The 144,179-nt window shown below is 44.1% G+C and overlaps 1 protein-coding gene across 4 annotated transcripts; it reads right to left on the bottom strand.

Annotated features, from left to right (window-relative positions):
• Positions 1–61,856: 61,856 nt before the first annotated feature.
• Positions 61,857–128,917, bottom strand: LOC141271249 (killer cell lectin-like receptor subfamily F member 1). 4 transcript variants are annotated; one of them, XM_073681369.1, is made up of 8 exons: positions 128,697–128,836; positions 107,005–107,152; positions 106,510–106,648; positions 105,785–105,895; positions 68,208–68,336; positions 66,663–66,814; positions 66,005–66,117; positions 61,857–65,084 (listed from the first exon to the last, which is right to left on the bottom strand). In XM_073681369.1, exons 3-8 carry the CDS (start codon positions 106,595–106,597, stop codon positions 64,964–64,966), a joined length of 714 nt encoding a protein of 237 aa, XP_073537470.1. In that variant the 5' UTR covers positions 106,598–106,648; positions 107,005–107,152; positions 128,697–128,836; the 3' UTR covers positions 61,857–64,963. The 4 variants fall into 4 exon arrangements, with proteins under 4 accessions (XP_073537470.1, XP_073537471.1, XP_073537469.1 ...); XM_073681370.1 differs by lacking the exons at positions 107,005–107,152; positions 128,697–128,836 and adding an exon at positions 128,884–128,917; XM_073681368.1 differs by lacking the exon at positions 107,005–107,152.
• Between the last annotated feature and the right edge of the window lie 15,262 nt (positions 128,918–144,179).

The following is a 144,179-nucleotide window of genomic DNA, read 5'->3' as shown; positions in this document are numbered from 1 at the left end:
GGTTAGTATAGATGATCTAATAGACCAAGTCCCACACACTGCTAGAAGCCCAAATTATTTTTCAGAGCTAGATGCAGATAAAAATTAATTTTAATTTACAACCTGGTGGAGGTTAGTATAGATGGACTAATAGATCAAGTCCCACACACTGCTAGAAGCCCAAATATTTTTTAGAGCTAGATGCAGAAAAAAATTATATTGAATTTGCAAACTGATGGAGGTTAGTATAGATGGACCAATATACCAAGTCCCACACACTGCTAGAAGCCCAAATATTTTTTCATAGCTAGATGCAGAAAAAAATTATATTGAATTTGCAACCTGATGGAGGTCAGTATAGATGGACTAATAGAGCATGTCCCACACACTGCTAGAAGCCAAAATATTTTTTCAGAGCTAGATGCAGAAAAAAATTATATTGAATTTGCAACCTGATGGATGTCAGTATAGATGGAATAATAGACCAAGTCCCACACACTGCTAGAAGCCCAAATATTTTTTCAGAGCTAGATGCAGAAAAAACTTATATTGAATTTGCAACCTGATGGAGGTCAGTATTGATGGACTAATAGAACAAGTCCCACACACTGCTAGAAGCCCAAATATTTTTTAAGAGCTAGATGCATAAAAAAATTATATTGAGTTTGCAACCCAGTGGAGGTTAGTATAGATGGTCTAATAGAACCAGTCCCACAGACTGCTAGAAGCCCAAATATTTTTTCAGAGCTAGATGCAGATAAAAATTATTTTTAATTTGCAACCTGGTGGAGGTTGTATAGATGGACTAATAGACCAAGTCCCACACACTGCTATAAGCCCAAATATTTTTTCAGAGCTAGATACAGAAAAAAATTATATTGAATTTGCAACCTGATGGAGGTTAGTATAGATGGACTAATAGACCAAGTCCCACACACTACTAGATGCCCAAATACTTTTTCAGAGCTAGATGCAGATAAAATTTATTTTTAATTTGCAACCTGGTGGAGGTTAGTATAGATTGACTAATATACCAAGTCCCACACACTGCTAGAAGCCCAAATATTTTTTCAGAGCTAGATGCAGAAAAAAATGATATTGAATTTGTAACCTGATGGAGGTCAGTATAGATGGACTAATAGACCAAGTCCCACACACTGCTAGAAGCCCAAATATTTTTTCAGAGCTAGATGCAGAAAAAAGTTATATTGAATTTGCAACCTGATGGAGGTCAGTATAGATGGACTAATAGACCAAGTCCCACACACTGCTAGAAGCCCAAATATTTTTTCAGAGCTAGATGCAGATAAAAATTATTTTTAATTTGCAACCTGGTGGAGGTTAGTATAGATGGACTATTAGACCAAGTCCCACACACTGCTAGAAGCCCAAATATTTTTTCAGAGCTAGATGCAGAAAAAAAATATTTTTAATTTGCAACCTGGTGGAGGTTAGTATAGATGGACTAATGTACCAAGTCCCACACACTGCTAGATGTCCAAATATTTTTTCAGAGCTAGATGCAGAAAAAAATTATATTGAATTTGCAACCTGATGGAGGTTAGTATAGATGGACTAATAGACCAAGTCCCACACACTGCTGGAAGCCCAAATATTTTTTCAGAGCTAGATGCAGAAAAAAATTATATTGAATTTGCAACCTGATGGAGGTCAGTATAGATGGACTAAAAGACCAAGTCCCACACACTGCTAGAAGCCCAAATATTTTTTCAGAGCTAGATGCAAAAAAATTATATTGAATTTGCAACCTGATGGAGGTCAGTATAGATGGACTAATAGACCAAGTCCCACACACTGCTAGAAGCCCAAATATTTTTTCAGAGCTAGATGCAGAAAAAAATTATATTGAATTTGCAACCTGATGGAGGTCAGTATAGATGGACTAATAGACCAAGTCCCACACACTGCTAGAAGCCCAAATATTTTTTCAGAGCTAGATGCAGATAAAAATTATTTTTAATTTGCAACCTGGTGGAGGTTAGTATAGATGGACTATTAGACCAAGTCCCACACACTGCTAGAAGCCCAAATATTTTTTCAGAGCTAGATGCAGAAAAAAAATATTTTTAATTTGCAACCTGGTGGAGGTTAGTATAGATGGACTAATGTACCAAGTCCCACACACTGCTAGATGTCCAAATATTTTTTCAGAGCTAGATGCAGAAAAAAATTATATTGAATTTGCAACCTGATGGAGGTTAGTATAGATGGACTAATAGACCAAGTCCCACACACTGCTGGAAGCCCAAATATTTTTTCAGAGCTAGATGCAGAAAAAAATTATATTGAATTTGCAACCTGATGGAGGTCAGTATAGATGGACTAAAAGACCAAGTCCCACACACTGCTAGAAGCCCAAATATTTTTTCAGAACTAGATGCAAAAAAATTATATTGAATTTGCAACCTGATGGAGGTCAGTATAGATGGACTAATAGACCAAGTCCCACACACTGCTAGAAGCCCAAATATTTTTTCAGAGCTAGATGCAGAAAAAAATTATATTGAATTTGCAACCTGATGGAGGTTAGTATAGATGGACTAATAGACCAAGTCCCACACACTGCTAGAAGCCCAAATATTTTTTCAGAGCTAGATGCAGAAAAAAATTATATTGAATTTGCAACCTGATGGAGCTCAGTATAGATGGACTAATAGTACAAGTCCCACACACTGCTAGAAGCCCAAATATTTTTTCAGAGCTAGATGCAGATAAAAATTATTTTTAATCTGCAACCTGGTGGAGGTTAGTATAGATGGACTAATAGACCAAGTCCCACACACTGCTAGAAGCCCAAATATTTTTTCAGAGCTAGATGAAGAAAAAAATTATATTGAATTTGCAACCTGATGGAGGTTAGTATAGATGGACTAATAGAACAAGTCCCACACACTGCTAGAAGCCCAAATATTTTTTCAGAGCTAGATGCAGAAAAAAATTATATTGAATTTGCAACCTGATGGAGGTCAGTATAGATGGACTAATAGACCAAGTCCAACACACTGCTAGAAGCCCAAATATTTTTTCAGAGCTAGATGCAGAAAAAAATTACATTGAATTTGCAACCTGATGGAGGTTAGTATAGATGGACTAATAGACCAAGTCCCACACACTGCTAGAAGCCCAAATATTGTTTCAGAGCTAGATGCAGAAAAAAATTATATTGAATTTGCAACCTGATGGAGGTCAGTATAGATGGACTAATAGAACAATTTTCACACACTGCTAGAAGCCCAAATATTTTTTCAGAGCTAGATGCAGATAAAAATTATTTTTAATCTGCAACCTGGTGGAGGTTAGTATAGATGGACTAATAGACCAAGTCCCACACACTGCTAGAAGCCCAAATATTTTTTCAGAGCTAGATGCAGAAAAAAATTATATTGAATTTGCAACCTGATGGAGGTTAGTATATATGGACTAATAGACCAAGTCCCACACACTGCTAGAAGCCCAAATATTTTTTCAGAGCTAGATGCAGAAAAAAATTATATTGAATTTGCAACCTGATGGAGGTTAGTATATATGGACTAATAGACCAAGTCCCACACACTGCAACAAGCCCAAATATTTTTTCAGAGCTAGATGCAGAAAAAAATTATATTGAATTTGCAACCTGATGGAGGTCAGTATAGATGGACTAATAGAACAAGTCCCACACACTGCTACAAGCCGAAATATTTTTTCAGAGCTCGATGCAGAAAAAAATTATATTCAATTTGCTACCTGGTGGAGGTTAGTATAGATGAGCTAATAGAATGATCCTATGCCCAAAAGGTTTTACTTCAATAGTTGCAGCAAAAAAATTGGTATTCTATACACATGTGGTGTAGCTTGCAACACAGATAGTCTACTCCACTGACTAACACACTCTGCAATAGGCCAAAAAGGATTTGCTTTGCTAGATTTAGCCAAATGCTGTGAAAAAAACTAGCACTGCACTGGCACAGACCTGCCTGGCAAAAACTGATACGAACTGATGAAACTTAGTCCTGAAAAGGACTGCAATTACAATTATTCTTTACTCCCAACCTATCTATTTAAGAGCACAGACCTGCCTGATAAAAGTCATAGGAAATGCTGTAACCTAGTCCTTAAAAGGACTGCAATCACAACTCTTCCCTACTCCCAAGCTATCTGTAGATTTGTGCGAAAATTGGTTCGAAATTAACAAGGTATAGCGCACACAGCAACAGCGGTGCCATCTAACACGCAGCTGCATCAATGAGAAAATGGTGGCGACGGGGAAAATGGCTGGGTCTTATAGGGCAAGGACATGTGACATACACTGCCAATGACACATGCCCTTGCTTGTGTGAAAAAAAGCACTTCGCTCCGTGTGTGCGCTGCTGATAGGCTGACAGATTGCACCTCCCCACTGTAAATGCGGGAAAGAGAAAAAAAATGGAGATCTACATTATTCCTGCAAAGATCCATCCCCTGCCCCTCCCCCCGACCCGCTGTACAACCAAACTGCGTATTAACATTAATTTTCAGCATTACTGAGAAAAAATCCAGTTATGATTTTGGTGCATGAACAGTTATCGAACATAACCTCGAACAGCCAAATTTTTTTCAAATCGTTTGTGTTCGCCGAACGGCTCGAACACCGCCCAAAACAGCTCGAATTTGAGATTGGCGAACTGTTCGAGTCGAACACCGCTCATCTCTACCCATGACCCTCATGTTCTCAAAATTTTGGGTGACAGTCATTACTGGTTGTTGACACTTCTAGACCCAATCTACAAGAAGAGTTTTATATCTCTTATTCCTGAGGCGGACAGGTTGTTAAATATTAATTATGGATATTCATTTTGTTCTTTATTCTTAATTCTGTACCATACAGATTGCAACAGCCATCATGTTAGGGTTTTGAGCTGACATGCGCTGTTTGTGTATTTTTGGTTCAGCACCATAATTAGAAGAACAGGTGCCATATGACCGGCCTATAAAAGCCCAAGTTAGAGACGGGGGGGGCATTCCATAGGACGAGGATCTGTGCCTAAACCAGCTGCTGATGTAGGCCCAATGGACACATGGTGTCATCCTGACACACGTTCTGGACACAGACAGACGCAATATACCTGTCACGCTGTCTCTGTATACTGGAGGTAGGGGGCCTAAGCTGACCCTAAGCTGGGGCCCTGACTAATCCCTCAACCTGGAGGTACTGTTAAAGGTACAGAGGTCCAGGCCGCCAGCGTAACCCCTACCTCCTGAGGATCCCTGCACCTAAGTAATCTAGTCCTGAGAAGGACCCCGATCACAACAAAAGGGGACAAGTAATAATATGCCCACACACAGTACTTAGACGAACGAGACAGTACAAGGGAAAAACCAAAACCACCTTGCATACAAAAACTACACAACTACAACAGAGGGAACACCAATGGGAAAGGAGATAAATGATAAAGCGAGGAAGGGAAAAAACTCTCCGAATACACTTATCTCTGAAACTCCAAATACCATGATCCGCTCTGTTAGTCTGCATGAAATGCTTTCACCGACACTTCCTTAACAGACCAGCAGGCATTTGAAGGAGTCTCACTACAGCAGCATTGATTGCAGCTGGGCGAGGCTGGACCTCGTCTAGAACAGAGAGAGATAGAATTAACTCCCTCACTGCCGAAAAACACAAAGCACCAAAAAGTCAGCTGCGAGAAGTCAGGCTGTGTAATCGTGACGATCTTCGTGGCGACACACCCGTGACAGTACCCCCCCTTCTACGTGGGGCCTCCGGACCCTCAGGGCCAGGTTTATCCGGGTGAGTCGTGTGGAAGGCCCAAACTAATCGGTCTGCGTTAATATCCGACGCAGGAACCCACATCCTCTCCTCAGGACCATACCCTTTCCAATGAACCAGGTACTGAAGGGACCGGCGATTAAAGCGTGAATCGATGACCCTCGATACCTGGAACTCCAAGTTACCCTTGACCACCACTGGAGGGGGAGGTAAAGGTGACGGTACCACCGGCGCCACATACCTCTTAAGCAACGATCTGTGGAACACGTTGTGAATTTTAAACGTAGGGGGGATGTCAAGACAGAATGCCACCGGATTAATAATAGAACTGATTCTGTACGGCCCGATGAACCTCGGACCCAGTTTCCAGGAGGGAACCTTAAGTTTTATATTCCTGGTAGACAACCATACCCGATCGTTCACACTTAGGTCCGGACCAGACACTCTCCTCCTATCAGCCATACGTTTGTATCGGTTCCCCATAGTATTCAGATTCTTCAGCACCCCTCTCCATACTGAAGCAAGTGATGAGGAAAATCGTTCCTCCTCAGGAACCCCCGAAGAACCGCCCCTACTGAAAGTACAAAACTGGGGGTGAAAACCATATGCCCCAAAAAACGGGGACTTACCAGTGGACTCACTCCGCCTATTATTAAGAGCAAACTCTGCCAGAGGTAAGAAAGAAGCCCAGTCCTCCTGGTTCTCTGACACAAAACACCGGAGATATGTCTCCAAGCTCTGGTTCATACGTTCCGTCTGACCATTGGTCTGAGGATGAAAAGCCGATGAGAACGACAGATGCATCCCCCGCCGTGCACAAAACGCCTTCCAGAACTTGGACACAAACTGAGACCCCCGATCAGACACCACCTCGGAGGGTACCCCGTGAAGCCTCACAATCTCCCCAATGAACACCTGCGCAAGAGTTTTAGCATTAGGGAGAGCCGGAAGAGCGATAAAATGTGCCATCTTGCTGAACCTGTCCACTACAACGAGTATGACCGTTTTACCCGAAGACGGAGGGAGGTCCGTAATAAAGTCCATAGACAGATGAGTCCAAGGACGCTCCGGGATCTTCAAAGGTAAGAGGGCCCCAGACGGACGGGTATGTGAGGTCTTAGAGCGCGCACAAACCCCACAGGACGCGACAAAAGTTACCACCTCCTTATGTAAGTTAGGCCACCAAAACCGACGCGAGAGGAGATCCACAGTTGCTCTACTCCCCGGGTGTCCTGCAAAAACTGAGTTATGGTGTGCCTCGATCACCTTTTGTCGCAACTGATCTGGAACAAACAGTCTCCCCGGAGGTCCAACAGGGGCGTCCCCCTGAGCCTCCAATACCTCCTCCTCCAGCTCAGAGCATACTGCCGAAACCACCACCCCCTCCTGAAGGATAGGAATCGGGTCGTCCGTATTTCCGGCCCCAGGGAAACTACGAGATAAGGCATCCGCCTTTACATTTTTTGACCCAGGACGATATGTAACGACAAAATTAAACCTGGTAAAAAACAATGACCACCTAGCTTGTCTGGGATTCAGACGTTTCGCGGACTCCAGATATAGCAGGTTCTTGTGATCGGTGATGACGGTGACCGGATGGACTGCCCCCTACAAAAAATGGCGCCACTCCTCAAAAGCTAACTTAATGGCCAAGAGTTCCCTATTGCCGACATCGTAATTCCTCTCAGCGGACGACAATTTTTTAGAGAAAAAGGCGCACGGATGCCACTTACCAGGGGACGAACCTTGTGACAATACTGCTCCCACCCCTACCTCGGAAGCGTCTACCTCTACAATGAATGGCTGTGATGCATCAGGTTGAATGAGTATGGGTGCCGAGGCAAAACATTTTTTCAAGGAGGAGAATGCTTGACAAGCCTTGTCAGACCACCTAGAAAAATCCGTCCCCTTTTTAGTCATGTCTGTGAGAGGCTTAACCATGGACGAGAAATTACGAATGAACTTCCGGTAATAATTAGCAAACCCCAGGAAACGTTGTAGTGCCTTAAGATCCTCTGGCCGATCCCACTCAAGAACTGCCCGCACTTTCCCAGGGTCCATACGAAAACCGGACGCTGAAACCAGGAAGCCTAAAAACTGGAGTTCCTGTACGGTGAACACACACTTTTCCCATTTGGCATACAGTTTATTATCCCGCAAGATCCTTAACACCTGCCTAACGTGCTCCTGATGAGACACCAGATCCGGCGAGTAAATTAAGATATCATCCAGATATATGACAACAAACTGTCCCACCAGGCGGCGAAAAATGTCATTAATAAAGTGTTGGAACACCGCCGGGGCATTAGTCAGACCGAATGGCATGACAAGGTTCTCATAATGCCCCTCCGGAGTGTTAAACGCCGTCTTCCACTCATCCCCCTCCTTCATCCTAATCAGATTGTACGCCCCCCTGAGATCCAACTTAGAGAACCATTTGGCGCCCACGATCTGATTAAAGAGATCGGGAATAAGTGGGAGCGGATACGGATCTCGGACCGTAATCCGATTAAGTTCACGGAAATCCAGGCAAGGGCGTAGGCCTCCATCTTTCTTCTTAACAAAGAAGAACCCCGCAGCCACCGGTGAAGATGAAGGTCTAATATGCCCCTTAGCCAGACTTTCTGAAATATAATCCTTCATGGCCTGCCTCTCAGGACCAGAAAGGTTATACAACCTAGCTTTAGGTAACTTGGCCTCAGGGAGCAGTTTTACAGAACAGTCATACTCGTGATGAGGAGGTAGTTCCTGACACCCTTTCTCCGAGAATACATCCTCAAAGTCCGCCAGAAATGGAGGTAAGACCCAAGGAGTAACCGCACCGATGACCGTGTTCATGCAGTTTTTATTACAGAATTTACTCCATTGGCTTATCTCTCTGGTTTGCCAATTAATAACCGGGTTATGCTTAGTTAACCAAGGAAGGCCCAACACTATAGGAGTGGGAAGACCCTCCAACACGTAGCAAGACAACAGTTCTTTATGTATCGCCCCCACTTGAAGTTTTACGTCATGCACAGCTTGCAAAAAACTTCCCCGACCGAGAGGCCTGGCATCGATCGAGAATATGGGGATGGGTTTAGCCAACTCACTCAATCGCATACCTTGAACCCGGGCAAACCGAGCATCAACCAGATTAGCCCCGGCCCCACTATCCAGAAGAACAGATATCCTCTCAGTTCTCGTACCCACCACCACCTCCGCCGGTACGAGAAACTTCGACGAACCTAGGGAACGAAATACCTACTCCCAGATTGCCGTCCACCACACAACCTGGGATCAACAGTTTTCCGACGACTCTTCACTCTGCAAGGGACGGGATGGACACCCCCCAATAAAATGTCCCTTTCTCCCGCAGAAGAAACACCTTCCTGTCTTATGGCGCACCACCGGTCCACTCCCCCGAAATGATGTCCCTCCTAATTGCATAGGCTCCTCTGGACTGACCAGGGGAACCACCATATGAGGGGACCTTGTAGGAGGTGGAGTCATCACAGGGGGTAGAGTTATCCCGCACCTCTCCCGAAGCCGTCTGTCAACGCGAATAGCAAGGGCCATAGCGGCTTCCAGTGACGCGGGAGAGTCATACTGTGCCAACACATCCTGTAATTTGTCGGATAAACCTTGACAAAACTGGCTCCTAAGAGCCGGGTCATTCCACTGGGTGTCCGTGGCCCACCTACGGAACTCCGAACAGAATTCCTCCGCCGGACGATCTCCCTGCTGAATCCTACGTAACTTAGACTCAGCAAGGGAGATCCGATCTGGGTCATCATATACGAGTCCCAGAGCAGCGAAAAACCTATCCACTGACTGGAGAGTCGGGGAGCCCGGGGGAAGAGAGAACGCCCAAGATTGTGGGTCCCCTTGTAGGAGCGAGATGACAATTCCCACCCTTTGTTCTTCACTCCCCGATGACCGAGGCCGCAGCCGAAAGTACAACTTGCATGCCTCCCGGAAAACAAAAAACTTGTCCCGCCCCCCAGTGAACCTGTCAGGGAGAGCTACTTTAGGTTCTGGTCCGGTTTGCTCCTGAGGATACAAAACCTTGGACCTAACGTCCGCCAGCTCCATGGACAAACTCTGCAACTGCCGAGCTAGACCGGCTACTGGATCCATGGTAGCTGGAGAAAAACTAAGTGGTCTGTGAAAATGTCACGCTGTCTCTGTATACTGGAGGTAGGGGGCCTAAGCTGACCCTAAGCTGGGGCCCTGACTAATCCCTCAACCTGGAGGTACTGTTAAAGGTACAGAGGTCCAGGCCACCAGCGTAACCCCTACCTCCTGAGGATCCCTGCACCTAAGTAATCTAGTCCTGAGAAGGACCCCGATCACAACAAAAGGGGACAAGTAATAATATGCCCACACACAGTACTTAGACGAACGAGACAGTACAAGGGAAAAACCAAAACCACCTTGCATACAAAAACTACACAACTACAACAGAGGGAACACCAACGGGAAAGGAGATAAATGATAAAGCGAGGAAGGGAAAAAACTCTCCGAATACACTTATCTCTGAAACTCCAAATACCACGATCTGCTCTGTTAGTCTGCATGAAATGCTTTCACCGACACTTCCCTAACAGACCAGCAGGCATTTGAAGGAGTCTCACTACAGCAGCATTGATTGCAGCTGGGCGAGGCTGGACCTCGTCTAGAACAGAGAGAGAGAGAATTAACTCCCTCACTGCCGAAAAACACAAAGCACCAAAAAGTCAGCTGCGAGAAGTCAGGCTGTGTAATCGTGACGATCTTCGTGGCGACACACCCGTGACAATACCATCCAGGATCCCAGGGAAAGATGGGTGAATCTCAACAATTAAGCTAATTATGGACAAATGGACAATCACTTTGTAACTAATTATTGTATGTACCTTCTGCAATAATTCTTTTTAATGGACAACCCGAGAATAAATAGATACATTTTTTATAAGAATATCTTGATATTGATACTTTGAGAAGTCCTCGATAGAGAAAAAATACAAAGAGAAGTTTTTTTTACATTGGCGAGCCTTAGCCAGTCCTGATTTTTCATGTTTGCAAGTGAATTTCCTTCTTGAACAAAGGGGGGAGAGAAGAGATGAGACGAGCTGAACAGCTGTTTCTTCATGTGTCAGGAAATCCACTAACTTGTCAAGAGAATCAGAAAGAACCTACAGATTGAGGACTGATCTATTCTACAGATGGACTGACAGGCACCAGAGGTACTACAAAGATCAGATCAGACGAACTGAGGATAGTACGTGCTGATCATCAGAAGCTAAGAAATCTGAAGGTAAGCAAAATATGGATATAATTTCTTCTTTTGCTAAACAAAGTAAGATTAACTTCAAAGTTAATGAAGGAAATGACTTAGATGTTTTGTGGCTTAGTTTATATAGAGAATGTGAATTGCAGAATTTACAGTTAACTTCTAAATTGGTAAATAGAGACAAGCGCAAATTGAGGAATATTCTACATTTGATAGATGTATTTCATTGTCTTGTGCTTGAGAGCTCTAAGCAGGACAATTGTGTAGAAATAGTGTCAAATGGTGAAACAGATTCTGACTGTAATGTGGAAATTGAGCAAGAAGTAAGACACATGTCTGTAATAGGTGACCTTGGATCTGACGAAGAGACGGACATACAAAAAACTGACATGGGAGGAGACATGATTGACATACGAGAAACTGACATATTAGGTGATGTGGGAGGAGGCATGAGTGACGTAGGAGGAGCTGACGTACAAGGGCCACTAAAAATAGCATAAACCTTAGGAGCTACCGAGGCCCAACTCCAAATTAAAATGAGGAACAATTTGCTAAATTTATACAAAATCATGCCAAAATCCATGTCTGTAGAAATTCAGAGATATTTGAGAGCTTTGCTGATAAGTTTGATTTATCCAATGAGGAGAGGAATCAATTATTTAAAATGTAGATTCCAGTCACATTTTCCAGATGTTTAAATTTAATGCCCTGTGAAAATGACTCTCCTAATGAATGGAAAAATGATTCAGACAGATTAAAATATTTGATTTATTGTGCCACAAAGGATTTCCCAGAAATAGATGATCTTCAAAAATTAAGGATTGGTAGTAGTGTTGAGCCACCCCCGTAGTGTTCGAGTTCGGTTCGTCGAACACCCGTATGTTCGCCGAACTGTTCGTCGAACACCGTCGAACACCGTTAAAACCAATGGCAGGCAAACAAAAACATAGAAACACATAGAAAACACATAGAAAACACCTTCAAAGGTGTCCAAAAGCTGTCAAACTGCTCAGAAGACACAACTAACACATGGAAAAGTGACAAGTACATATAGTCATGCGAAAAGAAAAGAAAAGAGGTGGAGGAGTAAAAGGAGGGGGAGACACAGATATAGGCATGTCATGCCCTTCTAAAATCAAGAAAGACTGGAGTAAAAATCTAAAATCAGCCTACCAACACCCAGACGTCGTGACAAGAAAATTAAAAAAAGAAATATCTTTAGGTAGAATGGCGGTTCCATTCAGAACACTTTCCTTACAAGATGTAGTGGTATCCCCGTTGTGAGTTGTGCCAAAAACGGAACCCAATACATTTGGACTAATCCACTATTTGTTATATCCAAGGGGCAGGTCAACGACAACATCGACGCGGAACCAAGTACAGTAGTATATACTGTACATCCTTTGACAAGGCAATCAGGCGGATCAAGAAGTTGGGAAGGGTCACCCGTATGGCCAAAACAGACATTGATGCGGCGTTCCGGTTACTTACTACCTGTGCCTCAGAATAGTGTCCACCTATTGGGTTGCTTCTGGGAAGGAGCATACTATATTGATCGCTGTTTGCCCATGGGGTGGTCCAGATCCTGTTCACTATTTGAGGCCTTTAGTTGCTTCCTTGAATGGGTTGTAATGGACGTTTCTAAGGGGGCACATATTATACATTACCTCGACAACTTCTTATGCCTGGGCCCAAAAGATTCGCCACAGTGTGAATACACGCGGTAGTCCACCTTTGAGAAGGAGAGAGCTGGAGGGAGAGTGGACACCACAGAGCCGAGGGGTTAGATGGAGAACGGAAGAAGGAAAGAGGGCGAGGGAGGTAAGGGAGTACAGTGGGAGGCCGACCTGAGCTCCCCCACGTTCCTGCTGGGCGGGGAACAGCCCTGGGAAGAAAAGCCGCTTGCGCATCCCTTTGAGGTCACGGGCGCGAGCGGGCAGAGGGACTATGCTGGAGTGCGAAGCCGACACGGCCAGTCCGTTCCTGGCCGTGCGACCTCCGTGTTGCCGGGTTTGTGCCAGAGCCGCAGTGGACCCTGACTGCCAGCCCCCCTCTCGCAATACTGGTGCCTGTCCGCTGGTGGGTAGAGCCCCCCCGCGGTGGGGGGGAGTAACATCTGCAGAAGAAAGACCATCTTCCAGCCAAACTAAGATGTCTACTTCTTTTCGTGGACAATGTGATACGATCCCTTTCTTACGGACACGCCCATCGCTACAAATTCCAGATGAGGCACAAAAACAGCAGGTGCTTCAACGGATATCAAGTGCTTCTTCAAGTGGGCTCTCCTCCACCTCAGCTTCAACATCACAAATACTGCAGTCCTCAGAGGTGTCACCCCAATCGCACTTGCTCCCTCACATCTCCCAAGTCTCCAGCTACCCGTCTGAGTATGGGGTAACACAGATGGTTGAGTCTGCACAACTGTTTACTCATACTATAGCCTGGGAAACGAAGGTCTGCTCCAGAGCTTCTGTTAATCCAGAAGAGGAAATGATCTGCACTGATGCCCAGAATCTTTATGAGTCGGATCCAGGACCAGATGAAGAAGGTTCTGAGCATAATGTAAACCCTCGTTCCCAAACTGTAAATCCAGTTGGTGGAGACAATGATGAAGATGATGATGAGACTCAAATACCTGATTGGAGCGACAACTTGACTTTTCGGTCAGGGCAGGAAGAGGTTGGCTCTGAGGACGACCGGTGTGAGAACACACAGGGTGATGATTACGAGGTTGGAGATCCCACTTACTGTCAACCCACAGTCTGCCAGTCGATGAGGTCAGCAGAGGAGGTGGAGGAGGATGTGACTAGCCCAGGGGATGGGGATGACTCGGTACCCAGGCCTTTGCCTGGCCTTTGGGATGTCGCGGTGGTCGGCTCCCGGGCCCGTACCCTGGGGTCACTCTTTAAAAGGGTGGATAATTGTTAATTTTATAAGAGTTCGTGACGCCACCTGTGGTATCTGGTGAGAAGCACCAGTGCTGCAGTAGTCCACTAAGGCAGGTGATAAGGCAGTTCGATGGTATAGCTCCCCACAGGTGGAGCTAGGCCTCAGAAAAGCGTATGCAGGGGGAATGCAGGACAGGCAAGACCCAGCTTGGTCAGAGCAAGAACGGGAACGGACACGGTAGTCACTTCAGTACCTTTTACTGGTGGAAATTCAGGCACATCCCGGAGCACTGTAGGGTGAAGGGTGCATATCAGGATCTTCCCCAATGAGCGGGTGTAGGGCCTCCTGTTTCTTGCTTCTGCATAGTAAGTTTCTGACCTGCCTGGAGCTAGGCCTAACTTTGTCTCTGTCCTGCGCTGGCTGACCTTGTGGTAGAGCCTTCTCTTGGAGTTCACGCTCCCAGTATGCGGGGCCTAAGCGTCTCCTGACTCTGTTACGTATCAGCACCTTAGCGATACTGGGTCATAGAGATCCCGGTAAGATCGGATCCGGTGTCCAGTAAATGCTTCGGGGTGAGCTGGTTAAGCTCCTCTGCCCCCTATGTACTAACTCTCCTCTCGCCTTCGGCCTACTCGGGCCCTCACTAGGCTACACACACTAACGGCAGCTTGCCGCGTTTCACCGATCTTATGGCGCCGACACACCTTAAGCTCTAACTGGGCTACCTGAAACTAGCTAACAGGAGCCTCGTGCTCCACTGCTGAACTATTAACTGAGTTCTCTAGACTAGACTGAGCTCCACTGCAGACTGACCTCTCTTAGGCTTCTCTACTGTAGGAGCTCTTCAGAGGAACTGAACTGCCTAGCTCCACCTTCCCTATTTATATCCCTAACGGGCTTCCTCTGCTGGTCTGAGGTTGATGGTGGAGATGTGTGAATGTTTATGGGGGCCTCTTGTGGAGGATTCCATCAATGCACTCTTCTAGGATCTGTGATACCAAGCGCAGCTGGGCGTCACAGATGCTATTAACGACGAGGTTAGGTTGCGCCTTCCTGGACAGAGACGGAATACTGGAAGCACGTCAACAACTGCATCCTTAACCACAACTCTGCCTCGGACCACAAGTCGTAGTGGCTCTTCAGGTCGCATGGGCTCTAATTTTTCAGATCTATAAGGATGACCCAACTCGTGTTATCTGTAATATTTGTCACCAAAAGCTAAGTAGAGGCCAAAAAATCCATAGTTTGAGTACTACATGCATGAACCGTCACATGGATATGAAGCATAAGTTGCAGTGGGAAGCTCACTGAGCTACAATGCGGCATAGCGGGCTGGGCCAACCACCGTCTGCCCCATCTTGTGCATCCGCGGCCTCTTCTTCCTCTGTGACTGGGGGGACAGCAGTCACACATGTTTTTGGACGCAAACCTGCCACCTCTTTAACCGCAACAGCCAGTGTGATTGGCAGGTCATGATTTCATTTGGAAGTGGAAACACCAGCTGGGGTTGAGAGCTCTCCGACATCGAGAGCACCACCTTTGGATCAAGGCAACCTAACATGTCCGCCTGCATCTTTCTCACAAACCGGCAAGTTTGCCGGGGATACCCTACTCAACCCCGTCTAAGCACAACAGCCAGCCCTCGGTCCCTCAGATGTGGACAAGTAAAAGACCATTTCGTCCTAGCCATGACAAAGCTAAGAGGTTGAATTTCACCATCTGCAAGCTGTTGGCTACAGAAATGCTGCCTTTCCGCCTGGTGGACACAGAGGATTTTCGAGACATTATGTCCGTCGCAGTGCCCCAGTACCAGATGCCCAGTCGGCACTACTTCTCAAAGAAAGGTGTGCCTGCGCTCCACCACCATTTCGCACACAACATCACTGCTTCTTTGAGAAACTCTGTGTGTGACAGGGTGCATTTCACCACAGACACTTGGGCGAGTAGGCATGGACAGGGGCATTACATGTCGCTGACTGGGCACTGGGTAACTATGGTGACAGCAGGACAAGGGGCTGCTGTCCAAGTCTTGCCGTCCCCACGAGTTGTACGTCAATCCTCTTTATCTAGAAGTTCCTCCACTGCTTCTGCCTCCTCAACCTCCTCTCGGTCCTCCACCTGCACCCAAAGCCTGTCTGGTAATGCCACCCACTTTCTAACTGCGCAGAAGGAATCCTGCACACCTCCTTACTATGCTGGCAGCAGGGCTCAAAGGCATCAGGAGGTGTTTACTTTGAAATGTCTGGGAAATGTGAGTCACACAGCTGAGAAGTTGTGGTCAGCTCTGGAGACCCAGTTTCATGAATGGTTGTCTCCACTGGACCTGCAACCAGGGAAGGCCGTGTGCAACAATGCTGCAAACCTCGGTGTGGCCCTTCACCGGGGCAATGTCACACACGTGCCTTATATGGCTCACGTGTTGAACCTGGTTGATCAGCCATTTTTAGCCCATTATCCCGGACTAGATGGCCTTCTGCAGAGGGCATGGTCGCTGTGTGCTCACTTCCGCCTTTCGCATCCCGCAGCTCAACGACTTACATCTCTACAGAAGTCGTTGGGCCTGCCAGTTCACCGGCTGAAATGCGATGTGCCGACACTGTGAAATTCAACTCTGCACATGTTGCAGCGACTGTGGCAGCACCGACAAGCCCTGGTGCAATACGTTCTGACGCATAGCCTGGGCCAACGAGATCCAGAGGTGGGGCAAATCATGCTGCAGTAGTGGTCTCAGATCAGGGACCTAAGAAGTTGACGCGCCCCCTGGGCCGTGGGGTACCCGGAGCCGGGCCGGTAGACGCTGGGGGTTGTAGTCACTGTAGCGGTGACACGGTATGTGACCCAGGGCGGTCAAGCCAAGGGTAATTTGTATATATGGGTTTTATAATGTCCGACTACGCCACCTGTGGAGTAGGGCCAAAGGGGACGCCGCTGTGGAACAGTCCTCTGAAGCTGGTGGTTTTGCAGCAATGGTATTATTACTCCCCACAGGAAGAGTGTAGCTTCTGGGCAGTGTGGGTGGATGATGGTGGTTGTAGTGCAGGGAGTCAGTAATGAACACAGAGTCCGTGTGATGCAGTCCCAAGATCTTTGCTCACTGTTTTTGCAGTCCAGTTTACAAGTACCAGAGCAATCTCTCCCGTCGTGCTGTGCGTACTCAGTGAGGGGCTCAGTCCACCCCCAGATAGCTCCGGAGTACTTAGCAGGACCCCCTTCTGTGTGTCCTTTCTCTGGCCTTCTCCCTGCACCTTACACCCAGTGACATTTCTATCCGGTATCCTCGGGCCTTGGCGGGCGACGTGTGTTCCGTCCCCTGGGTCCTATGTGGCTACCTTCTTAGTGAGACTGGTGTGGACTTTGGCCTGCAGTACATGAAATGCTACAGCCTCCGGTTTCTAGTTGAGCCTTGCTGCTTCTCCGCTAGTTGAGTGACCGGTTTCCCTTATCTTGCCTGACACCTCTACCTCCTTGTAGCAGTGGGCGTACTGGTGGTCTTCTGCATGGCCCGTACCCCTAGGGTCCCTCCGGTTCCTGGAGCCTTCCTGCTCCCACTCCTCTCTTCTCTCCTACAGTCCTGGGCCTCCCAGGCTAGGCCCGCCTCCAGAGCAGAGCTCATGCAGAGCCTCTGCTCCTGTCACTTCTCCTCTGACTGGCTTGCTCTTTCTAAGATGGCTTCCCATTTATACTCTCCCTTTCATGTGCTCCCCTAAGCTGCTTTCTCCACCCACACCCACTACATAGGACCCTCCCACCAGCTAGGGACCTGGGACTGTGCTCTCCCTTAGGAGCAATCTCGCCCTACCCCCACTGCGGGTATGTGTTGGATGCAGGTGTTAGGGTCCCGAGTCATACTCCTTCCTTTCCTGAGGGTGAGATACCACACCTCTGGGTGAGATGCAGCACCTCTGTGGCAACTTAACCCTCAGGGGCGCCACACACCCTTCTGCAAATTTTTAAAATAGCGACGAAGATGTTTAGTGCTGACGACGATGCCATTATCAGCATGACTATTCTGGCGATTTACATGCTGGAGCACACGTTAAACAGAATTCAGAGTCAGGTGGTGGGACAAGAGGAGGTAGAGGAAGTAGAGGAGGAGTCGTGTGTGGAAGGGATAACATCTCCAAGGTCCAGACGGTCGGCAGCACCAAGGCGGCAGGCATGGGAGGGTGGGGGAGAGGGATTAACCAGGGCGCATGGTAGCAGCCAAACTGTTGAGGAAGGTGCAGGAGCCGAGGAAGAAGTGGAGGACGAGCTGGCGATGGGCATGTAAGACTCATCAGATGAGGGAGTCCTTGATCACATTTCTGTTGTGCGAGGTTGGGGGGAGAGGGCAGAGGAAGAAAGCATGATTCTTACCTCGCTACCAACACAACAAGGACTTGGTCCTCCTGGATGCGCAAGACACATGAGTGCCTTCTTGCTGCACTACCTGCAACATGACCTCGGATTGTCAGAATTCGAAGTAATCCCGACTACTGGGTTGCCACACTCTTACATCCCCGGTACAAATGTAAATTTGCCGAAATAATTCCTGCCATAGAAAGGGATTCACGCATGCAGGAGTATCAGCAGAGGCTGTTGCAGAATCTTACATGTGTTTTTCCACAAAACACCAGTGGTGCACGTAATGAATCTCACAGTTCTAACTTGCAAACCGTGGGACAGTCGAGTCTTCATCCCTCAAACCATAGCAGTAACACAGTATCTGCTGGTAACAGCAATTTTGTGGAATCGTTTCACCACTTTTTTAGACCAACCTTTGCAAGGCCACAGGAGAGAAGTCTGACACATAGTCAACGCCTAGAGAGGATGGTACAGTAGTATCTCCAAGTGAACATCGAAGCTATGACTGTGTCACTGGACCCTTGCTCATTTTGGGCTTCCAATCTGTAAAAATGGCCGGAGCTCGCCACTCACGCCTTGGAGATCTTGTCATGCCCTGCAGCCATCTATACTAAGCTCCACCAGATTTCAAATTAATAATAATTTTTGTTCTCTCTGAACGTGTGTTCAGCGCTGCTGCTGGTGTGCTGACAGATAAGCGCACGCGGCTGTCCACTGAGAATGTAGACAGACTCACGTTCATAAAGATGAACGTATCATGGATCCGCAAGGACTTTTCTACCCCTGTGTCATCCTGGGGAGACTAAAAGCTTGAGGAATTGGTAAAATCACCTCACCAACCGTTTTAAGCAACTCTGGGGCAATTGATGCCACTTAAGTGGTGTCTGTGCCACTATTTTTGGAAAAAATGTAGACTCTTATTGGAGTCCCCTTGCTGTGTTTTACGTGATGTTGACATCGTCAATTCCAGGTGGGTTGGGTCGCTCCCCCCCATTTTAACTGTAAGAAACTACATACACGATGGCTTGGGGTAACACAGATGGTTGAGTCTGAAGAGATGTTTACTCAGAGGTCTGCTCCAAAGCTTCAGTGTCTGCTAGTCAGCGTAGAATTTTTAACTGTATCTAGCCTAGGCAATACTTTGTGCGTAGTAGCCCAGCTGCGAAGCAAGCTGCACCGCCTGTGTATCTAATACGAATTTTTAAATGCATCTAGCCTAGGCAGACTGTGGGGACCCCCAACCAAACCCAGACGCTCAGCCCCCCTACCGCTTCCCTTTCCTTGACAATACAATAATGTAACTCTAACAACTGGATGGGTGAGGATCGGTCACAGCTTTATTAACTCTTTATACTCATTCCATTAGAAAGGCATTTTATTTCTAAAATAATTCAGCTTGTTGCAGCATGCCCTGGGTCTCCACACCGGCAAGTTGGCCAAAAAGTGTAACTCTCCAACATGTCCTTTCTCTTTCCAGGCCACGGAGGATCCTGCGTACTCGTATGCAGGACTCTTACCCCCATCCATCACTCTTAACGCTTGCTCCACTCCGTCCTGGAGTCCTGACAGGAATATGTCCAGTCCAATATCCATTAAGTGAACACCGTCGGGCCGTATGAGGCCTGCTTTATCTCCTTCCAGTTGTCGGTGTTGTATCACTACACCACCTCTGTCTCTTCTAAATTTTGCCATCTGAATATTTATTACCCGCCTTGTCCGTTCGATTGCCGTGATGTCTCGCGCACCTTGCCATATCGCTATCGGCACAATCTCTGACCATACTATAGTTAGTTTTGTGAAAAATTCTCTGAAGCGCTCAGTGTCTAGTTTCCTTATTGCCATTAGTTATGAGCTCTTGTGATGACCTAGGTCGTTTCCCAGGGCCTGTATAACTAAGATGACCGGACCTCTTGCCTCTCTCCCTACCTTGATTACCTCCATTAGTACCTATGGCCATAGCAGGCCTCTAATACCTCTCCAGTTGCAATATGTGTTATGAAACTCTAATTTCCTCCCGCCTGAGTGGACTTTCGCCCTTTTTTCTGCCTAATATATATACAAGTGGCCTATCACCCACACTGTTGGCTTAGCGTCACCTGTAAAAGAAACAAACCACGTTAGGATAACATGTCCAGTCTTATGTATCTCACCAAACACGTGGATCGCCATCTCCCTATCCTCTGAACTTCCGTTTCTGACAGTCCTGCTCTTGCTGCTTCCGTGGCTGCGCCTATGCGGAATGAGTGTGTCCCGTAATCTTTGGGGTGGTTCCCTGCCGATGTTATGCATTTATTAAATATAGCTTGGAGCTGGTATCTTGATAATGGCGTTCCATCAATGTGTGATAGGAAGAAATTACTTTGTGATCTGATGGTTATATATGTTTTTACTATTGTTACCCGACTCAGTGTACCGTTTGTGGGTTGTAGAAGTACCTAAGTGCCCCTGCCCACTGGAACCGTTTTTGATTGGCGTATGCGTAGACATATTGCATTATTGGCTTTGACTACGTCCTGGTGTAATAAGCCTCCACTGGTGGTCATTTTGGATTGAGGGACTAATTCGCTTATGCAGAAAGCCCCGAAGAAGGCGATCACAAATGCAGTAGACAGTAGTGTTGCTTCAAATTGTTAGTGTCATGTTAATGGTGTTTGGGATATGATGTGAGAAATCAGTTTTAGTGACACGGGATGGGACGTCTACACTCCTGACTTGGCTGACCCCTTTTCCACACTTTTATGGATTGTCTGATAATGAATCTCTTTGTCACATCTCCCCAATTCAGTAGTTGGAAGTGAAATGCTACTCCGGTCAGACACCGCTGCGCTGACGCCCCTGATATGCCCCTCATCATTAGCTGGTGGAGAAATTCTATGGTGACTTGTTATCTGGCTTGTTCACATTGGTCAACCTGTCTGCCTGCTACTAGTCGTGTCCACTCTTCCCATGCCTTACCATATGCTTGACACGTCGACGGGGAAACTGACGCTCTGATTAATGGCATCAACTATTCGCCACTAGATCCCATAGGGAGGGTGGGCAACTGTTGCCCAATGGTTGGGCGTTGGGGTGGAGCTCTGTGAAAATCTGCCAATTGAATTGTGATAAAGCGTTAGCAGCAGCTTTAGACCCCTCAGCATTGTGGCTAGCGCGGACCCATACATTGTGTTTTAGGCACAGGAATGCTAGCCGGCGTAGTAGGCCTAGCACTGGGAGAGACGATGATGCCATCTTATTAATGCAGTGCGCTAGGCTGGTGTTTTTTGTTATGAAGTGTATATTTTTGTTAGCCAGTAGCGCGCCCCATATTTCTATTGCTACCACTATTGGGAAGAAAAATTATTTTCCGGGCTAGATGCAAGCTAAAAATTATTGTTAATTTCAAAGCTGGTGGAGCTTGGTATAGATGGCCTAATATAATGAGTACCACACACTGCTACTATGCCCAAAATTATTTTCCAGGCAAGATGCAGCTTAATATTATTAGTAATTTGAAAGCTGGTGGAGCTTAGTATAGATGGCCTAATAGAATGAGTACCACACACTGCTAATATGCCCAAAATTATTTTCTAGGCAAGATGCAGCTAAAAATTATTATTAATTTCAATGCTGGTGGTGCTTGGTATAGATGGCCTAATACAATGAGTACCACACACTACTACTATGCCCAAAATTATTTTCCAGGCAAGATGCAGCTAAAAATTATTAGTAATTTGAAAGCTGGGGAAGCTTAGTATAGATGGCCTAATAGAATGAGTACCACACACTGCTAATATGCCCAAAATTAGTTTACAGGCAAGATGCAGCTAAAAATTATTATTAATTTCAAAGCTGGTGGAGCTTGGTATAGATGGCCTATTAGAATGAGTACCACACACTGCTACTAAGCCCAAAATTATTTTACGGGCTAGATGCAGCTAAAAATTATTATTAATTTCAAAGCTTGTGGAACTTGGTATAGATGGCCTAATACAATGAGTACCACACACTGCTACTATGCCCAAAATTATTTTCCAGGCAAGATGCAGCTAAAAATTATTAGTAATTTGAAAGCTGGTGGAGCTTAGTATAGATGGCCTAATAGAATGAGTACCACACACTGCTAATGTGCCCAAAATTATTTTCTAGGTAAGATGCAGCTAAAAATTATTATTAATTCCAATGCTGGTGGAGCTTGGTATAGATGGCCTAATACAATGAGTACCACACACTACTACTATGCCCAAAATTATTTTCCAGGCACGATGCAGCTAAAAATTAATAGTAATTTGAAAGCTGGCGGAGCTTAGTATAGATGGCCTAATAGAATGAGTACCACACACTGCTAATATGCCCAAAATTAGTTTACAGGCAAGATGCAGCTAAAAGTTATTATTAATTTCAAAGCTGGTGGAGCTTGGTATAGATGGCCTAATACAATGAGTACCACACACTGATACTATGCCCAAAATTATTTTCCAGGCAAGATGCAGCTAAAAATTATTAGTAATTTGAAAGCTGGTGGAGCTTAGTATAGATGGCCTAATAGAATGAGTACCACACACTGCTAATATGCCCAAAATTAGTTTACAGGCAAGATGCAGCTAAATTTTTTTATTAATTTCAAAGCTGGTGGAGCTTGGTATAGATGGCCTAATAGAATGAGTACCACACACTGCTACTAAGCCCAAAATTATTTTCTGGGCTAGATGCTGCTAAAAATTATTATTAATTTCAAAGCTGGTGGAGCTTGGTATAGATGGCCTAATACAATGAGTACCAGACACTGCTACAAGCCCAAATATTTTTTCAGAGCTAGATTGAGATAAAAATTATTTTGAATTTGCAACCTGGTGGAGGTTAGTATAGATGGATTAATAGAACAAGTCCCACACACTGCTACAAGCCCAAGCCCAAATATTTTTTCAGAGGTAGATGCAGCTAAAAATTATTTTTAATTTGCAACCTGGTGGAGGTTAGCATAGATGGACTAATAGAACAAGTCCCACACACTGCAACAAGCCCAAGCCCAAATATTTTTTCAGAGCTAGATGCAGATAAAAATTATTTTGAATTTGCAACCTGGTGGAGGTTAGTATAGATGGACTAATAGAACAAGTCACACACACTGCTACAAGCCCAAATATTTTTTCAGAGCTAGATGCAGATAAAAAATATTTTGAATTTGCAACCTGGTGGAGGTTAGTATAGATGGACTAATAGAATGATGCTATGCCCAAAAGGTTTTACTTGGCTAGGTGCAGTAAAAAAAATGGTATTCTATACACAGGTGGTGTAGCTTGCAACAGAGATAGGCTACTCCACTGACTAATACACACTGCAAGAGGCCAAAAAGGATTTGCTTAGCTAGATTTAGCCAAATGCTGTGAAAAAAACTTACACAACACTGGCACAGACCTGCCTGGAAAAAAGTGATAGAAACTGATGTAACCTAGCCCTCAAAAGGACTGCAATTACAATTAGTCTTTACTACCAACCTATCTATTTAAGAGCACAGACCTGCCTGATAAAAGTGATAGGAACTGATGTAACCTAGCCCTGAAAAGGACTGCAATTACAATTAGACTTTACTCCCAACCTATCTATTTAAGAGCACAGACCTGCCTGATAAAAGTGATAGGAACTGATGTAACCTAGCCCTCAAAAGGACTGCAATCACAATTAGTCTTTACTCCCAACCTATCTATTTAAGATCACAGACCTGCCTGATAAAAGTCATAGGAAATGATGTAACCTAGTCATCAAAAGGACTGCAATCACAACTATTCCCTACTCCCAAGCTATCTGTAGATTTGTGCGAAAATTGGCTTGAAATTAACACTCAAAGTATAGCGCACACAGCAACAGCGGTGCCGTCTAACACGCAGCTGCAGCAGTGAGAAAATGGTGGCTACGCGGAAAATGGCTGGGTCTTATAGGGCAAGGACATGTGACATACACTGCCAATGACACATGCCCTTGCTTGTGTGAAAAAAAGCACTTCACTCCGTGTGTGCACTGCTGATAGGCTGACAGATTGCACCTCCCCACTGTAAATGCGGTAAAGAGAAAAAAAAAAGGAGATCTTCATTATTTATGCAGAGATACATCCCCTGCCCCTCCCTCCACCCCGCAGTACACTCAAACTGCGTATTAACATTAATTTTAAGCATTACTGAGAAAAAATCCAGTTATGATTTTGGTGCACGTACAGTTATCGAACATAACCTTCAACAGCCGAATTTTTTTCAAATCGTTCGTGTTCGCCGAACTGCTCGAACACCGCCCAAAACAGCTCGAATTTGAGATTAGCGAACAATTCGAGTCGAACACTGCTCATCTCTAATTGGTATTGAAGAATGTACATATACTTTCATGTCCATATTTGAACGGTTGTACAAAGCTCTCATCAAAAATGGAAAATTGCAACAAATGATAACCATTTTTGTACAAAAATTCAAATTCTTAAATCCGGTATCTCGAGTTATTGCGTCACAAAAAGGGTCTTTATTTGAATGTGCGCAGTTGCTTGATGTTGTTAGAAAACATGAAAATCGTGAAAAGAAAATAAATCAAGCTAAATTTGTAAAACCAGAAAAGGTAAAATATTCTCAAAAGCCAGTATCAAACTCTCCCAGACTGAGTCAACCCCATAATGAAATCTATGAAATACGCAGAAGATTTCATATATGTTATAAGCCATATCAGATGCTTCAAAAGTCAATTTCTTCACAGTTTCAAAGCTCTATCCGTCTTCCCCTAAAAATAAAAATGGCTGAAATTGACAGACAGGGACAGGTGGGACCGGCTCAAAATGACATAATGGAATATAAGTTGAAGACTCTATTTAAGGATGAAAAAATGTCTTTTCTAAATAAAGCTTTTCTAGACATTTTTGACAGAGAAAGAAGATCTGGTTTAGGGAATGGTTAAGAAAAAAAATTTACTCATATGTTGTGTCAAAGTGTTATACAATGTATCATTAGTTATTTATTCTCTTATACAGTAAAATTGTAGTTACATAGTTTCTAATAGTTCATATATATATAATCTGTTAGGTTATGCATATATATACAGTACAGACCAAAAGTTTGAACACACCTTCTCATTTAAAGATTTTCTGTATTTTAATGACTTTGAAAATTGTACATTCACACTGAAGGCATCAAAACTATGAATTAACACATGTGGAATTATACACTTAGCAAAAAAAGTGTGAAACAACTGAAAATATGTCTTATATTCTAGGTTCTTCAAAGTAGCCACCTTTTGCTTTGATGACTGCTTTGCACACTCTTGGCATTCTCTTGATGAGCTTCAAGAGGTAGTCACCGGAAATAGTTTTCACTTCACAGGTGTGCCCTGTCAGGTTTAATAAGTGGGATTTCTTGCCTTATAAATGGGGTTGGGACCATCAGTTGTGTTGTGCAGAAGTCTGGTGGATACACAGCTGATAGTCCTACTGAATAGACTGTTATAATTTGTATTATGGCAAGAAAAAATCAGCTAAGTAAAGAAAAACGAGTGGCCATCATTACTTTAAGAAATGAAGGTCAGTCAGTCCGAGAAATTGGGAAAACTTTGAAAGTGTCCCCAAGTGCAATTGTAAAAACCATCAAGCGCTACAAAGAAACTGGCTCACATGAGGACCGCCCCAGGAAAGGAAGACCAAGAGTCACCTCTGCTTCTGAGGATAAGTTTATCCGAGTCACCAGCCTCAGAAATCGCAGGTTAACAGCTGCTCAGATTAGAGACCAGGTCAATGCCACACAGAGTTCTTGCAGCAGACACATCTCTACAACAACTGTTAAGAGGAGACTTTGTGCAGCAGGCCTCCATGGTAAAATAGCTGCTAGGAAACCACTGCTAAGGACAGGCAACAAGCAGAAGAGACTTGTTTGGGCTAAAGAATGCAAGGAATGGACATTAGACCAGTGGAAATTGGTGCTTTGGTCTGATGAGTCCAAATTTGAGATCTTTGGTTCCAACCACCGTGTCTTTGTGCGACGCAAAAAAGGTGAACGGATGGACTCTACATGCCTGGTTTCCATCGTGAAGCATGGAGGAGGAGGTGTGATGGTGTGGGGGTGCTTTTCTGGTGACACTATTGGGGATTTATTCAAAATTGAAGGCATACTGAACCAGCATGGCTACCAAAGCATCTTGCAGCGGCATGCTATTCCATCCGGTTTGCGTTTAGTTGGACCATCATTTATTTTTCAACAGGACAATGACCCCAAACATACCTCCAGGCTGTGTAAGTACTTTTTGACCAACAAGGAGAGTGATGTGGTGCTACGCCAGATGACCTGGCCTCCACAGTCACCAGACCTGAACCCAATGGAGATGGTTTGGGGTGAGCTGGACCTAAGAGTGAAGGCAAAAGGGCCAACAAGTGCTAAGCATCCCTGGGAACTCCTTCAAGATTGTTGGAAGACCATTTCCGGTTACTACCTCTTGAAGCTCATCAAGAGAATGCCAAGAGTGTGCAAAGCAGTCATCAAAGCAAAAGGTGGCTACTTTGAAGAACCTAGAATATAAGACATATTTTCAGTTGTTTCACACTTTTTTGTTAAGTATATAATTCCACATGTGTTAATTCATAGTTTTGATGCCTTCAGTGTGAATGTACAATTTTCATAGTCATGAAAATACAGAAAAATCTTTAAATGAGAAGGTGTGTCCAAACCTTTGGTCTGTACTTTACATAATATATATTTCTATGTTTCTTTAGTAATTATTATTTCTTGATTTAGTTAATAGTTGATAAGGGCAACGACACATCAATATGGTTTACAAAGCAAATTTACATTTAGAATAATTTTGTCAAAATTATAATTTTATAGTACTCAAGGTTATTTTTTTTAATGGTTACCTAAATAGGTATACACCTCTTCAGACAAATATATGCTACACATTGATATGAAATTTATGCAAAATATTTATAGAAGAATAATTATTTTTAATTTGTTTCTAATATATACATAAATTATTTTATAAAATTATATTTTTTGGTATTAAGGGGGAAAATGTGTTTTTGATCCTGATTACATAATCACTTTTGATCAATACTTATTTTTCACACATTTTAATGAAGAAACATTAATAAGGTACAATGGTATAATTAAGAAGGGTATTACATGCAAAGTTGCATAATTTAATCATTTTTGGTAATACAAGGTTATGACAAATATGAAATCATCCAGATAATGGAAATATAAGGGTATTTTCATGGAGAATATAATTACTCTGCATTTTGTCATTAAAATATAAAGGCCTTATTTTTATATTTATTCTTATTTTTATTCTTAATTTTATTTTTCATTTTTAAATTTTTTTTCTTACATTCTTCTTAATTTTCCATTTTATATTTTTAATTCTCATTTTTTTTATTTTATTTCAGTTCAATATCTCAATTGAGAAAACACATTAATATTTAATAAACTAATGTCTAGTACAAGAATATTGCTTCATTAAATATAATGATATGGTTCGAATATAAGAAGAAAAATGTGTCAATTTTCTGAGTAAACACAACAATTCATTCATACATTCATATATTTATTAATTTTGGCTCATCAGTAGTGTTGAGCAAGCACTAAAATGCTCGGGTGCTCGAAGCTCGGGCCGAGCTCATCGTGATACTCAGGTGCTCGACCCGAGCAACGAGCCCAATGTTAGTCTATGGGAGACCCGAGCATTTTTGCTGGGGCACCCCCGGCAGTTTGTAGAAAGCCTAAAAAGTGCCCAAAACGATAGTGACAATGCTCAAATGACATGGGGACAGCATGGAGATCGCCCCAGGGAGCATTTCTGACCCCCAGGTTACTGCTGTCAACAACGTGGTCAGAGGTATTAAGCCATTTTTATGGGCTCACAATAAAACATTCAAAAACGAAACTGAAACTGTTTTCCTGTGAAATATGTTAAGGAACTTCCTTTCCAGGGTAAAGACTTGTGTATAAGATAAAGACTTGTGTATAAGATAAAATAAATAACCCCCCAAAAAATACTCCTCCACACCTTGGGCTATGTTCACAAGTAGCATTTTTTATGTGTTTTTACACTTTTGCATTGCTTTCAACCGTGACAAATGCATTCACCAGGAAATGTCATTTTAACATTTTACAACCTTATCTGGCCATGTGCTGTGTGACACATGCATACAGTGCTGAAAAGACATGGGAACAGCATGGGGAAGACCCCTGGAAGCATCTCTGACTCTCAGGTCACTGCTTAAAAGTGTGCCCATCAGAAGTGATCCTTGCCGCATCAGAAGATGCAGACTTGCAACTATCCCCGTGCAAGTCCTTGTCCCAGGGCAGTGTTCAATTGTACCTCCCCCATACCTTGCAATGTAAGCGCAAGTATGCAGCCGGCCACCCACCCACCCCCAGGCTGCAATACCATACTGCTTGCTTGCACTTGAAATTGGGCCTTTTAGGCATGTGGAGGCGGAATCTGACCACCACGTCATGTCTGCATCGGCAGCCTGGTATCCAGACTCAGTCCCCAGCCGCCCGGCGGCCGGGTGTCCACTCTTGGTCCCCAGCCACCAGGGGGCGGCCGGGTGTCCATACTCGGTCCCCAGCCGCCCCGCGGCCGGGTGCCCACACAGGGTCCCCAGCCACCTGGGGCGGCTGGGTGTCCATAAACGGTCCCCAGCAGCCCCTATTTGAAGGACAGCCTAACCACAAACACGTGGACAAGTGAATGTGGATAGGGATGGTCCATCTGACTGACGTCTTCACACTGGGTTAATATTGTGGAAGCCGGGACACAGTTGGACACTGGGATGAAACACGTCCTCCAGACATAGAGGATTGCGGGTCCTGGGTCAATCAGGCTTCAACACAATGTTCAGAAGATAGACAGCAGCAGTGGTCAGCCTCCTACACAATGAGTAAATTATTCATGATCATGAGGCCATCCATCTCTTTAGCTTTCTGTTCCTTGGAATGCAAGCGCATGTATGTAGTAGCGGCTAGGCCTGAGATGGTCAGCGTTTTGGCGCATATCCTACCTCCTCCGAGGATTGCTGGATGTTTTCCTGCTACTATCCCAGTTCTATGACTCCCGTTAAAACAAAGTTTCAGGTGATGAATGATGGATGAGGTGGTGGCAAAGGAGAAAGAGCAGGAGGAACAGGGACCATTCACACCAATATCAGGCCAGTCAACCACACATGTCTTGTGCGATATGTTTCTGTACCAAAAGGAGCGGTTTGGCTACACAGTTATAGGGCATACAGTGAGTGCAATGCATAACAAAAATTTCGAGGCACTCCAATGCCCTTGGAAGTGACATGGAGGTCAGAGGGCCTTAACTAAACCGTTTTTTCCCTTTATAGCAACTGGCTCTCCTGTACACTGTTGGCCTAAGCAGTGAATGGAAGGCTTTCCAAAAATTATGAGGAACTGCAATGCCCCTTGAAACAGACTTGGATTACAGCGTACTAAAAACCTTCTACCCATTATTGGGTAGTGGGTCTCCCTTAGTGTTCGCCTATGCATTGAAAAGCAAAAGCTGCCTAAAATTAGGAGGAAATGCAATGCCTGTTATAAGAGTCGTGAAGGTTAGAGGTAATTAAAAACAACATTTCAATACCCCTTGGAAGAGCTCTGGAGTTCAGAGTGGTTTAACAAGACGGTTTTAATGCCCCTTGGAAGAGCTGTGGAGTTCAGAGTGGTTTGACAAGACGGTTTTAATGCCCCTTGGAGGAGTGGTGGAGGTTGCAGTAGCTTAACAAGACGGTTTTAATGCCCCTTGGAAGAGGGGTGGAGGTCACAGTAGCTTAACAAGACAATTTTAATGCCCTTTGGAAGAGTGGTGGAGGACGCAGTGGAATAAAAAGACAATATCAATGCCCCTTGGAAGAGTGGTGGAGGTCGCAGTAGCTTAACAAGACGATTTTCATGCCCCTCGGAAGAGACTTGGAGGTCACAGTAGCTTAACAAGACAGTTTTAATGCCCCTTGGAAGAGTGGTGGAGGTCACAGTTGCTTAACAAGACGGCTTGAATGCCCCTTGGAAAAGTGGTGGAGGTCACAGTAGCTTAACAAGACGGTTTTAATGCCCCTTGGAAGAGACGTGGAGTTCAGAGTGGTTTAACAAGATGGTTTTAATGCCCCTTGGACGAGTGGTGGAGGTCACAGTTGCTTAACAAGACGGTTTTAATGCTTTTTGGAAGCGACGTGGAGTACAGAGTGGTTTAACAAGATGGTTTTAATGCCCCTTGGAAGAGACATGAAGGTCACAGTAGCTTAAAAAGACATTTTTAATGCCCCATGGAAGAGTGGTGGAGGTCGCAGTGGAATAAAAATACAATATCAATGCCCCGTGGAAGAGTGGTGGAGGTCACAGTAGCTTAACAAGATTGTTTTAATGCCCCTTGGAAGAGTTGTGGAGGTCATAGAAGCTTAACAAGACAGATTTAATGCCCCTTGGAAGAGACGTGGAGTTCAGAGAGATTTAACAAGACAGGTTTAATGCCCCTTGGAAGAGACGTGGAGGTCACAGTAGCTTAACAAGACAGTTTTTATGCCCCTTGGAAGAGTGGTGGAGGTCGCAGTGGAATAAAAAGACAATATCAATGCCCCTTGGAAAAGTGGTGGAGGTCACAGTAGCTTAACAAGACGGATTTAATGCCCCTTGGAAGAGTGGTGGAGGTCACAGTAGCTTAACAAGATAGTGTTAATGCCCCTTGGAAGAACTTGGAAGAGTGGTGGAGGTCACAGTAGCTTAACAAGACAGTTTTAATGCCCCTTACAAGAGCCATGCAGTACAGCATATTAAAAACATTATTCCCATTTTTGGGGAGTGGGTCTCCCATAGTCTTTGCCTATGCCTTCCAAGCAAAATCTGCCAAAAATTAGGACGGAGGAACTTGCAATGCTGGCAAACAAGAGCCATGAAGTACAGCATATTCAAAGCATTATTCTCATTATTGGGGAGTGGGTCTACCATAGTCTTTGCCTATGCCTTCCAAGCAAAAGCTGCCAAAAATAAGGACGGAGGAACTTGCAATGCTGGCAAACAAGAGCCATGCAGTACAGCATATTCAAAACTATACTCCCATTATTGGGTAGTTCGTCTCCCATAGTCTTTGCCTATGCCTTCCAAGCAAAAGCTGCCAAAAATTAGGATGGAGGAACTTGCAATGCTGGCAACTCGGACCACAGTCACGCTGGTGGTATAGTGGTGGTGGAGGCTGAGGATAAGGAAAAGAGCAAAATACAGCCAAAATGAGGATGCGTATACCCATGTGTGGGTGTGAAGCGGTGCATGGGAATACACCTCCCGAAATAACACAGTGTATTTGACTTTATGTTACTCTGCTGTCATTTGGTGGTGATGAGAAGTCTGGCCCAATCCACTCCTTGTTCATTTTGATAAGGGTCAGCTTATCAGCAATGTCAGTTGACAGGGGAGTGTGCTTTTCAGTTAGAATTCCCCCAGCAGCACTAAAAGCATGCTCTGATAACACGCTAGCGGCAGGGCAGGCCAGGACCTCCCAGGCAAACAGAGCAAGTTCATTCCAAGTGTCCAGCTTGGATACCCAATAATTAAAAGGCACAGAGGAATCACGGAGGATGCTGGTACGGTCGGCAAGGTACTCCCTCATCATCAATGAAACTTTCCACTCCTTGTGAGAGTACCCCATGCCTCAGGGTCTGTAAGCTGGGCGGGTCTCAGAAAACTGTCCCAGAATGTTGACAGTGTTCCCCTGCCTCTGCTGGATTGAGTTGCATCTCTCTCGCCTGTACGCCTTGGTTGGGCAACGAACTGTGACCTCTGCGGCTGGGGTGTTCAGATGGGAATTTTTTTAACAGTTCTGCAGCAAGGGCCTTCTGGTACTGCCCCATTTTTGTAGACCTCTCCACCTCAGGAATAAGAGAGTGAAAGTTCTCCTTGTTGTAGCGGGGGTCTAAAAGTGTCACCAACCAGTAATGACTGTCACCCAACATTTTGACAACGCGAGGGTCACGGTTAGGGCAGCGTAACATAAAGTCAGCCATGCTTACCAGACTGGTAATGGGCAAGACTTCCGTGTTCTCACCAAGGTGACGACTGACCCTACTCTCCTCCTCATCCTCCTCCACCTCTTCTTCCTCCTCCCCCCTGTCCTCAGGTCACCCACGCTGAACCGTTGGTATGACAGTTGTACAGGTACTACCGTCTACAGAGCATGATACCAGCTCCTGTTCTTCCTCATCCTCCTCCTCCTCCTCTCCCTCATTGTCCCCCAATGCACGTTGGGATGAGATGAGGCTGGGCTGTGTGTAATCGCCCGTTAAGGCTTCTTGATCCATCTCATCATGCTCTGGCTGCAATGCCTCCTCTTTAATTCTCTGCAGAGAGCATTGCAAAAGACAGACTAGTGGGATGCTGACACTAATGATGGTGTCATCGCCACTCACCATCTTGGTGGACACCTCAAAGTTTGTCAGGATGGTACATATGTCAGACATCCAGGTCCACTCCTGAGGTATTATGTGAGGAGTCTGACCAGAATATCGACTGCGGCCCTTGTTGCAGCTGATACTCCACAACTGCTCTCTTCTGCTCACAAATGCTTTGCAGCATGTGGAGGGTAGAGTTCCAACGTGTGGGGACATCACACACCAGTCGGTGTGCCGGAATCTGCAAACGCTGCTGAAAAATCGCAAGGGAGGCGGAAGCTGTAGCCGACTCCCGAAAATGAGCTGACAGGCGGCGTACTTTGACGATCAGATCTGGTAACTCGGGGTACAATTTAAGAAACCGCTGAACCATGAGGTTAAGCACATGAGCCAGGCATGGTATGTGTGTGATCTCACCTCGCCTTAGAGCCGCCACCAGGTAACGGCCATTGTCACACACGACCACGCCTGGATGTAGGTTCAGCGGTCTCAGCCACAGATCTGCCTGCTCTTTCACAGCTGTCCACAACTCACAAGCAGTGTGAGGTTTATCACCAAAGCTTATGAGTTTCAGCACAGCCTGTTGCCGCTTGGCTGAGGCAGTACTGCAGTGCTTCCAGCTTGTAACTGATTTGGTGATATCTGAGATAGAGGCTGAACATGGGGAGGAGGAGGAGGAGGATGCGCAGGAGCTGTACACTGTGGGGGCAACTCTGACTGACATAGGGCTCGCAATACTCGGTGTGGGGAGGATGTGTTCCGTCCCAAGGTCCGACTGGGTCCCGGCATCCACTATGTTTACCCAGTGTGCCGTCAGGGAGATGTACCATCCCTGGCCTCAAGCACTTGTCCACGTGTCCGTTGTCAGGTGGACTCTCCCAGTAACTGCATTGTTGAGGGCACGGCAGATGTTTTGGGACACGTGCTTGTGTAGTGCGGGGATGGCACACCGGGCAAAATAGTTTTGGCTGGGGACCGAGTACCGAGGGACTGCCACCGCCATAAGGTTGCGGAAGGATTCCGTCTCCACCAGCCTAAAAGGCAGCATTTCCATCGCAAGCAGTCGTGAAATGTGCGAATTTAGGACTGTGGCCTGTGGGGCATTGGCTGTGAATTTCCGCTTTCGTTCAAAGGTCTGGGATATGGACAATTGAACGCTGCGGTGGGACGTGGACATGGACGTTCATGCTGTTTCTTGAGAAACTGCCATAACATGTGAAGACTGAGAGGAGGGGGCATCTTTGCATGCAGTATGGACAGGGGATTGCCTTGAACGCACAACAGGGGGTTCTATTACGTGTACAACAGCAGAAGAAGCAGTGGTGAAACCCACTGACACAGGTCGTGTACCCTGGGGTATGCCCCACAAAGTCGGGTGCTTTGCTGACATGTGCCTGATTATGCTGGTGGTGGTCAGGCTGGTAGTTTTGTCACCCCTACTGATGCTGGCATGGCAAGTGGTACAAAAGGCCTTTTTGGGTTTATCAGCAGAGTCTTTAAAAAAATTCCAGACTCTGGAAGACCTACCGGTTGTACTGGCAACGTCCCTCGTGTTGGTGTTACGTGGAACGGTAGCCCGCCTTCTGTCTGCGGCCACCACACTGCTTCTTCCTGCCTGTTGGGGTATTCTGCCTCCCTCCCCCTGTGTGCTGCTGGCCTTGCTCTGCGTGTCCTCCTGCCACGTTGGGTCAGTTACTAGATCACCACCACCTCCTCCTCTTCCACTTGCGCACCACGATCCTCCTCCTCACTTCGTGGCAATTGTGTCTCATCATCGTCCACCTCTTGTGACAAATTGCCAGCGTCGACTTCCTGTGGCCGTGGCTGTTCAAATATTTGGGCATCGCTACATGGGATCTCCTCTTCCACCACTTCAAGCGATGCAGGCGAGTGGCACAAATATGAAAATGGATCAGTGAACAGCTCTTCAGAGTGTCCAACTGTGGGATCAGTTGTTGTCTTGCGACACTCAGCGTGGTGGGAGGAAGGAGCATCAGGGTGAGGAGGAGTATGCGGTCGAGACACACAGCTACTAAAACTTGACAGACCGGAGGTGGTGGTGCCCAGGTAACTGGTATTATTATCTGCTATCCAATTAATAACCTGTTCACACTGATCAGTTCGCAATACTGGTGTTTAGTGTGCTTCCCTAGTAATTTGGTCAAGAAGTGGGAGAGAGATGATGTGGCTGTTGGTTGTGGCACATTTTCACCTTGGCCATGGCCCCGTCCTCTACACGCACCATCACCAGAACGTCCAGTTCCATGTCCCTTGCCATGCACCTTGCCCATTGTAAATGAAGTAAAATAGCTTACACTGGCACTATCAATGGAAAAAGTGTAATAAAAAGAAGATTAGAACTGTGGAAGAGGAAAACCACTGTTCTATTTCTCTGGCCTACACCAGAATCTTTTAAATAGATATATTTGTGTCTGAACACTGAGCGAGACACTCAAACTGTTTTTTTTTTATGTAAAAAAGTCCAAAAGCTGGATAATACAGAGATTTGAACCATGGAACTGCAAAACCAAACTTCTAGTTATCTGGCCTACACGGGAATATTTTAAACAGATATATTTGTGTCTGAACAGTCAGGGAGACCCTATTACTGTTTTTTTTTACGGAAAAAGGCCAAAAGCTGGATAATACAGAGATTTGAACCGTGGAACTGCAAAACCAAACTTCTAGTTATCTGGCCTACACCAGAATATTTTAAACAGATATATTTGTGTCTGAACAGTCAGGGAGACACTATTACTGTTTTTTTATGCAAAAAAGGCCAAAGCTAGATAATACAGAGATTTGAATACTTGGAACTGCAAAACCAAACTTCCAGTTATCTGGCCTACACCAGAATATTTTAAACAGATATATTTGTATCTGAACAGTCAGGGAGACACTATTACTGTTTTTTTTAATGGAAAAAAGGCCAAAAGCTAGATAATACAGAGATTTGAACAGTGGAACTGCAAAACCAAATTTCAAGTTATCTGGCCTACACCAGAATATTTTAAACAGATATATTGGTGTCAGAACAGTCACAGACACACTCATTTTTTTTTTTTTTGGGGGGGGGTGGAATACTAAAAGGTTAATAAGACTCGTATTTGTACAATCTGACTGAAAAAGAAAAATACAGGATTTAGATGAAAAAAAAAAGGATTTTTCCTGGCCCCTGAGACCGGGGGATAAGTCTAGCAATTTGACCAGCAGGAGCACACAGGACTGTAATGCACTGTTTGTTGGTATAACCACTGCGTCTCCTACACAGCCTGCCTGCCTGATATCTGGTATGGATATTAGTCCTGTGAAGAACTGTTTGTTTAATTTGGCAGCCTTTAGAGACCCTACACTAACTATTTTGCACTATATATCTCTCCCTAACTCAGCAGCACTCTCCCTTCACTGTCTGATCCTGGGCCACTGTGTCCAAGATGGCGGCGCCCGGTTTTAAATAAACGAGATGACGCTGTGCGGCCAGCCAATCACTGTAATGCCCACAAACAACATGGCTGCGGCATTACAGTGACTGGCTGGCAATCCCTGCATGTTCATTGGCTCTGTAAAGAGCGCCAAACGTGCAGGGCGGAGGCCCGAGCTCCCGCCCGAGTAACCCGGAAATGCTCGGTGCTCGCCGAACATCCCGAGTAGCGAGATGCTCGGGCGAGTACCGAGCAGTGTCGAGCATGCTCGCTCAACACTATTCATGAGTATACATTCTTTGGTATTATTGGTTTAATAAAGATATAAACACTTGTTGTTTCAAAACACACTGACACCTATGGGTTGGAAAAGGTAATTACACCTATGACATAAAAATGTTCTATCACATGAAGAACTTGATTAATAATGAATTTCTATCTATTATTGTTTATTATTCCAAACATAATTTATTTTAATTTTTTTTAATAATTAGATCGATATTATTGATTGCTATGGTACGCTGTGATATTATAAGATAGGAAAATTGCCAGATTTGGTATCAGATTAGGGAATGAAGACTTCAATCAAGACATCACAATTATGAATTCTATCTTAATAAAGACTTTTAATATTTATAAATCAAAGATATTCTTAAAAGTTACAAGAAGAAGCAACCGATATCCAGAAATCTTAGAAGGTAAAGATGTTGAGAATGCTGAGTGTTGAGTGTTATAATAGACTGTGTCAAATACAATTCACACCACTGATAACCACGACTGCAGAGGACGATGATCCTAAATGAACTGGGTTGTGTTCAAGTTTCATCATGTTCCAGTATTTCCTATCACCTGAAAGATGGTGAATAATAAAGGAGTGTCATGATTCTGCCAGCCTGACATATGTGTCCTGTACATTAAGGACTGAGTACTGGTTATGGTGCTATATAAAGCAGGGAAGTGTCTAATTAATCCTTGTTTTGCTGACCAAAGATGTCACATCTGTTCCAAAAGTGACATGAGCCAGTGCGGATGACACGGAGGATTCCAGAATTATCCAAGGACAATTCAGCGTAAGTCCAAGTGACACTGCACAGATATTAAAGCTACATTTCATCCATGGACTTTGTTTTCTTTTCAACTGACACACATGATCTTTCTAATAAAGAGTACTATGGACTGAACAATAATGAATACAATTATGGACTGTACAATATCTACACGTTATAATTTATTTCAAAGGAGTTTTCATTTAAAGACTGTGTTTTAAAAGAACCAAGAAGAAGACGAGACGAAGACCCGATGACATCAGATGATGACGATTGGACCCGTGATTGCTTCGATTTAGATTTAGGGAAGTATAATTATATATGTTAAATGAATATTAGTCACGGCTTACCATAACATGAATTTATATCATTATATAACAATAATCCGATATTGATATTATTATTATTATTATTATTTTTAGTATTTTTATGAACATTAAATTATATTGCCAAGGAAGAAGAAAAAGGAAAATGATCCTGTTATCCTAATGATGAACCTATCTTCTTTGAGGATTTCAGTTGATGTCTGTCATCCTCAAAAAGGGGGAATTGTTAAATATTAATTATGGACATTCATTTTATTCTTTATTCTGAATACTGTACCATACAGATAGCATCAGCCATCATGTTAGGGTTTTTAGCTGACATGCGCTATTTGTGTATTTTTGGTTCGTCACCATAATTAGAAGAACAGGTGCCATATGACCGTCCCATGTTAGAGACGGGGGGGGGCATTACACAGGACACAGGACGAGGGTTGTGTGTAAACCAGCTGCTGATGTAGGCCCAACGGACACATGGTGTCATCCTGACACACGTTCTGGACACAGACAGGCGCAATCTACCATCCAGGATCCAAGGGAAAGATGGGTGAATATCAACAATTAAGCTAATTATGGACAAATGGACAATCACTTTGTAACTAATTATTGTCTGTACCTTCTGCAATAATTCTTTTTAAAGGACAACCCGACAATAAATAGATACATTTTTTATAAGAATATCTTGATATTGATACTTTGAGAAGTCTAAACAACCAACAGGAGATTAAACCCCTAAAATGTAACTTTTATTTAAATGTACTAAAAAGGACTCAATAGTCACCACAACAACAAACATGAATACAAAAACAAAATGAAATGCCAGGGAATAGGGATAAGTCACACATCAGGCAGGAAGGATTACGGGTAGTGTTGAGCCACCCCCGTAGTGTTCGAGTTTGGTTCGGTTCGTCGAACACCCGTGTGTTCGCCGAACTGTTCGTCGAACTGTTCGTCGAACACCTTCGAACACCGTTAAAACCAATGGCAGGCAAACAAAAACACATAGAAACACATAGAAAACACCTTCAAAGGTGTCCAAAAGCTGACAAACTGCTCAGAAGACACAACTAACACATGGAAAAGTGACAAGTACATATAGTCATGCGAAAAGAAAAGAGGTGGAGGAGTTAAAGGAGGGGGAGACACAGATATAGGCATGTCATGCCCTTCTAAAATCCAAAAAGTGAGAAGCCGACACGTTCAGTCCGCTCCTGCCCGTGCCACCTCCGCGTCGCCGGGTTTGTGCCAGAGCCGCTGTGAACCCTGACGGCCAGCCCCCCTCTCCCAATACTGGTGCCTGTCCGCTGGTGGGTCGAGCGAGCCCCCCTGTGGTGGAGGCAGCTCTAAGCTTTTTAATTTAAATTGTCTCTTTAATTTGAATGAATACACTTTAAATCCATTTACAAGGATCTATTGGAGGGCAAGTCTCATGCCAGCAACCGCGTAATTCCAGCTCCAGTAGCGTCCACTAAAGCTGCTGCAGTTAAAAAGCTTTTATAAGGATCGAGCTCGGCTGTCCACCGCAAGGCATCCTACTGTCAGTCCCATCCCCTATGCCTTGGGGTGCCTCCTGATGCTCTTCACTGAGTATCCCGTGGTCCCGAAGCATTTCCTTTGAAAAAATTAAGTGTCCAAACTACAGGTGGTGTAGCTTGCTTAACAGCTGGGATAATCCGCTGACTAGCAGACACTGCTACTAGGCACAAAGTATTTCCTGGGCTAGATGCAGTTAAAAATTTGTAATTAGATACTCTCGGATGCTGAGAAAGCATTCCATAGAGTCTCCTAGCACGCCATATATGATTCTCTTAAAAAGCTTGGGGTAGGGGTCTAAGGGACCCTTTTATAGCCAAAATCACGGCCCTGTATCGCAATACGTCACCTAGGCTGAAGATAAATGGAACTGTAGCACCCTGAGGGCTCGGTTGCTACAGAGGTATTGCACCTCACCCAGAGGTGTGATATCTCACTCTCAGGTAAGGATGTAGTGTGGATCAGGACCCGACACCTGCATGCATTACACCACATTGCCGTGGGGCAGGGCGACCAATATGCCCCTGAGATGGGCACGACAGTCCCTGTCCCTGGCTGGAGTGGGGGGAGGGAACACTGAGGAAGGGGAACCCTGTAGTGCAGGAGCAGGGAGGAAGCAGTTCCTGGGTGCATTGAGAAGGGAGTATAAAAGGTGGGCACCATCTTAGTTCAGTGCAGAGAAGTCTGAGCAGAAGTGGCAGGGAGCAGGGGCTCTGCATGAGCTCTGCTCCGGAGGTGGGCCTAGTAACAGAGGCCCAGGCCTGGAAGAGGGAGAAGGAAGGAAGAGGAGCGGAGAAGGCTCCAGGAATGAGGAACGAAGGGATCCCAGGGGTGCGGATGGGCGAATCGCCACCACACGCCCGGATCCACCTGCGTGGAGGGGTCAGGCCAAAGGGGGAGACCGGTCCCCGAAACTAGTGGAGTCAGGAAATGACCCTCAGCTAGAAACAGGAGGCTGTGACATTTTATGTGGCGCAGCCCCTCGCTACACCCGCTAGGAAGGCACCACATAGGGTCAGGGAAACTGGCGCCAAGTTTACCAAGAGGAGGCCCGAGGCAGCCGGACAGAAGGGTTGGTAAGAAAGGCCAGACAAAGGACACACAAAGGGGGTCCTGTGAAGCGCTCCAAAGTTATCTGGGAGTTGTCTGAGCCCCTCACCTGGTGAGCACAGTACAACGTGGGCAGCCGTTACCTGCAGACGTGGTCTGGATAATAAGAACTGTGAGTAAAGGCCCTGGACTGCATCACTGACTCCGTGTCGTTACTGCTGCTGCCCTGCACCATCACCCCCATCCTCCGCATACACTGCCCTGAGGCTATACTCCTCCCGTGGGGAGTTATGCTACGCTCTGCTGCACCCACAACACCAGCCTCAGCGGTCTGCCCTGGAGCGGCGGTTCACTCTGACCGCAATCCACGGGTGGCGTAGTCGGACATTTAAACATCATAAATAGTTCCGCCACTGGTTTGACCGCCCTGAGCCACGGAACCGGGTCGCCGCCACGGAGACTACAACCACCAGCATCCACCAAAAAGGGTCCGGCTCCGGGTGTCCCAAGGCCCAGGGGGCGCGTCAGAACATTTTCATCACCTTTCACAATCACCAATGGGACAAGGCAGGGATGTTCTCTGTCCCCTCTCTTATACATCCTAGTGACAGAGCACCTGCTCTCATCAATTCGCCATAACCCCAATATTAGGTGGATTGAGGTGGGAGGCACCGAGTACAAGTGCTTTCTATTTGCTGATGATGTCCTAGTATATATCACTCAATCACATATATCCATCCATGCTGTTATGGCTGAAATAGATCACTTTGTTACATGGTCAAATTTTAAAAATCAATGCAGCGAAGTCTGAGGCCCTCGATGTCTCCCTCCCCAAATCCATATAGGATTCCATCCAGTCCAACTTTCCCTTTGCCTGGCCCTCACAGGGTATCAAATACTTAGGAATTCCTATTCATAGAGACCTCTCCCATCTACGTTATCTTAATTTTGGGCCCTTTATTGAACAACTCCATACAGACCACGGTTGGCAAGTTAGAACTGTAAGATTCACTACGTGAACCACTGGTGTTTTGTGGAAAAGCACATGTACACTGTGTTCCAAATTATTATGCAAAAAGTGTTTAGGAGTGATAAGGGAAGAATTTGTTTGTTTGTCAGTTAAACTCATTGATGGTGATGTGTGTCAGGGCTCTTTATATCACTGTAAGCAATTGCAGACACCTGTGCTAATTAGTTTGGCAGGTGTGTCCAATGAAAGGCAAGACTACTTAAGAAGGCTGTCTCACATTATTAAGCAGCCTACATTTTCTGCCAAAATGGGAAAGAAAAAGGATGTGTCAGCTGCTGAGAAGCAACAAATTGTGGAGTGTTTAGGTCAAGACATGTCTACAATCAACATTGTGCGATGATCAGGATGAAGTGTCTTGGCAATCAAGAAGTATGTAGCTGATTCACAGTACACACGTGTGCGTGCTGATAAGGGCAAATTGAGGACTCTTTCCTACAGGCAATTACGTCAGGTTGAAAGAGCAGCGGCAAAAAAGCCTTGTCATAGCAGCAGACAAGTTTTTGAAGCTGCTGGTGCCTCCAACGTCCCCCGAACAACAAGATGCAGGGTCCTTCAGAGGTTTGCAGCTGTGCATACGCCATCCTGTCGACCTCCTCTATCCACTTCACACAAGCAGAAACGGCTCCAGTGGGCCAAACATTACATGAAGACTGATTTCAAAACTGTTTTGTTCACTGATGAGTGCCGTGCAGCGCTCGATGGTCCAGATGGATGGAGTGGAGGATGGCTGGTTGATGGACACCCCACGCAAACACGGCTACAGCGCCAACAAGGAGGAGGTGGAGTAATGTTTTGGGCTGGAATCATGGGGAGAGAGATTGTCGGCCCCTTTAGGATCCCTGACGGCGCTAAAGATGAACTCCATAATGTATGTGGATTTTCTCAAACAGCACTTCCTGCCATGGTTCAAGAAGAAGAACCGTGTATTTCACAGCAAGATCATTTTTTTGCATGATAATGCACCATCTCATGCTGCACATAAAACATCTGCATCTCTGGCTGATATGGGCATAAAAGGGGACAAAATTATGGTGTGACCCCCATGCTCCCCTGACCTCTACCCCATTCAGAACCTTTGGAGCATCATTAAAAGGAGTGTCTATGATGGCGGGAGGCAGTTCACATCTAAGCAACAGCTCTGGGAGGGTATTCTGTCCTCATGCAAAACAATTGAAGCAGAAACCATCCAAAACCTGACAAATTCAATGGACGAGAGAGTTCAGAAGCTCCTTTCGAACAAGGGGTCCTATGTGAAAATGTAACATCACCTAGAATAAAGTTTTGAGTTGAAAACTGTTTGATTTCAGTTTCTAACAACCTGCTAATGCTTATAATTTCAAAAATGACCATTTTTTTGGTCTTTATTAAAATGAATAGGTTGATCGAAAAGTTTGGGGGATCTAAGAGTGTGGCAACCCAGTAGTCATGATTACTTCGAATTCTGACAATATGAGGATCATGCTGCAGGTAGTGCAGCAAGAAGGCACTTATTTGTCTAGCGCATCTCGGAGCCCCAAAATTATTTTCCGGGCTAGATGCAGCTAAAAATTATTATTAATTTTAAATCTGGTGAAGATTTAGTATAGATGGCCTAATAGGATTAGTGCTGCACACTGCTACAAAGCCCAAATTATTTTCCAGTCAAGATACAGATAAACATGATTAGTAATTTTAAATCTGGTGGAGCTTATTATAGATGGCCTAATAGAATCAGTGCTGCACACTGCTACAAAGCCCAAATTATTTTCCAGATAAACATGATTAGTAATTTGAAAGCTTAAAACGGTTGGTAGGGTGATTTTAACCAATCATCAAGCTTTTACTCTCCCCAGGATGACACAGGGGTAGAAAAGTCGTTTCGGATCCATGATTTGTTCATCTTTATGAACGTGAGTCTGTCTACATTATCAGTGGAGAGCCGCGTGCGCTTATCTGTCAGCACACCACCAGCAGCGCTGAACACACGTTCAGACAGAATGCTGGCTGCGGGGCATGACAAGATCTCCAAGGCGTAAGTGGCTAGCTCCGGCCATTTATCCAGATTGGAAGCCCAAAAAGAGCAAGGGTCCAGTGACACAGTCATGGCTTCAATGTTTACTTGGAGATACTCCTGTACCATCGTCTCTAGGCGTTGACTATGTGTCAGACTTCTTGTCTCCTGTGGCCTTGCAAAGGATGGGCTAAAAAAGTGGTGAAATGATTGCGCAAAATTGATGTTACCAGCAGATACTGTGGTTCTGTTACGGTTTGAGTGCTGAACACTTGACGGTCCCATGGTTGGCAAGTTGGAACTGTGAGATTCACTACGTGCACCACTGGTATTTTGTGGAAAAGCACATGTAAGATTCTGCAACAGTCTCTGCTGATACTCCTGCATGCGTGCATCCCTTTCTATGGCAGGAATAATTTCTGCAAATTTACTTTTGTACCGGGGATCTAACAGTGTGGCAACCCAGTAGTCAGGATTATTTCTAATTCTCACAATTCGAGGGTCATGTTGCAGGTAGTGCGGCAAGAAGGCACTCATGTGTGTTGCGCATCCAGGAGCACCAAGTCCCTGTTGTGTTGGTGGCGAGGTAACAATCATGCTTCCTTCCTCTGTCCTCTCCCCCCAACCTCGCACAACAGAAATGTGATCAAGGTCTCCCTCATCTGATGAGTCTTCCATCAGTTCGTCCTCCACTTCTTCCTGGGCTCCTGCACCTTCTTCACTAGTTTGGCTGCTACCATGCGCCCTGGTAAAACCATCTCCCCCACCGTCACATGCCTGCCGCCTTGGTGCTGCCGACCGTCTGGACCTTAAAGATGTTAGCCCTTCCGCATACAACTCCTCCTCCTCTACTTCCTCCACCTCCTCTTGTGCCACCACCTGACTCCGAATTCTGTTTAACATGTGCTCCAGCATTTAAATCACCGGAATAGTCATGCTGATAATGGCATCGTCAGCACTAAACATCTTCGTCGCCATTTCAAAACTGTGCAGAAGGGTGCATAGGTCCCTGATCTGAGACCACTCCTCCAGCATGATTTGCCCCACCTCTGGATCTCGTTGGTCCAGGCTATACGTCAGAACGTATTGCACCAGGGCTTGTCGGTGCTGCCACAGTCGCTGCAACATGTGCAGAGTTGAATTCCACCGGGTAGGCACATCGCATTTTAGCCGGTGAAGTGGCAGGCCCAACGACTTCTGTAGAGATGTAAGTCGCTGAGCTGCGGGATGCGAACGGCGGAAGTGAGCACACAGCGACCGTGCCCTCTGCAGAAGGCCATCTAGTCTGGGATAGTGGGCTAAAAATTGCTGGACAACCAGGTTCAACACGTGAGCCATACAAGGCACGTCTGTGACATTGCCCCGGTGAAGGGCCGCACCCAGGTTTGCAGCATTGTCGCACACGGCCTTCCCTGGTTTCAGGTCCAGTGGAGACAACCATTCATGAAATTGGTTCTCCAGAGCTGACCACAACTCCTCAGCTGTGTGACTCACATTTCCCAGACATTTCAATGTAAAAACCGCCTGATGACGTTGAGCCCTACTGCCAGCATAGTAAGGAGGTGTGCAGGATCCCTTCTGCGCAGTTAGAAAGCTTGTGGCATGACCAGACAGGCTTTGGGTGCAGGTGGAAGACCGAGAGGAGGTTGAGGAGGCAGAAGCAGTGGAGGAACTTTGACATAAAGAGGATTGACGCACAACTCGTGGGGACGGCAAGACTTGGACAGCAGCCCCTTGTCCTGCTGTCACCATAGTTACCCAGTTCCCAGTCAGCGACATGTAACGCCCCTGTCCATGCCTACTCGTCCAAGTGTCTGTGGTGAAATGCACCCTGTCACACACAGAGTTTCTCAAAGAAGCGGTGATGTTGTGTGCGACATGCTGGTGGAGCGCAGGCACACCTTTCTTTGAGAAGTAGTGCCGACTGGGCATCTGGTACTGGGGCACTGCGACGGACATAAGGTCTCGAAAATCCTCTGTGTCCACCAGGCGGAAAGGCAGCATTTCTGTAGCCAAGAGCTTGCAGATGGTGAAATTCAACCTCTTAGCTTTCTCATGGCTAGGAGGAAATGGTCTTTTACTTGTCCACATCTGAGGGACCGAGGGCTGGCTATTGTCCTTAGACGGGGTGTATAAGGGTGTCCCCGGCAAACTGCCGGTCTGTGAGGAAGATGCAGGCGGACATGTTAGGTTGCCTTGATCCAAAGGTGGTGCTATCGATGTCGGACAGCGCTCAACACCAGCTGGTGTTACCACCTCCAAAGAAAATGATGACCTGCCAATCACGCTGGCTGTTGCGGGTAAAGAGGTGGCAGGTCTGCGCCCCAAAACAGGTGTGACTGCTGTCCCCCCAGTCCCAGAGGATGAAGAGGCCGCGGATGCACAAGATATGGCAGACGGTGGTTGGCCCGGCCGGCTAGGCCGCATTGTAGCACACTGAGCTTCCCACTGCAACTTATGCTTCATGTCCATGTGCCGGTTCATGCATGAAGTACTCAAACTATGTATTTTTTGGCCTCTACTTAGCTTTTGCTGACAAATGTTACAGATAACACGAGTTGGGTCATCTTTATCGATCTGAAAAAATGCCCAGGCTATGCAAGGCTTAGCACCCATGCGACCTGAAGAGACACCACGACTTGTGGTGAGAGGCAGAGTTGTGTTTGAGGATGCAGTTGTTGACGTGCTTCCAGTACTACGTCTCTGTCCAGGAAGGCGCAACCTGACCTCGTCGTCACTAGCATCTTCCTCCACCTCATCTGCTGACCTCATCTCTTGGCTGACTGTGGGTTGACAGTAAGTGGGATCTCCAACCTCATCATCATCACCCTGTGCGTTATCACACCCGTCCTCCTCAGAGCCAACCTGTTCCTGCCCTGACAAAAAACTAAAGTTGTCGCTCCAATCAGGTATTTGAGTCTTATCATCGTCTTCCTCATTGTCTCCACCAACAGGAGTTACAGTTTGGGAATGAGGGTCTACATTATGGTCAGAACCTTCTGCGTCTGGTCCTGGATCCGACTCATAAAGATTCTGGGCATCAGTGCAGATCATTTCCTCGTCTGGATTCACAGAAGCGCTGGAGTCGACCTCTGATTCCCAGGCTATAGTATGAGTAAACAGCTCTGCAGACTCAACCATCTGTTCTACCTCATACTCAGACGGGCAGCTGGAGATTTGGGAGCTGTGAGGAAGCAAGTGCGATTGGGGTGACACCTTTGAGGACTGGAGTATTTGTGATGTTGAAGTTGATGTGGAGGAGAGCCCACTTAAAGGAGCACTTGATATCCATTGAAGCACCTGCTGTTTTTGTGCCTCATCTGGAATTTGTAGCGATTGGCGTGGCCGTATTAAAGGGATCTTATCACATTGTCCGCTAAAAGAAGTCTTTCTTCTGCAGATGTTACTGTTGCTTTAACACCTACCCCACGGACACAACCTTTTTTCCCCTTCCCAACACGCCTATTCCCCTTTCCACCAGCAGCAGGCCTTTTTCCACTCATTTTGGTGGTTAACTAATTCACAACTCTGGAGTTGTTTGCACAAAAAAACAATGGATGGGAACCGAGCAGAGCTGAGTGGCCAAACTGTGGTATTAGGCCAAAACTATTGGCTGGGTTAGATGCAGAAAAAAATTATATTCAATTTGCAACCTGATGGAGGTCAGTATAGATGGACTAATAGAGAAAGTCCCACACACTGCTAGAAGGCCAAATATTTTTTCAGAGCTAGATGCAGATAAAAATTATATTCAATTTGCAACCTGATGGAGGTCAGTATAGATGGACTAATAGAACAAGTCCCACACACAGCTAGAAGCCCAAATATTTTTTCAGAGGTAATGTAGATGCAGATAAAAATTATTTTTAATTTGCAACCTGATGGAGGTCAGTATAGATGGACTAATACAACAAGTCCCACACACAGCTAGAAGCCCAATATTTTTTCAGAGGTAGATGCAGAAAAAAATATATTCAGTTTGCAACCTGACGGAGGTCAGTATAGATGGAGTAATAGAACAAGTCCCACACACTGCTAGAAGGCCAAATATTTTTTCAGAGCTAGATGCAGATATAAATTATATTCAATTTGCAACCTGATGGAGGTCAGTATAGATGGACTAATAGAGAAAGTCCCACACACTGCTAGAAGGCCAAATATTTTTTCAGAGCTAGATGCAGATAAAAATTATATTCAATTTGCAACCTGATGGAGGTCAGTATAGATGGACTAATAGAACAAGTCCCACACACAGCTAGAAGCCCAAATATTTTTTCAGAGGTACTGTAGATGCAGATAAAAATTATTTTTAATTTGCAACCTGATGGAGGTCAGTATAGATGGACTAATAGAGAAAGTCCCACACACTGCTAGAAGGCCAAATATTTTTTCAGAGCTAGATGCGGAAAAAAATTATATTCAGTTTGCAACCTGATGGAGGTCAGTATAGATGGACTAATAGAGAAAGTCCCACACACTGCTAGAAGGCCACATATTTTTTCAGAGGTAGATGCAGAAAAAAATATATTCAGTTTGCAACCTGATGGAGGTCTGTATAGATGGATTAATAGAACAAGTCCCACACACAGCTAGAAGCCCAATATTTTTTCAGAGCTAGATGCAGAAAAAAATTATATTCAATTTGCAACCTGATGGAGGTCAGTATAGATGGACTAATAGAATGATGCTATGCCCAAAAGATTTTACTTCACTAGTTGCAGTAAAAAAATTGGTATTCTATACACAGGTGGTATATCTTGCAACACAGATAGGCTACTCCACTGACTAACACACTCTGCAATAGGCCAGAAAGGATTAGCTTTGCTAGATTCAGCCAAATGCTGTGAAAAAAACTTGCACAGCACTGGCACAGACCTGCCTGGCAAAAACTGATAGGAACTGATGTAACCTAGTCCTGAAAAGGACTCCAATTACAATTAGTCTTTACTCCCACAATCTATCTATTTAAGAGCACAGACCTGCCTGATAAAAGTCATAGGAAATGCTGTAACCTAGTCCTTAAAAGGACTGCAATCACAACTATTCCCTACTCCCAAGCTATCTGTAGAGTTGTGCGAAAATTGGCTTGAAATTAACAAGGTATAGCGCACACAGCAACAGCGGTGCCGTCTAACACGCAGCTGCAGCAGTGAGAAAATGGTGGCGACAGGGAAAATGGCTTGGTCTTATAGGGCAAGGACATGTGACATACACTGCCAATGACATATGCCCTTGCTTGTGTGAAAAAAAGCACTTCGCTCCGTGTGTGCGCTGCTGATAGGCTGACAGATTGCACCTCCCCACTGTAAATGCGGGAAAGGGAAAAAAAAAATGGAGATCTTCATTGTTCCTGCAGAGATCCATCCCCTGCCCCTCCCCCCACCCCGCTGTACACTCAAACTGCGTATTAACATTAATTTTCATCATTACTGAGAAAAAATCCAGTTATGATTTTGGTGCACGAACAATTATCGAACATAACCTCGAACAGCCGAATTTTTCTCAAATTGTTCGTGTTCGCCGAACGGCTCGAACACCGCCCAAAACAGCCCGAATTTGAGATTGGCGAACAGTTCGAGTAGAACAACGCTCATCTCTAATTACTGGCTCTATCTGTCCCTATTTTGTCCCTAAATTCTCTCCCTTCCTGACAGCGGAGGTTGGCACCTTAATTTTTGCTCCGTGGCGCCCCCGCTCCACGTCGGTGTCCCTAATATCCTTGGTAAATATCTATCTTAAAATTTAAAAATCCACAATCATGAATAAAAGATAGAAAAAAGTGAACGTACAGATTAAGAGGCCGACAATTCATCATAGATATTGTTATGTTCTGCTACCAGAGCTAAGGAAAGAGAGGAGATCTGTCCCTACGATAGAACTCAGCTTAATCCCTATGATGTAACAGGGGACCTGATCCTGCGATCAGACCTGCTAAAGTCCTAAGCTAGTCTGTACGGAGACCTATAGATGTGGGGAAGGAATCCCTACAAGTACTAAGGACTGGGAGAAAAATGGGACACCTCCTAACAGAAATAGTAGCAGACAGACGAACAAACAAAATATAAAGAACACAGAGGTCCGTAGACCAAGCAAACTAACAGAGTTAGATACAGAGCACAGGCTAGCTAGAAAGTAGTTATACAATGAAGTCCAGCAAAGCCAGAAGGGCGGAGCAGGATTAAATAGGCCAACAAGGTCATGTGACCAGCAAAGGAAAAAACCTAAGAGCAAGGTTCTAACAGTACCCCCCCTTCTAAGAGGATCCTCTGGATCCCCTAGGACCAGGCTTATCAGGAAATCTCCTGTGAAACGCTCTGATAAGTCTGGACGCTGAAACATCATCCGACCTCACCCAAGAGTTATCCTCGGGTCCGAATCCTTTCCAGGCCACAAGATACTGCAAACTACCTCTATACCGTCTAGAGTTAAGGATGCGAGAAAATTCATATTCCCCATCCTCCACCACCGGAGGAACAGAGGCAGAGGCGTCACAATCCGATACAACAGCTTTTTTCAACAGAGAGACATGAAATACCGGATTAATTCTCCAGGAGGTAGGAACCTCCAGCCTAACAGCAGATTGGTTGACAACCTGAAGCACCTTAAAGGGCCCTACAAACTTGGGACCCAATTTCTTAGAAGGAATCCTCAACCGCAGATTCCTAGAGGACAACCAAACCATGTCACCAGCAGCGAACAAAACCTCCTGTCGTTCCCTATCAAAGTAGTCTTTAGATTTTCTGTTGGCCTCCTGAAGATTACCACGCACATCCGTCCAAACTCTCTCCAAATCACCGGAAAAATTCTCCTCCTCAGGCACGGCAGATCCCAACTTGGAGAATGACCCAAACGACGGATGTCTCCCAGAACAACAACAAAAAAGGCGAACAACCAGAAGAAGAATATGTATGATTGTTCAGAGCAAATTCAGCAAGTGGCAGAAACTCAGACCACCCCTCTTGATTGTCTGCCACAAAACAACGCAAGAACTGCTCAACATCCTGGTTTTTCCTTTCTGTCTGGCCATTAGATTCAGGATGATATCCGGACGAGAACGACAAATGAACTCCCAACCTGTCACAAAAGGCACGCCAAAAACAAGCCACGAACTGAGGACCCCTATCAGAAACAATGTCAGTAGGAACGCCATGAAGTCTGACAATTTCCTTGACAAAGGCCTTAGCGAGAGTTTTAGCGCAGGGCAGTTTGATGAAGGGAACCAAGTGACACATCTTGCTAAAATGGTCCACGACCACCCAGATGACAGTAAAACCCTCAGAGGGGGGAAGGTCAGTTATAAAGTCCATAGCCAAATGTGTCCAAGGAGCACTGGGAACCTCCAAAGGACAAAGCAACCCCCCAGCAGGAGTATGTGAGGACTTAGATCTAGCACATATAGTACATTGACGCACCCACTTAATGACTTCCTTCTGCCATCCAGGCCACCAAAAACTGTGACCCACCAGTCTCTTGGTCTCAGAGATTCCGGGATGACCTGCCAACCGAGATTCGTGACACTCAACAAACAAATCTCTCCTAAAGGTCCCAGGCACAAACAACCTCCCATGAGGAGTGTTAGATGGGGCATTCTCCTGTGCTTTAAGAATCTCATCTTCCAAAACGGAGTCCAAAGCAGCTATCACAACACCTTCTTGTAAAATGTTCTCCTCTTTCTCAGCACCGACTATGGGAGAAAAACTGCGAGACAAGGCATCCGCCTTAACATTCTTAGTACCAGGGATGTAAGTAACGGAGAAATTAAACCGCGAGAAAAACAGTGCCCACCTAGCCTGACGGGCATTCAGGCGCTTGGCAACATCAAGATATATCAGATTTTTATGATCCGTAAGAACCTGAACGGGAAATTCCGCACCTTCCAAGAAGTGGCGCCAGTGTTCAAATGCGAGTTTAATAGCCAATAATTCCCGATTACCAATATCGTAATTCAGTTCAGTCTCTGAAAATTTTTTTGAAAAAAAGAACATGGATGTAATCCATCCCCGTTATCCTGAGACAATACTGCGCCAACCCCCACAGAGGAAGCATCAACCTCAACCAAAAACGGCTTAGTCACATCAGGCTGCATAAGGATGGGAGCAGAGGTGAACCTCTCCTTGAGATACACAAAAGCTTCAATGGCCTCAGAAGACCACTGAACCGCATCAGCACCTTTCCTGGTGAGATCGGTCAGAGGTTTGACAATACTAGAAAAATTTTTTATGAATTTTCTGTAATAATTGGCGAAACCTAAAAACCTCTGTATCGATTTCAAACCAATAGGCCTAGGCCATTCCTGTACAGCTTGAACTTTAACCGGGTCCATCTCAAAACCTTCGCTGGAGATAATGTAACCCAAAAAACTAATTCTCTGTACAGCGAACTCACATTTCTCCAGCTTAGCAAAAAGCGAATTGTCCATTAATAACTGTAATACCTCACGTACGCTCCGCCAATGAGACTCCAGATCCGGCGAATAAATCAAAATGTCATCCAAATACACAACCACATTTTTGCCGATCAAAGGTCTAAGGATGTCATTAATAAGATTCTGAAAAAATGCAGGAGCATTAGTAAGACCAAAAGGCATAACCAGATTCTCAAAATGACCCACAGGAGTGTTAAAAGCAGTCTTCCATTCGTCACCCTCCTTCATGCGCAACAGATTGTATGCCCCCTTAAGGTCAATTTTAGAGAACCACTTGGCCCCCATTAACTGGTTAAACAGATCAGGAATCAATGGCAGTGGGTAAGGATTGCGTACAGTAATTTTGTTAATCTCACGAAAATCCAGACAAGGACGTAAACCGCCGTCCTTTTTTTTTACAAAAAAAAATCCAACCGCCACAGGAGACTTAGAGGGCCTAATGTGACCGGCGGCCAAACTTGTCTGTATGTATTCCTCCAAAGCCTTCCTCTCAGGAATAGTAAGGTTAAATAAACGACTTTTAGGAAGAGTCGCTCCAGGGACAAATTCAATAGAACAATCATAGTCTCTATGAGGAGGCAAAACCTGCGATTCCTTCTCAGAAAAAACTCTCCAAAAATCCTGAATAGGAACAGGCAATTCTCCCCTATCCAAAGCTGCAATACGCCCGTTACAACACTTGTCATAACATTTATGGCTCCAGGATTTAATTTCACTGGTAGACCAATCCAGTACAGGATTGTGAAATTTTAACCAGGGCAATCCCAATATTACTGGAGAAGGCAAGTTATTCAAAACTACCAAATCCAATTTCTCATGGTGAACACCATTAATAGTGAGAGGAAATTCACAGACCTTGAGAGTAATATTCTTCAAAGGGGAACCATCCACAGAAACCACAGCAATGGGGGATGATAAAGGTTCAGGTTTTAAATTGAGTCTTTCCAAGAATCCCCCATCAATTACATTCAGAGTAGACCCACAATCAACAAACACCCGAAACTCCATTAATTTTTCCTGAGCAATCGTGGAAGCAGCTAAAAATACACCCTTGGAATATAAACAGGCAATACGGGCATGACTGACCATTTTTTTTTCTATCTTCATACGAAGCTCACAGCCTTTAATCAAATGACCAGATTTTCCGCAATAGAAACACAAGCCTTCAGAAAATCTACGGTCTTTTTCTTGAGAGCGAGGTGCCATCGCTCCAATCTCCATCGGTTCACCACTGTTAGTACACACATTCTCATAACCAGAAACTGACATAGCAGAGGATTTGCTCTCATTAACCCTTGCACGCAGTCTCCTATCCACCCGTATAGCTAATTGCATAGCCTGTTGCAAATCTTCAGGTGTAGGATAAGCAATTAGCAGGTCTTTAACCCTTTCATTGAGCCCAGCAAGAAATAGACTTTTCAGAGCAGAATCGTTCCACCCTGTTTGAGTAGACCAACGACGGAAATGAGTACAATATTTTTCCACATTACCTGATCCCTGTCTCAAATGTCTTAACTCAGTCTCAGCTGATGAGACACGGTCAGGATCATCATATAATAGCCCCAAAGCAGAAAAAAAACTATCCACTGATCTGAAGCATGTATCACTAGGTTGCAAAGAAAAGGCCCACTCCTGAGGCTCTTTGCGCAAAAGTGACATTATGAACCCTACGCGCTGGGATTCATCCCCAGAGGACTTGGGTCTCAAACGAAAATACAATAAGCAAGCATTTTTAAATGAAAAAAATTCTCGGTGTTCACCAAAAAATAAATCCGGCAAACATACCTTAGGCTCCAAGAAATGTGCTCCAGGACAGTTACTCACGTGCTGACGGAGCTCGGCCACCTCCAGAGAGAGTCCCTGCAGGCGATGAGCCAAATCCTGAACCGACACCATGATGGAACAGAAAAATCTTTCCTTAGAGAATTTGCAGGCTGGACTTACTGTTATGTTCTGCTACCAGAGCTAAGGAAAGAGAGGAGATCTGTCCCTACGATAGAACTCAGCTTAATCCCTACGATGTAACAGGGGACCTGATCCTGCGATCAGACCTGCTAAAGTCCTATGCTAGTCTGTGCGGAGACCTATAGATGTGGGGAAGGAATCCCTACAAGTACTAAGGACTGGGAGAAAAATGGGACACCTCCTAACAGAAAGAGTAGCAGACAGACGAACAAACAAAATATAAAGAGCACAGAGGTCCGTAGACCAAGCAAACTAATAGAGTTAGATACAGAGCACAGGCTAGCTAGAAAGTAGTTATACAATGAAGTCCAGCAAAGCCAGAAGGGCGGAGCAGGATTAAATAGGCCAACAAGGTCATGTGACCAGCAAAGGAAAAAAAGCTAAGAGCAAGGTTCTAACAGATATGCATTTAAGGAAACCCAAGTCTGTATGTTGCGATGAAACACGATGTGTCTGATGATATCTCACACACCACATGGCCAGATAAGGTTGTAAAATGTTAAAATGACATTTCCTGGTGAATGCATTTTGTCACTGTTGAAAGCAATGCAACAGTGAAAAAACGCATCAAAAACGCTACGTGTGAACATAGCCCAAGGTGTGGAGGAGCATTTTTGTTTTTGGTTCTTTATTTTGCTTTATATTCAAGTCATTACCCTAGAAAGGATGTTCCTTAACAAATTTCCCAGGAAAATCCATTTTGTCTACAGACCACCCGGAGGAGCCGCCTGAAAAATGCTCGAGTTTCCCATAGACTTACATTGGGCTCGTTGCTCGGGTCGAGCATCCGAGTATTCCAATGTGCTTGATCCGAGCATCGAGCACCCGAGAATTTTAGTGCTCGCTCATCACTAGTAAAGATATACAACTAATTAACATTTATGTATTTTGAAATTTGCCCACAATCTTCGGCTAGCAACAGTGTTCGCTGGTGCTGGAAACTCAACTTTTAGCTTATGCTTCACATAGAAAAGTATTTTTTAGATCAACATGTCGTACTTCATAAGAATCTTAAAATATGCATTTTATTTGATATGCATTAAAAATCATAACAAAACAACAGTATTCCCTGCTGTGATGGTTATACATTAACAACAATGTATCTAGTCCTTGATAACAAATTTAATGCTACCTTGGAAAACATTTCTGGAAAACATTGCTACTTTTGTCTGAAACAGTTTTCATATATGTGAGTCATCTCATCTGTTGTCGGAACAGGAAGTAATTTATGTGGCAGACCTGATTAAAATAAAATCTTTATTTTTACCGCATACCACTTGTTAACAAATGTGTTATAGGCGTTACTTTACCTAACCTAGTTTAATATCCTTCTCACGATACTAGTAGGAAGTAGGCAGACAATAGTGACCTGTTACCAAATGCTTTCATATGGCACAGGACACATCAAGTAATTGTGGCTGCAGAGAGGAATAAAAAGTTTTTGTTATTTTTTATTTCTACTCTTCTCTCCAGTTAATATTTCCAGAACTTCTATGCTGTGCAATATTATTTCAGTGCTTATTTAGGCTGCACACTCCGACTGGCATGACCTGTGACTTCAGATGACATCATCAGAGGTTCTTTTGCACTTCTATGTTGCTGCCTGCTTATGATTTGTCAGCTTCATAAAGGACATAGAAGTACACGCCCCCAGTGAAGATATCCAATAACACCCACTTGGATTTAACTAAAGTTAACTCATTAGATGCCAAATATTTGATTACTGATCTCTTTAATGGAGAGGCAAATTAAAAAAAAGAACAAAACATTTTATACCATTCTGAAGCTACTGTTACACTGTGTGTCTAGTTCAACATTAAAAATTTGGTGAAAGGTCGTCTTTAAACCCTTTACCCACAAGGGTGGTTTGCACGTTAATGGCCAGGCCAATTTTTACAATTCTGACCACTGTCATTTTACGAGGTAATTACTCTGGAACGCTTCAACGGATCCCGCTGATTCTGAGCTTGTTTTTTCGTGGCATATTGTACTTCATGAGAGTGGTAAAATTTCTTCAATATCACTTGCTTTTATTTGTGAAAAAATCAGAAATTTGTCGAAAATTTTGAAAATTTTGCAATTTTATAAATTTAAATTTTTATGCCCTTAAATCAGAGAGATATGTTACACAAAATAGTTATTAAATAACATTTCTCACATGTCTACTTTACATCACCACAATTTTGGAACCAAAATTATTTTTTTAGTAGGGAGCTATAAGGGTTAAAAGTTGACCAGCGATTTTTCATTTTTACAACAAAATTAACAAAACCATTTTTTTAGAGACCACATCACATTTGACATGACTTTGAGGGGCCTTTATGTCAGAAAATAACTAAAATTGACACCATTCTAAAAACTGCACCCCTCATGATGCTCAAAACCACATTCAAGAAGTTAATTAACCCTTCATGTGCTCACAGGAATTTTTGGAATGTGGAAGAAAAAAATGAACATTTAACTTTTTTGACAGAAATGTTACTTTAGACCTAAATTTTTTTATTTTCGCAGGGGTAACCGAAAAAAATGGAGTCAAAATTTGTTTTGCAATTTCCCCTGAGCATGCAGATACCCCATATGTGAGGAAAAAACACTGTTTGGGCGCACGGCAGGGCTCAGAAGGGAAGGAGCGCCATTTGACTTTTTGAATGTAAAATTTGCTTGAATAATTAGCGGGCACCATGTTGCGTTTGGGGAGCCCCTAATGTGCCTAAACAGTGGAAACCCCCCACAAGTGACACCATTTTGGAAACTAGACCCCCCAGGGAACTTATCTAGATGTGTGGTGAGCACCTTAAACCCAAAGGTGCTTCGCAGAAGTTTATAACATTGAGCCGTAAAAATAAAATGTTCACATTTTTCCAACAAAAATGTTTTTCAGCCTCCAATTTTGCATTTCTCCAAGGGTAACAGGAGAAATTGCACCATGCACTTTGTTGTGCAATTTCTCCTGAGTAAGCCGATACCCCATATGTGGGGGAAAACCACTGTTTGGGCGCACGGCAGGGTTCGGAAGGGAAGGAGCGCCATTTGACTTTTTGAATGTAAAATTTGCTTGAATAATTAGCGGACGCCATGTTGCGTTTGGGGAGTCCCTGATGTGCCTAAATAGTGGAAAACCACCCCCCCTCCCTCCAGTGACTCCATTTTGGAGACTATACCCCTCCAGGATTTTATCAAGGGGTATAGTGAACATTTTGAACCCAGAGGTACGACACAGAATTTGATAACATTAGGTCATCATATTGAATAAGTTGTCATTAGTCTTGAGTGCAAATGCTCACTATTTGAGTTTGCATCGGGTGCTCGGGTATGCATCAAGTATCGCGGGTGCTCAAGTGACATGCTCGAGTCCCTGTCCCGCATGTTTCATGGTTATTAGACACCCAACATAAAACATGCGGGGATCGCTCATGCATGGCAGGCAATCCCTGCGAGTTTTTTGGGGCTGTATAATAGCTGCAAAATATTTTAGGCGGAGACTCAAGCATTTCACTCGAGCACCCGCTATACTCAGTGCATACCCGAGCACCCGATGCAAACTCAAGTAGCGAGCACTTGCGCTCAACATTAGTCACCATATCGTCGTAATTTTTTTTTCTTTACTTCTGAAAAAATCCCAACCCCAACTTTAACCTTAGCCCAAACCTAACCCTAGCCCATCTCTAACCCTAGCCTAACCCTTACCTAACACTAACCTTAGCCTAACCCTAGCCTAACCCTTAACCTAGCACAACCCTAACCCTAGCACAACCCTAACCCTAACCCTACCCTAACCCTAACCCTAGCACAACCCTAACCCTAGCACAACCCTAACCCTAAAGTTTATTTTTTACTCCATTCCTCGAGCGGTATAAGTGATTAGACGTCTTTATTCTTCGGGTCGGTGCAATTACAGCGATGCCAGATTCATATCGGGTTTTTGATTAACAGCTGTCACACACTAAAAGACGCATTTTTTTGCAAAGACTAGTTTTTGGCTCCCCATATTTTGAGAGCTATAATTTTTCCATATTTCGGCTGGCAGAGTCATGTGATGGCTTGTTTTATTGCGGGACAAGTTGACATTTTTATTGGTACCATTTTTGGGCATCTGACATTTTTTGATTGCTTTCTTTTCTCACCTTTAGAAGGCAGAATAAACAAAAAATCAACAGTTCAGGAATTTTTGTTGTTTTTTATGCCGTTCTGCGTGTGGTAAAATTGATAAGGCAGCTTTATTCTTCAGGTCAGTACGTTTACAGCGGTACCGCATTCATATATTTTTTTTATATTTTGGCGCTTTTACACAATTAAAAACTATTTTATAGAAAAAAGTATTGTTTTTGCATCACTTTTTTCTGAGAGCTATAACATTTTTATTTTTCGGCTGTTGGAGCTGTATGGTAGCTTCTTTTTTGCTGTGCAAGATGACATTTTCAACGGTACCATTTTTATTTACATTCGTCTTTTTGACCGCATTTTATTCCATTTTTGTTTGGCAGTATGATGATAAAACATCGTTTTATGTTTTGTTTTTTATTTATTTTGTTTACCGTGTTCGCTAAAGGGGTTAACTAGTGGGGCAGTTTTATAGGTCAGGTCGTTCCGGACGCGGTAATATCAAATGTGTGTACTTTTATTGTTTTTTTTGTTTTTTTTTTAATAAGATTATTTATTTATGGGTACAATATATATATATATATTTTTTATTATTATTATTTTTTATTTTTTTTATATATTTTTTCAAATTTTTTTTTTTCAATTTCTGACATTTTTATTGCTTTTACACATTGTCCCACTATGGGACTTTCACTTTTTGCAGCCGGATCGGCTGTATAGCACAGGAATGCAGAACCATCCCTGTGCTATGCAGCCTGTCAGCGCTGCACAGGGAGAAGTTACTTTGGTCGTGCACTGCGCTTGACCAAAGCAACTTCCTGCCTCATGGTGACCCGGATGTTGACATGATGACATTGGGTCACCATGGCAACATCCGGGACCGGACTCAGACGCCGCAGGACGCCAGCAGAGAAGGTAAGTATAGTGCTTACCTCCTCTTGCCATTGGAATGCTGCGATCGATTTCGATTGCAGCATTTCGGGGGTTAATGTGCAGGGAGTGGTGCAGGACCGCTCCCTGCACATAGCACCGGGTGTCAGCTGTAACAATCAGCTGACACCAGGCGGCAGGGCCGGCTCCAGGTTTTTGTGGGCCCTGGGCGAAAGAGTCTCAAAGGGCCCCTTTAACACATACCACAATTCATGATGCACAGATGCCGCAGAGAAATATATATATAGTGCAAGACCAAAGATTTAACTTCTTACATTACATGAGCGATATCTATTGTATATTCTACAATAGCTCAGAAACAGGCAAATCGCTCCACACAGTATATTGGCCCCCATATAACACTCCATACAGGATACTGGCCCCCATATAATGCTCCATGCAGGATACTGGTCCCATATAATGCTCCATACAGAATTGTGGTCCCCATATAACGCTCCATGCAGGCTGTGCCCCCACATAATGCTCCATGCAGGCTGTTCCCACCACATAATGCCTCATGCAGGCTGTTCCGCCCACATAATGCCCCACGCAGGCTGTTACCCCCACATAATGCCCCACACAAGCTGTTCCCCCCACATAATGCCCCATGCAGGTTGTTCCCCACTTATAAAGCCCCATGCAGGCTGTTCCCCCATATAATGCCCCATGTAGGATGTCCCCCCCTTATAATGCCCCATGCAGGATGTCACACCCCCTCCCTTATAATGCCCCATGCAGGATATCACCCCCTCCTTATAATTCCCCATGCAGGATGTCACACACCCTCTCTCCCTTATAATGCCCCATGCAGGATGTCACACACCCCCTCTCCCTTATATTGCCCCATGCAGGATGTCACACCCCCCCTCCCTTATAATGCCCCATGCAGGATGTTACACACACACCCTCCCTTATAATGCCCCATGCAGGATGTCACACACACCCCTTCCCTTATAATGCCCCATGCAGGTTGTCACCCCCCGTTATAATGCCCCATGCAGGATGTCACCCCCTTCCTTATAATGCCCCATGCAGGATGTCACACACACACCCTCCCTTATAATGCCCCATGCAGGATGTCACACACCCCCTCCTTTATAATGCCCCATGTAGGATGTCACACACCCCCCTCCTTTATAATGCCCCATGCAGGATGTCACCCCCCCTTATAATGCCCAATGCAGGATGTCACCCCCCCTCCATTATAATGCCCCATGCAGGATGTCACCCCCCTTATAATGCCCCATGCAGGATGTCACACACACCCCCTCCCTTATAATGCCCCATGCAGGATGTCACACACCCCCCTCCATTATAATGCCCCATGCAGGATGTCACCCCCCTCCCTTATAATGCCCCATGCAGGATGTCACCCCCGCTCCCTTATAATGCCCCATGCAGGATGTCACACCCCCCCTTATAATGCCCCATGCAGATGTCCCACACATGCCTCCATTATAATGCCCCATGTAGGATGTCACCCCCCCTTATAATGCCCCATGCCGGATGTCACACACACCCCTTCCCTTATAATGCCCCATGCAGGATGTCACACACCCCCTTATAATGCCCCATGCAGGATGTCACACACCCCCTTATAATGCCCCATGCAGGATGTCACACCCCTCTTATAATGCCCGATGCAGGATGTCACACCCCCCTCCATTATAATGCCCCATGCAGGATGTCACCCCCCCTCCCTTATAATGCCCGATGCAGGATGTCACCCCCCTCCCTTATAATGCCCCATGCAGGATGTCACACACACCCCTCCCTTATAATGCCCCATGCAGGATGTCACCCCCCCCTTATAATGCCCCATGCAGGATGTCCCACACACGCCTCCATTATAATGCCCCATGTAGGATGTCACCCCCCCTTATAATGCCCCATGCCGGATGTCACACACACCCCTTCCCTTATAATGCCCCATTCAGGATGTCACACACCCCCTTATAATGCCCCATGCAGGATGTCACACACCCCCTTATAATGCCCCATGCAGGATGTCACACCCCTCTTATAATGCCGGATGCAGGATGTCACACACCCCCCTCCATTATAATGCCCCATGCAGGATGTCACCCCCCCTCCCTTATAATGCCCCATGCAGGATGTCACCCCCCTCTCTTATAATGCCCCATGCAGGATGTCACACACACCCCTCCCTTATAATGCCCCATGCAGGATGTCACACACCCCCCCTTCCTTATAATGCCCCATGCAGGATGTCACACACCCCCCTCCCTTATAATGCCCCATGCAGGATGTCACCCTCCCTTATAATGCCCCAAGCAGGATGTCACCCCCCTCCCTTAAAATGCCCCATTCAGGATGTCACTCCCGCTCCCTTATAATGCCCCATGCAGGATGTCACACCCTCCCTTATAATGCCCCATGCAGGATGTCCCACACACGCCTCCATTATAATGCCCAATGTAGGATGTCACCCCCCCTTATAATGCCCCATGCCGGATGTCACACACACCCCTTCCCTTATAATGCCCCATTCAGGATGTCACACACCCCCTTATAATGCCCCATGCAGGATGTCACACACCCCCTTATAATGCCCCATGCAGGATGTCACACCCCCCTCCCTTATAATGCCCCATGCAGGATGTCACGCCCCCTTTCCTTATAATGCCCCATGCTGGATGTCACCCCCCCCCCTTCCTTATGATGCCCCATGCAGGATGTCACCCCCCTCACTTATAATGCCCCATGCAGGATGTCACCCCCCCACCTTACCATATAATTCCCCATGCAGGATGTCACACCCCCCTCCCTTATAATGCACCATGCAGGATGTCACACACCCCCCTCCCTTATAACGCCCCATCCATGATGTCACACCCTCCCTCCCTTATAATGCCCCATGTAGGATGTCACACACCCCCCTCCCTTATAATGCCCCATGCAGGATGTCACCCCCCCTTATAATGCCCCATGCAGGATGTCACACCCCCCTCCCTTATAATGCACCATGCAGGATGTCACACACCCCCCTCCCTTATAATGCCCCATCCATGATGTCACACCCTCCCTCCCTTATAATGCCCCATGCAGGATGTCATACACCCCCTCACTTATAATGCCCCATGCAGGATGTCACCCCCCCCACCCCACCATATAATTCCCCATGCAGGATGTCACACACCCCCACCCCACTATATAATGCCCCATGCCCCCATACAATAAAAAAAAAATCAAATACTCCGGACTCCTCCTTACCGCTCTGCGCTGTGACGACTCAGGAGAGAGCGTGGTGTAAAGATGTCACCGCACCCTCTGACCTGTGCAGCAGCCACGGAAGAGAAAGGAGCTGCTGCGGAGGCACGGGGAGAGGTAAGTATTGCGCCGGGTGCCGGGGCCCTGAGCAAGCGGGGGGGGGCGGGTGCTGGCACCGCTCTCCTCTGTTCATGGGTCCCATAGCATGGTGGAGTGCCTGATGGCGAGTGGGCCCCCCCGCCTGCTCAGGGCCCGGGCGCTTGCCCGGGTGCGCCGGGTGCTGACGCCGACCCGGCCCGGCGGCGGTCTCGCCCGCACCGCTTGTGCGGGGGCAAAATTGCCAGGGCGTATTTATATGCATCAGGCCCATGAGGCCAAGGGCACAGATACGTATTAGTACACCCTGGGCCAGAAATGGGTTAAATTGGATGAAAAAAATACACAGGTCCATCAAGTTCAAACTTTCTCCACCAGTTATATATTCTATATTGCTAGATTATTTATAACCCACAATGACATTAGCTGTAAGAAAAGCAACTGACCATTTTATAAATGCTGTTATTGTATCTGCCATTGCTACCTCTTGTGGTCGGGCATGTCACAGTCTGACTGCTCTAATTATAAAGAACCCTTTCCTATTTAGCTGCCAGAATTACTTTTCCTCCACAAATAATGTATTTCCCCTAGTCCTTTTTAAAGTCCTTGGAAGTAATTAGTTAATTACTTGAACTTGAAGAGGCAATTTGCATATTAAATTTCCCAGAGGAGCATTGCACTGCGAATAAGCCTCCTTACCTTGGCATGCTAGAGCCGGTTTGTCAATCTCCACAAGGAGAAACATTACCCCTTAGACCTCAGTAATTTAGCTAAAAAACCTATTGCTCAACATTGTCTTTAAAAGCTCCAACCTTAATAATGAATAATAATATTAATTTAATTTATATAGTGCCAACATATTCTGGTAATTGAATTGGTATATATATGTATATATATGTATATACACTGCTCAAAAAAATAAAGGGAACATTCAAATAACACATCCTAGATCTGAATGAATGAAATCTTCTCTTTGAATACTTTGTTCTGTACAAAGTTGAATGTGCTGACAGAAAAATCACACAAAAATCATCAATAGAAATGAAATTTATTAACCAATGGAGGCCTGGATTTGGAGACACCCCCAAAATTAAAGTGGAAAAACACACTACAGGCTGATCCAACTTTGATGTAATGTCCTTAAAACTAGTCAAAATGAAGCTCAGTATTGTGTGTGGCCTCCACGTGCCTGTATGACCTCCCTACAATGCCTGGCCATGCTCCTGATGAGCTTGCGGATGGTCTCCTGTGGGATCTCCTCCCAGACCTGGACTAAAGCAACCGCCAACTCCTGGACAGTTTGTGGTGCATGGAGCGAGACATGGCATCCCAGATGTGCTCAATCGGATTCTGGTCTGGGGAACGGGCAGGCCAGTCCATAGTTTCAATGCTTTAATCTTGCAGGAACTGCTGATACACTCCAGCCACAAGAGGTCTGGCATTGTCCTGCATTAGGAGGAACGTAGGGCCAACCGCACCAGCATATGGTCTCACAAGGGGTCTGAGGATCTCATCTCGGTACCTAATGGCAGTCAGGCTACCTCTGGCGAGAACATGGAGGGCTGTGCGGCCCTCCAAAGAAATGCCACCCCACACCATTACTGACCCACTGCCAAACCGGTCATGCTGAAGGATGTTGCAGGCAGCAGATCACTCTCCATGGCTTCTCCAGATTCTGTCACTTCTGTCCCATGTGCTCAGTGTGAACCTGCTTTCATCTGTGAGGAGCACAGGGCACCAGTGGCGACTTTGCCACTCCTGATGTTCTGTGGCAAATGTCAATTGTCCTGCAGCCTGTGAGCACAACCCCCATCTGTAGATGTCGGGCCCTCATACCACCCTCATGGAGTCGGTTTCAAACCATTTGTGCAGACACATGCACCTTTGTGGCCTACTGGAGGTCATTTTGCAGGGCTCTGTCAGTGCTCCTCCTGTTCCTCCTTGCACAAATGCGGAGGTAGCGGTCCTGCTGCTGGGTTGTTGCCCTCCTATGGCCCCCTCCATGTCTCCTGGTGTACTGGCCTGTCTCCTGGTAGCACCTCCAGCCTCTGGACACTACGCTGACAGACACAGGAAACCTTCTTGCCACAGTTCGCATTGATGTGTCATCCTGGATGAGCTGCACTACCTGAGCAACTTCGGTGGGTTGTAGAGTCCGTCTCATGCTACCACGAGTGTGAAATCACAACCAACATTCAAAAGTGACCAAAACATCAGCAAGAAAGCATTGATACTGAGATGTGGTCTGTGGTCCCCACTTGCAGAACCACTCCTTTATTGAGTGTGTCTTGATAATTGCCAATAATTTCCATCTATTGTGTATTCCATTTGCACAACAGCAAGTGAAACTGATTGTCAATCAATGTTGCTTCCTAAGTGGACAGTTTGATTTCACAGAATTTTGATTTACTTGGAGTTATATTCTGTTGTTTAAGTGTTCCCTTTATTTTTTGGAGCAGTGTATATATGATAGAGAGAGAGAGATAGATATTCATATCACACATGGTACAATAAAGGAATGTTAAGATGTGTGGGCTATGTTGCTGGATGAGTCTGGTCTAGCTCCATTTAATCTAACTAGAGAGCACACTTATTCAAAGGTAAAAAGTTAAGGCAGTGTTGGAATTATATGAGGCATCCACTATTGTGTGTAATGACAATTTAAAGGATAAACTTATTTTTTACACCTTCCTTTCAGATTTAACCATTTAAATGCCACTGTCATTCTAGAATTTGAACGCACCAACTTCCATTGGTTTTTCCGTGAAACATTGGGCACCACTCCCGCCACTGCTATCTTGGTACGCTCGATAAGAGACTATGATATACACTATATACTGCAATACTGTGATATTAAAGTCAATAGTATAAGCGATCGAATAACCACAGGTTCAAATCCCTTAAGGGAAGTAAAAATATTGTAAAAGAATAAAAAAAGTAAAATAAAAAAAAGTAAAAAAAAAAATAATCACCCACTCCACCCTAAACAATTACAGTTCATCAACTAATTATTCAAAATTAACAATTTTCAAAGTGTAAAAGAAATATACATACATACATACCTGAAAATATGATAAATAAAAAAAGTACTTTGATTTTTATTGGTTGTTTTTAAAGAAAGTCACAGTTACTTTGCTGACAATTTACTGTGCTGAAATTTCCAAAATAGTATAATAAAATGTCCACATGATGTATATTTCTTTACTCATCTTCAAAGTCTTATGGCTTTTCTTTGACAAATCCAGCTGTTTAGACTTTTGCAAATCTCGGAATTATAACTAGCTGATCTTAATACACAATGATTTTCTTCAGAAGTGATTTTGAAATTGAGCCTTTTAAAGAAAAGGAGGCACAACATCAATAAGAAGATTGGCATTTAGCAATGATGGAACACTTTGGCAGTACAGCTGTGGCCAAAAGTTTATAGACTGAAATTTATGTAGTTTGGTTTCTGCATTTCACCCTGGTAGTTGGATATCAGCTTGTGGTCCAAATCCGGTCTGATGGCCGCCCATTTCTGCCTAAATTGTGGTTAGTTTTATCACAAGTTCTGTGTTTTTGTTTGTCCACCCACTTTTTGAGGATTGACCACAGGTTCTCAACGTTTTATTCACTGGGCTACATAGTTATCCCTTTTGTCTTGTGACATGGAGCTCAATCATAATGGGATAACCATTGTTCATCACTAAATTGCTCCTGGATGATTTTAAGTTGCTCTTGGAGAATGTTTAGATACCATTCTTTATTTATGGCTGTGTTCTTAGGCCCCTTTTTAAAGCAACTGATCTGCTTTTATAGTTGAATCAGTATGGCAGAGTGACATCAGTTGCTTTGTCCTTGTTAACAATTTCTCCAGAGCTAATGAGAAGGTCATTGAAATTATGTAAGAAGGAAATTTTGTGGCAGGGCTTAAAATCAGTGGAAATGTTTTTTGTTTTTTTTGGAATGAAGTTAATTTCCAAGGCAAGTAATGACTTTGCAATTTTTTTCAATTCATTATTTTTTGATAATAATCTAGAGTAAATGCAAATTACTCATATAAAATTTTAAGCAGCAAACTTTTTTTTGGTGAAAACCAAAATTTGCTTCAGTCTTAAAAATTTTGACCATGATTGTACTACAATTTTAAAGCAATCTATAATCGGTAAGTTTTTAAGTAAAATATATGACTTTTCCATGAATGTCTAAATTGTATGAAAAGAAATAGCCGTCAAAGGACAATACATACCTGGTTACAGAAATGGATACTTACTGAAAGGCCTTGCAGGATTCACAAGTTACCCAAGTCCAGTTTCTTTTATTGGTATCAAAATATAGTCCAATCCAGCAGTTTGCTTCTTTAGAAACCATTTGATCCAAAAAATTCTGTTTTTAAAAAAGTTGTACAACACAAATGTGTGATCATCCTTTTTTGCCCTTTTGTCCCCCCCCCTCCTCCCAAAATCTATAACTTTTTTAACTTTTCTGCTGATATAGCCATATGAGGGTCAGATGGGCTGCCTATCATTATATAAGTGCACCCCATAGGGATAGACACCTCAATTCCTCCCACCAACAATTGCATGTACATAGCACAGCTCAACTCTATACACTCTATATCTTCTAACAATAGAATGTAATGTTTATATAAACAAAATTAACAGATGTGTAAAGGGGTTTCCTCACTAACTGCATCCATTTCTACAGGATAGGTATAAAATGTATGCTCATTGAGGGCCTTAAAGTTTTCTGAGAAAATGGGGTGATAGTACACTTACATTCCTTTCTATCAGATTAATGGAGAATAGTTGTAGATATTTTAATTATTCACCACTCTCCAATCATGGTAATCTTGACATCTTTGATGATCACACAGAAGTTTAATAAAGATTGGCAACCTGGCATATCTTTCTAGTTTTCTATAAATTTACCATTTGCTCTTGATTTTCTAATACCAGAAGATGAGAATTCATCTGGATACAAAAGTCCTGACTTTCCTTCCAACTTTTAATTTGATTATTAGTAGAAATGAAGTAACAGTTTTCCTGAAAGAGCTTCCAGTCTGCCGGACAAAGTTTACATTCTGAAAAGAGAATGATGAGCAAGAAACTTATAAATCTTGCAGGTTGAATAGAATTCTTAGAAAGTTCACTTGTGGTTCCTAATCATTGTTTATAACTGAAAGGAGGAACAGAGAAATGAAAAAAATTTAAAAATTCTTACTATGACACAATATATCAAGTATTTTTTAAATTGCAGTTAATTTTTGCTTTTCTCTTTTTTTCTGCCTTTTATATTACTTAATTGCTTCTATAAAAGCTTGTTACTTCTTTATTTGGTATATAAAAAAACAGAACTCAGTTTCGAGTGACTTCTACCTGAAAATAGGAGAATAATGTATTTACTCAAGTTTCTCATAACCAGCAGAGATGTGGTTGTCTACTTATTCTAGTTATCAACCACATATCCCATATTACGTCACTTCCATACCAAACCACGTATATGGCTTTTGTTGAAACAAGACGGTCCAAAAATTAACCAGTAAACCAGCTTTGTGTGATGTATCTAGACTTCCACTATTACTATTCTTTGTTGTATCAAGCACACCAAGTTAGACACTAACACAACACTATTACCCTCTGCAGAGAACCACTTGACTGGCATGGAAGAATATGATGGGTCTCATTAATTTTTTACATTGCTGTGGCAAAATGAAAGCTGAGCTTTGATTGCTTGCTATGGGCAATTAAGACAACTTTATAACAAGGGCTTTTTCACACGTTGTGCTTTTGCTGTGCTTTTTTCCACTGAAAAATTGCAGTATTTTACAGTACCAGCAAAGTTCTGAGATTTGAACTATCAAACCATTTTTTCAAATCTGCAGCATCTTAGTTCTTTACTTCTATTTGCATAATTTTTCACCCATTCAAATAAATAAGAAAAAACACATCAAATATGCATAAAAAATGTGCATTTTTTTTCTGCCAACACTCTGGGTTTTCCTCCAGAAAAATCTAAGCATTATTCTGTACAAACTACAAGCTGAGAAAAAAGACTATTGCTTCGTGTTTTCTGATACATCAGACATTGGCCTCCCTCCTCTTCTCTTTTTAAATGTCACTTTTTGTCAGTGTCTCTTTTGTGGTGTGACAATAAAATACATACTTTTTTTTATTACATGTTATTGTGTATATATTGTTATATGTGGGTGTTTGTCAGTAGTATTTGATTAAATTTGTTATTCAAGTACTAATTTTGTGGGGTTTTTGGAGGTGTTAATAAATTAATTATTATGTTAACTCCAGGTACAGACCAAACCAATTTGCTACTGAAATAACTAAAGGAATCTGATAGGTTGCTGAAAACACCATAATTACAGGTCATTTCCATTCATGAAATCTGAAATCTTTCTTACTTCAGTATGAATAATGTTATTCTTTAAGAGCAGACTTATGTCATTTTTCTATGTAATTTACCATTTTTCTGTTCACTTGTTGCATTTGGAACACTAATGCACAACTCATCTCGCACATCATGAACTGAAAAATTCTCCATAAACTGTGTATTCAGTGTGTTTGTTCCATTTCCAAAGTGCATTTGATAAGCTGTAATAAAAACAAATTATAGTAGTAGATTTAAAGTAAAATAGCAATGACATATAGTTAAAGAAGACCTGTCATCAAGTCAAAAATCACCAATTTTTGTTTTTATTTCATTCCCGCTGCTCTCGAGTATTCCACTTTAAAAAAAAAGTCATACGGTTCCAAAAATATGGGTCTTTTCATTCAGTACTAATTTTTCTTTCCTTTCCAAGGGGACATGACCGCAGTTTCTGCTAAATGTAGCGATACCCCAAATGTGATCGGAATCTACTGTTTGGGCACATGACACAGAACGAAAGAAGAGCTTTTAGGGTATGTGCACACGGTGCGAATCTGCTGCGGTTTTGACGCTACAGAATTTCCGCACCATTTCCGCACCAAATATGCAAATTAGCTTACTTGCGGTTTTTGGTGCGGTTTTTACATGTGGTTTTGCAGCATGCATTTTTTGATGCTGCTTTTATGCATGCATTTTTCATATCTTCATGTTGAAATTAGAGAATATTTTTTTTTAAAACAAACTCTATTGATCATCATGTAGCATTTTTGTGTGCGTTTCCGCTGCAGTTTTTACACATGTGGATTTTCCTCATCTAATGCAAGTCTATGGGGAAAATCCGCATGTGTTTCCGCAAGAGAAATAGACATGCTACGGATCTGAAAAACGCACCTCATGTAAGTTTCCGCAGGTGATCCGCAGGTGCAAAAACATGCACAGTGGGCATGGGATTTCTTGAAATCCCATCCACTGTGCTGTAACATCTGGCCACTGCGGTTCTGACGCAGCATAAAAACGCAGAGTCAAAAACTCAGCAAATCCGCACCGTGTGCACATACCCTTCGACTTTTGGAAACCAAATTTGTTTGGAATAAATTTCAGCTGTCATGTCACAAAAACTGTAGAAAACTCTTAAAATTGACCAAATTTTGGAAACCAGCACCTCACAGCAACTTCTTAAAATTTTGTAACATTAGGCCATTAAAAAAGAAAAATTAAGTTTTACAAAATGTTGCTTTAGCCCCAAATTTTTATTTTATGTGAGTTCATCAATTCCACATTTGTGGTTGGAAATTATTGTTTCAACATAAGGCAGAGCACTACTTGATTTTTGGAGCACAATTTTGCCTGGAATACATTGTGGACACTATTTCGCATTTGCACTGACACTGCAAAAAGTAGAAATCCCACACAAATGTTCCCATTTTGTAAACATTTTGAAAAAGTCAAAGTATTCATCTGCGGGTATACTAAGCATTGTTTTTAACACATAGTTGCTTTACAAAATTTTATAACATTGGGCTATAAAATTAAAAAAGTACATTTGTTTCATTTTCCCAAGGTGCAATAGGAGATATTGGACCCATAACTTGTCAATTTCTTCCAAACATGGCCTATCTTCCATATGCAGTTGAAAACTAATGTTTAGACACATTACAGGGGCACAGATGTTTCTGGGAGATGCCAAATCAGCAGAAAATCCACACAAATTACCCTATTTTGGAAACTTTACATCTCAGAGAATTTATCTAGAGGTGTAATGAGTGCTTTTTACCTTACCCTGCAGGAATTTCACCTAATTCTATGCCATTGGGCTGTGTAGAAATTAAAAAATATATATTTGTAATTTTTTTTATTCATTAATAAGTAGATTTAGCACAAAATTAAAAACTAAAATTAATTGGCAAATAAAAGAAAAATAAAATAAAAAAATGTAATTTGTAAATACATTAGTAAGTAAATTTAGCTAAAAACTTTTACCAACGCTAATAAGAAAATGTGCCACGTAATTTATTTCTCTTAAGTATGTCAATACTCTATATTTGGTCAAATACTGCTGTTTGGCACATGGCAAGGCTCAGAATATTTTACAGACACTTTTCTGAGCTCCCACAGTGCAGTAATACACTGAGGGAAATTATTTATTGGTGTAGTGATTGTTATCAGTGTTGTCCAGAAATTAGTGCACAGTATGTATTGCAGAGTTAAAATTGCAAATATGCCATTTTAGTGCCTAACACGAAGTGCCCAGCTGGAACTTCTGGAGACATGCACTTCATAAATTGTTAAAAAGGTTGATCAGGACTTTACAATTGATAACCTATCTCAGCATAAGATTAGTGGCTGTCTAACACCTCTATTGGTCAGATTAAAACTACTCTACATCATTCCCAAGAAGACTCATGGCTGTACTAGCTCAAAAGGGTGCTTCTACTCAATACTGAGCAAAGGGTCTGAATACTTATGACCATGTGATATTTCAATTTTTCTTTTTTAATCAATTTGAAAAAAATTTCTACATTTCTGTTTTTTTCAGTCAAGATGGCGTACAGAGTGTACTTTAATGAGAAAAAAAATGAACTTTTAGAATTTACCAAATGGCTGCAATGAAACAAAGAGTGAAACATTTAAAGGGGTCTGAATACTTTCCGTACCCACTGTAAGTCTCCCTATGATATTTTGCCCTCTCCATGAGGAGAAACTTTACCCCTTAAATACTGCATTAAAAAACTCTCACCCAGCCAACAATTGGATGGCTTTTGCTTTTGGAGAAGATACTGATTTGGCTTTATATCATAACGCTTTTTATAGGGTTTGCACTGACTTCTAGGATTGCTACCTCCAGAAGATGGCAGAGAACCACTTGACTGGCATGGAAGAATATGATGGGTCTCATTAATTTCTTACATTGCTCTGACGAAATGAAAGCTGAGCTTCGATTGCTTGCTATGGGCAATTAAGACAACTTTATAACAGGGGCTTTTTTACACGCTGTGTTTTTGCTGTGCTTTTTTCCACTGAAAAATTGCCGTGTTTTACAGTAGCAGCAAAGTTCATGAGATTTCTGAAATCTTATGCACATGCTGCTTATGTTTTCCTTGATGATTTGAACTATCAAACCATTTTTCAAATCTGCAGCATCTTAATTCTTTACTGCTGTTTGCACCATTTTTCACCCATCAAATGAATAAGAAAAAAACACATCAAATATGCATAAAAAATGTGCATTTTTTTTCTGCCAACTCTCTGGGTTTTCCTCCAGAAAAATCTGCTGCAAATACTCAACCTGTGCTCATACCTAAGACGGTTGACTAAGAATCATTCTGTACAAACCACACGCTGAAAAAAGAAAGACTATTTTTGATGGTCCAGTCTGAATTGCTTCCTGTTTTCTGATACATCAGACATTCGCCTCTCTCCTCTTCTCTTTTTAAATGTCATTTTTTGTCAGTGTCTCTTTTGTGGTTTGACAATAAAATACATGCTTTCTTATTACATGTTATTGTGTATATATTGTTATATGTGGGTGTTTGTCAGTAGTATTTGATTAAATTTGTTATTCCAGTACTACTTTTGTGGGTTTTTGGAGGTGTTAATAAATTCATTATTATGTTAACTCCAGGTACAGACATAAATTAGAAAGGTTTCCCAGGACTAACAACGAATTTGCTACAGAAATAACTGAAGGAATCTGATAGGTTGCAGAAAACACCATAATTACAGGTCATTTGACTATTTTCCATTCATGAAATCTAAAATGTTTCTTACTTCAGTATGAATTATGTTATTCTTTGAGAGCAGACTTATGTCATCTTTCTATATAATTTACCATTTTTCTGTTCACTTGTTGCATTTGGAACAATAATGCACAACTCATCTCGCACATCATGAACTGAATAATTCTCCATAATATTTGCCGTACCCACTGTAAGTCTGTCTATGACATTTTGCCCTCTCCTTGAGGAGAAACTTTTCCCCTTAAATACTGCATTAAAAACCTTTCACCCAGCCAACAATTGGATGACTTTTCCTTTTTAAGAAGATACTGAGATTTGGCTTTATATCATAACGCTTTTTATAGGGTTTACATTGACTTCTAGGATTGCTACCTCCAGAAGGTGGAAATAGAGACTAGAGATGAGCGGTGTTCGACTCGAACTGTTCGCCAGTCTCAAATTCGAGCTGTTTTGGGTGGTGTTCGAGCCGTTTGGCGAACACGAACAATTTGAAAAAAATTTGGCTGTTCAAGGTTATGTTCGATAACTGTTCGTGCACCAAAATCATAGCTTGATTTTTTCTCAGTAATGCTGAAAATTAATGTTAATACGCAGTTTGAGTGTACAACGGGGCGGGGGTAGGGGCAGGGGATGGATCTCTTTATAAATAATAAAGATCTCCATTTTTTTTCTCTTTCCCGCATTTACAGTGGGGAGGTGCAATCTGTCAGCCTATCAGCAGCGCACACACGGAGCGAACTGCTTTTTTTCACACAATCAAGGGCATGTGTCATTCGCAGTGTATGTCACATGTCGTTGCCCTATAAGACCAAGCCATTTTCCCCGTCGCCACCATTTTCTCACTGCTGCAGCTGCGTGTTAGACGGCACCGCTGTTGCTGTGTGCGCTATACTTTGTTAATTTCAAGCTAATTTTCGCACAAATCTACAGATAGCTTGGGAGTAGGGAATAGTTGTGATTGCAGTCCTTTTAAGGACTAGGTTACATCATTTCCTACGACTTTTATCAGGCAGGTCTGTGCTCTTAAATAGATAGGTTGGAAGAAAAGACTAATTGTAATTGCAGTCCTTTTCAGGGCTAGGCTACATCAGTTCCTATTACTTTTATCAGGCAGGTCTGTGCTCTTAAATAGATAGGTTGGGAGTAAAGACTAGTTGTAATTGCAGTCCTTTTGAGGGCCAGGTTACATCAGTTTCTTTCACTTTTTGCCAGGCAGGTCTGTTTTAGTGCTGTGCAAGTTTTTTTCACAGCATTTGGCTAAATCTAGCAATGCAAATCCTTTTTGGCCTCTTGCAGTGTGTGTTGATCAGTGGAGTAGACTATCTGTGTTGCAAGCTACACCACCTGTGAATAGAATACCAATTTTTTTACTGCACCTAGTGAAGTAAAACCTTTTGGGCATAGCATCATTCTATTAGTCCATCTACACTAACCTCCATCAGATTGCAAATTCAAAATAATTTTTATCTGCATCTAGCTCTGAAAAAATATTTCGGCTTGTAGCAGTGTGTGGGACTTGTTCTATTAGTCCATCTATACTAACCTCCACCAGGTTGTAAATTCAAAATAATTTTTATCTGCATCTAGCTCTGAAAATATATTTCAGCTTGTAGCAGTGTGTGGGACTTGTTCTATTAGTAGATTTATACTAACCTCCACCAGGTTGCAAATTCAATATCATTTTTATCTGCATCTAGCTCTGAAAAAATATTTGGGCTTCGGCTTGTAGAAGTGTGTCGAACTTGTTCTATTAGTAGATTTATACTAACCTCCACCAGGTTGCAAATTCAAAATAATTTTTATCTGCATCTAGTTCTGAAAAAATATTTTGGCTTGTAGCAGTGTGTGGGACTTGTTCTATTAGTCCATCTATACTAACCTCCACCAGGTTGCAAATTCAATATAATTTTTTTCTGCATCTATCTCTGAAAAAATATTTCGGCTTGTAGCAGTGTGTGGGACTTGTTCTATTAGTCCATCTATACTAACCTCCACCAGGTTGCAAATTCAATATAATTTTTTTCTGCATCTAGCTCTTAAAAAATATTTCGGCTTGTAGCAGTGTGTGGGACTTGTTCTATTAGTCCATCTCTACTAACCTCCACCAGGTTGCAAATTCAATATAATTTTTTTCTGCATCTAGCTCTGAAAAAATATTTCGGCTTGTAGCAGTGTGTCGAACTTGTTCTATTAGTCCATCTATACTAACCTCCACCAGGTTGCAAATTCAATATAATTTTTTTCTGCATCTAGCTCTGAAAAAATATTTTGGCTTGTAGCTGTGTGTGGGACTTGTTCTATTAGTCCATCTATACTAACCTCCACCAGGTTGCAAATTCAATATAATTTTTTTCTGCATCTAGCTCTGAAAAAATATTTCAGCTTGTAGCAGTGTGTGGGACATGTTCTATTAGTCCATCTGCAGTACAGACCAAAAGTTTGGACACACCTTCTCATATAAAGATTTTTCTGTATTTTCATGACTATGAAAATTGTACATTCACACTGAAGTCATCAAAACTATGAATTAAAGCATGTGGAATTATATACTTAACAAAAAAGTGTGAAACAACTGAAAATATGTCTTATATTCTAGGTTCTTCAAAGTAGTCACCTTTTGCTTTGATGACTGCTTTGCACACTCTTGGCATTCTCTTGATGAGCTTCAAGAGGTAGTCACCGGAAATGGTTTTCACTTCACAGGTGTGCCCTGTCAAGTTTAATAAGTGGCATTTCTTGCCTTATAAATGGGGTTGGAACCATCAGTTGTGTTGTGCAGAAGTCTGGTGAATACACAGCTGATAGTCCTACTGAATAGACAGTTAGCTGCTTTTTTCTTGCCATAATACAAATTCTAAGTAAAGAAAAATGAGTGGCCATCATTACTTTAAGAAATGAAGGTCAGTCAGTGCGAAAAATTGGGACTGTCAACCCACAGTCAGCCAGTCGATGAGGTCAGCAGAGGAGGTGGAGGAGGATGCTAGTGACGACGAGGTTAGGTTGCGCCTTCCTGCACAGAGACGTAGTACTGGAAGCACGTCAACAACTGCATCCTCAAACACAAGTCTGCCTCTGACCACAAGTCGTGGTGGCTCTTCAGGTCGCATGGGTGCTAAGCCTCGCATAGCCTGGGCATTTATTCAGATCGATAAAGATGACCCAACTCGTGTTATCTGTAACATTTGTCAGCAAAAGCTAAGTAGAGGCCAAAAAATACATAGTTTGAGTACTTCATGCATGAACCGGCACATGGATATGAAGCATAAGTTGCAGTGGGAAGCTCACTGTGCTACATTGCAGCCGAGCTGGCCGGGCCAACCACAGTCTGCCAAATCTTGTGCATCCGCGGCCTCTTCATCCACTGTGACTGGGGGGACAGCAGTCACACCTGTTTTGGGACGCAGACCTGCCACCTCTTTACCCGCAACAGCCAGCGTGATTGGCAGGTCATCATTTTCTTTGGAGGTGGAAACACCAGCTGGTGTTCAGCGCTGTCCGACATCGATAGCACCACCTTTGGATCAAGGCAACCTAACATGTCCGCCTGCATCTTCCTCACAGACCAGCAGTTTGCCGGGGACACCCTTCTCAACCCCGTCTAAGAACAACAGCCAGCCCTTGGTCCCTCAGATGTGGACAAGTAAAAGACAATTTCCTCCTAGCCATGAGAAAGCTAAGAGTTTGAATTTCACCATCTGCAAGCTCTTGGCTACAGAAATGCTGCCTTTCCGCCTGGTGGACACAGAGGATTTTCGAGACCTTATGTCCGTCGCAGTGCCCCAGTACCAGATGCCCAGTCGGCACTACTTCTCAAAGAAAGGTGTGCCTGTGCTCCACCAGCATGTCGCACACAACATCACCGCTTCTTTGAGAAACTCTGTGTGTGACAGGGTGCATTTCAACACAGACACTTGGACAAGTAGGCATAGACAGGGGCATTAAATGTCGCTGACTGGGCACTGGGTAACTATGGTGACAGCAGGACAAGGGGCTGCTGTCCAAGTCTTGCCGTCCCCACGAGTTGTGCGTCAATCCTCTTTATCTCGAAGTTCCTCCACTGCTTCTGCCTCCTCAACCTCCTCTCGGTCCTCCACCTGTACCCAAAGCCTGTCTGGTCATGCCACAATTTTTCTAACTGTGCAGAAGGGATCCTGCACACCTCCTTACTATGCTGGCAGCAGGGCTCAACGTCATCAGGCAGTTTTTACTTAGAAATGTCTGGGAAATGTGAGTAACACAGCTGAGGAGTTGTGGTCTGGAGAACCAGTTTCATGAATGGTTGTCTCCACTGGACCTGAAACCAGGGAAGGCCGTGTGCGACAAACCTGGGTGCAGCCCTTCGCCGGGGCAATGTCACACACGTGCCTTGTATGGCTCACGTGTTGAACCTGGTTGTCCAGCAATTTTTAGCCCACTATCCCGGACTAGATGGCTTCTGCAAAGGGCACGGTCGCTGTGTGCTCACTTCCGCCATTCGCATCCCACAGCTCAGCGACTTACATTTCTACAGAATTTGTTGGGCCTGCCACTTCACCGGCTAAAATGTGATGTGCCTACACGGTGGAATTCAACTCTGCACATGTTGCAGCGACTGTGGCAGTACCGACAAGCCCTGGTGCAATACGTTCTGACGTATAGCCTGGGCCAACGAGATCCAGTGGTGGGGCAAATCACGCTGGAGGTGTGGTCTCAGATCAGGGACCTATGCACCCTTCTGCACAGTTTTGAAATGGCGACGAAGATGTTTAGTGCTGACGATGCCATTATCAGCATGACTATTCCAGTGATTTACATGCTGGAGCACATGTTAAACAGAATTCGTAGTCAGGTGGTGGCACAAGAGCAGGTGGAGGAAGTAGAGTAGGAGGAGTTGTATGCGGAAGGGCTAACATCTGCAAGGTCCAGACGGTCAGCAGCAACAAGGCAGCAGGCATGTGACGGTGGGGGAGATGGTTTTACCAGGGCGCATGGTAGCATCCAAACTAGTGAGGAAGGTGCAGGAGCCCAGGAAGAAGTGGAGGACGAACTGATGGAAGACTCATCAGATGAGGGAGACCTTGATCACATTTCGGTTGTGCGAGGTTGGGGGGAGAGGGCAGAGGAAGGAAGCATGATTGTTACCTTGCCACCAAAACAACAGGGACTTGGTGCTCCTGGATGCGCAACACACATGAGTGCCTTCTTGCTGCACTACCTGCAACATGACCATCGAATTGTGAAAATTAGAAATAATCCTGACTACTGGGTTCCCACACTGTTAGATCCCCGGTACAAAAGTAAATTTGCAGAAATTATTTCTGCCATAGAAAGAGATGCACGCATGCAGGAGTATCAGCAGAGACTGTTGCAGAATCTTACATGTGCTTTTCCACAAAACACTAGTCGTGCGTATAGTGAATCTCACAGTTCCAGCTTGCCAACCATGGGACCGTCAAGTGTTCAGCACTCAAAACGTAACAGAAACACGGTATCTGCTTGTAACATCAATCTTGCGGAATCATTTCACCACTTTTTTAGCCCATCCTTTGCAATGCCACAGGAGTCAAGAAGTCTGACACATAGTCAACGCCTAGAGACGATGGTACAGGAGTATCTCCAAGTAAACATTGAAGCCATGACTGTGTCACTGGACCCTTGCTCTTTTTTGGCTTCGAATCTGGATAAATGGCCGGAGCTCGCCACTTACGCCTTGGAGATCTTGTCATGCCCTGCAGCCAGCGTTCTGTCTGAACGTGTGTTCAGCGCTGCTGGTGGTGTGCTGACAGAAAAGCGCACGCGGCTCTCCACTGATAATGTAGACAGACTCACGTTCATAAAAATGAACAAATCATGGATCCGAAACGACTTTTCTACCCCTGTGTCATCCTGGGGAGAGTAAAAGCTTGATGATTTGTTAAAATCACCTCACCAACCATTTTAAGCTTTCAAATTACTAATCATGTTTATCTGTATCTTGGCTGGAAAATAATTTGGGCCTTGTAGCAGTGTGCAGTATTGATTCTATTAGGCCATCTATACTAAACTCCACCAGATTTAAAATTACTAATCATGTTCATCTGTATCTTGGCTGGAAAATAATTTGGGACTTGCACCAGTGTGCAGTACTGATTTTATTAGGCCATCTATACTAAACTCCACCAGATTTTAAATTACTAATCATGTTTATCTGTATCTTGGCTGGAAAATAATTTAGGCCTTGTAGCAGTTTGCAGTACTGATACTATTAGGACATCTATACTAAGCTCCACCAGCTGTGAAATTAATAATAATTTTTAGCTGTATCTAGCCCGGAAAATAATTTTGGGGATCCTAGATGCACAAGACACATGAGTGCCTTCTTGCTGCATTACCTGCAACATGACCCTCAGATTGTCAGAATTCTAAATAATCCTGACTACTGGGTTGCCACACTCTTAGATCCCCCACACTCTTCGATTAACCTTTTCATTTTAACAAAGAACGAAAAAATGGTCATTTTTGAAATTATAAGCATTAGCAGGTTATTAGAAACTGAAATCAAACAGTTTTCAACTCAAAACTTTATTCTAGGTGATGTTACATTTGCACATAGGACCCCTTGTTCGAAAGGAGCTTCTGAACTATCTTGTCCATTGAATTTGTCAGGTTTTGGATGGTTTCTGCTTCAATTGTTTTGCATGAGGAGAGAATACCCTCCCAGAGCTGTTGCTTAGATGTGAACTGCCTCCTGCCATCATAGACACTCCTTTTGATGATGCTCCAGAGGTTCTCAATGGGGTTGAGGTCAGGGGAGCATGGGGGTCACACCATAAGTTTGTCCCCTTTTATGCCTATATCAGCCAGAGATGCAGATATGTTATGTTCAGCATGAGACGGTGCATTATCATGCATGAAAATGATCTTGATGCGGAATACACAGTTCTTCTTCTTGAACCATGGCGTGAAGTGCTGTTTGAGAAACTCCACATACATTATGGAGTTCATCTTTACCTCTTCAGAGATCCTAAAGGGGCCGACAATCTCTCTCCCCATGATTCCAGCCCAAAACATTACTCCACCTCCTCCTTGTTGGCGCTGTAGCCGTGTTTGCATGGGGTGTCCATCAACCAGCCATCCTTTACTCCATCCTTCTGGACCATCGAGCATTGCACAGCACTCATCGGTGAACAAAACAGTTTTGAAGTCAGTCTTCATGTATTGTTTGGCCCACTGGAGCCATTTCTGCTTGTGTACAGTGGATAGAGGAGGTCGACAGGGTGGCTTATGCACAGCTACAAACCTCTGAAGGACCCTGCATGTTGTTGTTCGGGGGACGTTGGAGGCACCAGCAGCTTCAAAAACTTGTCTGCTGCTATGACAAGTTTTTTTTGCCGCTGCTCTTTTAATCTGACGTAATTGCCTGTAGGAAAGAGTCCTCAATTTTCCCTTATCAGCACGCACACGTGTGTACTGTGAATAAGCTACATACTTCTTGATTGTGCGATGATCAGGATGAAGTGTCTTGGCAATGTTGATAGTAGTCATGCCTTGACCTAAACACTCCACAATTTGTTGCTTCTCAGCAGCCGACACATCCTTTTTCTTTCCCATTTTGGCAGAAAATGTAGGCTGCTTAATAATGTGGGACAGCCTTCTTAAGTAGTCTTGCTTTTCATTGGACACACCTGCCAAACTAATTAGCACAGGTGTCTGCAATTGCTTACAGTGATATAAAGAGCCCTGACACACATCACCATCAATGAGTTTAACTGACAAACAAAAAAATTCTTACCTTATCACTCCTAAACACTTTTTGCATAATAATTTGGAACACAGTGTACATGTGCTTTTCCAAAAAACACCAGTGGTTCACATAGTGAATCTTACAGTTCTAACTTGAAAACCGTGGTCTGTATGGAGTTGTTCAATACAGGGACCAAAATTAAGATAACATAGATGGGAGAGGTCTCTATGAATACGAATTCCTAAGTATTTGATACCCTGTGAGGGCAAGGCAAAGGGAAAGTTGGACTGGATGGAATTCTGTATGGATTTGGGGAGGGAGACATCGAGGGCCTTAGACTTAGCTGCATTGATTTTAAAATTTGACCATGTAACAAAGTGATCTACTTCAGCCATAACAGCAGGGATGGATATATGTGATTGAGTGATATATACTAGGACATCATCAGCAAATGCAGAGCACTTGTACTCGGTGCCTCCCACCTCAATCCACCTAATATTGGGGTAATGGCGAATTGATGAGAGCAGGTGCTCCATCACTAGGATGTATAAGAGAGGGGACAGAGGACTAGAGATGAGCGTTGTTTGACTCGAACTGTTCGCCAATCTCAAATTCGAGCTGTTTTGGGCGGTGTTCGAGCCGTTCGGCGAACACGAACGATTTGAGAAAAATTCGGCTGTTCGAGGTTATGTTCGATAACTGTTCGTGCACCAAAATCATAACTGGATTTTTTCTCAGTAATGATGAAAATTAATGTTAATACGCAGTTTGAGTGTACAGCGGGGTGGGGGGAGGGGCAGGGGATGGATCTCTGCAGAAATAATGAAGATCTCCATCTTTTTTTTCTCTTTCCCGCATTTACAGTGGGGAGGTGCAATCTGTCAGCCTATCAGCAGCGCACACACGGAGCAAAGTGCTTTTTTTCACACAAGCAAGGGCATGTGTCATTGGCAGTGTATGTCACATGTCCTTGCCCTATAAGACCAAGCCATTTTCCCCATCGCCACCATTTTCTCACTGCTGCAGCTGCGTGTTAGACGGCACCGCTGTTGCTGTGTGCGCTATACCTTGTTAATTTCAAGCCAATTTTCGCACAAATCTACAGATAGCTTGGGAGTAGGGAATAGTTGTGATTGCAGTCCTTTTAAGGACTAGGATACAGCATTTCCTACGACTTTTATCAGGCAGGTCTGTGCTCTTAAATAGATAGATTGTGGGAGTAAAGACTAATTGTAATTGCAGTCCTTTTCAGGACTAGGTTACATCAGTTCCTATCAGTTTTTGCCAGGCAAGTCTGTGCCAGTGCTGTGCAAGTTTTTTTCACAGCATTTGGCTGAATCTAGCAAAGCTAATCCTTTTTGGCCTATTGCAGAGTGTGTTAGTCAGCGGAGTAGCCTATCTGTGTTGCAAGATATACCACCTGTGTATAGAATACCAATTTTTTTACTGCACCTAGTGAAGTAAAATCTTTTGGGCATAGCATCATTCTATTAGTCCATCTATACTGACCTCCATCAGGTTGCAAATTGAATATAATTTTTTTCTGCATCTAGCTCTGAAAAAATATTTGGGCTTCTAGCAGTGTGTGGGACTTGTTCTATTAGTCCATCTATACTGACCTCCATCAGGTTGCAAACTGAATATAATTTTTTTCTGCATCTAGCTCTGAAAAAATATTTGGCCTTCTAGCAGTGTGTGGGACTTTCTCTATTAGTCCATCTATACTGACCTCCATCAGGTTGCAAATTAAAAATAATTTTTATCTGCATCTACCTCTGAAAAAATATTTGGGCTTCTAGCTGTGTGTGGGACTTGTTCTATTAGTTCATCTATACTGACCTCCATCAGGTTGCAATCTGAATATAATTTTTTTCTGCATCTAGCTCTGAAAAAATATTTGGCCTTCTAGCAGTGTGTGGGACTTTCTCTATTAGTCCATCTATACTGACCTCCATCAGGCTGCAAATTAAAAATAATTTTTATCTGCATCTAGCTCTGAAAAAATATTTGGCCTTCTAGCAGTGTGTGGGACTTTCTCTATTAGTCCATCTATACTGACCTCCATCAGGTTGCAAATTAAAAATAATTTTTTGTCTGCATCTAGCTCTGAAAAAATATTTGGCCTTCTAGCAGTGTGTGGGACTTGTTCTATTAGTCCATCTATACTGACCTCCATCACGCTGCAAATTCAAAATAATTTTTTGTCTGCATCTAGCTCTGAAAAAATATTTGGCCTTCTAGCAGTGTGTGGGACTTTCTCTATTAGTCCATCTATACTGACCTCCATCAGGTTGCAAATTAAAAATAATTTTTATCTGCATCTACCTCTGAAAAAATATTTGGGCTTCTAGCTGTGTGTGGGACTTGTTCTATTAGTCCATCTATACTGACTAGTGTTGAGCCACCCCCGTAGTGTTCGAGTTCGGTTCGTCGAACACCCATGTGTTCGCCGAACTGTTCGTCGAACTGTTCGTCGAACACCGTTAAAACCAATGGCAGGCAAACAAAAACACATAGAAACACATAGAAAACACCTTCAAAGGTGTCCAAAAGCTGACAAACTGCTCAGAAGACATAAATAACACATGGAAAAGTGACAAGTACATATAGTCATGCGAAAATAAAAGAGGTGGAGGAGTAAAAGGAGGGGGAGACACAGATATAGGCATGTCATGCCCTTCTAAAATCCAAAAAGTGAGAAGCCGACACGGCCAGTCCGCTCCTGCCCGTGCCACCTCCGTGTCGCCGGGTTTGTGCCAGAGCCGCGGTGAACCCTGATGGCCAGCCCCCCTCTCCCAATACTGGTGCCTGTCCGCTGGTGGGTCGAGCGAGCCCCCCTGTGGTGGAGGCAGCTCTAAGCTTTTTAATTTAAATTGTCTCTCTAATTTGAATGAATACACTTTAAATCCATTTACAAGGATCTATTGGAGGGCAAGTCTCATGCCAGCAGCCGCGTAATTCCAGCTCCAGTAGCGTCCACTAAAGCTGCTGCAGTTAAAAAGCTTTTATAAGGATCGAGCTCGGCTGTCCACCGCAAGGCATCCTACTGCCAGTCCCAGCCCCTATGCCTTGGGGTGCCTCCTGATGCTCTTCACTGAGTATCCCGTGGTCCCGAAGCATTTCCTTTGAAAAAATGAAGTGTCCAAACTACAGGTGGTGTAGCTTGCTTAACAGCCGGGATAATCCGCTGACTAGCAGACACTGCTACTAGGCACAAAGTATTTCCTGGGCTAGATGCAGTTAAAAATTTGTAATTAGATACTCTCGTTGGATGCTGAGAAAGCATTCCTTAGAGTCTCCTGGCACGCCATATATGATTCTCTTAAAAAGCTTGGGTTGGGGGTCTAGGGGACCCTTTTATAGCCAAAATCACAGCCCTGTATCGCAATACGTCACCTAGGCTGAAGATAAATGGAACTGTAGCACCCTGAGGGCTCGGTTGCTACAGAGGTATTGCACCTCACCCAGAGGTGTGATATCTCACTCTCAGGTAAGGATGTAGTGTGGATCAGGACCCGACACCTGCATGCATTACACCACATTGCCGTGGGGCAGGGCGACCAATATGCCCCTGAGATGGGCACGACAGTCCCTGTCCCTGGCTGGAGTGGGGGGAGGGAACACTGAGGAAGGGGAACCCTGTAGTGCAGGAGCAGGGAGGAAGCAGTTCCTGGGTGCATTGAGAAGGGAGTATAAAAGGTGGGCACCATCTTAGTTCAGTGCAGAGAAGTCTGAGCAGAAGTGGCAGGGAGCAGGGGCTCTGCATGAGCTCTGCTCCGGAGGCGGGCCTAGTAACAGAGGCCCAGGCCTGGAAGAGGGAGAAGGAAGGAAGAGGAGCGGAGAAGGCTCCAGGAACGAGGAATGAAGGGATCTCAGGGGTGCGGACGGGCGAGTCGCCACCGCACGCCAGAATCCACCTGCGTGGAGGGGTCAGGCCAAAGGGGGAGACCGGTCCCCGAAACTAGTGGAGGCAGGAAACGACCCTCAGCTAGAAACAGGAGGCTGTGACATTTTATGTGGCGCAGCCCCTCGCTACACCCGCTAGGAAGGCACCACATAGGGTCAGGGAAACTGGCGCCAAGTTTACCAAGAGGAGGATCGAGGCAGCCGGACAGAAGGGTTGGTAAGAAAGGCCAGACAAAGGACACACAAAGGGGGTCCTGTGAAGCACTCCAAAGTTATCTGGGAGTTGTTTGAGCCCCTCACCTGGTGAGCACAGTACGACGTGGGCAGCCGTTACCTGCAGACGTGGTCTGGATAATAAGAACTGTGAGTAAAGGCCCTGGACTGCATCACTGACTCCGTGTCATTACTGCTGCTGCCCTGCACCATCACCCCCATCCTCCGCATACACTGCCCTGAGGCTATACTCCTCCCGTGGGGAGTTATGCTACGCTCTGCTGCACCAACAACACCAGCCTCAGCGGTCTGCCCTGGAGCGGCGGTTCACTCTGACCGCAATCCACGGGTGGCGTAGTCGGACATTTAAACATCAAAACCACATAAATAGTTCCGCCACTGGTTTGACCGCCCTGAGCCACGGAACCGGGTTGCCGCCACGGAGACTACAACCACCAGCATCCACCAAAAAGGGTCCGGCTCCGGGTGTCCCAAGGCCCAGGGGGCGCGTCAGAACATTTTCATCACCTTTCACAATCACCAATGGGACAAGGCAGGGATGTTCTCTGTCCCCTCTCTTATACATCCTAGTGACGGAGCACCTGCTCTCATCAATTCGCCATAACCCCAATATTAGGTGGATTAAGGTGGGAGGCACCGAGTACAAGTGCTCTCTATTTGCTGATGATGTCCTAGTATATATCACTCAATCACATATATCCATCCATGCTGTTATGGCTGAAATAGATCACTTTGTTACATGGTCAAATTTTAAAATCAATGCAGCGAAGTCTGAGGCCCTCGATGTCTCCCTCCCCAAATCCATATAGGATTCCATCCAGTCCAACTTTCCCTTTGCCTGGCCCTCACAGGGTATCAAATACTTAGGATTTCCTATTCATAGAGACCTCTCCCATCTATGTTATCTTAATTTTGGGCCCTTTATTGAACAACTCCATACAGACCACGGTTGGCAAGTTAGAACTGTAAGATTCACTACGTGAACCACTGGTGTTTTGTGGAAAAGCACATGTACACTGTGTTCCAAATTATTATGCAAAAAGTGTTTAGGAGTGATAAGGGAAGAATTTGTTTGTTTGTCAGTTAAACTCATTGATGGTGATGTGTGTCAGGGCTCTTTATATCACTGTAAGCAATTGCAGACACCAGTGCTAATTAGTTTGGCAGGTGTGTCCAATGAAAGGCAAGACTACTTAAGAAGGCTCTCTCACATTATTCAGCAGCCTACATTTTCTGCCAAAATGGGAAAGAAAAAGGATGTGTCGGCTGCTGAGAAGCAACAAATTGTGGAGTGTTTAGGTCAAGGCATGACTACAATCAACATTGTGCGATGATCAGGATGAAGTGTCTTGGCAATCAAGAAGTATGTAGCTGATTCACAGTACACACGTGTGCGTGCTGATAAGGGCAAATTGAGGACTCTTTCCTACAGGCAATTACGTCAGGTTGAAAGAGCAGCGGCAAAAAAGCCTTGTCATAGCAGCAGACAAGTTTTTGAAGCTGCTGGTGCCTCCAACGTCCCCCGAACAACAAGATGCAGGGTCCTTCAGAGGTTTGCAGCTGTGCATACGCCATCCTGTCGACCTCCTCTATCCACTTCACACAAGCAGAAACGGCTCCAGTGGGCCAAACATTACATGAAGACTGATTTCAAAACTGTTTTGTTCACGGATGAGTGCCGTGCAGCGCTCGATGGTCCAGATGGATGGAGTGGAGGATGGCTGGTTGATGGACACCCCACGCAAACACGGCTACAGCGCCAACAAGGAGGAGGTGGAGTAATGTTTTGGGCTGGAATCATGGGGAGAGAGATTGTCGGCCCCTTTAGGATCCCTGAAGGCGCTAAAGATGAACTCCATAATGTATGTGGATTTTCTCAAACAGCACTTCCTGCCATGGTTCAAGAAGAAGAACCGTGTATTTCACAGCAAGATCATTTTTCTGCATGATAATGCACCATCTCATGCTGCACATAAAACATCTGCATCTCTGGCTGATATGGGCATAAAAGGGGACAAACTTATGGTGTGACCCCCATGCTCCCCTGACCTCTACCCCATTCAGAACCTTTGGAACATCATTAAAAGGAGTGTCTATGATGGCGGGAGGCAGTTCACATCTAAGCAACAGCTCTGGGAGGGTATTCTGTCCTCATGCAAAACAAGTGAAGCAGAAACCATCCAAAACCTGACAAATTCAATGGACGAGAGAGTTCAGAAGCTCCTTTCGAACAAGGGGTCCTATGTGAAAATGTAACATCACCTAGAATAAAGTTTTGAGTTGAAAACTGTTTGATTTCAGTTTCTAACAACCTGCTAATGCTTATAATTTCAAAAATGACCATTTTTTTGGTCTTTATTAAAATGAAAAGGTTGATCGAAAAGTTTGGGGGATCTAAGAGTGTGGCAAGCCAGTAGTCATGATTACTTCGAATTCTGACAATATGAGGGTCATGCTGCAGGTAGTGCAGCAAGAAGGCACTTATGTGTCTTGCGCATCTCGGAGCCCCAAAATTATTTTCCGGGCTAGATGCAGCTAAAAATTATTTTTAATTTTAAATCTGGTGGAGCTTATTATAGATGGCCTAATAGGATCAGTGCTGCACACTGCTACAAAGCCCAAATTATTTTCCAGTCAAGATACAGATAAACATGATTAGTAATTTGAAAGCTTAAAACGGTTGGTAGGGTGATTTTAAACAATCATCAAGCTTTTACTCTCCCCAGGATGACACAGGGGTAGAAAAGTAATTTCGGATCCATGATTTGTTCATCTTTATGAACGTGAGTCTGTCTACATTATCAGTGGAGAGCCGCGTGCGCTTATCTGTCAGCACACCACCAGCAGCGCTGAACACACGTTCAGACAGAACGCTGGCTGCGGGGCATGACAAGATCTCCAAGGCGTAAGTGGCTAGCTCCGGCCATTTATCCAGATTGGAAGCCCAAAAAGAGCAAGGGTCCAGTGACACAGTCGTGGCTTCAATGTTTACTTGGAGATACTCCTGTACCATCGTCTCTAGGCGTTGACTATGTGTCAGACTTCTTGTCTCCTGTGGCCTTGCAAAGGATGGGCTAAAAAAGTGGTGAAATGATTCCGCAAAATTGATGTTACCAGCAGATACTGTGGTTCTGTTACGGTTTGAGTGCTGAACACTTGACGGTCCCACGGTTGGCAAGTTGGAACTGTGAGATGCACTACATGCACCACTGGTATTTTGTGGAAAAGCACATGTAAGATTCTGCAACATATGGCAGGAATAATTTCTGCAAATTTACTTTTGTACCGGGAATCTAACAGTGTGGCAACCCAGTAGTCAGGATTATTTCTAATTCTCAAAATTCGAGGGTCATGTTGCAGGTAGTGCAGCAAGAAGGCACTCATGTGTGTTGCGCATCCAGGAGCACCAAGTCCCTGTTGTGTTGGTGGCGAGGTAACAATCATGCTTCCTTCCTCTGTCCTCTCCCCCCAACCTCGCACAACAGAAATGTGATCAAGGTCTCCCTCATCTGATGAGTCTTCCATCAGTTCATCCTCCACTTCTTCCTGGGCTCCTGCACCTTCCTCACTAGTTTGGCTGCTACCATGCGCCCTGATAAAACCATCTCCCCCACCCTCACATGCCTGCCGCCTTGGTGCTGCCGACCGTCTGGACCTTGCAGATGTTAGCCCTTCCGCATACAACTCCTCCTCCTCTACTTCCTCCACCTCCTCTTGTGCCACCACCTGACTCCGAATTCTGTTTAACATGTGCTCCAGCATGTAAATCACCGGAATAGTCATGCTGATAATGGCATCGTCAGCACTAAACATCTTCGTCGCCATTTCAAAACTGTGCAGAAGGGTGCATAGGTCCCTGATCTGAGACCACTCCTCCAGCGTGATTTGCCCCACCTCTGAATCTCGTTGGCCCAGGCTATACGTCAGAACGTATTTCACCAGGGCTTGTCGGTGCTGCCACAGTCGCTGCAACATGTGCAGAGTTGAATTCCACCGGGTAGGCACATCGTATTTTAGCCGGTGAAGTGGCAGGCCCAACGACTTCTGTAGAGATGTAAGTCGCTGAGCTGTGGGATGCGAACGGCGGAAGTGAGCACACAGCGACCGTGCCCTCTGCAGAAGGCCATCTAGTCTGGGATAGTGGGCTAAAAATTGCTGGACAACCAGGTTCAACACGTGAGCCATACAAGGCACGTGTGTGACATTGCCCCGGCGAAGGGCCGCACCCAGGTTTGCAGCATTGTCGCACACGGCCTTCCCTGGTTTCAGGTCCAGTGGAGACAACCATTCATGAAATTGGTTCTCCAGAGCTGACCACAACTCCTCAGCTGTGTGACTCACATTTCCCAGACATTTCAATGTAAAAACCGCCTGATGAAGTTGAGCCCTACTGCCAGCATAGTAAGGAGGTGTGCAGGATCCCTTCTGCGCAGTTAGAAAGCTTGTGGCATGACCAGACAGGCTTTGGGTGCAGGTGGAAGACCGAGAGGAGGTTGAGGAGGCAGAAGCAGTGGAGGAACTTTGACATAAAGAGGATTGACGCACAACTCGTGGGGACGGCAAGACTTGGACAGCAGCCCCTTGTCCTGCTGTCACCATAGTTACCCAGTGCCCAGTCAGTGACATGTAACGCCCCTGTCCATGCCTACTCGTCCAAGTGTCTGTGGTGAAATGCACCCTGTCACACACAGAGTTTCTCAAAAAAGCGGTGATGTTGTGTGCGACATGCTGGTGGAGCGCAGGCACACCTTTCTTTGAGAAGTAGTGCCGACTGGGCATCTGGTACTGGGGCACTGCGACGGACATAAGGTCTCGAAAATCCTCTGTGTCCACCAGGCGGAAAGGCAGCATTTCTGTAGCCAAGAGCTTGCAGATGGTGAAATTCAACCTCTTAGCTTTCTCATGGCTAGGAGGAAATGGTCTTTTACTTGTCCACATCTGAGGGACCGAGGGCTGGCTATTGTGCTTAGACGGGGTTGATAAGGGTGTCCCCGGCAAACTGCCGGTCTGTGAGGAAGATGCAGGCGGACATGTTAGGTTGCCTTGATCCAAAGGTGGTGCTATCGATGTCGGACAGCGCTCAACACCAGCTGCTGTTACCACCTCCAAAGAAAATGATGACCTGCCAATCACGCTGGCTGTTGCGGGTAAAGAGGTGGCAGGTCTGCGCCCCAAAACAGGTGTGACTGCTGTCCCCCCAGTCACAGAGGATGAAGAGGCCACGGATGCACAAGATATGGCAGACGGTGGTTGGCCCAGCCGGCTAGGCCGCATTGTAGCACACTGAGCTTCCCACTGCAACTTATGCTTCATGTCCATGTGCCGGTTCATGCATGAAGTACTCAAACTATGTATTTTTTGGCCTCTACTTAGCTTTTGCTGACAAATGTTACAGATAACACGAGTTGGGTCATCTTTATCGATCTGAAAAAATGCCCAGGCTATGCAAGGCTTAGCACCCATGCGACCTGAAGAGCCACCACGACTTGTGGTGAGAGGCAGAGTTGTGTTTGAGGATGCAGTTGTTGACGTGCTTCCAGTACTACGTCTCTGTCCAGGAAGGCGCAACCTGACCTCGTCGTCACTAGCATCTTCCTCCACCTCCTCTGCTGACCTCATCTCTTGGCTGACTGTGGGTTGACAGTAAGTGGGATCTCCAACCTCATCATCATCACCCTGTGTGTTATCACACCCGTCGTCCTCAGAGCCAACCTGTTCCTGCCCTGACAAAAAATTAAAGTTGTCGCTCCAATCAGGTATTTGAGTCTTATCATCGTCTTCCTCATTGTCTCCACCAACAGGAGTTACAGTTTGGGAATGAGGGTCTACATTATGGTCAGAACCTTCTGCGTCTGGTCCTGGATCCGACTCATAAAGATTCTGGGCATCAGTGCAGATCATTTCCTCGTCTGGATTCACAGAAGCGCTGGAGTCGACCTCTGATTCCCAGGCTATAGTATGAGTAAACAGCTCTGCAGACTCAACCATCTGTTCTACCTCATACTCAGACGGGCAGCTGGAAATTTGGGAGCTGTGAGGAAGCAAGTGCGATTTGGGTGACACCTTTGAGGACTGGAGTATTTGTGATGTTGAAGTTGATGTGGAGGAGAGCCCACTTAAAGGAGCACTTGATATCCGTTGAAGCACCTGCTGTTTTTGTGCCTCATCTGGAATTTGTAGCGATTGGCGTGGCCGTAAGAAAGGGATCTTATCACATTGACCGCTAAAAGAAGTAGACATTTTAGTTTGGCTGGAAGATGGTCTTTCTTCTGCAGATGTTACTGTTGCTTTAACACCTACCCCACGGACACAACCTTTTTTCCCCTTCCCAACACGCCTATTCCCCTTTCCACCAGCAGCAGGCCTTTTTCCACTCATTTTGGTGGTTAACTAATTCACAACTCTGGAGTTGTTTGCACAAAAAAACAATGGATGGTAACCGAGCAGAGCTGAGTGGCCAAACTGTGGTATTAGGCCAAAACTATTGGCTGGGTTAGATGCAGAAAAAAATATATTCAGTTTGCAACCTGATGGAGGTCAGTATAGATGGACTAATAAATCAAGTCCCACACACAGCTAGAAGCCCAAATATTTTTTCTGAGGTACTGTACATGCAGATAAAAATTAGTTTTAATTTGCAACCTGATGGAGGTCAGTATAGATGGACTAATAGAGAAAGTCCCACACACAGCTAGAAGCCCAAATATTTTTTCAGAGGTAGATGCAGAAAAAAATTGTATTCAGTTTGCAACCTGATGGAGGTCAGTATAGATGGACTAATAGAGAAAGTCCGACACACTGCTAGAAGGCCAAATATTTTTTCAGAGCTAGATGCAGAAAAAAATTATATTCAATTTGCAACCTGATGGAGGTCAGTATAGATGGATTAATAGAACAAGACCCACACACAGCTAGAAGCCCAATATTTTTTCAGAGGTAGATGCAGAAAAAAATATATTCAGTTTGCAACCTGATGGAGGTCAGTATAGATGGACTAATACAACAAGTCCCACACACAGCTAGAAGCCCAATATTTTTTCAGAGGTAGATGCAGAAAAAAATATATTCAGTTTGCAACCTGATGGAGGTCAGTATAGATGGACTAATACAACAAGTCCCACACACAGCTAGAAGCCCAATATTTTTTCAGAGGTAGATGCAGAAAAAAATATATTCAGTTTGCAACCTGATGGAGGTCAGTATAGATGGACTAATACAACAAGTCCCACACACAGCTAGAAGCCCAAATATTTTTTCAGAGGTAGATGAAGAAAAAAATATATTCAGTTTCCAACCTGATGGAGGTCATTATAGATGGACTAATACAACAAGTCCCACACACAGCTAGAAGCCCAAATATTTTTTCAGAGGTACTGTAGATGCAGATAAAAATTAGTTTTAATTTGCAACCTGATGGAGGTCAGTATAGATGGACTAATAGAGAAAGTCCGACACACTGCTAGAAGGCCAAATATTTTTTCAGAGGTAGATGCAGAAAAAAATATATTCAGTTTGCAACCTGATGGAGGTCAGTATAGATGGACTAATACAACAAGTCCCACACACAGCTAGAAGCCCAAATATTTTTTCAGAGGTAGATGAAGAAAAAAATATATTCAGTTTGCAACCTGATGGAGGTCAGTATAGATGGACTAATACAACAAGTCCCACACACAGCTAGAAGCCCAAATATTTTTTCAGAGGTACTGTAGATGCAGATAAAAATTATTTTTAATTTGCAACCTGATGGAGGTCAGTATAGATGGACTAATACAACAAGTCCCACACACAGCTAGAAGCCCAAATATTTTTTCAGAGGTACTGTAGATGCAGATAAAAATTAGTTTTAATTTGCAACCTGATGGAGGTCAGTATAGATGGACTAATAGAGAAAGTCCGACACACTGCTAGAAGGCCAAATATTTTTTCAGAGCTAGATGCAGAAAAAAATTATATTCAGTTTGCAACCTGATGGAGGTCAGTATAGATGGATTAATAGAACAAGACCCACACACAGCTAGAAGCCCAATATTTTTTCAGAGGTAGATGCAGAAAAAAATATATTCAGTTTGCAACCTGATGGAGGTCAGTATAGATGGACTAATACAACAAGTCCCACACACAGCTAGAAGCCCAAATATTTTTTCAGAGGTACTGTAGATGCAGATAAAAATTAGTTTTAATTTGCAACCTGATGGAGGTCAGTATAGATAGACTAATAGAATGATGCTATGCCCAAAAGATTTTACTTCACTAGGTGCAGTAAAAAAATTGGTATTCTATACACAGGTGGTATATCTTGCAACACAGATAGGCTACTCCACTGACTAACACACTCTGCAATAGGCCAAAAAGGATTAGCTTTGCTAGATTCAGCCAAATGCTGTGAAAAAAACTTGCACAGCACTGGCACAGACCTGCCTGGCAAAAACTGATAGGAACTGATGTAACCTAGTCCTGAAAAGGACTCCAATTACAATTAGTCTTTACTCCCACAACCTATCTATTTAAGAGCACAGACCTCCCTGATAAAAGTCGTAGGAAATGCTGTAACCTAGTCCATAAAAGGACTGCAATCACAACTATTCCCTAGTCCCAAGCTATCTGTATATTTGTGCGAAAATTGGCTTGAAATTAACAAGGTATAGCGCACACAGCAACAGCGGTGCCGTCTAACACGCAGCTGCAGCAGTGAGAAAATGGTGGCGACGGGGAAAATGGCTTGGTCTTATAGGGCAAGGACATGTGACATACACTGCCAATGACACATGCCCTTGCTTGTGTGAAAAAAAGCACTTCGCTCCGTGTGTGCGCTGCTGATAGGCTGACAGATTGCACCTCCCCACTGCAAATGCGGGAAAGAGAAAAAAAAATGGAGATCTTCATTGTTCCTGCAGAGATCCATCCCCTGCCCCTTCCCCCCACCCCGCTGTACACTCAAACTGCGTATTAACATTAATTTTCATCATTACTGAGAAAAAATCCAGTTATGATTTTGGTGCACGAACAGTTATCGAACACAACCTCGAACAGCCGAATTTTTCTCAAATTGTTCGTGTTCGCCGAACGGCTCGAACACCGCCCAGAACAGCTGGAATTTGAGATTTGCGAACAGTTCGAGTAGAAGAACGCTCATCTCTAATACTGACCTCCATCAGGTTGCAAACTGAATATAATTTTTTTCTGCATCTAGCTCTGAAAAATTATTTGGCCTTCTAGCAGTGTGTGGGACTTTCTCTATTAGTCCATCTATACTGACCTCCTTCAGGTTGCAAATTAAAAATAATTTTTATCTGCATCTAGCTCTGAAAAAATATTTGGCCTTCTAGCAGTGTGTGGGACTTTCTCTATTAGTCCATCTATACTGACCTCCATCAGGTTGCAAATTAAAAATAATTTTTTGTCTGCATCTAGCTCTGAAAAAATATTTGGCCTTCTAGCAGTGTGTGGGACTTTCTCTATTAGTCCATCTATACTGACCTCCATCAGGTTGCAAATTCAAAATAATTTTTTGTCTGCATCTAGCTCTGAAAAAATATTTGGCCTTCTAGCTGTGTGTGGGACTTTCTCTATTAGTCCATCTATACTGACCTCCATCAGGCTGCAAATTAAAAATAATTTTTATCTGCATCTACCTCTGAAAAAATATTTGGCCTTCTAGCTGTGTGTGGGACTTGTTCTATTAGTCCATCTATACTGACCTCCATCAATTTGCAAACTGAATATAATTTTTTTCTGCATCTAGCTCTGAAAAAATATTTGGCCTTCTAGCAGTGTGTGGGACTTTCTCTATTAGTCCATCTATACTGACCTCCATCAGGTTGCAAATTAAAAATTATTTTTATCTGCATCTAGCTCTGAAAAAATATTTGGCCTTCTAGCAGTGTGTGGGACTTTCTCTATTAGTCCATCTATACTGACCTCCATCAGGTTGCAAATTAAAAATAATTTTTTGTCTGCATCTAGCTCTGAAAAAATATTTGGCCTTTTAGCAGTGTGTGGGACTTTCTCTATTAGTCCATCTATACTGACCTCCATCAGGTTGCAAATTAAAAATAATTTTTATATGCATCTACCTCTGAAAAAATATTTGGCCTTCTAGCTGTGTGTGGGACTTGTTCTATTAGTCCATCTATACTGACCTCCATCAGGTTGCAAACTGAACATAAGTTTTTTCTGCATCTAGCTCTGAAAAAATATTTGGCCTTCTAGCAGTGTGTGGGACTTTCTCTATTAGTCCATCTATACTGACCTCCATCAGGTTGCAAATTAAAAATAATTTATATCTGCATCTAGCTCTGAAAAAATATTTGGCCTTCTAGCAGTGTGTGGGACTTTCTCTATTAGTCCATCTATACTGACCTCCATCAGGTTGCAAATTAAAAATAATTTTTTGTCTGCATCTAGCTCTGAAAAAATATTTGGCCTTCTAGCAGTGTGTGGGACTTTCTCTATTAGTCCATCTATACTGACCTCCATCAGGTTGCAAATTCAAAATAATTTTTTGTCTGCATCTAGCTCTGAAAAAATATTTGGCCTTCTAGCAGTGTGTGGGACTTTCTCTATTAGTCCATCTATACTGACCTCCATCAGGCTGCAAATTAAAAATAATTTTTTGTCTGCATCTAGCTCTGAAAAAATATTTGGCCTTCTAGCTGTGTGTGGGACTTGTTCTATTAGTCCATCTATACTGACCTCCATCAGGTTGCAAACTGAATATAATTTTTTTCTGCATCTAGCTCTGAAAAAATATTTGGCCTTCTACCAGTGTGTGGGACTTTCTCTATTAGTCCATCTATACTGACCTCCATCAGGTTGCAAATTAAAAATAATTTATATCTGCATCTAGCTCTGAAAAAATATTTGGCATTCTAGCAGTGTGTGGGACTTTCTCTATTAGTCCATCTATACTGACCTCCGTCAGTTTGCAAATTAAAAATAATTTTTTGTCTGCATCTAGCTCTGAAAAAATATTTGGCCTTCTAGCAGTGTGTGGGACTTTCTCTATTAGTCCATCTATACTGACCTCCATCAGGTTGCAAACTGAATATATTTTTTTCTGCATCTACCTCTGAAAAAATATTGGGCTTCTAGCTGTGTGTGGGATTTGTTCTATTAATCCATCTATACAGACCTCCATCAGGTTGCAAACTGAATATAATTTTTTTCTGCATCTACCTCTGAAAAAATATTTGGGCTTCTAGCAGTGTGTGGGACTTGTTGTATTAGTCCATCTATACTGACCTCCATCAGGTTGCAAATTCAAAATAATTTTTTGTCTGCATCTAGCTCTGAAAAAATATTTGGCCTTCTAGCTGTGTGTGGGACTTTCTCTATTAGTCCATCTATACTGACCTCCATCAGGTTGCAAATTAAAAATAATTTTTATCTGCATCTACCTCTGAAAAAATATTTGGCCTTCTAGCTATGTGTGGGACTTGTTCTATTAGTCCATCTATACTGACCTCCATCAGGTTGCAAACTGAACATAATTTTTTTCTGCATCTAGCTCTGAAAAAATATTTGGCCTTCTAGCAGTGTGTGGGACTTTCTCTATTAGTCCATCTATACTGACCTCCATCAGGTTGCAAACTGAATACAATTTTTTTCTGCATCTACCTCTGAAAAAATATTTGGGCTTCTAGCTGTGTGTGGGACTTGTTCTATTAGTCCATCTATACTGACCTCCATCAGGTTGCAAATTGAATATAATTTTTTTCTGCATCTAACCCAGCCAATAGTTTTGGCCTAATACCACAGTTTGGCCACTCAGCTCTGCTCGGTTCCCATCCACTGTTTTTTTGTGCAAACAACTCCAGAGTTGTGAATTAGTTAACCACCAAAATGAGTGGAAAAAGGCCTGCTGCTGGTGGAAAGGGGAATAGGCGTGTTGGGAAGGGGAAAAAAGGTTGTGTCCATGGGGTAGGTGTTAAAGCAACAGTAACACCTGCAGAAGAAAGACCATCTTCCAGCCAAACTAAAATGTCTACTTCTTTTAGCGGACAATGTGATAAGATCCCTTTCTTACGGCCACGCCAATCGCTACAAATTCCAGATGAGGCACAAAAACAGCAGGTGCTTCAACGGATATCAAGTGCTCCTTTAAGTGGGCTCTCCTCCACATCAACTTCAACATCACAAATACTCCAGTCCTCAAAGGTGTCACCCCAATCGCAATTGCTTCCTCACAGCTCCCAAATCTCCAGCTGCCCGTCTGAGTATGAGATAGAACAGATGGTTGAGTCTGCAGAGCTGTTTACTCATACTATAGCCTGGGAATCAGAGGTCGACTCCAGCGCTTCTGTGAATCCAGACGAGGAAATGATCTGCACTGATGCCCAGAATCTTTATGAGTCGGATCCAGATCAGACGCAGAAGATTCTGACCATAATGTGGACCCTCATTTCCAAACTGTAACTCCTGTTGGTGGAGACAATGAGGAAGACGATGATGAGACTCAAATACCTGATTGGAGCGACAACTTTAGTTTTTTGTCAGGGCAGGAACAGGTTAGCTCTGAGTACGACGGGTTTGATAACGCACAGGGTGATGATGATGAGGTTGGAGATCCCACTTACTGTCAACCCACAGTCAGCCAAGAGATGAGGTCAGCAGAGGAGGTGGAGGAAGATGCTAGTGACGACGAGGTCAGGTTGCGCCTTCCTGGACAGAGACGTAGTACTGGAAGCACGTCAACAACTGCATCCTCAAACACAACTCTGCCTCTCACCACAAGTCGTGGTGGCTCTTCAGGTCGCATGGGTGCTAAGCCTTGCATAGCCTGGGCATTTTTTCAGATCGATAAAGATGACCCAACTCGTGTTATCTGTAACATTTGTCAGCAAAAAATACATAGTTTGAGTACTTCATTCATGAACCGGCACATGGACATGAAGCATAAGTTGCAGTGGGAAGCTCAGTGTGCTACAATGCGGCCTAGCCGGCCGGGCCAACCACCGTCTGCCATATCTTGTGCATCCGCGGCCTCTTCATCCTCTGTGACTGGGGGGACAGCAGTCACACCTGTTTTGGGGCGCAGACCTGCCACCTCTTTACCCGCAACAGCCAGCGTGATTGGCAGGTCATCATTTTCTTTGGAGGTGGTAACACCAGCTGGTGTTGAGCACTGTCCGACATCAATAGCGCCACCTTTGGATCAAGGCAACCTTACATGTCCGCCTGCATCTTCCTCACAGACCGGCAGTTTGCCGGGGACACCCTTATCAACCCCGTCTAAGCACAATAGCCAGCTCTCGGTCCCTCAGATGTGGACAAGTAAAAGACCATTTCCTCCTAGCCATGAGAAAGCTAAGAGGTTGAATTTCACCATCTGCAAGCTCTTGGCTACAGAAATGCTGCCTTTCCGTCTGGTGGACACAGAGGATTTTCGAGACCTTATGTCCGTCGCAGTGCCCCAGTACCAGATGCCCAGTCGGCACTACTTCTCAAAGAAAGGTGTGCCTGCGCTCCACCAGCATGTCGCACACAACATCACCGCTTCTTTGAGAAACTCTGTGTGTGACAGGGTGCATTTCACCACAGACACTTGGACGAGTAGGCATGGACAGGGGCGTTACATGTCGCTGACTGGGCACTGGGTAACTATGGTGACAGCAGGACAAGGGGCTGCTGTCCAAGTCTTGCCGTCCCCACGAGTTGTGCGTCAATCCTCTTTATGTCAAAGTTCCTCCACTGCTTCTGCCTCCTCAACCTCCTCTCGGTCTTCCACCTGCACCCAAAGCCTGTCTGGTCATGCCACAAGCTTTCTAACTGCGCAGAAGGGATCCTGCACACCTCCTTACTATGCTGGCAGTAGGGCTCAACGTCATCAGGCGGTTTTTACTTTGAAATGTCTGGGAAATGTGAGTCACACAGCTGTGGTCAGCTCTGGAGAACCAATTTCATGAATGGTTGTCTCCACTGGACCTGAAACCAGGGAAGGCCGTGTGCGACAATGCTGCAAACCTGGGTGTGGCCCTTCGCCGGGGCAATGTCACACACGTGCCTTGTATGGCTCACGTGTTGAACCTGGTTGTCCAGCAATTTTTAGCCCACTATCCCAGACTAGATGGCCTTCTGCAGAGGGCACGGTCGCTGTGTGCTCACTTCCGCCATTCGCATCCCGCAGCTCAGCGACTTACATCTCTACAGAAGTCGTTGGGCCTGCCACTTCACCAGCTAAAATGCGATGTGCCTACCCTGTGGAATTCAACTCTGCACATGTTGCAGCGACTGTGGCAGCACCGACAAGCCCTGGTGCAATACGTTCTGACGTATAGCCTGGGCCAACGAGATCCAGAGGTGGGGCAAATCACGCTGGAGGAGTGGTCTCAGATCAGGGACCTATGCACCCTTCTGCACAGTTTTGAAATGGCGACGAAAATGTTTAGTGCTGACGATGCCATTATCAGCATGACTATTCCAGTGATTTACATGCTGGAGCACATGTTAAACAGAATTCGGAGTCAGGTGGTGGCACAAGAGGAGGTGGAGGAAGTAGAAGAGGAGGAGTTGTATGCGGAAGGGCTAACATCTGCAAGGTCCAGAGGGTCGGCAGCACCAAGGCGGCAGGCATGTGAGGGTGGGGGAGATGGTTTTACAAAGGCGCATGGTAGCAGCCAAACTAGTGAGGAAGGTGCAGGAGCCCAGGAAGAAGTGGAGGACGAACTGATGGAAGACTCATCAGATGAGGGAGACCTTGATCACATTTCTGTTGTGCGAGGTTGGGGAGAGAGGACAGAGGAAGGAAGCATGATTGTTACCTCGCCACCAACACAACAGGGACTTGGTGCTCCTGGATGCGCAACACACATGAGTGCCTTCATGCTGCACTACCTGCAACATGACCCTCGAATTGTGAGAATTAGAAATAATCCTGACTACTGGGTTGCCACACTGTTAGATCCCCGGTACAAAAGTAAATTTGCAGAAATTATTCCTGCCATAGAAAGGGATGCACGCATGCAGGAGTATCAGCAGAGACTGTTGCAGAATCTTACATGTGCTTTTCCACAAAACACCAGTGGTGCACGTAGTGAATCTCACAGTTCCAACTTGCCAACCGTGGGACCGTCAAGTGTTCAGCACTCAAACCGTAACAGAACCACAGTATCTGCTGGTAACATCAATTGTGCGGAATAATTTCACCACTTTTTTAGCCCATCCTTTGCAAGGCCACAGGAGACAAGAAGTCTGACACATAGTCAACGCCTAGAGACGATGGTAGAGGAGTATCTCCAAGTAAACATTGAAGCAATGACTGTGTCACTGGACCCTTGCTCTTTTTGGGCTTCCAATCTGGATAAATGGCCGGAGCTAGCCACTTACGCCTTGGAGATCTTGTCATGCCCCGCAGCCAGCGTTCTGTCTGAACGTGTGTTCAGCGCTGCTGGTGGTGTGCTGACAGATAAGCGCACGCGGCTCTCCACTGATAATGTAGACAGACTCACGTTCATAAAGATGAACAAATCATGGATCCGAAATGACTTTTCTACCCCTGTGTCATCCTGGGGAGAGTAAATGCTTGATGATTGGTTAAAATCACCCTACCAAACGTTTTAAGCTTTCAAATTACTAATCATGTTTATCTGTATCTTGGCTGGAAAATAATTTGGGCTTTGTAGCAGTGTGCACCACTGATTCTATTAGGCCATCTATAATAAGCTCCACCAGATTTAAAATTACTAATCATGTTTATCTGTATCTTGACTGGAAAATAATTTGGGCTTTGTAGCAGTGTGCAGCACTGATCCTATTAGGCCATCTATACTAAGCTCCACCAGATTTAAAATTAATAATAGTTTTTAGCTGCATCTAGCCCGGAAAATAATTTTGGGGCTCCGAGATGCTCAAGACACATAAGTGCCTTCTTGCTGCACTACCTGCAACATGACCCTCATATTGTCAGAATTCGAAGTAATCATGACTACTGGGTTGCCACACTCTTAGATCCCCCAAACTTTTCGATCAACCTTTTCATTTTAATAAAGACCAAAAAAATGGTCATTTTTGAAATTATAAGCATTAGCAGGTTATTAGAAACTGAAATCAAACAGTTTTCAACTCAAAACTTTATTCTAGGTGATGTTACATTTTCACATAGGACCCCTTGTTCGAAAGGAGCTTCTGAACTCTCTCTTCCATTGAATTTGTCAGGTTTTGGATGGTTTCTGCTTCAATTGTTTTGCATGAGGACATAATACCCTCCCAGAGCTGTTGCTTAGATGTGAACTGCCTCCCGCCATCATAGACACTCCTTTTGATGATGCTCCAGAGGTTCTGAATGGGGTAGAGGTCAGGGGAGCATGGGGGTCACACCATAAGCTTGTCCCCTTTTATGCCCATATCAGCCAGAGATGCAGATGTTTTATGTGCAGCATGAGATGGTGCATTATCATGCAAAAAAATGATCTTGCTGTGAAATACACGGTTCTTCTTCTTGAACATTATGGAGTTCATCTTTAGCGCCTTCAGGGATCCTAAAGGGGCCGACAATCTCTCTCCCCATGATTCCAGCCCAAAACATTACTCCACCTCCTCCTTGTTGGCGCTGTAGCCGTGTTTGCGTGGGGTGTCCATCAACCAGCCATCCTCCACTCCATCCTTCTGGACCATTGAGCGCTGCACGGCACTCATCCGTGAACAAAACAGTTTTGAAATCAGTCTTCATGTAATGTTTGGCCCACTGGAGCCGTTTCTGCTTGTGTGAAGTGGATAGAGGAGGTCGACAGGATGGCGTATGCACAGCTGCAAACCTCTGAAGGACCCTGCATCTTGTTGTTCTGGGGACGTTGGAGGCACCAGCAGCTTCAAAAACTTGTCTGCTGCTATGACAAGGCTTTTTTTGCCGCTGCTCTTTTAACCTGCCGTAATTGCCTGTAGGAAAGAGTCCTCAATTTGCCCTTATCAGCACGCACACGTGTGTACTGTGAATCAGCTACATACTTCTTGATTGCCAAGACACTTCATCCTGATCATCGCACAATGTTGATTGTAGTCATGCCTTGACCTAAACACTCCACAATTTGTTGCTTCTCAGCAGGCGACACATCCTTTTTCTTTCTCATTTTGGCAGAAAATGTAGGCTGCTTAATAATGTGAGACAGCCTTCTTAAGTAGTCTTGCCTTTCATTGGACACACCTGCCAAACTAATTAGCACAGGTGTCTGCAATTGCTTACAGTGATATAAAGAGCCCTGACACACATCACCATCAATAAGTTTAACTGACAAACAAACAAATTCTTCCCTTATCACTCCTAAACACTTTTTGCATAATAATTTGGAACACAGTGTACATGTGCTTTTCCACAAAACACCAGTGGTTCACGTAGTGAATCTTACAGTTCTAACTTGCCAACCGTGGTCTGTATGGAGTTGTTCAATAAAGGGCCCAAAATTAAGATAACATAGATGGGAGAGGTCTCTATGAATAGGAATTCCTAAGTATTTGATACCCTGTGAGGGCCAGGCAAAGGGAAAGTTGGACTGGATGGAATCCTATATGGATTTGGGGAGGGAGACATCGAGGGCCTCAGACTTCGCTGCATTGATTTTAAAATTTGACCATGTAACAAAGTGATCTATTTCAGCCATAACAGCATGGATGGATATATGTGATTGAGTGATATATACTAGGACATCATCAGCAAATAGAGAGCACTTGTACTCGGTGCCTCCCACCTCAATCCACCTAATATTGGGGTTATGGCGAATTGATGAGAGCAGGTGCTCCGTCACTAGGATGTATAAGAAAGGGGACAGAGGACATCCCTGCCTTGTCCCATTGGTGATTGTTCTGATGCACCCCCTGGGCCTTGGGACACCCGGAGCCGGACCCTTTTTGGTGGATGCTGGTGGTTGTAGTCTTCGTGGCGGCGACCCGGTTCCGTGGCTCAGGGTGGTCAAACCAGTGGCGGAACTATTTATGTGGTTTTGATGTTTAAATGTCCGACTATGCCACCCGTGGATTGCGGTCAGAGTGAACCGCCGCTGCAGGGCAGACCGCTGAGGCTGGTGTTGTGGGTGCAGCAGAGCGTAGCATAACTCCCCACGGGAGGAGTATAGCCTCAGGGCAGTGTATGCGGAGGATGGGGGTGATGGTGCAGGGCAGCAGCAGTAACGACACGGAGTCAGTGATGCAGTCCAGGGCCTTTACTCACAGTTCTTATTATCCAGACCACGTCTGCAGGTAACGGCTGCCCACGTCATACTGTGCTCACCAGGTGAGGGGCTCAGACAACTCCCAGATAACTTTGGAGCGCTTCACAGGACCCCCTTTGTGTGTCCTTTGTCTGGCCTTTCTTACCAACCCTTCTGTCCGGCTGCCTCGGGCCTTCTCTTGGTAAACTTGGAGCCAGTTTCCCTGACCCTATGTGGTGCCTTCCTAGCGGGTGTAGCGAGGGGCTGCGCCACATATAATGTCACAGCCTCCGGTTTCTAGCTGAGGGTCGTTTCCTGCCTCCACTAGTTTCGGGGACCGGTCTCCCCCTTTGGCCTGACCCCTCCACGCAGGTGGATTCGGGCGTGCGGTGGCGACTCGCCCGTCCGCACCCCTGGGATCCCTTCATTCCTCATTCCTGGAGCCTTCTCCGCTCCTCTTCCTTCCTTCTCCCTCTTCCAGGCCTGGGCCTCTGTTACTAGGCCCGCCTCCGGAGCAGAGCTCATGCAAAGCCCCTGCTCCCTGCCACTTCTGCTCAGACTTCTCTGCACTGAACTAAGATGGTGCCCACCTTTTATACTCCCTTCTCAATGCACCCAGGAACTGCTTCCTCCCTGCTCCTGCACTACAGGGTTCCCCTTCCTCAGTGTTCCCAACCCCCACTCCAGCCAGGGACAGGGACTGTCGTGCCCATCTCAGAGGCATATTGGTCGCCCTGCCCCACGGCAATGTGGTGTAATGCATGCAGGTGTCGGGTTCTGATCCACACTCCATCCTTACCTGAGAGTGAGATATCACACCTCTGGGTGAGGTGCAATACCTCTGTAGCAACCGAGCCCTCAGGGTGCTACAGTTCCATTTATCTTCAGCCTAGGTGACGTACTGTGATACAGGGCCGTGATTTTGGCTATAAAAGGGTCCTCTAGACCCCTACCCCAAGCTTTTTAAGAGAATCATATGTGGCGTGCCAGGAGACTCTATGGAATGCTTTCTCAGCATCTAACGAGAGTATCTAATTACAAATTTTTAACTGCATCTAGCCCAGGAAATACTTTGTGCCTAGTAGCAGTGTCTGCTAGTCAGCGGATTATCCCGGCTGTTAAGCAAGCTACACCACCTGTAGTTTGGACACTTAATTTTTTCAAAGGAATTGCTTCGGGACCACAGGATACTCAGTGAAGAGCATCAGGAGGCACCCCAAGGCATAGGGGCTGGGACTGGCAGTAGGATGCCTTGCGGTGGACAGCCGAGCTCGATCCTTATAAAAGCTTTTTAACTGCAGCAGCTTTAGTGGACGCTACTGGAGCTGGAATTACGCGGCTGCTGGCATGAGACTTGCCCTCCAATAGATCCTTGTAAATGGATTTAAAGTGTATTCATTCAAATTAGAGAGACAATTTAAATTAAAAAGCTTAGAGCTGCCTCCACCACAGGGGGGCTCGCTCGACCCACCAGCGGACAGGCACCAGTATTGGGAGAGGGGGGCTGGCCGTCAGGGTTCACCACGGCTCTGGCACAAACCCGGCGACACGGAGGTGGCACGGGCAGGAGCGGACTGAACGTGTCGGCTTCTCACTTTTTGGATTTTAGAAGGGCATGACATGCCTATATCTGTGTCTCTCCCTCCTTTTACTCCTCCACCTCTTTTCTTTTCGCATGACTATATGTACTTGTCACTTTTCCATGTGTTAGTTGTGTCTTCTGAGCAGTTTGTCAGCTTTTGGACACCTTTGAAGGTGTTTTCTATGTGTTTCTATGTGTTTTTGTTTGCCTGCCATTGGTTTTAACGGTGTTCGAAGGTGTTCGACGAACAGTTCGACGAACAGTTCGGCGAACACACGGGTGTTCGACGAACCGAACTCGAACACTACGGGGGTGGCTCAACACTACAGAGGACATCCCTGCCTTGTCCCATTGGTGATTATGAAAGGTGCTGAAAATGTTCCATTTATCTTCAGCCTAGGTGACGAATTGCGATACAGGGCCGTGAATTTGCCTATAAAAGGGACCCCTAGACCCCTACCACTAGCTTTTTAAGAGAATAATATATGGCGTGCCAGGAGACTCTATGGAATGCTTTCTCAGCATCCAACTAGAGTATCTAATTACAAATTTTTAACTGCATCTGGCCCAGGAAATACTTTGTGCCTAGTAGCAATGTCTGCTAGTCAGCAGATTATCCCAGCTGTTACGCAAGCTACACCACCTGTAGTTTGGACACTTAATTTTTTCAAAGAAAATGGTTCGGGCCCCCGGGACACTCAGTGTAGAGCATTGGGGAGGCACCCCAAGGCACAGGGGCTGGGACTGGAGGTAGGACGCCTTGCGGTGGACTGCCAAGCTCGGTCCTTAAAATAGCTTTTTAGCTGCAGCAGCTTTAGTGGACGCTACTGGAGCTGGAATTACCGCGGCTGCTGGCATGAGACTTGCCCTTCAATAGATCCTTGTAAAAGGATTTAAAGTGTACTCATTCAAATTAGAGAGACAATTTAAATTAAAAAGCTTAGACCTGCCTCCACCGCAGAGGGGCTCGCTCGACCCACCAGCGGACAGGCACCAGTATTGGGAGAGGGGGGCTGGCCGTCAGGGTCCACCGCGGCTCTGGCACAAACCTGGCGACACGGGGGTCGCACGGGCAGGAACGGACTGGCCGTGTCGGCTTCGCACTTTTTTGGTTTTAGAATGGCATGACATGCCTATATCTGTGTCTCCCCCTCCTTTTACTCCTCCACCTCTTTTCTTTTCACATGACTATATGTACTTGTCACTTTTCCATGTGTTAGTTGTGTCTTCTGAGCAGTTTGTCAGCTTTTGGACACCTTTGAAGGTGTTTTCTATGTGTTTCTATGTGTTTTTGTTTGCCTGCCATTGGTTTTAACGGTGTTCGATGGTGTTCGACGAACAGTTCGACGAACAGTTCGGCGAACATACGGGTGTTCGACGAACTGAACCGAACTCGAACACTACGGGGGTGGCTCAACACTAATAGAGACCCTATTCTTTTTTTCTGTGTAGAAGCTATTTGCATGTTTTTACCTTTGCTGCATGTATACCAACCTAAACCAAGCTCACATTTTGTGTTTTTATCCTTTTTACCTTTGTCTGTTTTTTCTTAAACCCTCTTAGCTGTACTACTTTTTTTTTGTCTGTTACAATGTATGGAATTTTTCTTACTTCACTTGCTACTCAGTTTTTTTCAGTATTGTATGACTTATTACTTCTAATTTCGGACTATTCTTTCTAAATTATCTCAGTCCATGCTCTTCATAACAACATCACTGTTCGCTGGACATTCCCTTAGTACATTGGAAATTCCACCACACCGACATTCACATTTAGTAATATTTAGCTATTTCTAAAGTTATGCAACTGAACATATTTATTTTTTTTGGAATTATCACACCTTTTTTAAGCCATTATCTTACTAGAGATGCTGCATAGCTAAAACTTACTACTTCACAGATTGGTGCATCTGAATCATATTTTTAGTGTCAAGAATGAGATCAGAAAGGTTTTTCTCCAAGAAAGGCTTTGGAAAAGGCTGTGGTAATCTCCCAGGACAGAATCCTGTCTTTAAGGGCAGAGACAGACTGCTGTATTTCTCGTGCGAGGATCGCATTGTAAACCTCATACTGGCCATTTGCTCTCCTGACCTGAGCTTGACAGCTGCATAGATACATCACCTTGTCATGCTCAGGTCAGGAGAGGTGCCGGCCAGTCCATTAAGTGTGATGCGATCCTCGCACGAGTTATACAGCAGTACGTCTCTTCCCTAACACTAAATAAATGATACATGTACAATAATTGTTACATTTAAAAAATATATATTCATTTTAATTTTTAATTAATTAAAAAATTGTTAATTAAGTATTTATATTAGAGCAAAAACAAAAGTCATGGCCAGAAAGTCTTCTAATGTGAAAGCGTTTCTTACCAAGTACTCCAACTGTACAGCTGAGAATAATTATGAGTATTAAGAGGAAAACTATGATTGTGACAATCAGAACATTACTTTGTTTCTTTTCAATGTGTTGCATTCTTGGACCTGTAACAAAATAACAGAAAATACATTAATTTTTTTTTTGTCTTTTAGATAACTGAAAATATACCTTTATCTTTGTGTCGCGAGTTTTGTTTTGAGGTAACAGCACATCTTTTGCTGTACATGACCCAGGACCATTTTAATAAATGATCTTTACACAGCTCCAAATAAACTTGTATTAATATCTAAAAAATGACAACATTGCAATATTGTCTTATTTCATTATAAGCATATTGTCTATTTTGTAGGCCTGATGCTGATTTTTTAAGGAGGTTGTCCACTACCTGGACAACCCCTTTTTACATGCTCACATGCTTCTCACTCTGTATTTCTTATTTTTTATAGCCTACAGATAGTAGATGGGAGATAATGTAAGAATATAGCACACACTGATTGGCTGCAGTGCTGTCATCATGACTTAAGGCTTCAGACAAAAAGACATTGTGGAGCAGTGACAGTCTTAGCACAGGACCCTGAGAGGGCGATTAATGGACAGTTGTTTTTTTTTATAATAAACTGCATCTAGAAAAAATGATTTTCTGAAACTAGAAAACCCCTTTTTTAAATGACTAAAAATAAAAACAATAGGCTCAATACAGTGGCTAATATGAACTTACCAGTTGTTTCTCCATTAGTAATATCCAACTGTGAATGACTGGATTCCAAGGGAAGATTTAGAAGAGCATATTCAACACGACCTTCCATACTTTTGATTAATTTTAATTAATTTAAAATCAGATTATTTTCATAGATTTGCTAGAAAATAAAAAAAAATTGAAGTGATAAAAGTATAAAGTCCATTTAATGATGGGAATAATTTAAATTTGCAGCTCACGCTGCCCAGCCAAACCTCAAATAGTCAAGGGATAATCTATAACATTATTATTTTATTATTATTATTATTGTTATTAATAGTAGTAGAGATGAGCACATTTATTTGAGTGGAATTGAATTCTCCTTGAATTCTACAAAAATCTGTATTCTCCAGAATATGTTTTTGTTTTTCCCAATTAGTTCCACGTGAATTCAGCCATATTATAGCCAAGGTTGACCATCATTTTGCTGAACCACAGAGGGTTGGCGAAATGTTTTAAAAAATATATAATACTCACTTCACTGCTCATCCGTCCAGCCGCTGTTCGGTCCTTTGTACCTTCTCCTTCCCCTGAGCCCCGGATCATCTTCAGCCTGCTTTACTCTATGCCTGGCCTTCAAGCATGAACAAACCTTTGATGTCACTACGGTACCTCCCTAGAGGAGCTGAGTTGAGAACAATACATAGGGTAACGCAGTCTGAAGAAGACGCAATGCGATGGTTAAGAAGAGGCGCAGAGGACTAGACTGGGTACAATGGGACAGGTGAGACATGTGACAGGTGAGTGGTGAGGGGAGTATTAATTTTACTTTTTATATCTTATATTGCCTTCGATGTGGGGTGTATCAAAACCTCAGCGCACAATAAGATTGTGCTGCAAATCAAATTTCCCTGTAAAATCCACCTTATTTGGCAAAACCAAATCTTGGCAGATTTGATGTTCTCTGATTATTAGCCCTATTACTAATAATACTATTAACAATAAAAACTGTACTATTTAAATTAGCCCTGTAAAGATTTGTACATCATTAGGTTTTTCACTTTTGCTTTTTTCTCCCCTACTTCCACCAGCAGTTCAGGAATTGTTTTAATTCTTTTTTTTTAACTCATTCATCATTTGAAAAAGCAATTTGACAACTATGTTTTTTGAGTGAGTACAATTACAACCATACCAGACTTACATAGGTTTTATATGCTTTGCTACTGTTGCCCACAAAAAACTATTTTTTACAATTATTTTTTTTTTTGCATCACCATACATTGAAAAGTACAACTTTTCTTGTTGTTGTTTTTACTAGTGTTGAGCCACCCCCGTAGTGTTCGAGTTCGGTTCGGTTTTCCGAACACCCGTGTGTTCGCCGAACTGTTCGTCGAACACCTTCGAACACCGTTAAAACCAATGGCAGGCAAACAAAAACACATAGAAACACATAGAAAACACCTTCAAAGGTGTCCAAAAGCTGACAAACTGCTCAGAAGACACAACTAACACATGGAAAAGTGACAAGTACATATAGTCATGCGAAAAGAAAAGAGGTGGAGGAGTAAAAGGAGGGGGAGACACAGATATAGGCATGTCATGCCCTTCTAAAATCCAAAAAGTGAGAAGCCGACACGTTCAGTCCGCTCCTGCCCGTGCCACCTCCGTGTCGCCGGGTTTGTGCCAGAGCCGCGGTGAACCCTGACGGCCAGCCCCCCTCTCCCAATACTGGTGCCTGTCCGCTGGTGGGTCGAGCGAGCCCCCCTGTGGTGGAGGCAGCTCTAAGCTTTTTAATTTAAATTGTCTCTCTAATTTGAATGAATACACTTTAAATCCATTTACAAGGATCTATTGGAGGGCAAGTCTCATGCCAGCAGCCGCGTAATTCCAGCTCCAGTAGCGTCCACTAAAGCTGCTGCAGTTAAAAAGCTTTTATAAGGATCGAGCTCGGCTGTCCACCGCAAGGCATCCTACTGCCAGTCCCAGCCCCTATGCCTTGGGGTGCCTCCTGATGCTCTTCACTGAGTATCCCGTGGTCCCGAAGCATTTCCTTTGAAAAAATTAAGTGTCCAAACTACAGGTGGTGTAGCTTGCTTAACAGCCGGGATAATCCGCTGACTAGCAGACACTGCTACTAGGCACAAAGTATTTCCAGGGCTAGATGCAGTTAAAAATTTGTAATTAGATACTCTCGTTGGATGCTGAGAAAGCATTCCATAGAGTCTCCTGGCACGCCATATATGATTCTCTTAAAAAGCTTGGGGTAGGGGTCTAGGGGACCCTTTTATAGCCAAAATCACGGCCCTGTATCACAATACGTCACCTAGGCTGAAGATAAATGGAACTGTAGCACCCTGAGGGCTCGGTTGCTACAGAGGTATTGCACCTCACCCAGAGGTGTGATATCTCATTCTCATTTAAGGATGGAGTGTGGATCAGGACCCGACACCTGCATGCATTACACCACATTGCCATGGGGCAGGGCGACCAATATGCCTCTGAGATGGGCACGACAGTCCCTGTCCCTGGCAGGAGTGGGGGGAGGGAACACTGAGGAAGGGGAACCCTGTAGTGCAGGAGCAGGGAGGAAGCAGTTCCTGGGTGCATTGAGAAGGGAGTATAAAAGGTGGGCACCATCTTAGTTCAGTGCAGAGAAGTCTGAGCAGAAGTGGCAGGGAGCAGGGGCTCTGCATGAGCTCTGCTCCGGAGGCGGGCCTAGTAACAGAGGCCCAGGCCTGGAAGAGGGAGAAGGAAGGAAGAGGAGCGGAGAAGGCTCCAGGAACGAGGAATGAAGGGATCCCAGGGGTGCGGATGGGCGAGTCGCCACCGCACGCCCGAATCCACCTGCGTGGAGGGGTCAGGCCAAAGGGGGAGACCGGTCCCCGAAACTAGTGGAGGCAGGAAACGACCCTCAGCTAGAAACCGGAGGCTGTGACATTTTATGTGGCGCAGCCCCTCGCTACACCCGCTAGGAAGGCACCACATAGGGTCAGGGAAACTGGCGCCAAGTTTACCAAGAGGAGGCCCGAGGCAGCCGGACAGAAGGGTTGGTAAGAAAGGCCAGACAAAGGACACACAAAGGGGGCCATGTGAAGCGCTCCAAAGTTATCTGGGAGTTGTCTGAGCCCCTCACCTGGTGAGCACAGTACGACGTGGGCAGCCGTTACCTGCAGACGTGGTCTGGATAATAAGAACTGTGAGTAAAGGCCCTGGACTGCATCACTGACTCCGTGTCGTTACTGCTGCTGCCCTGCACCATCACCCCCATCCTCCGCATACACTGCCCTGAGGCTATACTCCTCCCGTGGGGAGTTATGCTACGCTCTGCTGCACCCACAACACCAGCCTCAGCGGTCTGCCCTGCAGCGGCGGTTCACTCTGACCGCAATCCACGGGTGGCGTAGTCGGACATTTAAACATCAAAACCACATAAATAGTTCCGCCACTGGTTTGACCACCCTGAGCCACGGAACCGGGTCGCCGCCACGAAGACTACAACCACCAGCATCCACCAAAAAGGGTCCGGCTCCGGGTGTCCCAAGGCCCAGGGGGTGCATCAGAACATTTTCATCACCTTTGACAATCACCAATGGGACAAGGCAGGGATGTCCTCTGTCCCCTCTCTTATACATCCTAGTGACGGAGCACCTGCTCTCATCAATTCGCCATAACCCCAATATTAGGTGGATTGAGGTGGGAGGCACCGAGTACAAGTGCTCTCTATTTGCTGATGATGTCCTAGTATATATCACTCAATCACATATATCCATCCATGCTGTTATGGCTGAAATAGATCACTTTGTTACATGGTCAAATTTTAAAATCAATGCAGCGAAGTCTGAGGCCCTCGATGTCTCCCTCCCCAAATCCATATAGGATTCCATCCAGTCCAACTTTCCCTTTGCCTGGCCCTCACAGGGAATCAAATACTTAGGAATTCCTATTCATAGAGACCTCTCCCATCTATGTTCTCTTAATTTTGGGCCCTTTATTGAACAACTCCATACAGACCACGGTTGGCAAGTTAGAACTGAAAGATTCACTACGTGAACCACTGGTGTTTTGTGGAAAAGCACATGTACACTGTGTTCCAAATTATTATGCAAAAAGTGTTTAGGAGTGATAAGGGAAGAATTTGTTTGTTTGTCAGTTAAACTCATTGATGGTGATGTGTGTCAGGGCTCTTTATATCACTGTAAGCAATTGCAGACACCTGTGCTAATTAATTTGGCAGGTGTGTCCAATGAAAGGCAAGACTACTTAAGAAGGCTGTCTCACATTATTAAGCAGCCTACATTTTCTGCCAAAATGGGAAAGAAAAAGGATGTGTCGGCTGCTGAGAAGCAGCAAATTGTGGAGTGTTTAGGTCAAGGCATGACTACAATCAACATTGTGCGATGATCAGGATGAAGTGTCTTGGCAATCAAGAAGTATGTAGCTGATTCACAGTACACACGTGTGCGTGCTGATAAGGGCAAATTGAGGACTCTTTCCTACAGGCAATTACGTCAGGTTAAAAGAGCAGTGGCAAAAAAGCCTTGTCATAGCAGCTGACAAGTTTTTGAAGCTGCTGGTGCCTCCAACGTCCCCCGAACAACAAGGTGCAGGGTCCTTCAGAGGTTTGCAGCTGTGCATACGCCATCCTGGCGACCTCCTCTATCCACTTCACACAAGCAGAAACGGCTCCAGTGGGCCAAACATTACATGAAGACTGATTTCAAAACTGTTTTGTTCACGGATGAGTGCCGTGCAGCGCTCGATGGTCCAGATGGATGGAGTGGAGGATGGCTGGTTGATGGACACCCCACGCAAACATGGCTACAGCGCCAACAAGGAGGAGGTGGAGTAATGTTTTGGGCTGGAATCATGGGGAGAGAGATTGTCGGCCCCTTTAGGATCCCTGAAGGCGCTAAAGATGAACTCCATAATGTATGTGGATTTTCTCAAACAGCACTTCCTGTCATGGTTCAAGAAGAAGAACCGTGTATTTCACAGCAAGATCATTTTTTTGCATGATAATGCACCATCTCATGCTGCACATAAAACATCTGCATCTCTGGCTGATATGGGCATAAAAGGGGACAAACTTATGGTGTGACCCCCATGCTCCCCTGACCTCTACCCCATTCAGAACCTCTGGAGCATCATCAAAAGGAGTGTCTATGATGGCGGGAGGCAGTTCACATCTAAGCAACAGCTCTGGGAGGGTATTCTGTCCTCATGCAAAACAATTGAAGCAGAAACCATCCAAAACCTGACAAATTCAATGGACGAGAGAGTTCAGAAGCTCCTTTCGAACAAGGGGTCCTATGTGAAAATGTAACATCACCTAGAATAAAGTTTTGAGTTGAAAACTGTTTGATTTCAGTTTCTAATAACCTGCTAATGCTTATAATTTCAAAAATGACCATTTTTTTGGTCTTTATTAAAATGAAAAGGTTGATCGAAAAGTTTGGGGGATCTAAGAGTGTGGCAACCCAGTAGTCATGATTACTTCGAATTCTGACAATATGAGGGTCATGTTGCAGGTAGTGCAGCAAGAAGGCACTTATGTGTCTTGCGCATCTCGGAGCCCCAAAATTATTTTCCGGGCTAGATTCAGCTAAAAATTATTATTAATTTTAAATCTGGTGGAGCTTAGTATAGATGGCCTAATAGGATCAGTGCTGCACACTGCTACAAAACCCAAATTATTTTCCAGTCAAGATACAGATAAACATGATTAGTAATTTTAAATCTGGTGGAGCTTATTATAGATGGCCTAATAGAATCAGTGGTGCACACTGCTACAAAGCCCAAATTATTTTCCAGGCAAGATACAGATAAATATGATTAGTAATTTGAAAGCTTAAAACGGTTGGTAGGGTGATTTTAACCAATCATCAAGCTTTTACTCTCCCCAGGATGACACAGGGGTAGAAAAGTCGTTTCGGATCCATGATTTGTTCATCTTTATGAACGTGAGTCTGTCTACATTATCAGTGGAGAGCCGCGTGCGCTTATCTGTCAGCAGACCACCAGCAGCGCTGAACACACGTTCAGACAGAACGCTGGCTGCGGGGCATGACAAGATCTCCAAGGCGTAAGTGGCTAGCTCCGGCCATTTATCCAGATTGGAAGCCCAAAAAGATCAAGGGTCCAGTGACACAGTCATGGCTTCAATGTTTACTTGGAGATACTCCTGTACCATCGTCTCTAGGCGTTGACTATGTGTCAGACTTCTTGTCTCCTGTGGCCTTGCAAAGGATGGGCTAAAAAAGTGGTGAAATGATTCCGCAAAATTGATGTTACCAGCAGATACTGTGGTTCTGTTACGGTTTGGGTGCTGAACACTTGACGGTCCCACGGTTGGCAAGTTGGAACTGTGAGATTCACTACGTGCACCACTGGTGTTTTGTGGAAAAGCACATGCAAGATTCTGCAACAGTCTCTGCTGATACTCCTGCAGGCGTGCATCTCTTTCTATGGCAGGAATAATTTCTGCAAATTTACTTTTGTACCGGGGATCTAACAGTGTGGCAACCCAGTAGTCAGGATTATTTCTAATTCTCACAATTCGAGGGTCATGTTGCAGGTAGTGCAGCAAGAAGGCACTCATGTGTGTTGCGCATCCAGGAGCACCAAGTCCCTGTTGTGTTGGTGGCAAGGTAACAATCATGCTTCCTTCCTCTGTCCTCTCCCCCCAACCTCGCACAACAGAAATGTGATCAAGGTCTCCCTCATCTGATGAGTCTTCCATCAGTTCGTCCTCCACTTCTTCCTGGGCTCCTCCACCTTCCTCACTAGTTTGGCTGCTACCATGCGTCCTGGTAAAACCATCTCCCCCACCCTCACATGCCTGCCGCCTTAGTGCTGCCGACCGTCTGGACCTTGCAGATGTTAGCCCTTCCGCATACAACTCCTCCTCCTCTACTTCCTCCACCTCCTCTTGTGCCACCACCTGACTCCGAATTCTGTTTAACATGTGTTCCAGCATGTAAATCACCGGAATAGTCATGCTGATAATGGCATCGTCAGCACTAAACATCTTTGTCGCCATTTCAAAACTGTGCAGAAGGGTGCATAGGTCCCTGATCTGAGACCACTCCTCCAGCGTGATTTGCCCCACCTCTGGATCTCGTTGGCCCAGGCTATACGTCAGAACGTATTGCACCAGGGCTTGTCGGTGCTGCCACAGTCGCTGCAACATGTGCAGAGTTGAATTCCACCGGGTAGGCACATCGCATTTTAGCCAGTGAAGTGGCAGGCCCAACGACTTCTGTAGAGATGTAAGTCGCTGAGCTGCGGGATGCGAACGGCGGAAGTGAGCACACAGCGACCGTGCCCTCTGCAGAAGGCCATCTAGTCTGGGATAGTGGGCTAAAAATTGCTGGACAACCAGGTTCAACACGTGAGCCATACAAGGCACGTGTGTGACATTGCCCCGGCGAAGGGCCGTACCCAGGATTGCAGCATTGTCGCACACGGCCTTCCCTGGTTTCAGGTCCAGTGGAGACAACCATTCATGAAATTGGTTCTCCAGAGCTGACCACAACTCCTCAGCTGTGTGACTCACATTTCCCAGACATTTCAAAGTAAAAACCGCCTGATGACGTTGAGCCCTACTGCCATCATAGTAAGGAGGTGTGCAGGATCCCTTCTGCGCAGTTAGAAAGCTTGTGGCATGACCAGACAGGCTTTGGGTGCAGGTGGAAGACCGAGAGGAGGTTGAGGAGGCAGAAGCAGTGGAGGAACTTTGACATAAAGAGGATTGACGCACAACTCGTGGGGACGGCAAGACTTGGACTGCAGCCCCTTGTCCTGCTGTCACCATAGTTACCCAGTGCCCAGTCAGCGACATGTAACGCCCCTGTCCATGCCTACTCGTCCAAGTGTCTGTGGTGAAATGCACCCTGTCACACACAGGGTTTCTCAAAGAAGCGGTGATGTTGTGTGCGACATGCTGGTGGAGCGCAGGCACACCTTTCTTTGAGAAGTAGTGCCGACTGGGCATCTGGTACTGGGGCACTGCGACGGACATAAGGTCTCGAAAATCCTCTGTGTCCACCAGGCGGAAAAGCAGCATTTCTGCAGCCAAGAGCTTGCAGATGGTGAAATTCAACCTCTTAGCTTTCTCAAGGCTAGGAGGAAATGGTCTTTTACTTGTCCACATCTGAGGGACCGAGGGCTGGCTATTGTGCTTAGACGGGGTTGATAAGGGTGTCCCCGGCAAACTGCCGGTCTGTGAGGAAGATGCAGGCGGACATGTTAGGTTGCCTTGATCCAAAGGTGGTGCTATCGATGTCGGACAGCGCTCAACACCAGCTGGTGTTACCACCTCCAAAGAAAATGATGACCTGCCAAACACGCTGGCTGTTGCGGGTAAAGAGGTGGCAGGTCTGCGCCCCAAAACAGGTGTGACTGCTGTCCCCCCAGTCACAGAGGATGAAGAGGCCGCGGATGCACAAGATATGGCAGACGGTGGTTGGCCCGGCCGGCTAGGCCGCATTGTAGCACACTGAGCTTCCCACTGCAACTTATGCTTCATGTCCATGTGCCGGTTCATGCATGAAGTACTCAAACTATGTATTTTTTGGCCTCTACTTAGCTTTTGCTGACAAATGTTACAGATAACACGAGTTGGGTCATCTTTATCGATCTGAAAAAATGCTCAGGCTATGCAAGGCTTAGCACCCATGCGACCTGAAGAGCCACCACGACTTGTGGTGAGAGGCAGAGTTGTGTTTGAGGATGCAGTTGTTGACGTGCTTCCAGTACTACGTTTCTGTCCAGGAAGGTGCAACCTGACCTCGTCGTCACTAGCATCTTCCTCCACCTCCTCTGCTGACCTCATCTCTTGGCTGACTGTGGGTTGACAGTAAGTGGGATCTCCAACCTCATCATCATCACCCTGTGCGTTATCACACCCGTCGTCCTCAGAGCCAACCTGTTCCTGCCCTGACAAAAAACTAAAGTTGTCGCTCCAATCAGGTATTTGAGTCTCATCATCGTCTTCCTCATTGTCTCCACCAACAGGAGTTACAGTTTGGGAATGAGGGTCTACATTATGGTCAGAACCTTCTGCGTCTGGTCCTGGTTTCGACTCATAAAGATTCTGGGCATCAGTGCAGATCATTTCCTCGTCTGGATTCACAGAAGCGCTGGAGTCGACCTCTGATTCCTAGGCTATAGTATGAGTAAACAGCTCTGCAGACTCAACCATCTGTTCTACGTCATACTCAGACGGGCAGCTGGAGATTTGGGTGCTGTGAGGAAGCAAGTGCGATTGGGGTGACACCTTTGAGGACTGGAGTATTTGTAATGTTGAAGTTGATGTGGAGGAGAGCCCACTTAAAGGAGCACTTGATATCCGTTGAAGCACCTGCTGTTATTGTGCCTCATCTGGAATTTGTAGCGATTGGCGTGGCCGTAAGAAAGGGATCTTATCACATTGTCCGCTAAAAGAAGTAGACATTTTAGTTTGGCTGGAAGATGGTCTTTCTTCTGCAGATGTTACTGTTGCTTTAACACCTACCCCACGGACACAACCTTTTTTCCCCTTCCCAACACGCCTATTCCCCTTTCCACCAGCAGCAGGCCTTTTTCCACTCATTTTGGTGGTTAACTAATTCACAACTCTGGAGTTGTTTGCACAAAAAAACAATGGATGGGAACCGAGCAGAGCTGAGTGGCCAAACTGTGGTATTAGGCCAAAACTATTGGCTGGGTTAGATGCAGAAAAAAATTATATTCAATTTGCAACCTGATGGAGGTCAGTATAGATGGACTAATAGAACAAGTCATACACACAGGTAGAAGCCCAAATATTTTTTCAGAGGTAGAGGCAGAAAAAAATTATATTCAGTTTGCAACCTGATGGAGGTCAGTATAGATGGACTAATAGAACAAGTCCCACACACAGCTAGAAGCCCAAATATTTTTTCAGAGGTAGATGCAGAAAAAAAATATATTCAGTTTGCAACCTGATGGAAGTCAGAATAGATGGACTAATAGAGAAAGTCCCACACACTGCTAGAAGGCCAAATATTTTTTCAGAGCTAGATGCAGACAAAAAATTATTTTGAATTTGGAACCTGATGGAGGTCAGTATAGATGGACTAATAGAACAAGTCCCACACACAGCTAGAAGCCCAAATATTTTTTCAGAGGTAGATGCAGAAAAAAATTATATTCAGTTTGCAACCTGATGGAGGTCTGTATAGATGGATTAATAGAACAAGTCCCACACACAGCTAGAAGCCCAATATTTTTTCAGAGTTAGATGTAGAAAAAAAATATATTCAGTTTGCAGCCTGATGGAGGTCAGTATAGATGGACTAATAGAGAAAGTCCCACACACTGCTAGTAGGCCAAATATTTTTTCAGAGCTAGATGCAGACAAAAAATGATTTTGAATTTGCAACCTGATGGAGGTCAGTATAGATGGACTAATAGAGAAAGTCCCACACACTGCTAGAAGGCCAAATATTTTTTCAGAGCTAGATGCAGACAAAAAATTATTTTTAATTTGCAACCTGATGGAGGTCAGTATAGATGGACTAATAGAGAAAGTCCCACACACTGCTAGAAGGCCAAATATTTTTTCCGAGCTAGATGCAGATAAAAATTATTTTTAATTTGCAACCTGATGGAGGTCAGTATAGATGGACTAATAGAGAAAGTCCCACACACTGCTAGAAGGCCAAATATTTTTTCAGAGCTAGATGCAGAAAAAAATTATATTCAGTTTGCAACCTGATGGAGGTCAGTATAGATGGACTAATAGAACAAGTCCCACACACAGCTAGAAGGCCAAATATTTTTTCAGAGCTAGATGCAGAAAAAAAATATATTCAGTTTGCAACCTGATGGAGGTCAGTATAGATGGACTAATAGAGAAAGTCCCACACACTGCTAGAAGGCCAAATATTTTTTCAGAGGTAGATGCAGATAAAAATTATTTTTAACTTGCAGCCTGATGGAGGTCAGTATAGATGGACTAATAGAGAAAGTCCCACACATTGCTAGAAGGCCAAATATTTTTTCAGAGCTAGATGCAGACAAAAAATTATTTTTAATTTGCAACCTGATGGAGGTCAGTATAGATGGACTAATAGAGAAAGTCCCACACACTGCTAGAAGGCCAAATATTTTTTCAGAGCTAGATGCAGACAAAAAATTATTTTTAATTTGCAATCTGATGGAGGTCAGTATAGATGGACTAATAGAGAAAGTCCCACACACTGCTAGAAGGCCAAATATTTTTTCCGAGCTAGATGCAGATAAAAATTATTTTTAATTTGCAACCTGATGGAGGTCAGTATAGATGGACTAATAGAGAAAGTCCCACACACTGCTAGAAGGCCAAATATTTTTTCAGAGCTAGATGCAGATAAAAATTATATTCAGTTTGCAACCTGATGGAGGTCAGTATAGATGGACTAATAGAACAAGTCCCACACACAGCTAGAAGGCCAAATATTTTTTCAGAGCTAGATGCAGACAAAAAATTATTTTTAATTTGCAACCTTATGGAGGTCAGTATAGATGGACTAATAGAGAAAGTCCCACACACTGCTAGAAGGCCAAATGTTTTTTCAGAGCTAGATGCAGATATAAATTATTTTTAATTTGCAACCTGATGGAGGTCAGTATAGATGGACTAATAGAGAAAGTCCCACACACTGCTAGAAGGCCAAATATTTTTTCAGAGCTAGATGCAGAAAAAAATTATATTCAGTTTGCAACCTGATGGAGGTCAGTATAGATGGACTAATAGAACAAGTCCCACACACAGCTAGAAGGCCAAATATTTTTTCAGAGGTAGATGCAGATAAAAATTATTTTTAATTTGCAGCCTGATGGAGGTCAGTATAGATGGACTAATAGAGAAAGTCCCACACACTGCTAGAAGGCCAAATATTTTTTCAGAGCTAGATGCAGAAAAAAAATTATTTTGAATTTGCAACCTGATGGAGGTCAGTATAGATGGACTAATAGAGAAAGTCCCACACACTGCTTGAAGGCCAAATATTTTTTCAGAGCTAGATGCAGACAAAAAATTATTTTTAATTTGCAACCTGATGGAGGTCAGTATAGATGGACTAATAGAGAAAGTCCCACACACTGCTAGAAGGCCAAATATTTTTTCAGAGCTAGATGCAGATAAAAATTATTTTTAATTTGCAACCTGATGGAGGTCAGTATAGATGGACTAATAGGGAAAGTCCCACACACTGCTAGAAGGCCAAATATTTTTTCAGAGCTAGATGCACACAAAAAAATATTTTTAATTTGCAACCTGATCGAGGTCAGTATAGATGGACTAATAGAGAAAGTCCCACACACTGCTAGAAGGCCAAATATTTTTTCAGAGCTAGATGCAGATAAAAATTATTTTTAATTTGCAACCTGATGGAGGTCAGTATAGATGGACTAATAGAGAAAGTCCCACACACTGCTAGAAGGCCAAATATATTTTCAGAGCTAGATGCAGAAAAAAATTATATTCAGTTTGCAACCTGATGGAGGTCAGTATAGATGGACTAATAGAACAAGTCCCACACACTGCTAGAAGCCCAAATATTTTTTCAGAGGTAGATGCAGATAAAAATTATTTTTAATTTGCAACCTGATGGAGGTCAGTATAGATGGACTAATAGAGAAAGTCCCACACACTGCTAGAAGGCCAAATATTTTTTCAGAGCTAGATGCAGACAAAAAATTATTTTGAATTTGCAGCATGATGGATGTCAGTATAGATGGACTAATAGAACAAGTCCCACACACTGCTAGAAGGCCAAATATTTTTTCAGAGCTAGATGCAGAAAAAAATTATATTCAGTTTGCAACCTGATGGAGGTCAGTATAGATGGACTAATAGAACAAGTCCCACACACTGCTAGAAGCCCAAATATTTTTTCAGAGCTAGATGCAGAAAAAAATTAAATTCAATTTGCAACCTGATTTAGGTCAGTATAGATGGACTAATAGAATGATGCTATGCCCAAAAGATTTTACTTCACTAGGTGAAGTAAAAAAAATGGTATTCTATACACAGGTGGTATATCTTGCAACACAGATAGGCTACTCCACTGACTAACACACTCTGCAATAGGCCAAAAAGGATTAGCTTTGCTAGATTCAGCCAAATGCTGTGAAAAAAACTTGCACAGCACTGGCACAGACCAGCCTGGCAAAAATTGATAGGAACTGATGTAACCTAGTCCTGAAAAGGACTGCAATTACAATTAGTCTTTACTTCCACAATCTATCTATTTAAGAGCACAGACCTGCCTGATAAAAGTCGTAGGAAATGCTGTAACCTAGTCCTTAAAAGGACTGCAATCACAACTATTCCCTACTCCCAAGCTATCTGTAGATTTGTGCGAAAATTGGCTTGAAATTAACAAGGTATAGCGCACACAGCAACAGCGGTGCCGTCTAACACGCAGCTGCAGCAGTGAGAAAATGGTGGTGATGGGGAAAATGGCTTGGTCTTATAGGGCAAGGACATGTGACATACACTGCCAATGACACATGCCCTTGCTTGTGTGAAAAAAAGCACTTCGCTCCGTGTGTGCGCTGCTGATAGGCTGACAGATTGCACCTCCCCACTGTAAATGCGGGAAAGAGAAAAAAAAATGGAGATCTTCATTATTCCTGCAGAGATCCATCCCCTGCCCCTCCCCCCACCCCGCTGTACACTCAAACTGCGTATTAACATTAATTTTAATCATTACTGAGAAAAAATCCAGTTATGATTTTGGTGCACGAACAGTTATCGAACATAACCTCGAACAGCCGAATTTTTCTAAAATCGTTCGTGTTCGCCGAACGGCTCGAACACCGCCCAAAACAGCTCGAATTTGAGATTGGCGAACAGTTCGAGTCGAACAACGCTCATCTCTAGTTTTTACGTCATTTTCATATTAGTGCTTGTTTTCTGGAAGGGGCAAGCTGTAGGTTTGAAAGACACCATTCATTTTAGTCTACTGAAAAACAGGAAAAATATTGCAAGTGGGGTGAAATGGTGAAAAAAACAATTATTCTGGCCTTGTTTTTTTTTTGGGGGGGGGGGTGGGGAGGAAGGGAGACTTTATTTTTGTGGTGTTCATTGTTGGGTAAAAATTACCTGGCAACAAGATTTTCTAGGTCAATACAACTAAATAAATACCAAATGTCTTTGTTTATTTGTTTATATTTTAGTGGTTAAAAAAATTAAGAACCTTAAAAAACCAAAATTGTTTTTTTACTTTCCTGTCCGTGTAGCTGAGTAAGGATTTTTTTGTTTGTTTTTTAGTAAATACTTTTTCAAAGTAGTCAGGCAACCAAAAAACAACAATTATGGTATTTTGAATTTTCTGCTTTAAAGTTTACTATAGCATGAAAATATTTTTTTATTTTGATAGATTAGATTTTTTCAAACATGACAATACCAAATATGTTTTTGTCTTTTCATATTTTTATATTTATTTTTGAATGGGGAAAAGGTAGGTGTTTTAAACTATATATACTGTATATACGAATATACAGTGCCTTGAAAAAGTATTCATACCCTTTGAACTTTTCCAAATTTTTTCACATTGCACCCTCAAACTTATATCAATTTTTTTGGGGTATGATGTGATATAAGAACACAAAGTAGCAAGTAGTTGGCAAGTGTACAGGAAACGATACATGGCTTTCTAATTATTTTAAAAATATAAATCTGAAAATTATGACATACATTTGTATTCAACCCCCTGTAGTCTGATGCAAAATGAGAAACGCGCGTTGGGGCACTGACCAGTGTGGCCTTTTTCTATTATGGCTTATGGTTATACAGACTTGGTCTGCGTTTAATACCTTTTGTAAGTTCTACTGCAGGGGTCTTTCACTTCTAATTTGAGATTTATTTAACTTATCCATTGATATGGCTGTTTATACAATGCTTTAGAACTCTATGGCATTTAGGAACCATTTTTATTTTTTAGTTTCCTTATAAACTCCTTATAAACTCTTGGTTTCTATAACTAATGTTTGTTAATGTATTTCCCCACATTATTCTGAAGTATACTACTGATGACTTTGTACTTGTCTTAATGTTTTTTATTTTTTACCACACTGCCTGCTCTTTTTATTTGGGTTTTAATGGGGCATTTTTTCATTGTTTTTTCTTTAGTATTTGCGTACTATTATTGTTAATTAATAAGATTTTTATATATTTTGGATCTTGTTTTCTTGATATTTAATATAATAATTATTGGTGGTGTAATTATAAGTTTATGTTTGTTTGTTAACCCCAAAATTAAGTTAAATACAATAAAGTTATTTTGAATATGGGTCTGACTTTCCAATTTTGGTTAATAACTATTCAATGAAGCAGTGCAGATCTGAGTTTCTCTTTTCAGCTGTATTCGAAGTGAGAAAAAACCCTGGCATGCTGTTATTTCACCCCGAAATCCGATTGGTGCGAGAAAAATAAATCAGATGCCATATGGAGCATTAGAGTGCCATCCAATTTTTACATGTGCATTATAATTCTGTAACAGGAAACTGTAATTGTTCTTTTAAATGGTTAATAACTGCTGAGTGAAAAAATTATTTTTTTTCTGAATGAGAATGGGACTGATTTTTTTTACGCAAATGTGACCCCAGCCTTCGAGCTCACTCACATGAAAGTATAACACGGCCAAATTGCTATCTGATGTTTTATCGGATGGCACTCTGCCTAGCGTTATACTATAGGGCAGTGCAGATCTACTATTTTTTTTCTAACGATTTGTCATGATAAAGCAGCATGCTGTCGGTACATATGATGATCTGATCACTCGCACCTATGCAACTCTATGGACGCGTGTGAAACATCGGATTGCACTCGGATGTCTTCTCAGTGTAGTCCGACAACAGCAGACTAAGACAATGGAGAAGATGGAGAAATTAATTTCTAAGTCTTATCCTTACCTGTGCTACAATTCTCTCATGCGAGAGAATTGAAGCACACTAAGATAACACTTGGTTCAAACTCTCACTGTTGAACCGAGTCATTAGCATAATTGGCCCAATTCTCTCACATGAGGGAATCGACAGCCATATGACCCCAGCCACAATATTTCCGGAGAAAAAAAGCCAAAATAATACATGATGCAACAGAACATTATCACAAATTTATTCTTATTGATTCATATGGAATAACTGGTGAGTATATGGAAGTACAGAATATCCTTGGATTTGTACAACACTAAATTATTATACAGCTTTGTACCTAAGGCCTATCAAGAATGTGCTTAAGTTATATGGATGCAACTAATATTGTCCAGAACTTACACTGTGTGCAGAATTATTAGGCAAATGAGTATTTTGATCACATGATACTTTTTATACATGTTGTCCTACTCCAAGATGCATAGGCTTGAGAGTCAACTACCAATTAAGTAAATCTGGTGATGTGCATCTCTGTAATGAGGATGGGTGTTGACTAATGACATCAACACCCTATATAAGGTGTACTTAATTATTAGGCAACTTTCTTTCCTTTGGCAAAACGGGTCAGAAGAGAGATTTGACGGCGCTCTGAAAAGTCCAAAATTGTGAGATGTCTTGCAGAGGGATGCAGCAGTCTTGAAATTTCCAAACTTTTGAAGCGTGATCACCGAACAATCAAGCGTTTCATGGCAAATAGCCAACAGGGTCGCAAGAAGCGTGTTGGCCAAAAAGGCGCAAAATAACTGCCCATGAATTGAGGAAAATCAAGCGTGAAGCTGCCAAAATGCCATTCGCCACCAGTTTTGCCATATTTCAGAGCTGCAACGTTACTGGAGTATCAAAAAGCACAAGGTGTGCGATACTCAGGGACATGGCCAAGGTAAGGAAAGCTGAAAAACAACCACATTTGAACAAGAAACATAAGATAAAATGTCAAGAATGGGCCAAGAAATATCTTAAGACTGATTTTTCAAAGGTTTTATGAACTGATGAAATGAGAGTAACTCTTGATGGGCCAGATGGATGGGCCAGAGGCTGGATCAGTAAACGGCAGAGAGCTCCACTCTGACTCAGACGCCAGCAAGGTGGAGGTGGGGTACTGGTATGGGCTGGTATCATCAAAGATGAATTGTGGGACCTTTTCGGGTTGAGGATGGAGTGAAGCTCAACTCCCTGACCTACTGCCAGTTTCTGGAAGACAACTTCTTCAAGCAGTGGTACAAGAAGAAGTCGGTATCATTCAAGAAAATCATGATTTTCATGCAGTACAATGCTCCATCACATGCATCCAACTACTCCACAGCGTGGCTGGCCAGTAAAGGTCTAAAAGAAGAAAAAATAATGACATGGCCCCTTGTTCACCTGATCTGAACCCCATAGAGAACCTGTGGTCCATCATAAAATGTGAGATCTACAGGGAGGGAAAACAGTACACCTCTCGGAACAGTGTCTAGGAGGCTGTGGTGGCTGCTGCACACAATGTTTATCGAAAACAGATCAAGCAACTGACAGAATCTATGGATGGAAGGCTGTCGAGTTTCATCATAAAGAAAGGTGGCTATAATGATCACAAATTTTTTTGTTTTTTGTTTTTTGCATGTCAGAAATGTTTATTTCTAAATTTTGTGCACTGATATTGGTTTACCTGGTGAAAATAACCAAGTGAGATGGGATTATATTTGGTTTTATTAAGTTGCCTAATAATTCTGCAAAGTAATAGTTACCTGCACAAACAGATATCCTCCTAAGATAGCCAAATCTAAAAAAAACCCACTCCAACTTCCATAAATATTAAGCTTGGATATTTAGGAGTCTTTTGGGTTGATTGAGAACATAGTTGTTGATCAATAATAAAAATAATCTTCTAAAATACAACTTGCCTAATAATTCTGCACACAGAGTATATTTGCAAAGTCTGAGAATATGAGCCAATAATTTTGCAATAAATGCAGATATATACTGCACACACATATATATCTATATATCTCTCTCTCTCAATTATATATATATATATGTATATATATATATATATATATATATATATATATATATATATATATTAGCTATTGAACCCGTTCTATGCCCGGGTGGCGAGCATTTTTATTGGTATATGGTCTCCCATGCTATGTGCTGCCTCCCTACTGGTATTTATGCTGCCCCCATCATCCTATCCTGGTATGCATGCACCTCTCATTCCTATCCTGGTATGCATGGCACCACTCATCCTTATCCAGTAATGCATAGCACCCTTCACCCCCAATCCTGGAATGCATGGCACCCCTCATCCCCAATCCTGGTATGCATGGCACCCCTTACCCCCAATCCTGGTATCCATGGCACCCCTCACCCCTAATCCTGGTATGCATGGCATCCCTCATCCCCAATCCTGGTATGCATGGCATCCCTTATCCCCAATCCTGGTATGCATGGCACCCCTCAACCCCAATCCTGGTATGCATGGCACTCCTCACCCCCAATCCTGGTATGCATGACACCCCTGACCCCCAATACTGGTATGTGTGGTACTCCTTATCCCTATCTGGTATGCATGGTATCCCTCATCCTAATATGCATGGCACCCCTCACCCCCAATCCTGGTATGCATGGCACCCCTCATCCCCACTGCTGGCATGCATGGTTCCCTCATCCACAATCTTGGTATGTTTGGCACCCCTCATCCCCAATCCTGTTATGCATGGCACCTCTCATCCCTATCCTGGTTTGCATGGTCCCTCATCCAAATCCTGGTATGCATGGCACCCCTCATCCCCAATCCTTGTATGCATGGCACCCCTCATCCCCAATCCTAGTATGCATGGCACCCCTCATCCCCAATGCTGGTATGCAAGGTTCCCTCATCCCCAATCTTGGTATGTATGGCACCCCTCATCCCGAATCCTGTTATGCATGGCCCCCCACATCCCTCAATCCTGGTATGCATGGTCCCCTCATCCCCAATCCTGGTCTGCATGGCTTCCTCATCTCCAATCCTGGTATGCATAGCACCCCTCTTCCCAATCCTGGCATGCATGGCACCCCTCATCCCCAATCCTGGTATGCATGGCATCCCACATCCCCAATCCTGGTATGCATGGCACCCCTTATCCCCAATCCTGGTATGCATGGTCCCCTCACCCCCCCAATCCTGGCATGGCACCCCATCTCTCATCCTGGTATGTATGGTACTCCTCATCCCTATTCTGGTATGTATGGTACCCCACATCCTGGTATGCATGGCAACCCGTCCCTCATCCTGGTATGCATGGTACCCCTCATCCCTATTCTTGTATGTATGGCACCCTTCATCCCCCAATCCTGGTATGTATGGCCTCCTCATCCCCCAATCCTGGTAAGCATGGCACTCAATCCCTCATCCTAGTTTGCATGGCACCCCTCATCCCTATCCTGGTATGCATGTAACTCCATCCCTTATTTTGGTATGCATGGTACCCCTCATCCCTATTCTGGTATGCATGGCATCCCTTACACCCCAATCCTGGTATGCATGGTCTCCTCACCCCCAATCCTGGTATGCATGGTCCCCTCACCCTCCCAATCCTGGTATGCGTGGTCCCCTAACCCCACAATCCTGGTACGCATGGTCCCCTCACCCCCCAATCCTGGTATGCATGATCCCCTCACCCCACAATCCTGGTTTGCATGGTCCCCTCACCCTCAATCCTGGTATGCATAGTCCCCTTATCCCCAATAATGGTATGTGTGGTACCCCTCATCCTGGTATGCATGGTCCCCTCACCCCCCACTCCTGGTATGTGTGGTACCCCTCACCCCCAATCCTGGTATGCATGGTACCCCTCACCCCCAATCCTGATATACATGGTCCCCTCACCCCACAATCCTGGTATGCATGGTCCCCTCATCACCGAATCCTGGTATGTGTGGTACCCCTCATCCTGGTATGCATGATCCCCTTACCCCACAATCCTGGTATGTATGGTCCACTCATCACCCAATCCTGGTATGTGTGGTACCCCTCATCCTGGTATGCATGATCCCCTAACCTCACAATCCTGGTATGCATGGTCCCCTCACCCCCCAATCCTGGTTTGCATGATCCCCTCATCCCACAATCCTGGTATGCATGGTCCCCTCACCCCCAATCCTGGTATGCATCGTCCCTTCACCCTCCACGGTACCTTTTTTGTATAAAGGGCATGTGGGATTTCACTGTATAGTCCATGGTACCTTTTTGTTAAAGGGCATGTGGGATTTCATTGTATAACTAAGGTTATTGATAATGTATTGCACACTCCTGTGAGATGAGTCGCAGGATTTATATATGTGCTAGGCTGGTGAATATTATCTTGACCTATTATACACCTTTTTGAGCACATGCATGGTATCTCTATATGATTGTTACTAAAAATGTCAACCATCACTAGTAAGGGTAATATTTAATTATATGATCCTCTATGTTCTGGATGAACTGAGGCTGACTCTTCTAAACCCTACATACTTGGTACTTTTGAGGTGTGGTTTGCATGTATATACAGCTATAAGCTGTTGATGGTAATTCAGAAGACCCAGGGTTCCTTAAATGGCTGTTTGGGTTTGTTTTTTATATAAAGAAATTTTAATATATATCTAATAAACCTTATATTTTAACTACCTTGCTTATGATTAGGTTAATTTTGACATTGAGAGATAGAATATCCCCCAAAAAATCAAGAAAATTATAAGTTTATTTTCATTTTGCAATGAGAAATAAGTATTTGATCCCTCTAGCAAACAACATTTAATACTTATTTCCCCCACTATATATATATATATATATATATATATATATATATATATACGTAAATACACACACACCGTGGTCCAAAAGTAGGTGGACAGAGAGTGCAATAAGGTTATGAAGGGGGAGATTTATCAAACATGGTGTAAAGTGAAACTGGCTCAGTTGTCCTTAGCAACCAATCAGATTCCACTTTTCATTCCTTACAAGTCCACTAGAAGAGCCTCTTTGGAACTGGGAATTTCACGAGCTTCTATCATGCGAATCCTGAAATCTATTGGGTGGAAAGCTTATCGTCCACGTCTAGTTCATGGTTTATTGGAGGATGATCCAGACAGGCGGCTGCAATTTAGTGAGATTATGCTTAACGAAATTGAAGAAAATCTAGTAATTTTAGATAACGTTATGTGGAGTGATGAAGCTTCTTTCACATTATTCGGCCATATTAACAGACATAATTGTATTTACTGGTATAATAAGAACATGCATTTAACATTAGAGCAACAACTAAATGAGCCTGGTGTCAATGTTTGGGGTGGTATTTCAAGTTTTGGTGTTTTAAGACCAATATTTTTTGATGGAACAGTCACAGGAGGTAAGTATCTCAAAATTCTAAAAAATTGTTCCCTAGTTACAGCAACAGCCTAATTCAAATGACCTTTATTTCCAACAAGATGGGACCCCTACACATTATTCAAGAGTAGTCCGCGAGTATCTTGATGAAACATTTCCTAATAAATGGATTGGCCGAAGAGGCCCACTTGATTGGCCGGCACGTTCACCAGACTTGACCCCAATGGATTTTTTCTTTTGGGGATTACTCAAGGACAAAGTTTATAGTCGAAAACCAAAAAGTGTCAGTGATTTGAAAAATTACATAAGAGATGCATTTCAAGAAATTAATACCCAAAGAGACTTGTGCAAAAAAGTTTGTCGAAGCGTAAGAGGCAGACTTCAAAGCTGTGCAAATTGTAATGGAAAACAGTTTGATCACCTGTGTTGATAAAATTTAAGGGCTCTTGTATTATTGTTCAGAATAAAATTTAATTGTCAATGTTATGCTTGTGTTAGTAAATATAATTTTACATCTAAATCAAAATAAACATTATTGTTTTCTGTACACCTACTGTTGGCCCACCCTGTGTGTGTGTGTATATATATATATATATATATATATACATACGTGTGTGTATAAAAAAAATAAAATAAAAATTACAAGACATATCTAGTCATTATATATTATGTTCTATTTCTTTTAAGTTCTGGTTGAAATATTTGAATACAATCCATTATACAGCCTCTTTCTTTGTATAGCATGCATTTATTGCAAAACCGTTAACTCTTTTTTTCCAGCTTTGCAATAGTAAATGCTGGACAACAATAACTGACATTAGGATGAGGTTTTTAATCAATAGCATGCAAATATTCTAAACATATAAATGTTTAAAAATCATAGCAAACAATTATTACAGGCATCACAGACAGTTTACAAGCGTCTATCCAATGTCCCCCTGACACTTAGACTTACCTGTATAAATTCAAAAATAAATTGCTAAAATTGCCGCTTTATGAAAAATTGTTCGATTGCCACAATGACCATCAGAAAAGGTTTCAGACTAGGATTTACTCTTTTAAACCTTTGAGTTATGAACTCATCTAACAAATAATTGCCATATATAAAGCAAGCAGCTACATTCAGTTTTTTTAACACTTACCTATGTCACTGCTTCCTCTCTATTGGTTTACAATTTCTTTCTTATTTCCTTTTTAAGATGCTATATTAACACATACGGAAGTTGGTAAAGTTGGTAAAGTTTTTCAAAGCTTGTAGTCAGGGACATATAAATAAAGGATGCAAATGTAGACTGAAGGGGCCCATAGTTCTCTCTGTTAAAAAGAGAATAGTAGACATTAGATTTGGCTTTGAATCAAGAAACTTAAAGTCACCCCACTGCTTCTATACCATAAAAAATCATCAATCAGGTTAACACATAAATCAATTTAGCCCCTTAAAGAGAACTTATCACTAGAGATGAGCGTTGTTCTACTCGAACTGTTCGCCAATCTCAAATTCGAGCTGTTTTGGGCGGTGTTCGAGCCGTTCGGCGAACACGAACAATTTGAGAAAAATTCGGCTGTTCGAGGTTATGTTCGATAACTGTTCGTGCACCAAAATCATAACTGGATTTTTTCTCAGTAATGATGAAAATTAATGTTAATACGCAGTTTGAGTGTACAGCGGGGTGGGGGGAGGGGCAGGGGATGGATCTCTGCAGGAACAATGAAGATCTCCATTTTTTTTTCTCTTTCCCGCATTTGCAGTGGGGAGGTGCAATCTGTCAGCCTATCAGCAGCGCACACACGGAGCGAAGTGCTTTTTTTCACACAAGCAAGGGCATGTGTCATTGGCAGTGTATGTCACATGTCCTTGCCCTATAAGACCAAGCCATTTTCCCCGTCGCCACCATTTTCTCACTGCTGCAGCTGCGTGTTAGACGGCACCGCTGTTGCTGTGTGCGCTATACCTTGTTAATTTCAAGCCAATTTTCGCACAAATATACAGATAGCTTGGGAGTAGGGAATAGTTGTGATTGCAGTCCTTTTAAGGACTAGGTTACAGCATTTCCTACGACTTTTATCAGGGAGGTCTGTGCTCTTAAATAGATAGGTTGTGGGAGTAAAGACTAATTGTAATTGGAGTCCTTTTCAGGACTAGGTTACATGAGTTCCTATCAGTTTTTGCCAGGCAGGTCTGTGCCAGTGCTGTGCAAGTTTTTTTCACAGCATTTGGCTGAATCTAGCAAAGCTAATCCTTTTTGGCCTATTGCAGAGTGTGTTAGTCAGTGGAGTAGCCTATCTGTGTTGCAAGATATAACACCTGTGTATAGAATACCAATTTTTTTACTGCACCTAGTGAAGTAAAATCTTTTGGGCATAGCATAATTCTATTAGTCCATCTATACTGACCTCCATCAGGTTGCAAACTGAATATAATTTTTTTCTGCATCTAGCTCTGAAAAAATATTTGGGCTTCTAGCGGTGTGTGGGACTTGGTCTATTAGTCCATCTATACTGACCTCCATCAGGTTGCAAATTAAAAATAATTTTTTTCTGCATCTAGCTCTGAAAAAATATTTGGGCTTCTAGCAGTGTGTGGGACTTGGTCTATTAGTCCATCTATACTGACCTCCATCAGGTTGCAAATTAAAAATAATTTTTTTCTGCATCTAGCTCTGAAAAAATATTTGGGCTTCTAGCGGTGTGTGGAACTTGATCTATTAGTCCATCTATACTGACCTCCATCAGGTTGCAAATTAAAAATAATTTTTTTCTGCATCTAGCTCTGAAAAAATATTTGGGCTTCTAGCAGTGTGTGGGACTTGGTCTATTAGTCCATCTATACTGACCTCCATCAGGTTGCAAATTAAAAATAATTTTTTTCTGCATCTAGCTCTGAAAAAATATTTGGGCTTCTAGCAGTGTGTGGGACTTGGTCTATTAGTCCATCTATACTGACCTCCATCAGGTTGCAAATTAAAAATAATTTTTTTCTGCATCTAGCTCTGAAAAAATATTTGGGCTTCTAGCAGTGTGTGGGACTTGGTCTATTAGTCCATCTATACTGACCTCCATCAGGTTGCAAATTAAAAATAATTTTGTTCTTCATTTAGCTCTGAAAAAATATTTGGGCTTCTAGCAGTGTGTGGGACTTGTTCTATTAGACCTTCTATACTGACCTCCAGCAGGTTGCAAATTGAATATAATTTTTTTCTGCATCTAGCTCTGAAAAAATAGTTGGGCTTCTAGCGGTGTGTGGGACTTGGTCTATTAGTCCATCTATACTGACCTCCATCAGGTTGCAAATTAAAAATAATTTTTTTCTGCATCTAGCTCTGAAAAAATATTTGGGCTTCTAGCAGTGTGTGGGACTTGGTCTATTAGTCCATCTATACTGACCTCCATCAGGTTGCAAATTAAAAATAATTTTTTTCTGCATCTAGCTCTGAAAAAATATTTGGGCTTCTAGCGGTGTGTGGGACTTGGTCTATTAGTCCATCTATACTGACCTCCATCAGGTTGCAAATTAAAAATAATTTTTTTCTGCATCTAGCTCTGAAAAAATATTTGGGCTTCTAGCAGTGTGTGGGACTTGGTCTATTAGTCCATCTATACTGACCTCCATCAGGTTGCAAATTAAAAATAATTTTTTTCTGCATCTAGCTCTGAAAAAATAGTTGGGCTTCTAGCGGTGTGTGGGACTTGGTCTATTAGTCCATCTATACTGACCTCCATCAGGTTGCAAATTAAAAATAATTTTTTTCTGCATCTAGCTCTGAAAAAATATTTGGGCTTCTAGCAGTGTGTGGGACTTGGTCTATTAGTCCATCTATACTGACCTCCATCAGGTTGCAAATTAAAAATAATTTTTTTCTTCATTTAGCTCTGAAAAAATATTTGGGCTTCTAGCAGTGTGTGGGACTTGTTCTATTAGTCCTTCTATACTGACCTCCAGCAGGTTGCAAATTGAATATAATTTTTTTCTGCATCTAGCTCTGAAAAAATAGTTGGGCTTCTAGCGGTGTGTGGGACTTGGTCTATTAGTCCATCTATACTGACCTCCATCAGGTTGCAAATTAAAAATAATTTTTTTCTGCATCTAGCTCTGAAGAAATATTTGGGCTTCTAGCAGTGTGTGGGACTTGGTCTATTAGTCCATCTATACTGACCTCCATCAGGTTGCAAATTAAAAATAATTTTTATCTGCATCTACAGTACCTCTGAAAAAATATTTGGGCTTCTAGTAGTGTGTGGGACTATTTGTATTCGTCCATCTATACTGACCTCCATCAGGTTGCAAATTCAAAATAATTTTTTTCTGCATCTAACCCAGCCAATAGTTTTGGCCTAATAGCACAGTTTGGCCACTCAGCTCTGCTCGGTTACCATCCATTGTTTTTTTGTGCAAACAACTCCAGAGTTGTGAATTAGTTAACCACCAAAATGAGTGGAAAAAGGCCTGCTGCTGGTGGAAAGGGGAATAGGCGTGTTGGGAAGGGGAAAAAAGGTTGTGTCCGTGGGGTAGGTGTTAAAGCAACAGTAACATCTGCAGAAGAAAGACCATCTTCCAGCCAAACTAAAATGTCTACTTCTTTTAGCGGACAATGTGATAAGATCCCTTTCTTACGGCCACGCCAATCGCTACAAATTCCAGATGAGGCACAAAAACAGCAGGTGCTTCAACGGATATCAAGTGCTCCTTTAAGTGGGCTCTCCTCCACATCAACTTCAACATCACAAATACTCCAGTCCTCAAAGGTGTCACCCAAATCGCACTTGCTTCCTCACAGCTCCCAAATCTCCAGCTGCCCGTCTGAGTATGAGGTAGAACAGATGGTTGAGTCTGCAGAGCTGTTTACTCATACTATAGCCTGGTAATCAGAGGTCGACTCCAGCACTTCTGTGAATCCAGACGAGGAAATGATCTGCACTGATGCCCAGAATCTTTATGAGTCGGATCCAGGACCAGACGCAGAAGGTTCTGACCATAATGTAGACCCTCATTCCCAAACTGTAACTCCTGTTGGTGGAGACAATGAGGAAGACGATGATAAGACTCAAATACCTGATTGGAGCGACAACTTTAGTTTTTTGTCAGGGCAGGAACAGGTTGGCTCTGAGGACGACGGGTGTGACAACGCACAGGGTGATGATGATGAGGTCGGAGATCCCACTTACTGTCAACCCACAGTCAGCCAAGAGATGAGGTCAGCAGAGGAGGTGGAGGAAGATGCTAGTGACGACGAGGTCAGGTTGCGCCTTCCTGGACAGAGACGTAGTACTGGAAGCACGTCAACAACTGCATCCTCAAACACAACTCTGCCTCTCACCACAAGTCGTGGTGGCTCTTCAGGTCGCATGGGTGCTAAGCCTTGCATAGCCTGGGCATTTTTTCAGATCGATAAAGATGACCCAACTCGTGTTATCTGTAACATTTGTCAGCAAAAGCTAAGTAGAGGCCAAAAAATACATAGTTTGAGTACTTCATGCATGAACCGGCACATGGACATGAAGCATAAGTTGCAGTGGGAAGCTCAGTGTGCTACAATGCGGCCTAGCCGGCCGGGCCAATCACCGTCTGCCATATCTTGTGCATCCGCGGCCTCTTCATCCTCTGTGACTGGGGGGACAGCAGTCACACCTGTTTTGGGGCGCAGACCTGCTACCTCTTTACCCGCAACAGCCAGCGTGATTGGCAGGTCATCATTTTCTTTGGAGGTGGGAACACCAGCTGGTGTTGAGCGCTGTCCGACATCGATAGCACCACCTTTGGATCAAGGCAACCTAACATGTCCGCCTGCATCTTCCTCACAGACCGGCAGTTTGCCGGGGACACCCTTATCAACCCCGTCTAAGCACAATAGCCAGCCCTCGGTCCCTCAGATGTGGACAAGTAAAAGACCATTTCCTCCTAGCCATGAGAAAGCTAAGAGGTTGAATTTCACCATCTGCAAGCTCTTGGCTACAGAAATGCTGCCTTTCCGCCTGGTGGACACAGAGGATTTTCGAGACCTTATGTCCGTCGCAGTGCCCCAGTACCAGATGCCCAGTCGGCACTACTTCTAAAAGAAAGGTGTGCCTGCGCTCCACCAGCATGTCGCACACAACATCACCGCTTCTTTGAGAAACTCTGTGTGTGACAGGGTGCATTTCACCACAGACACTTGGACGAGTAGGCATGGACAGGGGCGTTACATGTCGCTGACTGGGCACTGGGTAACTATGGTGACAGCAGGACAAGGGGCTGCTGTCCAAGTCTTGCCGTCCCCACGAGTTGTTCGTCAATCCTCTTTATGTCAAAGTTCCTCCACTGCTTCTGCCTCCTCAACCTCCTCTCGGTCTTCCACCTGCACCCAAAGCCTGTCTGGTCATGCCACAAGCTTTCTAACTGCGCAGAAGGGATCCTGCACACCTCCTTACTATGCTGGCAGTAGGGCTCAACGTCATCAGGCGGTTTTTACATTGAAATGTCTGGGAAATGTGAGTCACACAGCTGAGGAGTTGTGGTCAGCTCTGGAGAACCAATTTCATGAATGGTTGTCTCCACTGGACCTGAAACTAGGGAAGGCCGTGTGCGACAATGCTGCAAACCTGGGTGCGGCCCTTCGCCGGGGCAATGTCACACACGTGCCTTGTATGGCTCACGTGTTGAACCTGGTTGTCCAGCAATTTTTAGCCCACTATCCCAGACTAGATGGCCTTCTGCAGAGGGCACGGTCGCTGTGTGCTCACTTCCGCCTTTCGCATCCCGCAGCTCAGCGACTTACATCTCTACAGAAGTCGTTGGGCCTGCCACTTCACCGGCTAAAATGCGATGTGCCTACCCGGTGGAATTCAACTCTGCACATGTTGCAGCGACTGTGGCAGCACCGACAAGCCCTGGTGCAATACGTTCTGACGTATAGCCTGGGCCAACGAGATTCAGAGGTGGGGCAAATCACGCTGGAGGAGTGGTCTCAGATCAGGGACTTATGTACCCTTCTGCACAGTTTTGAAATGGCGACGAAGATGTTTGGTGCTGACGATGCCATTATCAGCATGACTATTCCGGTGATTTACATGCTGGAGCACATGTTAAACAGAATTCGGAGTCAGGTGGTGGCACAAGAGGAGGTGGAGGAAGTAGAGGAGGAGGAGTTGTATGCGGAAGGGCTAACATCTGCAAGGTCCAGACGGTCGGCAGCACCAAGGCGGCAGGCATGTGAGGGTGGGGGAGATGGTTTTACCAGGGCGCATGGTAGCAGCCAAACTAGTGAGGAAGGTGCAGGAGCCCAGGAAGAAGTGGAGGACAAACTGATGGAAGACTCATCAGATGAGGGAGACCTTGATCACATTTCTGTTGTGCGAGGTTGGGGGGAGAGGACAGAGGAAGGAAGCATGATTGTTACCTCGCCACCAACACAACAGGGACTTGGTGCTCCTGGATGCGCAACACACATGAGTGCCTTCTTGCTGCACTACCTGCAACATGACCCTCGAATTGTGAGAATTAGAAATAATCCTGACTACTGGGTTGCCACACTGTTAGATCCCCGGTACAAAAGTAAATTTGCAGAAATTATTCCTGCCATAGAAAGGGATGCACGCATGCAGGAGTATCAGCAGAGACTGTTGCAGAATCTTACATGTGATTTTCCACAAAATACCAGTGGTGCACGTAGTGAATCTCACAGTTCCAACTTGCCAACCGTGGGACCGTCAAGTGTTCAGCACTCAAACCGTAACAGAACCACAGTATCTGCTGGTAACATCAATTTTGCGGAATCATTTCACCACTTTTTTAGCCCATCCTTTGCAAGGCCACAGGAGACAAGAAGTCTGACACATAGTCAACGCCTAGAGACGATGGTACAGGAGTATCTCCAAGTAAACATTGAAGCCACGACTGTGTCACTGGACCCTTGCTCTTTTTGGGCTTCCAATCTGGATAAATGGCCGGAGCTAGCCACTTACGCCTTGGAGATCTTGTCATGCCCCGCAGCCAGCGTTCTGTCTGAACGTGTGTTCAGCGCTGCTGGTGGTGTGCTGACAGATAAGCGCACGCGGCTCTCCACTGATAATGTAGACAGACTCACGTTCATAAAGATGAACAAATCATGGATCCGAAACGACTTTTCTACCCCTGTGTCATCCTGGGGAGAGTAAAAGCTTGATGATTGGTTAAAATCACCCTACCAACCGTTTTAAGCTTTCAAATTACTAATCATGTTTATCAGTATCTTGACTGGAAAATAATTTGGGCTTTGTAGCAGTGTGCAGCACTGATCCTATTAGGCCATCTATACTAAAGCTTCACCAGATTTAAAATTAAAAATAATTTTTAGCTGCATCTAGCCCGGAAAATAATTTTGGGGCTCCGAGATGCGCAAGGCACATAAGTGCCTTCTTGCTGCACTACCTGCAGCATGACCCTCATATTGTCAGAATTCGAAGTAATCATGACTACTGGGTTGCCACACTCTTAGATCCCCCAAACTTTTCGATCAACCTTTTCATTTTAATAAAGACCAAAAAAATAGTCATTTTTGAAATTATAAGCATTAGCAGGTTGTTAGAAACTGAAATCAAACAGTTTTCAACTCAAAACTGTATTCTAGGTGATGTTACATTTTCACATAGGACCCCTTGTTCGAAAGGAGCTTCTGAACTCTCTCGTCCATTGAATTTGTCAGGTTTTGGATGGTTTCTGCTTCAATTGTTTTGCATGAGGACAGAATACCCTCCCAGAGCTGTTGCTTAGATGTGAACTGCCTCCCGCCATCATAGACACTCCTTTTAATGATGCTCCAAAGGTTCTGAATGGGGTAGAGGTCAGGGGAGCATGGGGGTCACACCATAAGTTTGTCCCCTTTTATGCCCATATCAGCCAGAGATGCAGATGTTTTATGTGCAGCATGAGATGGTGCATTATCATGCAGAAAAATGATCTTGCTGTGAAATACACGGTTCTTCTTCTTGAACCATGGCAGGAAGTGCTGTTTGAGAAAATCCACATACATTATGGAGTTCATCTTTAGCGCCTTCAGGGATCCTAAAGGGGCCGACAATCTCTCTCCCCATGATTCCAGCCCAAAACATTACTCCACCTCCTCCTTGTTGGCGCTGTAGCCGTGTTTGCGTGGGGTGTCCATCAACCAGCCATCCTCCACTCCATCCATCTGGACCATCGAGCGCTGCACGGCACTCATCTGTGAACAAAACAGTTTTGAAATCAGTCTTCATGTAATGTTTGGCCCACTGGAGCCGTTTCTGCTTGTGTGAAGTGGATAGAGGAGGTCGACAGGATGGCGCATGCACAGCTGCAAACCTCTGAAGGACCCTGCATCTTGTTGTTCGGGGGACGTTGGAGGCACAAGCAGCTTCAAAAACTTGTCTGCTGCTATGACAAGGCTTTTTTGCCGCTGCTCTTTCAACCTGACGTAATTGCCTGTAGGAAAGAGTCCTCAATTTGCCCTTATCAGCACGCACACGTGTGTACTGTGAATCAGCTACATACTTCTTGATTGCCAAGACACTTCATCCTGATCATCGCACAATGTTGATTGTAGTCATGCCTTGACCTAAACACTCCACAATTTGTTGCTTCTCAGCAGCCGACACATCCTTTTTCTTTCCCATTTTGGCAGAAAATGTAGGCTGCTTAATAATGTGAGAGAGCCTTCTTAAGTAGTCTTGCCTTTCATTGGACACACCTGCCAAACTAATTAGCACAGGTGTCTGCAATTGCTTACAGTGATATAAAGAGCCCTGACACACATCACCATCAATGAGTTTAACTGACAAACAAACAAATTCTTCCCTTATCACTCCTAAACACTTTTTGTATAATAATTTGGAACGCAGTGTACATGTGCTTTTCCACAAAACACCAGTGGTTCACGTAGTGAATCTTACAGTTCTAACTTGCCAACCGTGGTCTGTATGGAGTTGTTCAATAAAGGGCCCAAAATTAAGATAACATAGATGGGAGAGGTCTCTATGAATAGGAATTCCTAAGTATTTGATACCCTGTGAGGGCCAGGCAAAGGGAAAGTTGGACTGGATGGAATCCTATATGGATTTGGGGAGGGAGACATCGAGGGCCTCAGACTTCGCTGCATTGATTTTAAAATTTTACCATGTAACAAAGTGATCTATTTCAGCCATAACAGCATGGATGGATATATGTGATTGAGTGATATATACTAGGACATCATCAGCAAATAGAGAGCACTTGTACTCGGTGCCTCCCACCTCAATCCACCTAATATTGGGGTTATGGCGAATTGATGAGAGCAGGTGCTCCGTCACTAGGATGTATAAGAGAGGGGACAGAGGACATCACTGCCTTGTCCCATTGGTGATTGTGAAAGGTGATGAAAATGTTCTGACGCACCCCCTGGGCCTTGGGACACCCGGAGCCGGACCCTTTTTGGTGGATGCTGGTGGTTGTAGTCTTCGTGGCGGCGACCCAGTTCCGTGGCTCAGGGCGGTCAAACCAGTGGCGGAACTATTTATGTGGTTTTCATGTTTAAATGTCCGACTACGCCACCCGTGGATTGCGGTCAGAGTGAACCGCCGCTACAGGGCAGACCACTGAGGCTGGTGTTGTGGGTGCAGCAGAGCGTAGCATAACTCCCCACGGGAGGAGTATAGCCTCAGGGCAGTGTATGCGGAGGATGGGGGTGATGGTGCAGGGCAGCAGCAGTAACGACACGGAGTCAGTGATGCAGTTCAGGGCCTTTACTCACAGTTCTTATTATCCAGACCACGTCTGCAGGTAACGGCTGCCCACGTCGTACTGTGCTCACCAGGTGAGGGGCTCAGACAACTCCCAGATAACTTTGGAGCACTTCACAGGACCCCCTTTGTGTGTCCTTTGTCTGGCCTTTCTTACCAACACTTCTGTCCGACTGCCTCGGGCCTCCTCTTGGTAAACTTGGCGCCAGTTTCCCTGACCCTATGTGGTGCCTTCCTAGCGGGTGTAGCGAGGGGCTGCGCCACATAAAATGTCAGAGCCTCCGGTTTCTAGCTGAGGTTCGTTTCCTGCCTCCACTAGTTCGGGGACCGGTCTCCCCCTTTGGCCTGACCCCTCCACGCAGGTGGATTCGGGCGTGCGGTGGCGACTCGCCCGTCCGCACCCCTGGGATCCCTTCATTCCTCGTTCCTGGAGCCTTCTCCGCTCCTCTTCCTTCCTTCTCCCTCTTCCAGGCCTGGGCCTCTGTTACTAGGCCCGCCTCCGGAGCAGAGCTCATGCAGAGCCCCTGCTCCCTGCCACTTCTGCTCAGACTTCTCTGCACTGAACTAAGATGGTGCCCACCTTTTATACTCCCTTCTCAATGCACCCAGGAACTGCTTCCTCCCTGCTCCTGCACTACAGGGTTCCCCTTCCTCAGTGTTCCCTCCCCCCACTCCAGCCAGGGACAGGGACTGTCGTGCCCATCTCAGGGGCATATTGGTCGCCCTGCCCCACGGCAATGTGGTGTAATGCATGCAGGTGTCGGGTCCTGATCCACACTCCATCCTTACCTGAGAGTGAGATATCACACCTCTGGGTGAGGTGCAATGCGTCTGTAGCAACCGAGCCCTCAGGGTGCTACAGTTCCATTTATCTTCAGCCTAGGTGACGTATTGCGATACAGGGCCGTGGTTTTGGCTATAAAAGGGTCCCCTAGACCCCTACCCCAAGCTTTTTAAGAGAATCATATATGGCGTGCCAGGAGACTCTATGGAATGCTTTCTCAGCATCCAACGAGAGTATCTAATTACAAATTTTTAACTGCATCTAGCCCAGGAAATACTTTGTGCCTAGTAGCAGTGTCTGCTAGTGAGCGGATTATCCTGGCTGTTAAGCAAGCTGCACCACCTGTAGTTTAGACACTTAATTTTTTCAAAGGAAATGCTTCGGGACCATGGGATACTTAGTGAAGAGCATCAGGAGGCACCCCAAGGCATAGGGGCTGGGACTGGCAGTAGGATGCCTTGCGGTGGACAGCCGAGCTCGATCCTTATAAAAGCTTTTTAACTGCAGCAGCTTTAGTGGACGCTACTGGAGCTGGAATTACCGCGGCTGCTGGCATGAGACTTGCCCTCCAATAGATCCTTGTAAATGGATTTAAAGTGTATTCATTCAAATTAGAGAGACAATTTAAATTAAAAATCTTAGAGCTGCCTCCACCACAGGGGGGCTCGCTCGACCCACCAGCGGACAGGCACCAGTATTGGGAGAGGGGGGCTGGCCGTCAGGGTTCACCGCGGCTCTGGCACAAACCCGGCGACACGGAGGTGGCACGGGCAGGAGCGGACTGGCCGTGTCGGCTTCTCACTTTTTGGATTTTAGAAGGGCATGACATGCCTATATCTGTGTCTCCCCCTCCTTTTACTCCTCCACCTCTTTTATTTTCGCATGACTATATGTACTTGTCACTTTTCCATGTGTTAGTTATGTCTTCTGAGCAGTTTGTCAGCTTTTGGACACCTTTGAAGGTGTTTTCTATGTGTTTCTATGTGTTTTTGTTTGACGAACAGTTCGGCGAACACACGGATGTTCGACGAACCGAACCGAACTCGAACACTACGGGGGTGGCTCAACACTACTTATCACAAGTGATGAGCGAGAACTAAAATGCTTGGGTACTCGTTGTTCGAGTCGAGCAAATTGGAATGCTCGAGTGCTCGACCTGAGCAATGGGCCCAATGTAAGTCTATGGGAAACTCAAGCAATTTTCCCTCGCCCCCCCCCCCCCCCGTGGTCTGCACACGGCCTAAAAATTGCCCAAATCGATGAGAACAGTGATCAAATGACATGGGAACAGCATGGGGAAGACCCCTGAAAGCATTTCTGACTCCCAGGTCACTGCTATAACCAACGTTGTCAGAGTATTGCGCCACTTTTATGGACTCACAATAAAACATACAAAAACTAAATCAAAATGGATTTTCCTGGGAAAAAATAGTAAGGAACATCCTTTCCAGGGTTATGACTTATATATAAGGTAAAATAAATAACCAAAACCAAAAATGCTCCTCTACACCTTGGGCTATGTTCACAAGTAGCATTTTGGATGCAATATTGCACTTTTGCATTGCTTTTAAAGGTGAAAAATGCATTCACCGGTAAATGGGTATACGCTTCAGGAATTATTCTATTTCATGTCGCCCTCCTCCTTCTCCTCATCCTCCACCATATTACCAGGGTGACCGTGATGCAACACCCACATAATCTTTTTGTAAGATTGTTTATAATGCCCATAGGAATTTTTTTTAGAAACCTACCTCTATCATTCTGTATGTTCACGTATACCCCCCATTGGTAAATGTAAGTGTTTTTCAGTCCATGTATTTTCCAATTTGTCAGTGTTCTCTTTGATTTTGTGTTGGAATAATACATATTAATCTGTATGTGTATTGCAACAACTACTGTGCTGTTTCATATGTTGTGCATATTGTGAGGTTGTTAACAAAGTTTAGTTAAAAAAAAAAAAAAACTCACACAGACAGGATGCCCCCTCCTTCTCTTCCTGTGTTGTTGTTATATGTCTTTTGATTTCCTCATGCTGCAGTAACACCAGACTCCATGCTGTGCCTATGCTGGATATGAATAAACCTACATTCTGTGTTCTAAACTCTGGATGTCACGCGAATTAATCCTCTGCTAACAGGTTATGGGCCCAGATGTACCAGAGTCCCCAGAGTCCCAGAGTCCCAGATCCCCAGAACACAGAGGAAAGAAAAGAAAGAAAGACAGCAAACTGAGAAGAAGCAAAGATGGCCACCAGCAGCAGCTCCATGAAATTTACAGTGCCAAGTCTCACTAACCATAATTATCAATCCTGGAAATTCAAAGTGAAAATGCTGCTGATAAGAGAAGGTACGTGGAAATACACACAGGAGCCTAAACCTGACCCAGTGCCACAGGAGTGGACAGAGATGGATCAGAAAGCACAAAGTACCATATCACTCAGTATAGATGATGACCAGATTGTGCATGTGTGTAAATGTAATACTGCAAAGGAAATGTGGGAGCAGCTGCAAAAGGTACATGAGAGGATAAATTTAAGCAATAAGCTCTATCTCATGAGAAAGCTGTACTAATCTAAGCTACAGAAATGCCAGGATATGCAGGATTACATAAGAAGTGTTCTGGAAGTTGTAGAATGCCTGAGAGGCATTGGGGAAGATCTAAAGGACTTTCATGTGGCCGCATTACTGCTTAGTGGCCTTCCAGAGAGCTATGATATGCTTGTAACCGCACTAGATGCGCGTCCAGATGATGATCTTACACTGGAGTATGTCAGGGGGAAGCTCATAGATGAATATAAGCGAAAGGCAGAAGGTGTAAACAGTAGGACATGCAACAAGGAGGATGTAGAGGTCTGGCTGGAATCTTCAACTAATGAAGGAACAACAGAAAAATCAGATGAATCTGAAATCAGGAGATCATCAAGATCAAACAAAGGTATACCAGCTAAATGTCTATTCTACATTGTCAAGACACTACCTTAGTCAGAGCTGCAGTCATGGGATGAAATGCAAGCACTACCTGTCCATGAAAGAACAAAGTGGATCGATGCCGCTAATGAGGAAATCAAATCGCTTCATCAACTCCAAACTTGGAAACTCACCAAGCTACCACAGGGCAAAAAGGCAATCAAGTGCAAGTGGGTCTTCAAAACCAAATATGACTCTGAAGGTAAAGTCCACAGATTGAAAGCAAGGTTGGTCGCAAAAGGATATTCTCAAAAGTATGGCGAAGATTACGATGCTACATTTGCTCCAGTCGCTAAACAGACCACGTTCAGAGCTTTGTTAGCTGTAGCTGCTGTACAAAAGATGTATGTCAGACATTTGGATATAAAAACTGCCTTTTTAAATGGTGACATTGAGGAGGACTTATACATGACTCAACCTGAAGGTTATGTAAAAGGAGGTGAAGAGAATCTTGTTTGCAAACTACAAAAATCTCTCTATGGTCTTAAGCAATCAGCAAGAGCATGAAACACCAAGATGAATAAAGTCTTGTTGGAAGAAGGATTTAAAAGAGGTCAAGCAGATCCGTGCTTATACACAAAATATACAGATGGAAAGTGGATGTATATTCTCTTATATGTGGACGACGTGATTGTTGTTCATCAAGACGACGCAGAAATTGGAAAAATGACTGAAATTCTGAATCAGCACTTTGAAACAAAAGACCTTGGAAGTGTGACATATTATCTAGGAATCCAAATCCAGAGAGAGGAAGATGGAAGTTTTCTTCTAAACCAAAGTGCAAAAATTAATTTGATTCTGAATCAGTTTAAAATGTCAGAGGCCAAAGGTATATCAACCCCAATGGAACCATCCTACCTGAAGCTGGAAGGAGAAGATGACCTGTTGCCTAACAATGAGAAATATCGTCAGGCAGTGGGGGCACTTCTATACATATCAACTATGACTCGACCGGATATCACAACAACAGTTGGAATCCTTTGCAGATATGTGGAAGAACCGCGCCAAAGAGACTGGAATGCTGTTAAGAGACTTCTCCAATATTTGAAAGAAACGCAAGATGTAAATTTAAAACTATCTGCAGCAGGAGATCTAGAACTTACCGGCTATGTAGATGCGGATTGGGCTGGTGATTCGCGTGATCGTAAATCCACAAGTGGATACTTGTTTAAAGTTGGAGAAAGTTCAATCTCCTGGTCTAGTAGGAAACAAGTGTCTGTTGCCTTGTCATCTACAGAAGCGGAGTATGTGTCCGCAGCCTATGCAAGCCAGGAGGTTGTTTGGCTAAGACAATTGATGGACGATCTTGGCAAACCGACAAATCAGCCGACGGTGATTTATGAGGACAACCAAGGATGCATTAAACTTGCATGCAGTGAAAAGATCAGTGCTAGAACCAAGCACATTGAAGTCAGATATCATCTACGTGATTTGATAGATCGTGGCATAATTCAGTTTGTCTATTGTGAAACTGATAAGATGGTAGCTGACATTATGACAAAGCCTTTGCCACGAGCTAGGTTCCAAGAATTGAGAACCACAATGGGACTAAGAGGATAAGTAGTTGTTGAGTGGGGGTGTTGGAATAATACATATTAATCTGTATGTGTATTGCAACAACTACTGTGCTGTTTAATATGTTGTGCATATTGTGAGGTTGTTAACAAAGTTTAGTTAAAAAAAAAAAAAACTCACACAGACAGGATGCCCCCTCCTTCTCTTCCTGTGTTGTTGTTATATGTCTTTTGATTTCCTCATGCTGCAGTAACACCAGACTCCATGCTGTGCCTATGCTGGATATGAATAAACCTACATTCTGTGTTCTAAACTCTGGATGTCACGTGGATTAATCCTCTGCTAACATTTTGAGTAAATTATCTTCATAAACATTAATGTTTTGATGTTCTTGAAGAGAAGCTTTCAAAGAAACAATTTCTTTATTCAGATGATTGATTAATTTTTGTTCTTCTTCTCTGATCATTAG

Source organism: Phyllobates terribilis, unplaced genomic scaffold (assembly GCF_046119375.1).
Source record: "Phyllobates terribilis strain yellow unplaced genomic scaffold, ASM4611937v1 Scaffold_5__5_contigs__length_657084704, whole genome shotgun sequence".
In the NCBI taxonomy this organism is placed as follows: domain Eukaryota; kingdom Metazoa; phylum Chordata; class Amphibia; order Anura; family Dendrobatidae; genus Phyllobates; species Phyllobates terribilis.
Note: the sequence above shows the minus strand (reverse complement) of the source record. Positions and strands in the feature narration are given on the sequence as shown.

Coding starts and splice junctions, on each gene's coding strand:
- LOC141271249 (XM_073681370.1), bottom strand. CDS start 106,597: ATGGAAGGTCGTGTTGAATATGCTCTTCTAAATCTTCCCTTGGAATCC. Junction 105,896..106,509: donor TACTAATGGAGAAACAACTG/GTAAGTTCATAT, acceptor ATTTTGTTACAG/GTCCAAGAATGCAACACATT. Junction 68,337..105,784: donor CTGTACAGTTGGAGTACTTG/GTAAGAAACGCT, acceptor TTTTTATTACAG/CTTATCAAATGCACTTTGGA.